The sequence below is a fragment of the Mytilus trossulus genome, chromosome 14 (assembly GCF_036588685.1).
Source record: "Mytilus trossulus isolate FHL-02 chromosome 14, PNRI_Mtr1.1.1.hap1, whole genome shotgun sequence".
NCBI lineage: Eukaryota > Metazoa > Mollusca > Bivalvia > Mytilida > Mytilidae > Mytilus > Mytilus trossulus.
This window is the reverse complement of record NC_086386.1, coordinates 50717749-50861927: the sequence shown is the minus strand read 5'-3', so window position 1 is coordinate 50861927 and position 144179 is coordinate 50717749. Positions and strand designations below refer to the sequence as shown.

The following is a 144179-nucleotide window of genomic DNA, read 5'->3' as shown; positions in this document are numbered from 1 at the left end:
CATAAATACCCTAGTAAATAAACTCATCACTAGTAAATGGTCCGACAACACAATTATTTCGTAGTGCATTTCTTTTAGAAGATAAATTCAAAAAATCCTACCTGCACTTTCTCAGTGAAATGTTTACAGTGTGTTGTACTACTTTTAAGACAAATAATATCAAAATTATAGTAACTTCATCGGCTCTTAACTCAAAATATGGACAATTTTATGTTTATCTTCCTGCATATAGTATGATCCCTGTGATAACTCTGGCAGGTATTCTGAAAACTAAAAACCCTGACATAAAGTTGATGAAAAAGCTGTGTCTAAAGCCATGACTGTACTTTGCAATACTCATTTTGAGTTGTCGGTTAAAAGGAAGCTGATGCTCAAACCATACAAAATTTCACCCGTTGTGTAACAAGAATGAAGAAATTGGTACCAATCTTTTTGGTGATGAAAGTGGAAAGAAGTTGAGTCAAATCAATGAAGTGAATAAGATAAACAAAAACATCTTAGGAAGAAGCTATAGTAACAGAGTTGACAGAGGCCGATACCCCTACAATCAGTCACAAGGTCGTTTTTTAGGGAGACGAGGAAGTCTAAGAACTACATACTCAAACAGAGGCCAAGGAAGAGGCTACGGCCAGAAAAAAATCAACAAGTATTAAAGGTAAGCAGTAGAAAAATAAACACTGCTGGTATACTTAAAACATTTATTTCTAAATGGAAAACTTTAACACATAACAAATTGGTTTTGACAACTGTGGTGGGGCACAAAATTGAGTTTGATAAAAAAAAAACTTTTCCAGGAAAATTTTCTACACCCATTAACATGATTAAGTTCAATGATACTGCAATTAATTTAATTCAGGAAGAAGTTTCAGAATTATTATCAAAAGGTGCAATAAAGAAATCCGTCATGAAGATGGTGAATTTATTTCAAATTTGGTTTTGGTAAAAAATGAAAAGTGGAAAATTTCGTCCTGTCATTAACCTATAGACAATTAAATGAATTTGTCACTTATCATCATTTCAAACAAGAGAATTTAGATTTAATCTTAAAAGGAATTCAAAAAGGGAACTTTTTTACATCCCTTGACTTGACTGATGCATATTTTTCAGTTTCAATAAGGGCATCAGACAGAAAATTTTAAAAAAAATGTTTTGGATGGTTCATTATATGCTTTTCAGTGTTAACCTTTTGGATTAGCATCTGCTCCCAGAGTTTTCACAAAAAATTTGAAGGTCATATTTTCCCACATTCAAAGTATAGGAAAAGATTCATACTTTTATATTGACGACTCGTTATTACAATCTGAAAGATTTTATACAAGTGTTATTAACACAAAGAATTCCAACAATTCATTCAGTCAGTTGGTTTTAATATAAATATGGAAAAATCTGTATTTATCCCATCATAGAGGATTACTTTTTTTGGGATACATAATAGACTCAGTTTTGTTTCGAGTTTTTCTACCTGAAGATAAAATACAGAAAATTATTAAAATTTTATGTAAGGTTTTGAAGTATCAGAAAATATTGATAAGACAGGTAGCATAATTAGTTAGTTTGTATTCATCTGCTCGATATGCATTTACGCATGCTCATCTGTTCCATAGATACTTAGATATTGATAAAACTCTTGCTCTTATAAAATCAAATCAGAATGACAATGCAAATATGATCATTTCTGCAGAAATTAGATCTGAAATTAATTGGTGGCTTGCAAATGTTAATTCTGAGAATGGAAAATTGATTAGGGAGAATCCCCCTAGTCATTTTTTTAATATAAAGATTCCTCTATGAAAGACTGGGGTGCTTTCCTTGACAAAACTTCATGTTTAACACAAGGTCGTTGGAATTTAGACGAACATAATTTGCATATCAATGTTTTAGAACTAAAAGCTTTATATTTTGGTTTAAATTCTTTGTATAACCATATTTATAAAGGATACTCATGTTAGAGTTAGCATAGATAGTTCCACAGCAGACAGTTTTATTAACAATCAAGGCGGTTCAGTTATACCCCTGTTAGTTATTTTAAAACAAATATGGTTTTGGTGTATCAGAAATAATGTATATATTTCAGCAGTTCATATTCCTGGTAGTGAACATTTAATTCCCGATAATTTATCAAGATGTTTTAAAAATACATCAGAATGGAAGTTGAAAGAGTCAAGGTAATAGGACATGTTTTCATCCCAGATGTTGATCTATTTGCCTCTATGTTGAATAAACAGTTGGAAAAATATGTAAGTTGGTATCCAGACCAAGAAGCCTGGGCAACTAATGCATTTACTTTTTTCATGGCAAAATTTAAAACTATATATTTGTTCTCCTTTAAGTCAGATCAGCAAGGTGTTGATGAAGATCGAAGACGATCAGGTAAGAAAAGTTATACTGATTTTCCACTGTGAACATCACAAGTGTGGTTTCAAAAGCTATTAAAATTGTCACAGTGTTCTGATTTGCTAACTTTAGCTCACATACAACAAAACACCAAATGAACAACAGAAACTTATTCCTTATCGTTTGTCTGATATCCGGAGACATCTCCATAGCCAAGGGTTTTTGGGGAAAAACAAAAATTGTATCCAAATCTTGGAGAATATCTACCAACATTCAATATGAATACTCTTGTAAAACAGTTTTTGGATTATTTGTTCATTCTATTTCATAATGGGAGGTCTTACAGTTGTGTCTGTTCCCAATAATCAGCTAAATGACAGACTCTGACAATAATAGGGAACAAGAATTTTGATAATAATTATTACATTAAAAGATTCCTTTAAGGAATTTTTCACATGAGACCTCCAGTTTCAAGATACATGTTTACATGGTATGCATGAAGGCGAAGTATTAAAGTATTTTGGATCTTCATATTCACCGGATGACCTGTCATTAAGGATGGTCACTCTGAAAAGTGTAGCTTTCGTGGCTCTAGCAACAGCACAGAGATCACAAACAATAAGAAGTCAAAATTTGAAACTAGCATAATGTTCAGATAAATGAATTATCTTTAAAATTGGCACTTTGCTTAAAACAAGAAGACCAAAAAATTTCAATCAAGACATTACAGTTACATCTTTCTGTAAACCAGAAATTTGTCCACTAACAATTTTAAAACATTCTATTTTAAGAACACAAAATGTTGGAAAGAGTAACAAATTGTTTATATCTTTTAAAACATTGAAAGCAGTTACCAGCTGTTAAATAGCCAGATGGCTTAAAATTGTTTTAATTAATTCTTGTATAGATATTTCTAAATTCAAAGCTCATTCATATTTTCGAGTGCTGCTCTTAAGGCAGGTCTGTCATTAAATGATATACTCAAAACGGCACGAGTAGTCAGGTCAAAGTCCGAGTCGATAGCCGTGGACAATGACCTGACTTCAAGTGCAGAAAAACTAAACGACAGGTTGTTTCCGTCCTGCTTTTTTGTTACTTTTGTTTTGTATCTGACTTGTACGACGTTTTAAGGAAGAAGTATTACATTTTGCAAGACTGGACATTTGAGAAACTTTTAAAAATGTCCTCAAAGCAGCAAATGTAAATTATAGTATAAAGTTTTTCATTCCCCTTCACCCGAGTTTTTATTCTAGAAAACAAATCAGGAATCAAATAGTTTGATAAAAAAAGAACCATTTCAAGTAATAGATGAGTGTTATCCCCTTTAAGACTTTTAAGATAAATATTCGTAAATAAGTAATATATTTAAGAACCATTTTGGTGGTAAATAAGATATCGTTTGATTCTTATGGATGAAACGGAAAGCGGGGAACAGGGAAAAGACCAAATTGATTTGAAATAAACAGGTTGTGATCTTGTGATCTTTATTTTGATGAAAAAATGCAGAATGTGCAATTTCATAACTCCCCCTCCCCCTCCAAATTCCGCTTTTTCAAAAATTGTAAAAATCGCACGTTTTTTTGCCAAATACATGAACGCAATATTCAGTGGCGGGGATGGGAGTTCCGGTGTTGGAACCAATTTCTGGACGATCATTGAATGGGGACATAAAATTAGACTCCCTTTTTTTTCCTGGGTTGGGAGTCTCTTCTTAAAAATGGCTGTATCCGCCCCTAATATATTTGAAGGCGACTTGAATAGATATAGTTCAATAACAATATAAATGTATCAAAAGAATGCTTATTTTTGCCTCATTAGTGAATGAAATGTTTGAAAAAATTAATTTTGTGTTGTTATTGTATATATCAGGACAAAACCTTAATAATTTTTTTTAATTCAAGCTCGTCTCTCCAAGTGTTGATCGCGATTTATTAAACACCTGTTACTATATATGATACAATTACAGCCTACTGTCCAAAATTGACGACATGAGTTGAATGATTTTCTTCAAGAGTTGCTGCTTATTTAGACATTTATTACACGAACACTTTTAATTTATAAGATCAATCGTGAATTGGTGAGTTGAAAGAGATTTATTCTTTTGATGAGATTTGATTTTTATTTACTTTTTTCCTTTCTTTTTTAATTTAAATATAAACGTCGGTATCATCATTCCTTTACTTTCAGCATTGTCCAAAATACTATTCATGTCCATGTATGTTCTTTTCTGAATATTAAGTATTTACTTTAATAACACCTTCACCCAATATATATATTTTAAATTAGCAATATTAAATATATACGGTATTTGAAAAATCAGGATTCATGCAGATCAATAAATTGTTATCTGCTTTACCATAGTATTTTTTTCTCATAAAATTTGAGATCAAAATATGTTTTGATATAAGGAGAAAAACATACCCCCCCCCCCTTTGAAATTTAATGTCGAATCCTTTAATGTACTGATTTGAATAGTATTTTACTGGAAATATATTAAAAAGTATATTGATGCTAACTTTAATATTTCATTTTAAAAAAAGACAGGAAATATGTCCGTTAACCAAAAAGTTGAAATCTAATCGAAAGTTAAAGTTCCGATAAATTCAAGGATCATGCACGAGTGATTCTATTCATAAAAGAGGTCAGTGAAACAACTAAAAAAAAGTCCGTGTATCGTCTAAAAAAAATTCGTGTAACAACCGTTTATGTGCTGTTTTTATAAAGCTCGTCGGGAGGAGGGGATGGCGGGCAAAGTCGTTCAACAATATTTGGATCGGAAAACAAGTCGAAATCTCGAGTTTCACAAAAAACAATGAATACCAAAAATATTTTGGATACTGATATTATAGTGTTTCTGATCAATTTCTATAAATCTATAATTTTATCTTGCTACATTCCGTATTCATGACAAGTTTATAACCCTTAGCTGATCAACAGTCACAACAGGTGTCATAATTTGTTGTTACATGTAATCAGATTACCTGATCATATGTTTGTTCTATTTATTCCTCTCAGTTGTAGCAATTGAAGAATAAGATTACGGCCATTGGAACTGATATAATCAAGTAAGAGTTTCAAAATATAAATTAGCAAAAACATGTTTATGAATAATCACTTACTGTGTTTCCAAATCTTTGTTTTTTTCTTGAAGTTTAGCATTTTCATCCTCTATCTTCTGTAGTTTTTGTTCAAGCACATTCCTCTCTCCTGCTAGACTAATGAAATATACCAATATTAAATCATCAATTTTCAATAAAATAATTAACTTAGAGCGTATATATATCATGTATATTTTAATGCTTTTCACTTTGAATAACACAGTTCATCAGAATAGTATGCATTAATACATAATTGACAAGAGAATAACAGGGCTAATTGAGGACCTCCTGGAAAAGAAACTTAAAAAGAAACATATCATTACTGAACCAAACACAAACAAGGACTGCTTTATCTCTTTATAAATGTTGTCTTTTAAAAACAAAAACGTAGGCGGTTCGAGGAACCCAGTGTCTTGCCTACTTTTGCTGTAAATCGCAGGCTCAACAAAAATGAGAAAAAAAATCAATAAAGATAGTCTTCTTTGATACTATATTTTGATTGTAAAATGCTTCTGTCAAATTTTGGTAAAAATCCAAGATAGTTTATGAATCCAATAAGTGTTTTTAAAACTTTAACTACAGACTGTGAGTAATGTTTACTGGAAGAAAAACTAAGTCCATTTATAAGTAAAATACAGATACACTGGTAAAGAATTTTAACAAAATTTCCCTCTAGATACTAGCTTTTGATCATAAACAATCTTTTGTCCAAGTTTGGTAGTAATCAAGTATAGTTTTAAGAAACCTATTAAAATTTTAAAAACTTTAACCACAGCGTAAATGTGTTGTTGCCTGGTAAAAAATCAAAGTTCATCAAAAAGTAAAATCAGAAAAAATGGATTTATTTTTTTACAAAATCTATGATCATTAACAAGCTTCTGTATAAAATTGGTAGAAATCCAGTATAATTTAGGAAAGTTATTAAAACTTCAAAAAATTTAACTTCGGTAGATCACATTCTTGAAAAGGGATTGTAATTACGACATAAAGAACATATCCGATGTCATCTGTGAAACGGATATATCATAATGGTCAACCAACTTGTGATATAGTCCGTAAAATTTACAAAGGGATGATTTCAACTTCACCATTTGGAACTCTCGGTTTAATAGCTTCCTTGTGAGCAGCAAGCCTCTATCAAGGAAATCAGGATAGGAAATACCGGTACAAACCAGGGAATATTGTATCAATTGGGAGATAAAACAAAACCTATAAACAGATTTATTAAGAAGGGATATAATTACGATACTGTTGTGAGGTCATTAACTGCTGGTAGTCTGTTGTTATTTATGTGTTATTGTCATTTTTTTTATTTTCTTTGGGTACATCTTCTGACATCAGACTCGCACTTCTCTTGAACTGAATTGGAATGTGCGTATTTTTATGCGTTTACTTTTCTTCATTGGATAGAGGTATATCGGTTAACCAAAAAGTTTAAATCTAAATTGAAAGTTTAAGTGCTCGTGAATTCAATGATCATGCACGAATGATTCTATTCATAAAAAGTGTCCGTTTAAAAACCAAAAATAGTCCGTGTAACAACTAAAAATAGTCCGTGTATCATCTTAAAAGAGTTCGTGTAACAACCGTTTGTGTACTGTTTTTCTATAGCTCTGTTGGGGCAAAGTCCTATAACAATATAGGGATCGGAAAACAAGTCGAAATCCCCATTTTCACCAAAAACAATGTACACCCAAAATATTTTGGATACTGATTTTGAAGATTTTTTTATCAGTTTCTATCAATCTATAATTTTACCTGGCGACATTCCGTATTCAAGACAAGTTTATAACCCTAAGATTATCAACGGTCACAACAGGTGTCATAAGTTGTTGTTACATGTAATCAGATTTCCTGATCATATGTTTGATTTATTTATTCCTCTCAGTTGTTGAAAATGCAGAATAAGATTATGACCATTTGAACTGATATAATCCAGTAAGAGTTTCAAAATATAAATGAGCAAAAACATGTTCATGAATAATCACTTACTGTGTTTCTAAATTTTTGTTTTTTTCTTGAAGTTTAGCATTTTCATCCTCTATCTTCTGTAGTTTTTGTTCAAGCACATTCCTCTCTCTTGCTAGACTAATGAAATATATCAATATTTAATCGTCAAATTTCACTAAAATAATCAACTTAGAGCGTATATATATCATGTATATTTTAATGCCTTTCACTTTGAATAACACAGTTCATCAGAATAGTATGCATTAATATATAATTGACAAGAGAACAACAGGGCTAATTGAAGACCTTCTGGAAAAGAATATTAAAAAGAAACATCTCATTTCTGAACCAAAAATCGCATTCGGACTGCTTCATCTCTTTATAAATGTTGTCTTTTAAAAACAAAAACGTAAGCAGTCCGCGGAACCCAGTGGCTTGCCTACCTTTGATGTTAATCGCAGGCTCAACAAAAATGAGAAAAAAATCAATAAAAATAGTCTTCTTTGATACTATATTTTGATTGTAAGATGCTTCTGTCGAATTTTAGTAAAAATCCAAGATAGTTTATGAATCTAATAAGTGTTATAAAAACTTTAACTGCAAACTGTATGTAATGTTTACTGGAAGAAAAACTAAGTCCATTTATAAGTGAAATACAGATACACTGGTATATACTATTAACCAAATTTCCTTCTAGATACTAGCTTTTGATCATAAACAATCTTTTGTCCAAGTTTGGTATACATCCGGTATAGTTTTAAGAAAGCTATTAAAACTTTAAAAACTTTAACCACAGCGTAAATGTGTCGTTGCCTAGTAGAACATCTATTACCATTTAAAAGTAAAATACAGAAAAAAAAGATTTTTTTTTTTTTACAAAATCTAGGATCATAAACAAGCTTCTGTTTAAGATTGGTAGAAATCCAGTATAGTTTAGGAAAGTTATCAAAATTTCAAAAACTTTACTTCGGTAGATCACATGCTTCAAAAGGGATTGTAATTACGACATAAATAACATATCCGATGTCATCTGTGAAACGGATATATCATAATGGTCAACCAACTTGTGATATAGTCCGTAAAATTTGCAAAGGGATGATTTCAACTTAACCATTGGGAACTCTCGGTTTAATAGCTTCCTTGTGAGCAACAAGCCTCTATCAAGGAAATCATGATAGGAAATACCGATACAAACCAGGGAATATTGAATCAATTGGGAGATAAAACAAAACCTATAAACAAACTTATTAAGAAGGGATATAGTTACGATACTGTTGTGAGGTCATTAACTGCTAGTAGTCTGTTGTTATTTATGTGTTATTGTCATTTTGTTTATTTTCTTTGGTTACATCTTCTGACATCAGACTCGCACTTCTCTTAAACTGAATTGTAATGTGCGTATTGTTATGAGTTTACTTTTCTACATTGGCTAGAGGTATGTCGGTTAACCAAAAAGTTCAAATCTAAATTGAAAGTTAAAGTGCCCATGAATTCGATGATCATGCACGATTGATTCTATTCATAAAAAGTGTCCGTTTATCATCTTAAAAGATTTCGTGTAACAACCGTGTGTGTACTGTTTTTCTATAGCTCTGTTGGGGCAAAGTCCTATAACAATATTGGGATCATAAAACAAGTCAAAATCTCGATTTTCACCAAATACAATGTACACCCAAAATATTTTGGATACTGATTTTGAAGTTTTTCTGATCAATTTCTATCAATCTATAATTTTACCTGGCGACATTCCGTATTCAAGACAATTTCATAACCCTAAGCTTATCAACGTTAACAACAGGTGTCATAATTTGTTGTTACATGTAATCAGATTAACTGATCATATGTTTGTTCTATTTATTCGTCTCAGGTGTTGAAAATGAAGAATAAGATTATGACCATTGGAACTGATATAATCCAGTAAGAGTTTCAAAATATAAATGAGCAAAAACATGTTCATGAATAATCACTTACTGTGTTTCTAAATTATTTTTTTTTTCTTGAAGTTTAGCATTTTCATCCTCTATCTTCTGTAGTTTTTGTTCAAGCACATTCCTCTCTCCTGCTAGACTAATGAAATATATCAATAATAAATCATCAAATTTCACTAAAATAATCAACTTAGAGCGTATATATATCATGTATATTTAAATGTTTTTCGCTTTGAATAACACAGTTCATCAGAATAGTATGCATTAATATATAATTGACAAGAGAATAACAGGGCTTATATTCTCCCTCACTACGTTCGTCCGAATATAAAGTAATTAATATTCTATGGCCTTAACAAAGAACAAACGACATAAAGTAGGTGTGCTACTCGCTATAACCTTTAATTCTATATAATACAACAATGTATGTACCACATACAAACATAATAACAATAATATCATAATTCCAATTACAAATTCACATTAAATCAACCGTGAATACACGTGTCTACTTTAGGCTATAGCGAGAGTCGATGGTCAGAAAGATGACCGCACGGGTTTTAAGTGCGGACAAATGGTCACATGTCATGAATATTCATAAACTACTTACGTACGACGAACTAAATTTTATTAATTGAGGACCTCCTGGACAAGAAACTTAAAAAGAAACATCTCATTACTGAACCAAACACACACTTGGACTGCTTTATCTCTTTATAAATGTTGTCTTTTAAAAGCAAAAACATAATTGATCCGCGGAACCCAATGTCTTGCCTACTTTTGCTGTAAATCACAGGCTCAACAAAAATGAGTAAAAAATCAATAAAGATATTCTTCTTTGATACTATATTTTGATTGTAAGATGCTTCTGTCGAATTTTGGTAAAAATCAAAGATAGTTTATGAATCTATTAAGTGTTTTAAAAACTTTAACTGCAGACTGTGTGTTTACTGGAAGAAAAACTAAGTCCATTTATAAGTTAAATACAGATACACTGGTATAAATTTTTAACAAAATTTCCTTCTAGATACTAGCTTTTGGTCATATACATTCTTTTATCCAAGTTTGGTAGTAATCCAGTAAAGTTTTAAGAAAGCTATTAAAATTTTAAAAACTTTAACCACAGCGTAAATGTGTTGTTGCCTGGTAGAAAATCTAAGTCCATTTAAAAGTAAAGTACAGAAAAAAGGGATTTATTTTTTACAAAATCCATAATCATAAACAAAGCTTCTGTTTAAGATTGGTAGAAATCCAGAATAGTTTAAGAAAGTTATTTAAATTTCAAAAACTTAAACCACAGAGGTAATATTTGTTGACTCTTTAAAAAAAACGACCACGACGGAATGCAGGATCGCTATGTCTCGTTTTTTTCGACTTTAATTGGAGGCTCGACAAAAACCATATCAATCTCAGATTTTAGAGAGGATACATGCAACGCAGTCATGATACCAAAATCTACGTGAGGGTAAGGGTAGAGTTAGAGGCAGTGGAAGATCTGATATTAATAAAACATTATCCAGAAGTCATATGTCGGACTGAACAATCCAACCTGATACACAACCTTAATTAAGTGAACGATAGTAGGGATGACACAGATAGGATCGTAGTGAGGTCGTAGTTAAGTCGCTGTGAGATCGTAGCGGAGACTCCCCGACTAGAATCGTGCTTTCGCTACACTGTCGTGACGATGGTACAGCGACCTTTGCTATCTTACGACGACTTTACTGCGCTCTCACTACGCTTCTACGACGACCTGACTTTACCACGACTGCACAATGATTGTGTTGAAAATGTTCAAAGTTGACCACGCTCATCACGATCATAAGGACCTCACCACGACCGTACTATGACCTTACTGCAATCTGCACAATTTTCATTATTATCACAGATCGAAAGGCAATGGTGTCCTAGTGGGACTGCTGTATAAGATAACGAAATGTTCTTAAAATAAATCTTCCACGAAAAGTACATACAATCTCCTTAAAAAGTAAAATATGGAATGTGTCAGGAATTCTCAGGTAAAAACTGCAATTAACCTTGGGTTTTTTGGATGAAGAAAAGTAAATACACAAATAATCACTTTAAGATTGATCATGCTAAAGTTAAAAAAACTGGAGGAACATTCAAACTCATAGATCGAAAATTAACTGACAACACCATGGCAAAACAATAACAATACCACAACATAGAAAACTAAAGACTAAGCAACACAAACCCCAACAAATACTGGGGTGATCTAAGAGGGTGAGTACATCGGCTCCAGATAAAATACCTGTCGTGTTGCCTCTATTATTACAAACTCAGTAAATAGTATAATTTTGGTAGATCACATTCGTGAAAAGGAATTGTAATTACGACATAAAGAACATATCCGATGTCATCTGTGAAACGGATATATCATAAAAGTCAACCAACTTGTGATGTTGTCCGTAAAATTTACAAAGGGATGATTTCAACTTCATCATATGGAACACTCGGTTTAATAGCTTCCTTGTGAGCAGCAAGCCTCTATCAATGAAATCATGATAGGAAATACCAGTACAAACCAGGGAATATTGTATCAATTGGGAGATAAACAAAACCTATAAACAAACTTATTAAGAAGGGATGTAGTTACGATACTGTTGTGAGGTCATTAACTGCTAGTAGTCTGTTGTTTTGCATGTGTTATTGTCATTTTGTTTATTTTCTTTGGTTACATCTTCTGACATCAGACTTGCACATCTCTTGAACTGAATTGTAATGTGTGTATTGTTATGCGTTTACTTTTCTACATTGGCTAGAGTTATGTCGATTGACCAAAAAGTGCAAATCTAATTGAAAGTTAAAGTGCCCGTGAATTCAATGATCATGCACCAGTGATTCTATTCATAAAAAGTGTCCGTGTAACAACTAAAAATAGTCCGTGTAACAACTAAAAATAGTCCGTGTATCATCTTAAAAGAGTTCTTGTACCAACCGTTTGTGTACTGTTTTTTATAGCTCTGTTGGGGCAAAGTCCTATAACAATATTGGGATCGGAAAACAAGTCGAAATCCCCATTTTCACCAAATACAATGTACACCCAGAATATTTTGGATACTGTTTTTTGAAGTTTATTGATCAGTTTCTATCAATCTGTAATTTTACCTGGCGACATTCCGTATTCAAGACAAGTTTATAACCCTAAGCTTATCAACGGTCACAACAGGTGTCATAAGTTGTTGTTACATGTAATCAGATTACCTGATCATTTCTTTGTTTTATTTATTCCTCTCAGATGTTGAAAATGCAGAATAAGATTATGACCATTGGAACTGATATAATCCAGTAAGAGTTTCAAAATATAAATGAGCAAAAACATGTTCATGAATAATCACTTACTGTGTTTCTAAATTTTTGTTTTTTTCTTTAAGTTTAGCATTTTCATCCTCTATCTTCTGTAGTTTTTGTTCAAGCACATTCCTCTCTCTTGCTAGACTAATGAAATATATCAATATTAAATCGTCAAATTTCACTAAAATAATCGAAATAGAGCGTATATATATCATGTATATTTTAATGCTTTTCACTTTGAATAACACAGTTCATCAGAATAGTATGCATTAATATATATTTGACAAGAGAATAACAGGCCTAATTGAGGACCTTCTGGAAAAGAATATTAAAAAGAAACATCTCATTTCTGAACCAAAATCGCATCCGGACTGCTTTATCTCTTAATAAATGTTGTCTTTTAAAAACAAAAACGTAAGCAGTCCGCGGAACCCAGTAGCTTGCCTACCTTTGATGTTAATCGCAGGCTTAACAAAAATGAGAAAAAAATCAATAAAAATAGTCTTTTTTGATACTATATTTTGATTGTAAGATGCTTCTGTCGAATTTTGGAAAAATCCAAGATAGTTTATGAATCTAATAAGTGTTATAAAAACTTTAACTGCAGACTGTATGTAATGTTTACTGGAAGAAAAACTAAGTCCATTTATAAGTGAAATACAGATACACTGGTATATACTATTAACCAAATTTCCTTCTAGATACTAGCTTTTGATCATAAACAATCTTTTGTCCAAGTTTGGTATAAATCTGGTATAGTTTTAAGAAAGCTATTAAAATTTTAAAAACTTTAACCACAGCGTAAATGTGTTGTTGCCTAGTAGAACATCTATTACCATTTAAAAGTAAAAATACAGATAAAATGGATTTATTTTTTTTACAAAATCTAGGATCATAAACAAGCTTCTGTTTAAGATTGGTAGAAATCCAGTATAGTTTAGGAAAGTTATTAAAATTTCAAAAACTTTACTTCGGTAGATCACATGCTTGAAAAGGGATTGTAATTACGACATAAATAACATATCCGATGTCATCTGTGAAACGGATATATCATAATGGTCAATATACGTGTGATGTTGTCTGTAAAATTTACAAACTTTAAGGGATGATTTCAACTTCACCATTGGGAACTCTCGGTTTAATAGCTTCCTTGTGAGCAACAAGCCTCTATCAAGGAAATCGTGATAAGAAATACCGGTACAAACCAGGGAATATTGTATCAATTAGGAGATAAAACAAAACCTATAAACAGATTTATTAAGAAGGGATATAGTTACGATACTGTTGTGAGGTCATTAACTGCTAGTAGTCTGTTGTTATTCATGTGTTATTGCCATTTTTTTTTTTTTCTTTGGGTACATCTTCTGACATCAGACTCGCACATCTCTTGAACTGAATTGTAATGTGCGTATTGTTATGCGTTTACTTTTCTACATTGGCTAGATGTATGTTGGTTAACCAAAAAGTTCAAGTATAATTGAAAGTTAAAGTGCTCATGAATTCCATGATCATGCACGAGTGATTCTATTCATAAAAAGTGTCCGTGTAACAACTAAAAATAGTCCGTGTAACAACTAAAAATAGTCCGTGTATCATCTTAAAAGAGTTCTTGTAACAACCGTTTGTGTACTGTTTTTCTATAGCTCTGTTGGGGCAAAGTCCTATAACAATATTGGGATCGGAAAACAAGTCGAAATCCCCATTTTCACCAAATACAATGTATACCCAGAATATTTTGGATATTGATTTTGAAGTTTTTCTCATCAATTTCTATCAATCTATAATTTTACCTGGCGACATTCCGTATTCAAGACAAGTTTATAACCCCTAAGCTTATCAACGGTCACAGCAGGTGTCATAAGTTGTTGTTACATGTAATCAGAATACCTGATCATATGTTTGTTTTATTTATTCCTCTCAGTTGTTGAAAATGCAGAATAAGATTATGACCATTGGAACTGATATAATCCAGTAAGAGTTTCAAAATATAAATGAGCAAAAACATGTTCATGAATAATCACTTACTGTGTTTCTAAATTTTTGTTTTTTTCTTGAAGTTTAGCATTTTCATCCTCTATCTTCTGTAGTTTTCGTTCAAGCACATTCCTCTCTCCTGCTAGACTAATGAAATATATCAATATAAAATCATCAATTTTCACTAAAATAATCGAAATAGAGCGTATAAATATCATGTATATTTTAATGCTTTTCACTTTGAATAACACAGTTCATCAGAATAGTATGCATTAATATATAATTGACAAGAGAATAACAGGGCTAATTGAGGACCTTCTGGAAAAGAAACTTAAAAAGAAACATCTCATTACTGAACCAAACACACACTTGGACTGCTTTATCTCTTTATAAATGTTGTCTTTTAAAAACAAAAACGTAGGCGGTTCGTGGAACCCAGTGTCTTGCCTAATTTTGCTGTAAATCGCAGGCTCAACAAAAATGAGAAAAAAAATCAATAAAAATAGTCTTTTTTAATCTATATTTTAATTGTAAGATGCTCCTGTCGAATTTTGGTAAAAATCCAAGATAGTTTTTGAGTCAAATAATTGTTTTAAAAACTTTAACTGCATACTGTATGTAATGTTTACTTGAAGAAAAATGAAGTCCTTTTATAAGTAAAATACAGATACACTGGTATAAAATTTTAACAAATTTTTTTTCTAGATACTAGCTTTTGATCATAAACAATCTTTTGTCCAAGTGCAGTATGAATCCAGTATAGTTTTAAGAATGCTATTAAAATTCTAAAAACTGTAACCACAGCGTAAATATGTTGTTGCCTGGTAGACAATCAAAGTCCATTTAAAAGTAAAGTACAGAAAAAAAATGGATTTATTTTTTTACAAAATCTATGATCATAAACAAGCTTCTGTTTGAGATTGGTGAAAATCCAGTATAGTTTAGGAAAGTTATTAAAATTTCAAAAACTTAACTTCGGTAGATCACATTCTTGAAAAGGGATTGTAATTTCGACATAAAGAACATATCCGATGTCATCTGTGAAACGGATATATCATAATAGTCAACCAACTTCAGATGTTGTCCGTCAAATCTACAAAGGGATGATTTCAACTTCATCATATGGAACACTCGGTTTAATAGCTTTCTTGTGAGCAGCAAGCCTCTATCAAGGAAATCATGATAGGAAATTCCGGTACAAACCAGGGAATATTGTATCAATTGGGAGATAAAAAAAAACCTATAAACAAACTTATTAAGAAGGGATATAGTTACGATACTATTGTGAGGTCATTAACTGCTAGTAGCCTGTTGTTATTTATGTGTTATTGTCATTTTGTTTATTTTCTTTGGTTACATCTTCTGACATCATACTCGCACTTCTCTTGAACTGAATTGTAATGTGCGTATGATTATGCGTTTACTTTTCTACATTGGCTAGAGGTATGTCGGTTAACCAAAAAGTTCAAATCTAATTGAGAGTTAAAGTGCCCATGAATTCAATGATCATGCACGAGTGATTCTATTCATAAAAAGTGTCCGTGTATCATGTTAAAAGATTTCGTGTAACAACCGTGTGTGTACTGTTTTTTTAAAGCTCTTTTGGGGCAAAGTCCTATAACAATATTGGGATCATAAAACAAGTCGAAATCTCGATTTTCACCAAATACAATGTACACCCAAAATATTTTGGATACTGATTTTGAAGTTTTTCTGATCAATTTCTATCAATCTATAATTTTACCTGGCGACATTCCGTATTCAAGACAATTTCATAACCCTAAGCTTATCAACGTTAACAACAGGTGTCATAATTTGTTGTTACATGTAATCAGAGTAACTGATCATATGTTTGTTCTATTTATTCGTCTCAGTTGTTGAAAATGAAGAATAAGATTGTGTCCATTGAACTGATATAATCCAGTAAGAGTTTCAAAATATAAATGAGCAAAAACATGTTCATGAATAATCACTTACTGTGTTTCTAAATCTTTGTTTTTTTCTTGAAGTTTAGCATTTTCATCCTCTATCTTCTGTAGTTTTTGTTCAAGCACATTCCTCTCTCCTGCTAGACTAATGAAATATATCAATATTAAATCATCAAATTTCACTAAAATAATCAACTTAGAGCGTATATATATATCATGTACATTTTAATGCTTTTCACTTTGAATAACACAGTTCATCAGAATAGTATGCATTAATATATAATTGACAAGAGAATAACAGGGCTAATTGAGGACCTCCTGGACAAGAAACTTAAAAAGAAACATCTCATTACTGAACCAAACACACACTTGGACTGCTTCCTCTCTTTATAAATGTTGTCTTTTAAAAGCAAAAACGTAAGCGGTCCGCGGAACCCAGTGTCTTGCCTACTTTTGCTGTAAATCGCAGGCTCAACAAAAATGAGAAAAAAATCAATAAAAATATTCTTCTTTGATACTATATTTTGATTGTAAGATGCTTCTGTCGAATTTTGGTAAAAATCCAAGATAATTTATGAATCTATTAAGTGTTTTAAAAACTGTAACTGCAGACTGTGTGTAATGTTTACTGGAAGAAAAACTAAGTCCATTTATAAGTTAAATACAGATACACTGGTATAAAATTTTAACAAAATTTCCTTCTAGATACTAGCTTTTGGTCATAAACATTCTTTTGTCTAAGTTTGGTAGTAATCCAGTATAGTTTTAAGAACGATATTAAAATTTTAAAAACTTTAACCACAGCGTAAATGTGTTGTTGCCTGGTAAAAAATCTAAGTCCATTTAAAAGTAAAGTACAGAAAAAAGGGATTTATTTTTTACAAAATCCATGTTCATAAACAAGCTTCTGTTTAAGATTGGTAGAAATCCAGAATAGTTAAGGAAAGTTATTAAAATTTCAAAAACTTAAACCACAGAGTTAATATTTGTTGACTCTTTAAAAAAACCGACCACGACGGAATGCAGGATCGCTATGTCTCGTTTTGTTCGACTTTAATTAGAAGCTCGACAAAAACCATATCAATCTCAGATTTTAGAAAGGATATATGCAACGCAGTCATGATACCAAAATCTACGTAAGGGTAAGGGTAGAGTTAGAGGCAGTGGAAGATCTGATAGTAATAAAACATTATCCAGAAGATATATGTCGGACTGAACAATCCAACCTGATACACAACCTTAATTAAGTGAACGATAGTAGGGATGACACAGATAGTATCGTAGTGAGGTCGTAGTTAAGTCGCTGTGAGATCGTAGCGGAGACTCCCCGACTAGAATAGTGCTTTTTCTACACTCTCGTGACGATTGTACAGCGACCTTTGCAATCTTACAACGACTTAACTGTGCTTTCACTACGCTTCTACGACGACCTGACTTTACCACGACTGCACAATGATTGTGATGAAAATGTTCGAAGTTGACCACGCTCATCACGATCATAAGGACCTCACCACGACCGTACTATGATCTTACTGCAATCTGCACGATTTTCATTATTATCACAGATCGAAAGGCAATGGTGTCCTAATGGGACTACTGTATAAGATAACGAATTGTTCTTAAAATAAATCTTCCACGAAAAGTACATACAATCTCCTTAAAAAGTAAAATATGGAATGTGTCAGGAATTCTCAGGTAAAAACTGCAATTAACCTTGGTTTTTTTGGATGAAAAAAAGTAAATACAAAAATAATCACTTTAAGATTGATCATGCTAAAGTTAAAAAAACTGGAGGACAATTCAAACTCATAGATCGAAAATTAACTGACAACACCATGGCAAAACAATAACAATACCACAACATAGAAAAGTAAAGACTAAGCAACACAAACCCTAACAAATACTGGGGTGATCTAAGAGGGTGAGTACATCGGCTCCAGATAAAATACCTGTCGTGTTGCTTCTATTATTACAAACTCAGTAAATATTATAATTTTGGTAGATCACATTCGTGAAAAGGAATTGTAATTACGACATAAAGAACATATCCGATGTCATCTGTGAAACGGATATATCATAAAAGTCAACCAACTTGTGATGTTGTCCGTAAAATTTACAAAGGGATGATTTCAACTTCACCATTTGGAACACTCGGTTTAATAGCTTCCTTGTGAGCAGCAAGCCTCTTTCAATGAAATCATGATAGGAAATAACAGTACAAACCAGGGAATATTTTATCAATTGGGAGATAAAACAAAACCTATAAACAAACTTATTAAGAAGGGATGTAGTTCCGATACTGATGTGAGGTCATTAACTGCTAGTAGTCTGTTGTTTTGCATGTGTTATTGTCATTTTGTTTATTTTCTTTGGTTACATCTTCTGACATCAGACTCGCACATCTCTTGAACTGAATTGTAATGTGTGTATTGTTATGCGTTTATTTTTCTACATTGGCTAGAGTTATGTCGATTGACCAAAAAGTGCAAATCTAATTGAAAGTTAAAGTGCCCTTGAATTCAATGATCATGCACCAGTGATTCTATTCATAAAAAGTGTCCGTGTAACAACTAAAAATAGTCCGTGTAACAACTAAAAATAGTCCGTGTATCATCTTAAAAGAGTTCTTGTAACAACCGTTTGTGTACTGTTTTTTATAGCTCTGTTTGGGCAAAGTCCTAAAAATATTGGGATCGTAAAACAAGTCGAAATCCCCATTTTCACCAAATACAATGTACACCCAGAATATTTTGGATACTGATTTTGAAGTTTTTTTGATCAGTTTCTATCAATCTATAATTTTACCTGGCGACATTCCGTATTCAAGACAAGTTTATAACCCTAAGCTTATCAACGGTCACAACAGGTGTCATAATTTGTTGTTACATGTAATCAGATTACCTGATCATTTCTTTGTTTTATTTATTCCTCTCAGTTGTTGAAAATGCAGAATAAGATTATGACCATTGGAACTGATATAATCCAGTAAGAGTTTCAAAATATAAATGAGCAAAAACATGTTCATGAATAATCACTTACTGTGTTTCTAAATTTTTGTTTTTTTCTTGAAGTTTAGCATTTTCATCCTCTATCTTCTGTAGTTTTTGTTCAAGCACATTCCTCTCTCTTGCTTGACTAATGAAATATATCAATATTAAATCGTCAAATTTCACTAAAATAATCAACTTAGAGCGTATATATATCATGTATATTTTAATGCTTTTCACTTTGAATAACACAGTTCATCAGAATAGTATGCATTAATATATAATTGACAAGAGAATAACAGGGCTAATTGAGGACCTCCTGGACAAGAAACTTAAAAAGAAACATCTCATTTCTGAACCAAACACACACTTGGACTGCTTCATCTCTTAAAAATGTTGTCTTTTAAAAACAAAAACGTAAGCAGTCCGCGGAACCCAGTGGCTTGCCTACCTTTGATGTTAATCGCAGGCTCAACAAAAATGAGAAAAAAATCAATAAAAATAGTCTTCTTTGATACTATATTTTGATTGTAAGATGCTTCTGTCGAATTTTAGTAAAAATCCAAGATAGTTTATGAATCTAATAAGTGTTATAAAAACTTTAACTGCAAACTGTATGTAATGTTTACTGGAAGAAAAACTAAGTCCATTTATAAGTGAAATACAGATACACTGGTATATTCTATTAACCAAATTTCCTTCTAGATACTAGCTTTTGATCATAAACAATCTTTTGTCCAAGTTTGGTATAAATCCGGTATAGTTTTAAGAAAGCTATTAAAACTTTAAAAACTTTAACCACAGCGTAAATGTGTTGTTGCCTAGTAGAACATCTATTACCATTTAAAAGTAAAATACAGAAAAAAAGATTATTTTTTTTTACAAAATCTAGGATCATAAACAAGCTTCTGTTTAAGATTTGTAGGAATCCAGTATAGTTTAGGAAAGTTATCAAAATTTCAAAAACTTTACTTCGGTAGATCACATGCTTGAAAAGGGATTTTAATAACATATCCGATGTCATCTGTGAAACGAATATATCATAATGGTCAATATACGTGTGATGTTGTCTGTAAAATTTGCAAAGGGATGATTTCAACTTAACCATTGGGAACTCTCGGTTTAATAGCTTCCTTGTGAGCAACAAGCCTCTATCAAGGAAATCATGATAGGAAATACCGATACAAACCAGGGAATATTGAATCAATTGGGAGATAAAACAAAACCTATAAACAAACTTATTAAGAAGGGATATAGTTACGATACTGTTGTGAGGTCATTAACTGCTAGTAGTCTGTTGTTATTTATGTGTTATTGTCATTTTGTTTATTTTCTTTGGTTACATCTTCTGACATCAGACTCGCACTTCTCTTAAACTGAATTGTAATGTGCGTATTGTTATGAGTTTACTTTTCTACATTGGCTAGAGGTATGTCGGTTAACCAAAAAGTTCAAATCTAATTGAAAGTTAAAGTGCCCATGAATTCAATGATCATGCACGAGTGATTCTATTCATAAAAAGTGTCCGTGTATCATCTTAAAAGATTTCGTGTAACAACCGTGTGTGTACTGTTTTTCTATAGCTCTGTTGGGGCAAAGTCCTATAACAATATTGGGATCATAAAACAAGTCAAAATCTCGATTTTCACCAAATACAATGTACACCCAAAATATTTTGGATACTGATTTTGAAGTTTTTCTGATCAATTTCTATCAATCTATAATTTTACCTGGCGACATTCCGTATTCAAGACAATTTCATAACCCTAAGCTTATCAACGTTAACAACAGGTGTCATAATTTGTTGTTACATGTAATCAGATTAACTGATCATATGTTTGTTCTATTTATTCGTCTCAGGTGTTGAAAATGAAGAATAAGATTATGACCATTGGAACTGATATAATCCAGTAAGAGTTTCAAAATATAAATGAGCAAAAACATGTTCATGAATTATCACTTACTGTGTTTCTAAATTTTTGTTTTTTTCTTGAAGTTTAGCATTTTCATCCTCTATCTTCTGTAGTTTTTGTTCAAGCACATTCCTCTCTCCTGCTAGACTAATGAAATATATCAATAATAAATCATCAAATTTCCCTAAATTAATCAACTTAGAGCGTATTTATATCATGTATATTTAAATGCTTTTCCCTTTGAATAACACAGTTCATCAGAATAGTATGCATTAATATATAATTGACAAGAGAATAAAAGGGCTAATTGAGGACCTTCTGGACAAGAAACTTAAAAAGAAACATCTCATTTCTGAACCAAACACACATTCGGACTGCTTCATTTCTTTATAAATGTTGTCTTTTAAAAACAAAAACGTAAGCAGTCCGCGGAACCCAGTAGCTTGCCTACCTTTGATGTTAATCGCAGGCTTAACAAAAATGAGAACAAAATCAATAAAAATAGTCTTTTTTGATACTATATTTTGATTGTAAGATGCTTCTGTCGAATTTTGGAAAAATTCAAGATAGTTTATGAATCTAATAAGTGTTATAAAAACTTTAACTTCAGATTGTATGTAATGTTTACTGGAAGAAAAACTAAGTCCATTTATAAGTTAAATACAGATACACGTCTGGTATATACTATTAACCAAATTCTTTCTAGATACTAGCTTTTGATCATAAACAATCTTTTGTCCAAGTTTGGTATAAATCCGGTATAGTTTTAAGAAAGCTATTAAATTTTAAAAACTTTAACCACATCGTTAATGTGTTGTTGCCTAGTAGAAAATCTATTTCCATTTAAAAGTAAAATACAGAAAAAATGATTTATTTTTTTTTACAAAATCTAGGATCATAAACAAGCTTCTGTTTAAGATTGGTAATAATCCAGTATAGTTTAGGAAAGTTATTAGAATTTCAAAAAACTCTACTTCGGTAGATCACATGCTTGAAAAGGGATTGTAATTACGACATAAATAACATATCCGATGTCATCTGTGAAACGGATATATCATAATGGTCAATGTACGTGTGATGCTGTCTGTAAAATTTACAAATAGTGGAAGATATTATGGACATAATTGTGCAAATCGTGATACAAGCATGAAATTTGGTATAAAGGTTTACTATATGATACTTATAAAAAATCCGCTGCTAGCCAGAAAAAAAAAACATTTTTTCAAGATGGATATGGCGTCATAACAAATTAGCCATTATTTGTTGATCCTTTGAAAGGTGTGTTATATGTAAAATCCATTGTTAGATTTGATAAAAAGAAAATGACAGTTCATAAATAACGACTAGACAATATATTAATGAAACTTTAGGTGACTTCCGGTTTCAAAATGTCGGCTTACGAGTAAAAAAATTCGATTTTTTTTAATTTCAAGCAATTTTACAAGGGATTTTAATCCTTGAAAGATGTGTTATGTATAATCCAATGTAAGATATAATAAAACGTTAAAATCAGCTCTTTAGTACGACAAAACAACACATAAATGAAGAGAAATAGTGGTTTCCGGTTTCAAATAAGAGGCAAATACGTAGAAAATATTTTTCATAATTTTCATCAACTTAACAAGTAATAACACAAGCATGAAATACAAGCATGAAATTTGGTATCAAGGTGGACTAAATGATAATTAAAACAATCAGGTGCTGGCCATGGCCACCGATTATTTTGCAAATGGCGTCATATCCAGTTGTAAATCTTTGAAAGTTGTGTTATAGGTATTATGAAATGTAAGATTTATTAAGCGTAAATTACAGTTCCTAAAGTACGAAAAATACAACACATAAATGACAAAAAAAGAGTGATTTCCGGTTTCAAAATGGCGGCAAAATTTTTGAAAATGTATTTTTTATAATTTTCATCAACTTAACAAGTGATATTACATTCTTTGTTAAGATTGAATGCCTAGTTTTGTAAGAAAGACAGGTTCGTTATCTTATAATTATCTGATAGTAGCTAATAACAAAACTCGTACAAGAAAAGACAGAACGGTAGCATTTACAGTCACCAACACAACTGCATTTTTCTCATCCTCATTTCAAAAGTTCCCGACAGGAGGATTCAACTTTAACTGCAGCCGAAGAAGTCCTTTTTGGTTCCCAACTGTCATCATTTTTTTTTTCTTTCATCCAACCCCAGTGTTCATGAATTGGTACATAAATCAGGCTGAGCCCAAACTTATCCTCCTTGATACGCTGCTCTTTGGGTGTGCTCTGGAAAAAAACTCTTGTAGGCGGAACTACATCACAATGCCATTGCTTCCTGGGTAAAAATTTACATCGTGCCTCGTTAACAGCAAATAGTGATGTTATTCTGTCATACATCATGCAAACAAATGCTTTTTTTTTATGTCCTTGTATGTGTCTTTATACTTCATCTAAGAAACAAGTACGTCCCTCACATGTTGAAATACTTCCCAAACTGACCTATTCCCTTAGTGTCACATGCACTGAATGTATGAATAAACGGAAGAGTAGCTACACGAGGACCAAGCGCTATATCACGTACAGGAATCCATCAAAAGTCTTCATTCCTGCCAAAACCTATTCACAGTTTGTTCCATCATATTTTTGGAGTGCTGCAATTCTTAATACTACTACATCTGTGTCGGTGTCGGTGCTACCTTAAATAACCGTCTTACAACTATCATTCCGATTATGGACACACATTCGTATATCTACTTCTCCATGCTCACAAGGGGTAGCTGGGAAGTATCCTTATTAGTCTTTACAGAAGCATTTCTGTCGGCAAGACACTTGAAAAAATTCGTTTCGTTGTCATCTTCATAGAGAAAACTACTTCAGAACCAAACTTTTGTCTTCTCACATCTAGCCTTTCAATGATTCATTTAGTAAATCTAACACAATATCTACTCTTGAATACTTATCGATGCAAGATTTTATTTAAGGCCGTATGACAATTGCAAAATCATCCAATATTGTTTCCCTACAAGGTGGCCTGGAATTAAACATTACTGCTCTATCAACGATAAATGCGTCAGAATTTGGATCTGCAAATTGCAAAATGTTTCAAGTTTATCCATTTGCACCGATTTAATACCACTGTTTGAAATGACATCCGAAGACAAAATCGGAGGAGCAGTTTGTCTTTATGGATTAAGAAATATTCCAAATCAATTTGTCCACTGCGACAAGAAATGAAAGTCTAGAAAAGATATCTTAGGTTCTTTAGCTTTGTTTTTTACAAAAACGTTTACAGTTTTATTTTACCGACATGATAGGAAATTGTTCTTTTTAATCTGATTATAAGAAATCGGTTCTCCTTCGTTTTGTATTTGCTTCAAACGATCTTCAAATTATTTGCCTTTGATCTTTTTAAAGAAATTCTTTTGTTTCCATAAGTCGTTCATCTTTTATAGAATGCATCAAACCACTATATCTTGCCAATTTATCTGATTGTCTACTGACTTCTGGTCTAGCTACCGTCAATACGTCTAAATAAGGTCTTTTGTTAAACCTATGACAACACATCGACCTTTACAATTGCATTATTCTGTTTTTGTCTGATCAATTGTGTTATAAGAAAAATATTTTCTGGTCATCGCACCATATTCACAAGAAGATCTTGTTTTCTAATTGAACTCCAGGAATTGAACTGTGGTAGAGATGACTATATTTTCGTACACCAGTCTATCAAATCATTGAACGTCACAGAGTTATGACATGATTATAATTTATTTGTTTAGCTTTCTTAAGCCGATATATACCAATCAAGCTAAAACACATAAAACACATAGAGTTATCTTATGCGCGTGTCTAGTCGTAGGTACATTTGAACATACATACAAGAATATGCCGTTCTAGGTGTTGCAATAATGGTTTTAGTGAGGACATATGTCAATCTACTTTCACGTAAAATATCACCCAGAATTTTATACCAAGTCATTTCAATGTGAAATCCACATCGCATGACAATAAACTTATCTTCTCTGTACAAATCAGGCAATTCCCACTGAATATCCATTACCAAAAGTGGCTGATCTGCCGATACTATTGATGTTTTTCTCGTCTTATCCATCAAATACCTGATCATTGCAACTGACTGGCATCATAGATTTTACACTAACTTGCTTTTTAGAGTAATGAGATGAACTATGATTTATACCAGTTTGCCCTGGTAGTGCAAACAAATCCATCATTGGTACAAGAAAAGCAAAATGAGTATGTTAATTTTGATGTATGCCTTTTTGTGATTCTTCGTTACATTTGTTGTTTTTATAGTGATATTAAGATGATAACACAATAATGACTGCTGTACCCCTATTTTTGACATTTTTACTCTTTGAGTATGTTTGTTTTGTTCATACATCGTTGACAATGTAATGGAATTTGATGCGTCTGTCATACAAGTGAGAGGTTTAGCTAGCTATAAAACCAGGTTCAATCCACCATTTTCTACATTAGAAAATGCCTGTACCAAGTCAGGAATATGACAGTTGTTATCCATTCGTTTGATGTGTTTGGACTTTTGATTTTGCCTTTTGATTTTGGATTTTCCTTTTGAATTTTCCTCGGAGTTCGGTATTTTTGTGTTTTTACTTTTCATTATGTCTATGAATAGTTTGCGCATGCGCAAAATTGTTAAATCATGTGTGTCATAATCTTGAAAAATGTTATAAAACCAAATCATAATATCATTGAAAATCCCAAATCACTTATTTTAGAGTAAATAGTTAAAATATTTTTTAATGAATTTTGTTACATTTTCGCGCATGCGCAAACCCTGCATGTGTCAAATACTCATGTCTAGTGAATTATTCAAATGTAAGGAAGGTAGCTACCAAACCTGACAGCTGTTTTTCACTAAAAGAAGGTAAACGAAGAGTTTTCCAGTATTTTCAAACGGAAAAAACAGTCATTTTAGAAATCGGCGGTGGCCATCTTGAAAAAATGATTTGTTTTAATGGCCAGCAGTTGTTTCTTTAAAAGTATATAATAATGATGCTTTGTGGTAATTTTCATGCTTGTGTCATCATTTGCACAATTCCCTCTATTTTGCCTGCTAATATCTTCCACTAATAAAAAAAAGTATAAATCTAATTGAAAGTTAAAGTGCCCATGAATTTCATGATCATGCACGAGTGATTCTATTCATAAAAAGTGTCCGTGTAACAACTAAAAATAGTCCGTGTATCATCTTACAAGGGTTTGTGTAACAACTGTTTATGTACTGTTTTTCTATAGCTCAGTTGGGGCAAAGTCCTATAACAATATTGGGTTTGGTAAACAAGTCGAAATCCCGATTTTCACCAAATACAATGTACACCCAAAATATTTTGGATACTGATTTTGAAGTTTTTTTGATCAGTTTCTATCAATCTATAATTTTACTTGGCGACATTCCGTATTCATGACAAGTTTATAACCCTAAGCTCATCAACGGTCACAACAGGTGTCATAATTTGTTGTTACATGTAATCAGATTACCTGATCGTATGTTTGTTCTATTTATTCCTCTCAGTTGTTGAAAATGAAGAATAAGATTATGACCATTGGAACTGATATAATCCAGTAAGAGTTTCAAAATATAAATGAGCAAAACATGTTCATGAATAATCACTTACTGTGTTTCTAAATTTTTGTTTTTTTCTTGAAGTTTAGCATTTTCATCCTCTATCTTCTGTAGTTTTTGTTCAAGCACATTCCTCTCTCCTGCTAGACTAATGAAATATATCAATATTAAATCATCAATTTTCAATAAAATAATCAACTTAGAGCGTATATCATGTATATTTTAATGCTTTTCACTTTGAATAACACAGTTCATCAGAGTAGTATGCATTAATATATAATTAACAAGAGAATAACAGGACTAATTGAGGACCTCCTGGAAAAGGATATTAAAAAGAAACATCTCATTACTGAACCAAAAACACATTCGGACTGCTTATAATCTCCTTCCCTTTCATGAATTTGACCTACCGAATTAGACTATTTACCGGATTTGTAATCACATAAGCAACACGACGGGTGCCGCATGTGGAGCAGGATCTGCTTACCCTTCCGGAGCACCTGAGATCACCCCTATTTTTTGTAGGGGTTCGTGTTGTTTATTCTTTAGTTTTCTATGTTGTGTCATGTGTACTATTGTTTTTCTGTTTCTCTTTTTTCATTTTTAGCCAAGGCGTTGTCAGTTGTTTTAGATTTACGAGTTTGACTGTCCCTTTGGTATCTTTCGTCCCTCTTTTAGCTCTTTATAAATTTGTAAACATCTTCTGAATCAGACTCGTTATGTGCGTATTGTTATGTGTTTACTTTTCTAAATTGGCTAGAAGTATAGGGGAGGGTTGAGATCTCATTAACCTGTTTAACCCTGCCGAATTGTTGCGCCTGTCCCCAGTCAGGGGCCTCTGACCTTTGTTAGTCTTGTATTATTTTTATTTTAGTTTCTTGTGTACAATTTGGAAATTAGTAAGGCGTTCGTTATCACTGAACTAGTATATATCTGTTTATGGGCCAGTTGAAAGACGCCACCGGGTGCGAGAATTTCTCGCAACATTAAAGACCTGCTCCTGACCTTCTGGTGTTTTTTCTATGGTCGGGTTGTTGTCTCGTTGACACATTCCCCATTTTCATTCTCAATTTTATCAGGCGCTACTGGAATGTTGTTTTAATACTTGTCTTAGTGACCAGTTTGTTGGAAAAGGAAACTATAGTGAAAAGAAGATAGTTTTATACAGTCATAAATTTCTTTTGTAATCCCAACAATACATGGATACCACTTCGTAATCTTACTTGGTCAATCTTTTTCGAATTCATACCTGTCGTCTTTCAATTCATTTCTCTCTGCTTTGTATCGTTTCATATGCTTTTCTTCACTTTTACAATCAGGACGTTCATCTGTATTTCTGTTATAATAAAAATTAATTTTATGAAGCATAGATGTTTTTCATTTAAAGGAGAGGTGGGTATGTATAAGTAATTACAGTTACCATGATTATACAAAGAATTCTTCTACTTACACTTGCTGTTTTACAAGCTTAGAGCCTAATAGTTTTTTCTTCTGCATGTTAAAGGCCTCATGTGGCTTTGAGATGGAAAAGCGCAATAAACGCCCTGTTGCTTTGCTTTTTGCTGTGCTGTACTGATTTTGTGTCATGAATGGATACCCCAAAATCTTTTGTTTTTATTCATTAAATGCTGATACAACTGAATATCACTTAACTACCATAGTTGTTCCTTAAAGGTGAACATATCCTATGTAAAAGAGGGACGAAAGATACCAGAGGGACAGTCAACTATGTAAACAATGCAAACATTTCAAACACATTAGACTTTAACTAAAGGGTGGCAATGAGAAGAGCTAATGTTCATATAACTTCTGACCAAATATCATTAATAACAATAAACATTATGGTTTACCCAGAAAAAGTTTCGAAATCAATAGACTATAACTGATAGGTTGGATCGAAACAATTTTATGGAGATGTGCCAGTGCTCATACAACTGCATACCAAATATGTTAAACTCATTCATAAATTGTTCCAGTTAAACAAACCTAATTACAAACTTTGTCATTTAAACTAAGCAATAGTTTCAAAGTCAACAAACCATTACTAAAGGATTGGGCTATATGCATATAATCTCCTTCATGTCCCTTGAATAAGAAGTACCCGTAAATACAACTGTATACAATATTATCATTGAGACATTGATTTCTCATAAGGAATCCAAATTATTAATGCATAGGCAGCTACTGCTTATGTTAGTTAATGCTTAAAACAGTATGATTTAGTCTCCCCTCTGCAAATTTGTTGAGGAAAAAAACGATTTTACGTGTCACAAAAACAAATTATTATTACTTGTTCATTTCTTGATACAAACAAAGCAATGCAATTGTTCTTAGCTATATAGTCTACCAATTGTCATGAGTCTAGTGTTCAAAAGGAACCATGCAATTAAGAGCCTTATGAAATCATTATTTAAAAATTCGTAACGGTTCCACGGAACCCAGTGTCTCGACTACTTTGGTTGTAAATTTCAGGCTCAACAAAAAAGAGGGAAAAAATCAATAATAATATTCCGCTTGATACTATCTTTTGATTGTAAGAAGTTTTTGTCCAAGTTAGGTAAAACTACGGGATAGTTTATGAATCTAATAAATGTTTTAAAATACTTAACTGCAGACTGGATGTTAACTGGAAGAAAACTAAGTCCATTTATAAGTAAAATACAGATACACAGGTACAAAATATTAACAAAACTTCCTTCTAGAGACTAGCTTTTGATCATAAACAAGCTTCTGTCCAAGTTTGGTACAAATTAAAAATAGAATAAGAAAGTTATCAATTTTTTTTTTAAATTTAACCACAGAGTAAATGTGTTGTTATTAGGCAGAAAATCTAAGTCCATTTAAAGTTAAATACGGAAAAAATGGATTTACCGTTCAACAAAATTTACTTCCGGATACTATATTATGTTCATAAACAAGCTTTTGTCCAAGTTTGGTACAAAACAAGGATAGTTTAAGAAAGTTATTAAAATTTGAAAAACCTTTAACCACAGAGTGAATGTAATGTTTTCATGCAGAAAAAGTAAGTACATTGAAATACGTAAAATACGGAAAAAATGGAATTCTATTTTTACAAAATTTACTTCTGGATACTATCTTATGATTATAAACAAGCTTCAGTCCAAGTTTGGTAGAAATTCAGTATGGTTTAAGAATTCAAAAACTTTAACCACAGAGTGAATATTTGAGGACGCCGACGAAATGTAGGATCGCTTAGTCTCGCTTTTTCGACTAAAGTCGAAGGCTCGACAAAAATGATTCTAATGAATTAATCTTCAAACCATGACATAATGGAATGGTAGCCAACAACTATTTTTTAAATGGAAGCCGACAAACATATTTAATCGCGTTCGACACATTTAAAAAGGATGGCTTCAACTTCACCATATTGAACTGTCGATTTGATAGCGTTCTTGTAAGCAGAAACCCAATGAGTAGCAACCATGTATTAAGTAAATCATGATAGAAAATACAAAACCGGGGATATCGTATCAATCGGGATATATATACTCCGTATGTATACACTTCTGGAATGTTGCTACATAGAAATATAAAATTCACCATTGGAAAGTTGAAATCATCTCTGTTGTCCTAAAGTTTTGATTTCGTCCGACTCTTGTTGTCGATTTAAAAATACAAGTCAAAACTTAGTTTTACCTGTTGTATCTTTTAATGATATAAAAACACACGTGAAAAAACAACATGTGAAAAGAAATCAACAAATGTTTTGTCATTAAAGTCATAAGAAACCTCAAATTAAAAAATGAATGCATATGGGTTTTTTTCATTATAAAACTTATGTAAATATACTTTTTTTCTGAAGAAAATTCTTTAAATTGATCTTTTTTAGAAGAAGTTTACTTAATTTTAATTGCTTCTTTCCAGGAAGCAATTCCCCAAAATATTTTCCATATGCAAAGTGACCTCATTGTGACCTATCTCGTAAAAATCCGATGATCGCAATACGCATGGAATTCGTTAAAATAAACTTTTATCTGATTGTACATGTTAAACACGTGCTCAAAATCCATGGGTTTTTTGTTGATTTGTTGACAAACAGGTGACAATCGTTAAACTTCGGCTTCAAAACACAAACTTTAATTACCTGCCATATTTTTACAACAACACTGACCGATTGAAGAACAATTGACGATTATACGAAATTTCTGCAAACAAATGATAAACTCGTGCACAGAAGACTATTAAGTGTATAATGTTTGTATGCATTGGTTCAAGAATTGGAATAACAATATTTTTTCACCGGTCACTCGTTTATTTTGACTTTAAGTAATATGGTTAATTTTATAACAACCTTTATTTGTATTTTATTTTTTCTTCAATTGATATTTCTTTTTTAAATACATTGCTTAGTACCCCGCTAGAATAGATGTACATATGTTGAGAAATATATCTTAATATTTATACCTAATTATGAAAGCAATACAGATTATTTTGCATTAGTCATGATAATTATGAATATCTGTACAGTAAATTATTATTTTGAATATGCACATAATAGGTCTTTACTAATTTAAGAAATTACTAGCACACGTCCGCGAAATCACGGTAATTTTGAGCTTGATTTTAAGTATGTAAACTGTTGTAGAATGAATTTTTGTAAAACAAATATTGGTCTGGAGAATTTCAGAAAAGATATCAAAAACCCTCTCCTATTTTCCAAAGTACGTTATTTGTTTCCTTTCTGTTAAGTTCCATTACTTTAACTTTTCTGGACTCAGACCGAAACAATCCTCCCCTTTTGCTACAATGCATTTTTTAGTAAAAGTCAAATTTAATTACAAAATTTGCACCATTTCAAACATGAAATAAATATAACTGATTATACACCATTATTATTCTTATAAAATATGCTTCTTAGACGATTCATCAGTGGTTTTCTTTCTTTGGAGAGCCCTATTAACATGCCAATGGTAGGATTTAAATCTTGAATAGATGACTAAGGCTAATTGCTACCTTTCTTTCATTTTGGCCAAATCACTACAATCACTGGCTTTTAACAAGAAATTTTTTCCACATGAGTTTCTTATTTCAAAATATATGCAGCGGATATGACCCTCAAAAATAGTAAACATTTCAAAGAAAACAGTAGCCATAATACTTAGGAAACATTACCCCTTATAATAATTGAAACTATATTCCAAGGCCAAGAACAAAGGGAATTAATTTTGGTCTGTATAATATGAAAATATATTATAAATAAAGTGTATTTGCTATTAACTATAAATTCAAAGTCTCTTCTCCCTGGCGATCACTGTTATAATAATATAGAGAGTCTCTATATATTATAGCTGTATAGTCATAGTACACATTTAGATAAACGCAAAAATAATAATCATATGCAAGTTTAAAACTGGTAGTTTTGTCGATGACTTAAAAGTCGGTCTGATGACGAACACAAAATCCGGATGCCTTTTTTTTTTGTTTTTCTTCCAAAATAACTCAATCTGAATAATCATAAGAATGGTTGACAAATGCAAAAATGCATGGTTTCTATAGGACACAGAGGCATGATGATTAATTTATTCTGGAAGGTAGAGAAACGACACACAAAATGAGGTCTTCTCGTGTAATTGTATAGACCGCAACTTAAAAAAATCATCAATATATAATTATGTTAGATATTCAGAATTGTGAACCGTTCAACGTAGAGGAATGAAAACTCAAAATGTCACTATATATGTAGCCATGCATTTACATGGACAATGTGTGACACAATTACGGTACTTGTATGAACCACAGTGGTTTACATTGTTTCAAGAAAATGAATATTTACACTGCGACATATAGTTTTAAATTTTACTAAATGTAGCTCTTTCGGTAATCAATTTTCATGAGGAAAGCCTCAACTATAAGATATGTTAAAGCTTGGAATGTATAAGTCCTTAAATTTAGGAGGATTATATGATAACGTTAAAAACAGACACTGTTCCTATGTATATTTTTATAACACTTAACTCATTGTTTGACTTACTGAAATGTTAAATCTCCGAATAAGTTGTCTATGTCTGTGTCTGAAAGCTTTTTGTTAGTGTATGACACCGAAGGTCTAGGCGTATCAAGCGACTGCTTTAACACTGTCTGGTCAACATCAGTTTTGAGGTGTTTCAACTTCTTAACCAATAGTACATCTGACTTTGTTTCCATTTCTGTAATGTTCTTTTGCCATTGTTGACAGTTTTCTAAAATATCAAGGTACACTTTAGTAGCTGTAGACATACTTCCTAATGCTTTCTGTGTCTCATCTTGTACTAGCTTAACAAAACTATGTACTTTTTTATCAATCAATTCCTTATAGTAATTCCCTTCCTCAGTAATGGTTTTGTTGACTGTTTTGGTTTTCTGATGGTAAGTTTTTGTGTCTTCCTCAATTTTGCCTATGCATGAAGTGGATGTTGTTATCGTTGATTCAATGATCTTGACCAATTCAAGTTTTAGTTTTACAGCAGATTTAGTAAGGTCGGTCAACAAATGACCTTGATGTGTATGTACGGAACACGAGCTACAGACAGGAGTTTCACAATCATGACAGTAGAATGAGAAACGTTCTTCGTGTTCTATACAAAGCCGTTTTTCTTCCTTGTTGATATTTTTTCCACTAAAAAACGTATGCTTTTTACTTATCTTTGTTCGTAAATGTGATGACTTACAATTTCCGCAAAATAACTGATCACACTGCTGACAGTAATAATCACCCGGTCCGCCAATGCAGATTTCACACAAACAAGTCGAATCAGCCGATTGTGCCATTTTTTAATTTCGTTTGTCTTATATACATGAAATCCTTTCTTACATTTTTTGGCTTATTCGTTTAACTTTAAAGTTTAATCCGGTAGCATAACCGGTTACCGAATTAAAATGTAATGAAAGTAATATTTATGATAAAATTAATGGGGAAAAAAATTCATGCCTTGGTTATTAATTAAACTAATGATGTTCAGACAATTAACTGCCTGTTAATTTAATTAACCTTTTTAATTACTAGTTTATAGATAAACAAAGCATGAAATTAAATCTAAAAACCAATGAAATTCAATTTATAATAAAGATTGTCTTGAGTGCATACATCATCACTTTCTTTATTCTAATATTTGAATATCGATGTAATTAATATCATTGTATATTTGTTTGTTACGGTTTTGAAATTATTTATTGATAATAATGTGTGAACCTTCTATTATCAGACTTTACAAGGATTAACAATCGAATCTGGTCTTGGACGATTGACAAATATATTGACATTTTATCTGTACTGACTAAATTACAGGTACGTTTACCTTGACTGTTTACACATATTTATTACATGAATGATTGCCAAATATTTTATCTTCACATATTGATTTGTTTAAACTAGTTACCTGGTAGTTTGTTGTTGTTTTGTTTTTTGTTTTGTTTTTGGTTTTGTTTGTTGTTTTTTTGGAGGGGGTCTAGATATTTCTTACACATGAATTTAATTGGAATAATATAAATGAATCATCTGCATATAGTTATTACTGGATTAACACATTTATTACTCTCAATGCTTCTTCGAGATTATAAAAGTAACACAATGTAGTATGATTTCCAATGAGAACTGTCCACAAATGACCATGATTACCAAATTAAACAGTAATTAACAAACAAAAGGCCTTCAACAATGAGAAAAACACATCTCACATTGTTCGATAGTCAATATAAAAGGGTATTATTATAATTTGCAGTTACAATATTTTGCAGTTTCACAAAAATATGTTTTTAAAAAAAATATTGAAATTGCTGATCGAAACTTAGCCATGTAATAATCATGTTGTGTTAACTCATATTTTATTGTTAATACTTACATAATCTGTATGAGTATGTTGTAAAGCCGCTCAGAGTATTTTTTGATATTATGCAATGCGCTGTCACTGCATAATAACTAGGAAAGGCAACAAAAAAATATGTTTTCTGCACTTCAGATATGTATCGTCATGGTTTTTTTTAAGTTTTAAAACAGAACTCGATGCGATTAAGAGGGTAAACTTTCAATGATTTGGTTATTAAGTTTTTGGCGTATTGCTGATATCGACATTTCCATTTCTTTATTCAGCATAAAGTCGATACTGAAAGGTTGCATTTTTAGAACTGATACAAAGGATTTCAATCAAAGGTAACAATCAACAATTAATTTGCATATGTTGACCACTACGTGCGTTGATACTAAACTAGGATTGAAAGTAAATACTGTAGCAAATACAAATTGTTTGTAAAACAATTATGGTCATATAACATGTAAAATACAGAGTGCAGTAGTTGAAACACAAAATATCCCCGTTTACAATAATATAAACCTTTATAATTTTTCATTAAAAAGCTTTAGGATTACCTTTAGATAAAAAGTCAAACAAACATGTTGGTGATCTTCTGCTGATGGCTGTTCTATGGTCGGGTTGTCGTCTCTTTGACACATTCCGCATTTCTATTTTCAGTTTTATCATTAGAGATACCAGGATTGAAATTTTGTATTTGTGACAAATGTGGCCGCGCATTTCGTCTACAAAAGACTCATCATCTCGAATTTTAAAAAGTAAAAAGGCCAAATAAAGTACGAAGTTGGAGAGCATTGAGAACTAAAAATTCCTAAACGTTTTGTTAAATGCATCTACGGTAAATTTATTCCTGAGATAGAAAAGCCTTTACGTTAGTATTTCACCATGTGGCCTTTTGAAGACTAATCTTAAATTCAGGTAAAATAATTTTTCAAAGACTATGTAAATTTTTTTCAAAGACTATGTAAATTTTTAGCCGTGTTATATCAATGGAAATTCAACTCTTTAAACATTCGATTTTTTTTCCAATTTTGTCACCGCATTATATGTGTTTTACATATTGTCACCAATAAGTGATTTTTTTTTATTTGAAAAAAATATAATATATAATTAATTCTTGGTGGGTTAAGAGAAGTTAAGAGTTCGTCAGAACAAGTATACAGGTTGTAGACAGAGCCAATATATGTTTTATGAAAAAGGTCAAACAACATTTCAGTTTAAGAAAGAGTTTTTTAATGTACGAAAATTCAAAGTCATCTTAAGATGGCAAGCAGGTAAAGTTAAAAAAAAATGTTATATTTGATCATTTGATTTTTACCAATTAATTTATTTTATCTTTTTATAACAAAGTGTAGAAATTGCTTATTAAAGTTGACCAGGTTTTTTAAGATCACAGTGGGAATTCCAGATATGTTCATTAGAGTAACGAGAGTTAACAATCATGAAGCGTTCCAGAATCATTTTAAAGCAGTTTCTTCTTCTCTTTGATGATGGAAAATAGGTTTTCTCAAGAAAATACCAAAAACGATCGCAGAGGAATTGAAACGTACAAGTCAAGTTGGCACCTGGTTAAATTGGCAACTAGTCAAATCGGCACCTATTTGACGTCAATTCGGCATCCCATCATATTTGTTATAATATTTTCTATTCAATTAATTAATTACTGTTACCAAGTACATAGTGAATATGTTGTTGTGTATTTAGGTAAACAACGAAACGAAAGTGAATATGTTGTTGTGTATAAAGGTAAACAACGAAGCCCTTACCAAAGCTGTTGTTTTAACAGTCAGACAATTATTAAAATAAAATAAAATGGAAAACTATGAGTCCCTTTCAATAAATCAAACTTTCATGCCAAATAATTAGCAAATTTAAGGTGGGTTTTTTTCAGTAAAGTTTAAACAGCATTAAACCAACAATCCTTTAAAATGCTCAACTGGTTAAAATAATGCAGAAAAATATCCAATATCTCATGTATTAGTTCAAATAATTATGACGTCTGGCAAGGCTATTTTCTGTTCGTAGGAAGGCGTCACAGAAAAAAATTAACATAGCCTTGCGGTCATAGGAAGGTGTTCCAGAATAGAATTAAAAAAACCTTGCCAGACGTAATAATTATTTGGACTTCTCATATATATATATATATCATTAAAAATACACTAAAAAAGTTATTTAGTTGAGAAAAATAAATATATACAAAATGTACATGAACACCAAAAAGTTTGAAAGTTAGTATTTAACTCTTTTTGCTTAAATACTGAAAAAAAATTCTGGCAACCCCTTTCTTATTTTTACTCTTTTTGCTTAAAATACTGTTAAAAATATATATTTAACATGGGTGACGAATTGACTATATCAGGTGTCGATTTTAACCAGGTGCTGATTTGTCCAGGTGCCAATTTAACTAGGTGCCGGTTTGACTAGAATTCTTTGACAAATGTTTGAAATTATCTGCGTTTCATTAGACCTTTGATAACAGTAACAAAAAGATAATTTACTTAATATTTTGTGGGAGAAGGGGGTTCAGACTATGTGGTATCAGGTCTGTTTGCGCCCAATACATTTTCGAACCCTACACGTTCGCACATTCGCACCCAAGGTCCGTTCGCACTCTACTCATTCGCGCCCAATTTTAATTCAAATTCAAGTTGAATAATTGGAAAATCATGGTTGTTGTTTTAAATTGCTTTGGTGTAAATACTGAATGTATTTATAGCTTGGTATGAGTAAAACATTGAAGATGTTAAAGGAAAAACACAAAAGATAATTGTTTTTAACAGTTTGGTCCCTTTGATCTGAAACAACGAAACAATAAAACATAGAAACCAAAATATAGCAATCCACTAATATAACCAAAACATGATAAAATTTATTCAACACACAGAAAAAAACATAGTCAGAATCTCACTTCATTTTGAAACAAGTCAATGAAACAAAGTCATAGCAATACACTTACCAAAACATGATAAAGAGTTATTCAACACAAAATAAAACGTTGACAAAATACCACTTTATTTAGAAAGGATTATTATTATTTTTAACAATACGCTATCCAAAACATGATTAAGATTTATTCAACACATAAAAAAATGCTGTCTCACTTTATTTTGAGACAATGACAACAATTATACTTATAAGAAAACACTTGCTTACAGAGTTATTAAACACAAAACCAGTTAAGATTGGGTGCGAACATGTAGGGTGTGAAAGGGAAAGGGGGTGAACATGAGTGGGCGAAAACGTGAATGGAAGCGAACGGACCCGGATTCAGACTATGTACCAGTGAGAAATATACAAGCCTTTCTATGGTATTTATTTGTACAATTCAGGTAGTCTTGACCTATTCGTTTGTCTTAATCAAAGTGCTGGATAGCACCTCTGGAAAGTTTGCAACTGTAGCTGTGTATTATTCCAAAAAGGTTATGGACGTGTATTATTTCAAATATGTATTTCATCACAGCTTTAATGTTTTAAACGAAACCATTGTCTCGTCAGTAATCAAAAATCACTTTCTTTATGTTTATCATAAGAAGTTTTTTATATTTTCTATTGCTATCTTAAACTGTAGATCTAAAATACTGAAATATACAGAAAGCTCTGTTAATTTCTTTAAATACCCATGCTATGTCAACTTCAAAACTACCAAAATTTTTACCTGATCTGAATTATGGGGTAATAAGCATTTTGTATTCATTCTAATTACACAGTATTGCGCAATAGATTTGTAAGATCTTGACATTTGTTTTGTGTCAGAAACCTATTTATGTTATGTAAAAAAAAATGATCACAATCCAAATTTGGAGCTGTATCAAGCTTGAATGTTGTGTCCATACTTGTCACAACTGTTCAGGGTTCGACCTCTGCGGCCGTATTAATCTGTGTCCTGCGGAGCATTTGGTTCCATTTGTAACAAGGTACAACCCTAGAGCAGTAAAAATGACTCCACTAAAATTCAAACTTGATCTTGGTTTTATGGTTAAAAGTATTGTGTATAAGTTATTGGTTAGATAACTGAAACGAAAATATTCAGCAATTTTTAAATACAGTGTATGTATAGGGACATAACTCTTCAACGGTATAACTATCGCCACAAAAATTCAAACTCGATCAGTGTTTGTGGTAATGAGAATTGTGTATAAGTTTCATAACATTTGGTTCAGACAAACTAAAGTTAGAGAACAGAAACTAAAATTTCCAGCAACCTTTCTATTTGTTTAGTGGAATAAAACGTTAAAATGGTTAAAGTGGCGCAATTAAAACTCAAACTAGACTTGTGAATTGTGGTTATAAGCATTGCGTATAAGTTTCATACAGTTTGGTTCAGGGAAACTAAAGTAAGAGAACAGGATAAAACTCAACACGATCGGAGCAAAACAACAGCAGTATGACCACAAGAATAAAAAGTTTATATACACTAGATTCATAGAATCTTTGTTGTTAGTCATTAGTTTTATATATAACGGTAATCATTGCTTCTGTGTTTGGATGATAAAGCAATTGAATTTCTATTTATATAGGGCATGCTATGCCTTAAAACTTTTCCAGATGCACATTTTTGTCTGTAATCTATCAAAATTTTGAGGTGAAAATGCAGCGATTTTAGCCCAAAAGGGTACACATCATGAACCTTAATCATTTCTACAGCACTTGTCTTTATAATCCTGATATATGATATTCTACGAAGTAGATGGCATCATCATGCTGACTCCGTTGCTTTTAATACGGATGCTATATGATACGAATTTGCGATAATATACTAGAGGTGGTATTATGTAAGTTATTGGAAGAAGACTGAAGAAGAATTGATGTTGGGTCAGTTTGATCCACTTGAGCATGCTGCACGAGTGAAGGGCCTTATATCCACAATGGAATGTATTTAAAAAACGAAATTAAAAGTGTCAAACGGTACACTCGGACTTTTACCACGTTTACGTATGTACAAAGTAAACAGGTAAAAGTAGAGCGGAAAATGATCATTCATGAAATTTTCAGTTGTCACCTCACTTCACACACACACACACATATACGAATATCAATTATATGCTTACGATACATGTTGCATTGTTAAACTAATTCCGGTATGTGAAAATCAAGACTTGCATAAAAACTATCCCAATATTAGAGACAGTGGTGTAATTTTTCTTCAGAGCTTTCAGCTCTTTGATTACCAGTATACTTCTCATAAACCCACATCCCTGCTATATATGTTTTTGCCAAGCAAATTATGTAGCAGGGCCATATGTATATCAGGAAAACAAAAACAAAAACATTTGCTTTACTTACTTAATTTTATTACACAAAGATCAATATTATCATTAGATATTTTTCTACACTTTTTAACAGGTTAACAGGTTAAAAGTAATGATTTCACTTTTTCAAAATATATATACTTCATGAAATAACACACTATTCAATCTAGTTCCTAAAATGTTAGTTTTAAAGTGAGACATTAACAAAAAAATATAAAACAACTTCTATGTAAAATTAAAGTATTATAAATTCATTTCAAATCTATTATATTTCAGATCTCTTTTAACCAATAAACATTTGATAAATAAATCAGTATCTTTTCAGTAAAAATGTGTTTAAAAGCTGCATAAAAGGAATGTTTTGATTTGAAATGAGTTTCCTGAAATTTTTTAACATCAATCAACATAATTTAATATCATGTTAGTATACTAATATAAATGAGGAAATAAACTCTAATACTACTTAATACATGTATAAGATAGAAAAGCCCTAGACTATAAATGAATATAGCTTTTTAAGAACTTGAAAAAACTATTTCTGTAAGATAAATTCATTTTTAAAGAAATTTATAGTTAAGTAATATTTAAGATTATTTTCATTCTGTTTGGATTCATCATAAAGTTAATTGTTAAAGATGTATAAACAAACTTTTCAATAAATACAACTTGACATAGATTTCTGACAAAAACTGTAAAAAAGCATGTGATATCTCAAGATATTCAAATTGGACCTCAACTTTAGATTTTGGCAAGACTGTACTTTAAACGGAACTTTATAAGAACAGAACATTCATAGTGGGTAGCAATCTTCTAATCTATCTTCAAATCAGATCATGATTTAAAAATTGAGAAATGTTTAAAGGTAACAAAATTTTACAAAATTATTTAAATCATAAATATTCATAATACAATATACACGACTTTAATAGGGTCATTCTATGCAATAATGCAACGAAATTATGGGATTACCAGACGAAATCTAAAATACAGCTTGCATAGAATTTAAAAATGATTAAATCACAAATTTTACAACAGTATACCATGAGATATACCCCTTTATACATTGCATGAATACATATTAAAATATAAATGTATACCATGTATATTATATATAGTCCTTAGTGAAGTATACTGTTGTCAAATAACTACTCTTTCTGAATACACTAATATAATTATCACAGTCTTATGCTATGTGTATTAAAAGATTTGCTCAATAAAATGTGAAGTTTTCATTGACTTTCATATTATACACTTGTAACACTTCTTACTAAATGTACATGTGTTTTGCATGTGCTTTTTAAATTGTACATATTATTCTACCATCAATCAATCATGTAGGAATATGTTATAACTATTATATGAGTAGGATTCTTATCACTGTCTGTTCAAGTCTGATGCACACTTTTATTTCGGAAAAGCTATTTCTTAATTAACTGATGGCACAGCAAAATAATCAGAAAGATGCAGCTTAGAAAAGTATTCAACCAACTATACTTCAAAAATGTGTCAATCATTTATAAACTACTTTGATTGCCTTGGCTGACACATACATAAGAGGGAATAGGACGGGGTCCTGATCTAGAAATCCCAGGCTTAAAACATGAAATCCTGATGTGCTGAATTTAACAAAATTTTAATCTTGACATCCCAAAATTCGAAAAAAGAATTCCCAGATCCTGAAAGGATAAATCCCGAATTCCCGTGCTTAAAAACACCCGATCCATATGTCCCTTGAAAGGTCCTGCCCACCCTCATACAAGCTTAGAGACAGAAAACTATGTCCAGATAGGTTGACATGTCTTCCTACCAATTCTTAACTTGCAAACTAATACATAAAAAATCCAACTTAGTATCAATGATTACAACAAATATGCATTTATCATAAAACAAGGGTGGTTCCAACCACTGGAAATCCCTCCCTCCCCTGAATCCTCCATTGTATGTTAAACATTCTCTTGATAAATGACAACAATCATCGTGTTAGACTTTTGCATAATTAAAATTTTTGTCCCAACAAACATGTCTGTTGTTAATATACAATCTACAAACTACAAAATATTATCACATTACTACTCATTTCCCCTGTGCCACACCTTTAGCCAACATTGGTCCAGTTTTGTGTAGATATAAAACAGGCCACACTAAATAATCGATTTTGCTGCCACTTTTTGTAAATACATTGTAGTCATTTTTGTTTAAGTTTTCTCCTGAATTCACATCAAAATTTAAAAACAGAGGTGGATCTGATATCTGCATCATCCAACAAAGTTCAGAACATTTCTTGATATATTTTACAATGTAATTCTCACTGGATAAAGTTTGTTGTGTTACACTCTTCACATGGCATATCTGTAAATAGAAATACTTTTTATATTTCGTTTTGTGATAATATTATAAAGAATTTCATACTGACCTTGCCATAAATCATTCCCTATTCCTCACACTGTTACTGCGCATAGTATGCAGTGCATACATACCATTCAAAACAATAATTCAAAGGTTACCAAGGAACATGTGCTGTGCACTTGTAAATCATATAATTTCATTTCTTTAAATGTAAAAAAAATAAATAGAAATGTAAACACAAGTGAACCAGTTGTGTTGTTTTGAGATTTTGTATGGTCTCAATGTGACTTTGAAATGAATTAATAAAAATTTGTAAGGGTTCCACGGAACCCAGTGTCTCGCCTACTTTTGCTGTAAATCGCAGCTCAACAAAAATGAGGCAAAAAATCAATAAAAATATTCCTCTTGATACTATCTCATGATAGTAAGAAGCTTCTGTCCAAGTTTGGTAAAAATCTAGGATAGTTAATGAATCTTATAAATGTTTTGAAAAATTTAACTGCAGACTGCATGTAATGTTAACTGGAAGAAAATCTTAGTCCATTTAAAAGTAAAATGCAGAAAAAAATTGAGTTATCTTTTTACAAAATTTACTTCTGGATATTATCTTATGATCATAAATAAGCTTCGGTCCAAGTTTGGTAAAAACCCAGGATAGTTTAAGAAAGTTATTAAAATTTTAAAAACTTAAACCAGAGTGAATGTAATGTTTCCCCACAGAAAACCTAAGTCCATTTAAAAGTAAAATACTGAAAAAATGGATTAGTTCTTTTACAAAATTTTCTTCTGGATACTATCTTATGATAATAAACAAGCTTCTGTCCAAGTTTGGTACAAACCAAGGATAGTTTAAGAAAGTTATTAAAATTCTAAAAACTTTAACCACAGAGTGAATGTAATGTTTCTCTGCAGAAAAAACTAAGTCCATTTATAAGTAAAATACGGAAAAAATGGAATTTTATTTTTACAAAATTTACTTCTTGATACTATCTTATGATCATAAACAAGCTTCTGTCCAAGTTTGGTAGAAATCCAGTATAGTTTCAGAAAGTTATTAAAATTTCAAAAACTTTAACCACAGAGTGAATATTTGTGGATGCCACCGACGACGAAGACACCAACGACGACGACGGAATGTAGGATCGCTTAGTCTAGCTTTTTCGACTAAAGTCGAAGGCTCGACAAAAATCAGATTTAGCATAGGTCTGCATGAGCCGGTTTTGACATATATCCTTAGTGTTACCAAACTAGTTTACCATACATGAACTTCCTAGAGAACTTGGCCACCTATAATGAAAGTAAGATTGTACATATGCAAAAACTAAACATGTCTGCTAAAAAAATATCATATAATTCACCTGTCCAACAACTGCTAAACTCTCTGCTGCTATTTTCTTCTGAAACTCCTTCACAAAGATAAGACACCTGTCTGATAAAATTACTTTCTGTCCCTGAAAGTGAAAAGGTTTATGCATCAGTGAAAAGGTTTATGCATCAGTGAATTGTAACTTTTAGGATTAAAATCCAATGAAGCAAAATTTATCAGTGATGATAATTTAGCAATAACATAGCATTTTGAGTTGTAAGGTAATTTGAGTTCGACTTAATTGTATTAAATAAACTGTTATCAGAGATATGTCTTGCCTTTTTGGAATTTTGATAATGCTTCTGTTGAAATTAAAATATCAATACTTCGACATGTAAGTTATGCATATATTTAAAGTCAATGAACCATTACTGAAGGATCATGGGGATACAATATCCAAGGAAATGAGATGTGCCAATGTTTAAACAACTGCATACCAATTTGACAAAGACCATTCACTTATCATGATTCATTCCCTTAAAACAACCTTAACACAAAAATTTACTTGTAAACAAACTGTAAAAGTTTAAAGTTAATGAACCATGATGTGGGGTTGGGCTTTCTAATCTCCATGGAAATAAAACCTGCAAATGCCAACAAATTTGTAAACCTACCACATGTGGTTCACCATTAACTAGACCTAATCACAAACTATACATTGTTGACACCACCACCGCCAATAATAGCATACCTATGTCTCGCTTTAATTTTTGACTCTGTCAAGGAGAGACAAAAACAAAAATGTGTCCATAGTACAAGGATGTCCCACCTGTGCTTTCATTTTCTATGTTCAATGGACTGAAACTGGGGTCAAAACTCTAATTTAGCTTTAACATTAGAAAGATCATTTCATAGGGAACATGTGTACTTATATTCAAATTGATTTGAACTCAACTTCATCAAAAACTACCTTGACCAAAATATTTAACCAAAAACTGAAGTGGGACAGAAAGAAGAATGGGTGAAGAAAATGATGAATTACCAGACCCACAGTTAGAAAAAAGGAAGATGAATAATATTATACATACACCATGATCTTCCATGAATCCAATAGATCTGTTTATCAAGGTATCTCTCTGTTCTTTGGCTAGTCTTTGACACCAAGCATAACAACTCTGTTAAAATAAAATACTTATAAAAAAATACAGTATAAAACAAAGTCTCATATATTTAGATGTCATGCATATCTTCCTTTTTCACTTGACAGGTATAAATGGTATTGTCCTTTACTTGGCTTTTACCTTTCCCTTAGATAAGGACTTCGGGTATTTATTTGATTTGTCAGAGACCCATTCTTCACTTTCATGCATTTATTAATGTGCATGGGGGTCTCAACATAACAATTTGGATATAAACATCCACCGTTGTTCAATTGACAATGTTGTTTTTATGACCCGAACTAAAGGCTCCAAAGACCCTGTGTCCCTCACCTTTGTCTATGTGAACATTAAACAAAGGACACAGATGGATTTATGACAAAATTGTGTTTTGATGATGGGGATGTGTTTGTAGAGCTTACTTTTCTAAACATTCTTGCTGCTTAGAATCATCTCTAGCTATAATGAACTTAGCCCACTAGATTCAGTGGAAAATGTTAGAAAATTGTTCAACATTGACCAAAAAGGGCAATAACTCCCTAGGGGACCATTTTGGTCATGTTGACTTATTTGTAAATCTTACTTTGCTGTACATTATTGCTGTTTACAATTTATCTATAGTAACATTCAAGATAATAACCAAAAAACAGAAAAGTTTCCTTAAAGTTACCAATTCATGGGACAGTAACCTAACAACAGTTTGTCTGATTCATCTGAAAATTTCAGGGCAGATAGATCTTCACCTGATAAACACTTTAACCCCACATCAGATTTGGGCCAGGTGAGCTAAAAATTACTACCAGAAAATATTTGGTAGAATTTAATATGTTAAATATTATTATGCACAATTTATGATGAAATCATCATTTCTAGAGGCAAACCTTTTTTCATTTAGTTTTGAAAGTCAAAATCATTTGTCTAGCTGAAATTATTTGAGTACTGTTTTCTGAAATGAATAGAGTTATCTTTCTTTGTACTGATTATTTTTATTAGTATTACCTACAGTGTCATTATATAGTTATATATTCCTACACAATAAATTTATCCCTTTAAAAATCCTGGTCACATACACAGGTTTTACAGAGACTAAACATTTATGACTAATAGACATTTGAATTTCTACCAAGTCATGTTTTGCCTCTGTGTAATTATACCACATTGTCACATTTATTAGAAATTCCCTAAAAGTTTGTTGCAAACTATTATTTAGGAAGAATTCTAATTTCAACAAAAGTACTGAAATGATGTTTTAAGGGGCAAGGATTTTGTGCAGTTTTGTGTGCTTAACATATTCAAATAGCTAACAAAGTACCTTTAACCAATCAAGCATGACCTTGACAGAAGCCGCTTCATCCATATCATCCTCAATAACTTCCATAGCATCTGTGTATTCATCTGTGTACAATGACGAAAACTTCTCAGCTAATGAAGTTGGACGGTTCATATCACTTAAATCGGCAATATTAGGATTGTTATCTCTTAGTTTATTGCCAGCAGCTTCACTCAGTCTGAAAATAAGGACACATATACAATTTTTCAAGAATTTTAGTATTGAATTCATTCTTATTTTAAACAACTTATGTCTTTTCAATTTAATTAAGATGTCATTATTAAATAAAAGAATACAAACTGATTGTTCTGTGTAATTTAATACCATATATCAAATTCATGTAGCTGATTTCCTCTCATTCTAAGCAGATATAAACTTTTCCCTGTTGATCTGACCTGTTGATTATTTTTTTTAAATCGAAATGTGGTTTATTTGACCCCAGCTGTTCATTGGTGAAAATTTGATTATGAAGTAATTTGTTCTTGCTTTCTTCTGATTATGTTATTGTGTCACAAAAAAAGTTACCATGATTGATAACAACATATATAAAGAGGACATCTTTTTGAAGATCATAAAAAACAAAAGATTAAGATTGTCTTCATATCTTTTAATAATTTTTAGATAAGATACATCTCTTTTGTTTTGAAATTATAAAGTTTTAACTTAATTGTTTAGAGTTGAGACATATCGTATTTATAACACAAAATTTAGGAACCTGTCCTCAAAATTTTATGTTGTCAACAAAATACAAAATTTAAGTAAAACAATACCTGTCTCTCAGATCATTGATTTCTCTCTTCAGATCAGATATATCATTGCGGTGTTTGAAACAATTCTGACAGCTTTTGGATTCAGATACTACCTGTGGTGATCGCCGTCTACAACAAAAAAGAAAAACAAATACTTTAAAAAGTGTCTCACACTTGCGTAACAGCAAATATCTAGTTATGCAAAAGAACAAAATGATAGAAGTTTATTTATGAAAATAGAAAGAAATTGTTTTATAAAGTATTAGCAAACGAATAATCAAATGATATCTATTTAATAATGCCTTGTTTTGTTCTGTTGATGTCTCATTGATATTTACACAATAAAATTGTGAATGGAAATGGGGAATTTGTCAAAGAGACAACAACCCAAACAAAGAATACCCATCATCTCCTTTATATAAATCAATAGACAACTTTCGAGTTTGATGCATTTCCTTCAAAAAGTCTGGTTTTAGTGAGCATCATTTGTGCGTTTAGGGGCGTCATCACTTCCATTCCGATGTTGAGCGAGTGGTTAGAAAACTATTATTATATATTGTATGAATGATTCCACAAATTAATTTCTCAAAATTGACAATCTGCACTGCCGTCATTAGGGAATTGTCATTCAGTACCTACAGAACAACAATTATTTCTAGTTTATCCAGCACAATGAAGATCAATAAGACGCTTGATGAATGTAAATAGTGCAGGGGTACAGGTGACCCCTCTATCTGGTAAATGAGGTCATAAAGAATTGACGACTTTTTTCCAGTGAACTCGAAAGTGGTCTATTCAACTGAACTAAATATATATATTATTTTTGATATGGCTTACAAAATAAAACCAATAATTACCAGAAATTCTAAAAAAGAAACTTTACCTCAACCGGTCTTCAATTTCTAATTTTTCTACACTTAAAATTTCAAGACGACTATTTAGTGTTTCATTATGCTGTTTTTGTGATATTATTTCTGTTTCTAACTGCTGCTTTTCTTTCTTTAATTTCTGGACATCTTTTTCCACTGTTTGTAAATGTCTGCATCTATAATATAAATGTTAGAGTAAGTGGTGTTCAAATTACATAGTAGGTAACAGATTACTTGTTGAAAAGTATTTATTCTAACAGATTGTCTGTTTTACAAAATTAAACCTGAAATGGTTAATAACATCAAACAGACTGATGGAAAAATATAATGAACCTTTACTGTGAAGTCATGGTATAAAGTTGATAGTCTTAGATATATTTATATAATATTATCTAACATGTAACTGTTATATACCATATGCACCAGTTGGAGTTCAGGTGTAAATATATAGATTTGATTTTATAAAACTACTCAGCAGAAACATGACGATTGTACCTGAAGCAATCCTCTGCATATTTTTTTTCAATATTTGATATATTTTAAATTTATAAGTGATGAATATTGTTCTCTCAGTCTTAAGGTTTTTTTTTGTTTTGTTTTGAGTATATTGTTTGTGTGTTGGTCTTAAATTTTTTTAGTCATGGCTTGTTCAGTTTATTTTTGACTTCTGAATTTGAATGTCCCTCTGGTATCTTTCACCTTTTGTTTTGAAAACCAATAACAAATATATTTAATTTATCATGTCATAAGTACATGCAGATTCAATATAAGGACATTAAAATATTGCTTATATCGTAGCAAAGGAAGCTTTTAGAATAAAATATATTTACTTCAAATTTAATTCATCATTATCACTTTGAAGTTTGTCCATATGTCTCTTAAGGGCAGGAATATCTTCAAATTTTTCTGCATATTGTTGTAGTCTGAAAACCAAAAAGAATCTTATTAAGCATATTGTTCAGATATATAAAGTTTAAAAAAAGGATTTATTTTATTTTGTGATACTTATTATTCAAAAACTACTGACGCAGAAATTTGTCATATCTGTAGGCAGAAGATTAAAAAAAGAGACAGCAACATAGCTAATGAATTCAAAATTGCTAGATTTTTGACAAAGAGGGAAGCCTGTAAAAATGATTGTCAAACTGAGATATATTGTCAGCAATGCAACTTTATAAGAATAATGTGTCCATAGTACACAGATGTCCCACTTGCATTTTCTATGTTCAGTGTAACATGCTATTGGCATTAATATTAGAAAGATCAATCATGGGAACATGTGTACTAAGTTTCAAGCTGATTGGACTTCAACTTCATCACAAACTACCTTGACCACAAACTTTAACCAAAAACTTAAACCTGAAGCAGGACATACTGACGAACAGACATGTTCATACAGACAAACCGACTAACATAATGCCCCTAGGTTGGGCTCAAAAAAAAAATTGTCAACTACCTTGTTTCCAATCTTTTCACTTCTGATAGTTTTTCCTGGAGAATGTTCTTCAGTTCTTTATTTTCTTTGAGTATTGATGATTTTTCATCATTGTTGATTTCAAGCCTAGAATTAATATTTCAAAAATATATTAAAATAATTTCTTGATATCTAAAAAAAATTGAATGAAAACTATCTTCTACAAATACTTATCTACTCTCTTGAGATTTTTTTTTTTAACTTTTTAAGATCTATCTATATTTCCCAACTTGAGATTTCTATTTCCTTTCTTGAAATCTCTATCTGAATTCTTGAGATCTTATCATTTATATTTGACATTTTGTGTTCTTAAATTCCCTTCTTGAGATCACTATTTCCCTCTTGTAATCTCTATTTGACTTCTTCAGATCTCTATTTGACTTTTTGAAAAAAATCCCTATTTCCCTCTTGCAATCTGACTTTTGACTTCTCAAGACTTCTTGAGTTCTTTATTTTCCTCTTTGAGATCTACCATATATATGACTTCTTGAGATTTATATTTCTCTTCTTGAAATCTCTATCTGACTTTTTGAGATATCTATTTGATATCTTGAGATCTAAATTTCCCTTCTTGCTATCTATTTGCAACTTCTTGAATGAAGTATTTCTATACCTAAGTACCTGTTAATCAATATATATCCTACAATCAGCCATTTTGCTATACATAAACAGCTTCACAAATGAACTTATTTAATATTATTGCAAATGAAAGGATATATGTCAATGAAACAGATCTTCAACCATAAAAATAACCAAAGGCATTTAGACAAACATATTTATCTTAAGCAAGACAATGATATCAAATTTAAGGAGCCAACATTATAGTTAAACCTAAGAAATAATATTTTTAAAATAGATTGAGTTTTAGCTTAAAGATTTGTATCAAAGGGGTTGCTATTTGAATAATCATTATGAAAACATTAGAGTCTTTGAGACACCAAAGACTCTAAATTCACCAATAACAAGTTCTTGTAGATACGGCCAACCATGCAATGGCTGTATAGCCAGTTAAGGTTATTAAAAGTCTCATCATCATGTAGATAAGGATATTCAACACAATATAATGGTGTATCTTTTAATTCCAAGGCAAAGCATAACATGGGAGAATGTCAACATTACATTATGACTCCTACTGGATCTATCTCAACTATTTTTTTCGTCTTTAACTACAACTGTCTTTCGCTGTCTATCTCAAAATCTATGTTCAACAAGGTTTGCCTTTCATATTTATACTTAATATTGAATACAGACAATACTTAATTAACATGCCAATTTTTTCAGCATTACTCTAATTAAAATGACATTTCATAACCTGTAACCATATATGTGCAAGCATTCAAACTAATTAACATAAAAGATAATTATAGTACTCATTTGATCTCTTTATCATATTTCCTTCTTTACATTATTTTTCACACCTCCAATATGAATTAAGATCAGTAACTTGAAAAATCAACAAATATATCAATATTTTGTTCAACATCAAATGTTTGCAAAATCTGATAATCACATATTTTTGCTATCAAAAGATACAATTTTTACTTGAAAAAAATCATAAAATGAAATCAAAAGTCCAAATTAGCCTGGTGACAGATTTCATGTATTAAATGTATCAACTATCCTTATTCTATTACATTGGTTGCAATGAATTACATTGATTTCCCAGTTAGATAAAAACCTATAATTTCACATTTGAAATAAACGTGGTTATTTCACTCTCTGAAGTCATACAACAATAGGCGTTGTCAAGACGTTGATAACGTCGAAACAAAACATGCGTAGGAATAACATATAGTTCCTTACATTTTCTACATTAATATCATAAAAAAAAAGCAATTTGACAATGTAATAAAAAGTATAACTAATCGCCCTCGTTTAATCCATGCATCGTTCGGTCACGTGTTGTCTTATTTTTTTATATTCAAAAACGGCGATTAATTATACTATAATTCTTACCTCTGATTTAAATCTGACTTTTCCCGCTGCAGATTTTCAATTATTTTATGAAGAACTTCTGAAGTTTCTTTTGAATCTGCTAGTTCCTGGAACCTTTTATGAGAATTAAAAATGATAAGCAAATGAAAGTTTTCCTATAAAAAGCAATACAACTCTTGCAATATTAAAAATTCTTTACATAAAAAATTAAAACCTTTAGAAATATTAACCTTTAAAGAACAGTCTTTAAAATTCTTTTTACATAATAAGAACACAATTTTTAATACTTAAAAGAAATTTTAAGTTCTTTGTAATTTAAACCCACTAATAAACATAAAGTATAAATCTCATGATGGATACGTTAGTCAAGAGCTTGAGTTTTCAATCATGATTTCCTTCATTGTGGATTTCTGATAAAAAGAAGGGTCCCAAAAGGCAAAGTTAGAAGTCAAATGTTGAAATATTTGCAGATGCCATGACATATAAGTTTCACAGATGACGATGAACACAATCATGTTCAGTTTTTTTCAAATGTGACATCAAAGAATAGACTTATCTTATTTGTACTTGCAATAGAAACATGGTGGGTGTCACATTTGGAGCAGGATATGTACACCCCTCTGGAGCATCTGTCAGAGTTCATACTTAACAATTATTTTTTTTTGGGGGGGAGGGGTCATGTTGCTTAGTCTTAAGTTTTCCATGCTCTGTTTTTAAACTGTTGTTTCTTTTAGTTTATTTGCCATGGCGTAGTCAGTTTGTCTTTAACTCATGAGTTTCAATATATCCTTTTGGTATCTTCTGTCTCTTTTAACGCTCCTGAGAATTCCAGTTAAACAAGCATGTAATTACCTTGATTTCAAATTGTTTAGTTCTTTTTGTTTTTGTTGCAGAAGAATTTTTAGATCTTCACATTCTTTGCCCAAAGAAGCCTGTTCTTCATTGTTTAATGCTAGCCTACAAGGAATTAAATAAAAATAGGGATCAAAATTACATAATAAATTTCTAAAACAATTGACAAAAAAAAACAAACACAAAATCAATCTTTTTTCAGGCTCCAAAGAGATTAAATCACTCACATGGTACAAACATGTCATTCTCATATATTTTTTTTAAATTTATTGCAATCTGTTTTTATTTTATTTTTTGTAAATTCAATTCTATTTGATGACATTTTGTGTAAATATTGTATTGACCATAATTTTTAAAGTTTACAGTTGTAACCTATCTTTTTTGATTATTTTGAGATAACTGGCAAAATTATACAAAAAATATAATAGGCAAGCACTTAAAAATAAGTAAAAAATCTTCATTGAATGACAATAACTCATATAGTCATTCCATGGATAAAGTTACATCAGCATGTTTCTTCCAAATTTCTAAATAAATAGGAAATTTCAAGAAATAGAAGATCAATTTTTTTTTGAAAATGTTACAGCAAATAGGCTGTGACCTGCTGATATTTTTTAATATATGCTTAAACTGCAATGTATTCCTGTATCCCTGTATTTTTTCTAATTATGGATAGCCATGTTTGTTGATGGATCAAATTCCTTGACAATATTCCCAAAATGCATTTATGTGAAGTTTGGTAACAATAGGCTCAGTAAAATTCAGAGGAGAAGGTTATTTTAAAAGTTTACAGCAAGGAACTATGGAAACCAACAGTGGACACCTGCAACATACCCCAAATGATGACAAAAACTCCCAAATGGCCTTTTAGGCCAGTTAAGCTAAAACAAATTGAAGCTTATTTAGTCTCCAATCCAAACAACAGCACAATTTGATCCAAGCATACTAAAGCTAGTGCAATATGTGAAAATAGCCTCAATTCTGATGCTTCAAGTGCCATTACTCTAGAAAGATCAACCAAAAAAGTTTCTGTATTTATATTGAAAAAGAGCCTTCTTTCAACAAATTAAATACTTGTTTAAAATAAAATAAAAAGTATTGTATTGCTTTTGTATAGTATTTGGATAGACAGAGAGAAGCACAATACTGTAAATGCAGAAATTATTGTGTGCATTTAATATTGCGATTTTGTCATTTTTGACTAAAATACGATTCTAATTTTTACAATTTTGAGAAAAATCCTGTTAAATTCATATAAAATATTTCAAAATGCAAGTTTAAATTATTGCATTTACAAGAGTTTAAATTATTGCATTTACAACTCTTGTCACATTTTTTGCAAAAATAAAAACCTAGCTTGCATTAATTTCTGAATTTACAGTAATATGTCCTCTCTGCAGTGAGCATATAAAAATACCTCAGCTTGTTTTCTAAATCTTTCTTTTCTTTATTTATCTCTCTGTTTTCTTCTTTCTGATCTTCAATTGTTTCATTTTTTTCTTGTATCTGTCTCTCAGCTTCATGCAAATTAGAAATGGCTTTTCTATACCTATAAAATTAGAATAAAATGCACAACAAATGAATTTGTAGGATAAACAATTTTAAAGATACAAAAAATATATTTAACAGTGTTATTTTTTCAGAAAACTATAACTGTCCTGGATTAAGACATTAAAAGGAACATTATACTGCAATCAGCTTTTTTACTATACAGATAAAGCTATACGTATAAACGTTAGCTTTAAACGTCAATGACCCCAACTAACCTATAAGCCCCGCCTCCTTATTGTATTTCATCAACAACGCCACGTCACGACCATGACAACGTAAAGTAACAATGGTCAAACTTTTATGAATTTAAACTTTTATGACTTCAAATTGGATATTTATATACCATGATTATCAAATGTTATTAATTAAGTTCATTTTCCCTTTCTTATTCCTTAATATGTCAATGTCTTATCGCCTGGACTACGCTCAAAGGGAAATACCCCAAAATGGTACCCCAAGAGGGAAATTCCAAACACCTTTTTTAACAATTTTTGTTATATATTTTTTTCATTTTAAATAAATTTTTTCGGTAGAACCTCACATTTTCCCGTTTCTAAGCCTCATACAAATAAATTTCATATTTCAAGACACTATACGTATATTGTCTAATTATTAGGATACCATAGTAAAATGAACTTTAAATGACACATTTGCATGATTGAAAGAGGGTAAAATTAATAGCAACATAGACACAAAAACTTTCAGTCACAGTGACTAGGTTAATGTTATAAATCTCTGATAAATTGAAGGTCATCTCAAACTCAAGCTAGGAATGGTACATGTTCCTTACCTTAAACTGTTTTAAACCAGATTTTTGTGACAAAAATGTCGGTTATTGATTTGGGAATGTACGGAGGGTGGCCGGGCAGGCGACCGCTCGGCAATCAAATGTTGTCCGTGCATTTACTCATGAACCGTTTAACCAAAGCTTTTAAAATTTTAATATGTTGTTACTGACAACTAAATGAAGGTCAAGTTAAATAATGGCGATTTTTACTTTTACCGTTCAGGAGTTATGGTTCTTGAAAGATTGAAAAAATGGAGTTTCCAGTCGTGTCCGTGCATTTACGCATGAACTGTTCTACCAAAGCTTCTCAAATTTTGATATGTTGTTACCAATGACAAAATGGAGGTCAAGTTCAATAATGACGATTTTGACTTTTATGGTTCAGGAGTTATGGTTCTTGAAAGATTGAAAAATGGAGTTTCCAGTCGTGTCCATGCATTTACGTATGAACTGTTCTACCAAAGCTTCCCAAATTTTAATATATTGTTACTGATGACAAAATGGAGGTCAAGTTCAATAATGACGATTTTAATTTTTAGCGTTCAGTAGTTATGGTTCTTGAAAGATTGAAAAATGGTGTTTCCAGTCGTGTCCGTGCATTTTCTCATAAACCATTCAACCAAAGCTTCTGAAATTTTTATATGTTGTTACTGATGACAAAATAGAGGTCAAGTTCAATAATGATGATTTTGACTTTTACTATTCACGAGATATGGTTCTTGAAAGATCGTAAAATGGCGTTTCCATTTCATTGTTGCAGTTACTAATGAACCATTCAATCTAAGCTTTTCAAATTTTAATATGTTTATACTGACTACAAAATGGAGGTCAAATTTGATATTGACAATTTTCACTTTCAGCATTCATCAGTTATGGTTCTTGTGATATTGCCAGGACACAAATAAATGGTAATAGATCCGGTTTGCTGTCGTTGTGACAGCCTCTTGTTATTAAATAGTATAGGTATTTATATTATTGTAAGTCTTCTATACTCAAGCTGATTCAGACTTTTACATATTGTACATACTATTGTAGAAGATTTTAAGTATGATTGTTCTAACCCCTGATGTCTTTTGATTTTTGTATTGTTTGGTTTGGAAAGGGGTTCTATTATTGGTGATTAAGTTATAATTATATAACTACACAATTGACTGGATTTTTGGCTGAAACTGTTTATTCTTCATGTGGATGTTAATTGAATCTTAATTCCGTTTTTTTTTTGCAGACCAGTACATGTACTAAATATCTACATCTTTAATTCACATTTCTTTACACTATGATAATTGCCAATTAAATAAACCATAGAATACATTACCCTTCTTCATGATCTTTAATTTCTTTCTTCAAATTAGACATGTTCCTTTCAGAGTCTTTAAACTGTTCCAGTTTTGAATTTAGGCTCCTATAAAACAATAAAAATAAATTTCAGATCTGTTCATTATAATTTGATGCAGCCGACATAACTTACATGAACATTTTGTCAACATCAACATTTAACTGGTTAGGTGTGGTTTCGTAAGAAATTTAAAGTTGTCAGAAAAACTTAAAAACATGAATGTGTCCATAGTACAGGATGCCCCACTGGCACTATCATTTTCTATAATCAGTGGACTATGAAATAGGGGTAATAACTCAATTTGGCATTAAAATTAGAAAGAGCATATCACAGGGAATATTTGCTCTAATTTTCAAGTTGATTGTTATAAACTAACTTGAGGGCCATAAACTTTTACCTGATGTGGGACAGATGGACGAATAAACAGATGAAAGGATGAACCAACAGATGCAAAGACCAGAAAACATATTATGCCCTCTACTGTTGTAGGTGGTGAGCCATAAAATTGAGTACCTGTTCCCTGGGGTAAAAAAATGTTCCTACCACAGAAGAAATGATGGTTTGTTTATAAGTAGCTTTCTCCAAAAAAATCTTAATTTTTCTTTTTAAATATTTTAATGTTACCAGGTACTTTTCATGACAAAATTAAAGTTGGTAATAGCAATGTATTTGTATACTCCAACATCATCATTTAACATTTAAAGTTATTTTTTTACTTAATTACGTCATATAATGTATGTAATTGTCCTTATTTTATTGACATCGTCTATTCAGAATTTTTTACACGTTTGTTACTGCAATTACTCAATATTCTGTTTACATATAATGCTATAAAAATTCAAAGCGCAAGTTACTATCATGTAAAATTTTTGTCAATAATAAGATATCCCAACAGTAGCTTAATGTATTGGTACTTACTGCAACTCATTTTCAAGTTCATTATTTTCTTTCTGAAGTTCATTACGCTCATCTTCCAGTGCCTTCTTTTGATGTCTGCATGTTTCTAGATCATTCTTATACTGCATGACATTGTAAGCACTTTGCTGATTTGCTTTTTCCCCTGTTAATCTATTAAAAATTAAAAAAGTAAAGTCTATGTGACATTGTGTGTACTAAAATGATATTCGATTAATAGGTGTCATACCACCAATTACTCCCTTAAATCTAGAATGTATGTAAAAATAGACCTACTCAGACAAAAAAATAGTGCATTTGATGTCATTGATCACCTAAACTAACCAACAAAATTGCAGAAATGAAACTTTTGTTGAAAGAGAAATATATTAAAGACCATTTTGAGCCAAATTTCAACTGTCTATGAGTTTGCATTTAAAAATGAGGATTAATGCGCTCCATAATATACTAATTTAAGATTTCCAGAAAACCAGGGGTCATCTATAGTGGTACCTCCTTTCAGGAGCTCTCTTTTTTCTTATATTATTTTGAATGTATGTTGAAAATTGGCATGCAGAAAGGTGACACCTATACGATTCAGGATATACCTAGTTTCTATGAAGTTATACTTAAGGTAAAATATTTAGAAAGCTGTGGAAATTGCAAAATTTGGTTGAACAGACTTTTAATTGGTGGTGTGACACCTTTAAACAATAGTCTGTTTGCCATTTCCCGTAATTGACCTTGTAATTAAAAATCTCTATTTAGTTGTCTCCCTTAGCAGGGAGATAATGTAGAGCTACCAGATAGAGCTGTTTTATCTGTGCTTAATGTGTGTAACTTTAAAGTTTTCAGACCTTAAAAATTACATAAAATTTTTTGTTAAGCTTTTGATAGCAGAAATTTTTTTCAACTTAAAACTTTTGCTAGCAGAAATTAATTTTCACTAAAATCTTTTGATAGCAGAAATCATTTTTCACTAAAAACAGTGAAGAAGCCTTTATCACTTTCAACCTGTCATGCTTTGCTGAACAAAAGCCAATTTTGTCTGGTATATAACCGGTCTCAATTGACAAAAGGAAGTGATTTGTTTAAAAATGTGTTATAACAGAATCAAATTCATTTGAAAATTGGCAAATGGACTATTTCATCTAAAATTTATCAAAAAAAAATTTGAATTTATGCTGATCACTCAATTTACTCAAAATTAAGATGGCAAAGTAGTTAAAAAGAAGAATGAATCTATACAATGCATATGTCCCCATTTGTAAAGTGCATGGTTAATGTACTAACCCTTTTCTATTGAGTTTTACTTTCTTTAAAACAGTGGAAGTTATGTCACCCAAATTTGATTGTGATCTGTGTTTTGATGGTTAAAACCATTGTGGTTAAGTTTCATAACATTTGGTTAAGGCAAAGTAAAATAAGTGTGAAAACTGCAAATTTTCCAAATCTTCCATTGATAAAGAGAAAAAACTCATGAACGGTGAAAGTGACCCCAAGCATATTTGATCTTCATCTGTGTTTTGTGATAATGATATGCATAATTTTCAGAACAATCAGTGGAGGTAAACTAATTTGGGAACATAAACCAATTGCAGGACGTACCAACAGATAGCAGATGTAGGAATTGACAAGGGTTAACTTTTATTCTTGTGCGTCATGTATTTTAATTTTTGGTCTCTATTGACCATATATTTCACCAAAAAATGGTATCCCATTCGACAGTATTTCTAACAGATCTTTTGCTGATACTTTTAAGGGTCAATCATCATAGATTTCATTTTGTCACTGGCTTTTTTATTGAATAGTTAGAAGATTAAAATGTACCTGAGATAAGTGATCAAATCAAAGTACCTTGATTTCAAGTTTTCAATCTCGCGTTCCATTTGCCTCATTTTGTTATTGTCATCCATGCTACCTGATTTTACAGTTTCAATCTCACTTTCCAATTGCTGTATTTTGTCCTTATCATCCTTGCTACTTGATTTTAAAGTTTCAATTTGAAAATCCATTTGCTGTATTTTGCCATTATCATCCGTGCAACTTGATTTCAAAGTGTAAATCTCATGTTCAAATTGCTGTATTTTGTAATTGTCCTCTTTCAACCTTGATTTCAAAGTTTCAATCTCATGTTCTGATTTCCTGATTTTCCCATTGTCCTCCCTAAGCCTTGATTTTAAATTTTCAATCTCCTTTTCATAAAGTTTAATTTTTTGTAAATCTTTGTTCTCTTTATCCTTGAACAAAGCAATGAGCTCAGACTTTTCCCTCTCTTTGCTCTGAAGTTCTTCTTTTGCAAGAACTCGTTCGGCATTAAGGTTTTGATAAGATTCTTTTTTCTCTCTCAGTACTCTTTGCAATTCTGTTCTTACTGAATTTCTTCCTTTTCTCAGTCTATCATTATCCTTCTTATATTTGGTGGAAATATTATCAGAGCTCTTTCTATCCGATGTCTCTTTTTGGTACCTATAAAATTAGATATATCACCTATTAGTACAGGAAAGAATTACAAATAATCAAACGATTTTTGGATAAATATCATGTTAAGAGCAACACAACACACATATGGGGCCTCCATGGCCAAGTGGTCTAAGTAGTTACTACTAAAATCACTATCCAGTCCACACTGAGGTTTGGAGTTCGAATACTGCCTCGACTCCAATCTAAATTGACTAGAATTTTCAGTTTTCATATCGAAGGTCAGTGGTTTTCTCTGGGCCGTTCTCTGCCTTCCCCCACTAATAAAAACTGGCCGCCACAATATAGCTTAAATGCGGTGCTTAAAAGTGGCGTTAAAACATCAAAAACCAAATCAAATCACAATATACATTAACCACAATAGAATTCTAGAGGTCTTTATACAATATCTAACAATGGAGCAAGAACCATCCAATTGCCAATTACCGCTTATAGTAGACATTTTAGTTTATAAGTCTTTAAAGACGGCATTATACCTAACCCATTTAGTTACATAGAAAAACATACATAGACATTTATATCCATTCTAAAAAAAAACCAGAAGTGTAATATTTCTGGACAAGAATATGTTCCTAGTACACAGATACCCCACTCGCACTATCATATTCTATGTGCAGTGGACCCTAAAATTGGGGTCAAAACTCAAATTTGGAATTAAAATTCAAGAGATCATATCATAGGGAACATGTGTACGGACCACAAAACAGACGATGGAACAAACAGACGATCAGACGAATGAACGAACGGACTCATAGACCAGAAAACATAATGCCCCTCTACTATCATAGATGGGGCATAAAACTGTTTATTACTAAATTACTGTGCAATACTTTATTGCAATAAACACGAAGACAAATACTTATTTTTTTTCTAGGTTGTGGTACTCCATTTTTACTCCTTCTAATTCATATAATGATTCTTTTAATTTCTCATTTTCAGTTTTGGTATTTTGAAGAAATATGATATCCGCTTCCAGTTTTCTTAATCTGTTATAATAAAAAAAAACAAGAGATAATTAATACATTTTTTTATTCACCAACCTGCTTGAATACAAAGACATCATCTAATTTATTGTGGATGGCTCTTTTCTTTTTTTATTGGACATATACAAAACTATTTGTCATATACATGTATCCGAACAACATCTAAAAAACATGGTAAAAAAGAAAGAAAATCTTCTAGCAAAAAGCCAAATAAGAATCTCTTAATGTTTATAAGTTTCTTAAACTAAGGGAAATAATTAAATCAAAAACAGATCTACTGCAAAGGAACTTATTATACTAATATATTCACTGCAACCATATTCTAAACATTCAATTTGATATTTACAGGATTGCTCTAATAATACATTTTTTTTTTTGTTTGTTCGAAGATTTTCTAGAAACAATGACAACTATGTTTAGATTAAAACGATTTAAGAGAATTGTAAACTCAAAGTTCAATTCAGTATAAACAGACAAAATATAAATATGACTATCTTCTTCTATGTTATACACATTGAAAGAAATCTTAAACATTAATTTAAGAAAGTAAGGTCTTTGTGAGTTTCTAATAAATATGAAGAAAATTCTTTCTCCATAATACTGTTAAAAAAAATTAGATTATTTCAATCAGCATGACATCTAGGAAAGAAATTTTAAGCTGAAATCTCAATATAGTATTTTCCACTTGTGTTAAAACTTTTTTTTTGTTACATACCTAACTTCTGAATATTTAAGTTCATTTGATTTTTCTCGTAAGTTGTCTTGCAAATTATCTTGCTCTCTTTGCAGTTTTTTATTATCTTCCTTACTTTTATTAAACCTGATTTTCATGTATTTCACACCCAATTACAATAAAATTAAAGTTGATGCAGTACAAATATTGTTATTTAAAAACAATTTTTTTTTCTATGTATTGTTTATTACTTGTAAAATTTTATTGCATGAACAACTAGAGGCTCTAAAGAGCCTGTGGCACTCACCTTTGTCTATGTGAATATTAAACAAAGGAAGCAGATGGATTCATGACAAAATTGTGTTTGGGTGTTGGTGATGTGTTTGTACATCTTACTTTAATGAACATTCTTGCAGCTTAAAATTATCTCTATCTATAATGAACTTGGCCCAGTAGTATCAGTGGAAAATGTTAGTAAAAATTAACAAATTTTATGAAAATTGTTAAAAATTGACTATAAAGGACAATAACTCCTTAGTGGTCAATTTACCATTTCGGTCATGTTGACTTATTTGTAAATCTTACTTTGTTGAACATTATTGCTGTTTACAGTTACATTGGATTGTCTATTTCATCTGAAAATTTCAGGGCAGATAGATCTTGACCTGATGAACAATTTTACCCCCGTGTCAGATTTGCTCTAAATCCTTTGGTTTTTGGGTTATAATACAAAAACTGCATTTTACCCCTTTGTTCTTTTCTTAGCCATGGCGGTCATCTTGGTTGGTTGGCCAGGTCACTGGATACATTTTTATAACTACATACTCCAATAATAATTATGGCCAAGTTTGGTTTAATTTGAACCAGTTGTTTCGGAGGAGAAGATTTTTGTAAAAGCTAACGACGACGGACGCAAAGTGATGGGAAAAGCTCACTTGTCCATTTGGACCAGATGAGCTAAAAAAAAATAAAGATTAAACAAAAATGGCGTTTTGCAGAAAAATGTAGAAAACAAATATATGTTAAATGACATTACTAGTTTAAGATGAAATGACTTAAATTTCAAGTTAGCATTATCTAATAAAGAACTTCACATTGAAAAAGGTTACAGTCCCTATTTATGGTTACCAATAGTAGGTCTTCATAGTATTTTGAAATAGCCAATCTAATACTGTTCCAACTTACATATCTTCACATTTAATCTTATCATCTTTCAATGAAAAGATTTTTGCTCTTAATAATTCTCTATCATTATCCAATTTTCTGTTTTGCTGAAGAAGATTTTCTATTGTTGCGATAGAGGAATCCTGTTGATGAACTTGCTCATTTTTGTATCGATTCAGATCACTCTGGATCTGTTCCAGTTTAGCTCTTAAAGAGGAAAAAAATCTAACATGTTCTATATGATTATAAATTTTTACTTTTCTGAAAGATCACTAAATTCCTGTCTTATTTTATATATATTTGTCAATGCTCCTGTGAGTTCAGCTCTAAAACTAATATTTTCTTTCTCAGTATCTGATTAGCCAGAAGAATAGCTAAAATAGAAAACAAATGTAGGAATAGATCATTCTCATTTCTTAATTAAAAAAAATAATATTTAAATCAAAATAAACAAAAGTCTGGTAAGCTATGCACGTATGTTTAAACAACATGATTTTTTGTATGAAAAGTTTTACTGTTATTCAAAGAAGGAAGTAATTTGTAAATGGAATGGGTAACTATTGGTGCTTTTTATGGTAAGTAAATTGTAAAAGTTTTATTAGAATAAGAATATATTTTCGAATGAGATAACCTTAAACATGTGTTATATTGTCAGTTTTTTCATTAAATGATCTCCCTTGTGATTTAAGTGGTGTATAACAGAGAGAAAATAAGATTTCTCCATTCTGAACGAATGTTGTTGCGTACTTGTACATACTGAACAGCAAAACGGATTTACTATTTGCCATTTGGCATGAATTGTATTGCCAGTCAGAACAAGACCTGAAGTTTAATATTTTTATTTCCCAGTCACCCTTGAAGGATTATTTCATTGTGTCCACTATATGGATGAAAAAGGTAAATAATTATTTTAAAATTTATCATGCTAAAGTTTATAAGGACTGAAGGGACATTCAAACTAATAGATCGAAAATAAACAGACAACACCATGGCAAAAAAAAAAACAATAAGAAAACATCGAGACCTAGAGACTATGCAACACAAACCCCAACAAAAACTGGGGGTGACCTAGAAAAGTAAGTACATCTGCTCCAGATAAGGTACCTGTCGTGTTGCTAATATTATTACAAACTCAGTAAATAGAATAATTTCGGTAGATCACATTCGTGAAAAGGGATTATTATTACGACATAAGGAACATATCCGATATCATCTATGAAACGAATATTCCATAATGGCCATAGAACTTAGCGTGGCATCCGAAAAATTAACAAAGGGATGATTTCAACTATATCATTAATAACTCTCGCTTTAATAGCTTCCTTGTGAGAAGCAAGCCTCTATCAATGAAATCATAATAGGAAATACCGGTTCAAGCCAGGGAATGTTGTGTCAATTGGGAGATAAATACTCTGTAAGCAGGCGCTACTGGAATGTTATTTCAAAACTTGTCTAAGGGACCAGTTTGTTAGAAAAAGAAACTGTATTGAAAAGAAGATAGTTTTATACGTTCTTATTTTTTTCTTTTTTAATCCCAACAATGCATGGATGGATACCACTTCTTAATCTTACTTGATCAATATTTTTTCGAATTCCTGCCGGTCTTCTTTCAATTCAGTTCTCTCTGCTTTATGTTGCATATGCTGTTCTTTCCCATTACAACCAGAACATACATCTGTATTTCTGCTATAATAAAAATTAATTCTATGAAGCATAGATATTTTTTATTTAAAGGGGAGGTGGGTATGTATAAGAATGCACAACTGTTCTGTTCAGTGTTCAGTAATAAAGATTTATACCACACAGACTGTGCTGTGTCATTTCAATCGAATCCATAACTAGACAAGAAATTATAGTTACAATGATTATACAAAGAATTCTTCTTTTTGCACTTGCTGTAAAAAATTGAAACAAAACGTTTAATAATTTATTGCGTCCGAAGTGCTTTTCTGGATTTACCTTCATCAGGAACGCTCAAAGCCAAACATTTGAAATTCGCAGATGTATAAATAACGAAACCGTTGAAGAACGATATGTCAAAAATACCTAAATTCATAGCTACATGTAACACGGCCTAGGGAGTTGAAGTCTTAGTTTCTTAATAATTTCAAAATTTATAAACGGACAATTTAAGTAAAGTTTGTTAAATTTATGTCAGTACCGGAATACTAACTACCGAGCTGATGATATCATCGGTGAATGATAGTCCAGCAACAGAGGAATCGACACAGTGATGTAAAAAAATTGTAAACAACACGTTTAATAATTTTTTGCGTCCGAAGCGCTTTTCTAGATTTACTGTAAGCTAAGAGCCTGAGAGTTTTTTTTTCATGTTGAAGGCCTCCTGTGGCTTTGAGATGAAAAGCGCAAGAAAAGAATTTTTTGTAAATGTTAACAACGAAGGACAACGACAGACGACGGACGACCGACGATGAACGCCAAGTGATAAGCTAGAAATGACTTCTAATACATTTATCTTAAAGTCATGACATAATAAAAAGGATGGCTTCAATTTAGCCATTTTGAACTGTCGATTTGGTAGCTTTCTTGTGAGCAGCAACCCTGTATTAAGTAAATCATGATAGAAAACACAACCCCGGGATATCGTATCAATTGGGATATATACTCCGTATGTATACACTTCTGTTGCTACATGGAAATGGAAGGTTCACCATTGGAAAGCTGAAATTATCTTTTGAAGTTTTGTTTTCGTCCGACTCTCATTGTCAATTTAAAAAATACTAAGTTTTACCAGTTGTGTCTTTTAATGATACAAAAACAAACGTGAAAAAAACACACGTGAAAAGAAATCAACAAAAGTATTGTCATTAAGGTTTATGTACCCTTCTGTAGCCATTTTTAAACGAATTTTTCAAACCTCATTTGTATCAAAACTACAGATATAATGAATAATAGAGATGGGCCATTTAGTACATATTCCAAGGGGAAACTTGATGCAATACATTATTTTTTTACTGTTTCAATGCATTTGAGAGAAAAAGAGGACTTTGTGGCAAATAAATCACGATTTTTATAGAAAATCCACACCCTTTAATACAGAGATTTTTGTTATAAAATTTGAAACATAAATTACTCACTTGATTTTCTATGTTGTGTTAGTGTTTATTTTTTACAACAAGTTCTAAGCAACCTGTAAATTCCAAAACACCTCGTGCTGAGTCATTAAAGTCGAGCGCACCCTAAAAGGTTTACCTGATTTTGGCCATATTTATATTTGTTTTAACCAATAACTGCATTTGTAAACTTGTTTTAATGAAATCAATGCTAGCACTGCATGCAATAATCCTATATCTATCAGTCATCAAATTGCCAAATATGAGAGTACGAGGCTGTGGATTTTCTATAAAAAATCTTGCTTTATTTGCCACAAAGTCCGCTTTTTCTACTAAATGCAAAGGAACAGTAAAACATAATGCTTTGCATCAAGTTGTCCCTTGGAATATGTAAAAGAAAATGGCCTATCTCAATTGTTCATTATATCTGAAGTTATTTTTGGTTGATTTGTTGACAAATAGGTGACAATCGTTAAATTTCGGCTTCAAAACACGAACTTTAATTACCTGCCAAATTTTCACAGACCAATTGAATAAAATTGACGATTATACGAAATTTATGCAAAAAAAATTTATAAAATCGTGCACAGAAGACTAAGTTTATGATGTTTGTATGCATTGATTGAAGAATTGGAATAACATTATTTTTCACCGGTCACATGTTTATTATGACTTTAAGTAATATGTTTAATTTTATAACAACCTTTATTTGTATTTTATTCTTTCTTCAATTGATGTTTCTTTTTTTTATATACATGGCTCTGTATTGAGAAATATATCTGATTATCGCTATTATCTGTATTTTCCCTTTGATGATTTTTTGTGATAATTTTCATATCACTCGTGTAGAGTGAGAATAAAAATTATCGCTAGTTTCTAAGGTCCTTAGCAACAGCGTATTAACGTAATTCATGCGCTAGAGTAGTGGCCAATCAGAAAAGATTAGCCGGAACTATACAAAAAAATGTAATCTGATGACTGCGCGCTGAAATGTCAACAACACAAGATGATTTCCCTTTTTAATATTTTACCGTGAATTTCGCCGTTGAATAATTTATTGGAAGTTAATAACAGTAATCAAATCATGTTTTTAACAAATAAAAAATGTCCATTTTTACATATGTCTACTTCAATTACACAAATCATCGTAGGTCTGTCTGCATGTACATTTCTTCATGCATGTATATTTCTTCGTCTGCTTTGAAAATACATTATATATTCAACCGTTCGCTTCATTTTGATACGTAGAAACATAAAATTACAGCTTATCAACAGTGAATATGGTCTTTGCCATATTTGAACACGCCGGATGAGATAAGATATCTTTTTTCAAATGAATGAACTACCTGAGCGACTACATATTTATATCAAATAAGCCTCCGCCAAAAAAAAAATAGTACCACAAAAGAAAATGCATTATTATCGTATAAGATATTTTTTTTTACTGAAATTTAAATTAAGTGATATTCGAAAATACAAATAATAGCGATAAATAGATTATTTATGTTTTTTTAAACTCGATGCATTTTCTCATTCTAATCTCATCTCAGGGCTCCGCCCTTCGATGAGATGAGAATGAGAAAATGCATCTCGTTTAAAAAAACATAAATAATCTATAAATATGTATACCTATTTATGGAAGCAATACAAATTATTTTATAAAACTGAGAATGGAAATGGGGAATGTATCAAAGAGACAACAACCCGACCATAGAAAAAAACAACAGTTGAAGGTCACCAACAGGTCTTCAATATAACGAGAAATTCCCGCACCCGGAGGCGTCCTTCAGCTGCCCCTAAACAAATATATACTAGTTCAGTGATAATGAACGCCATACTAATTTCCAAATCGTACACAAAAAAAACTAAAATTAGAATAATATAAGACTGACAAAGACCAGAGGCTCCTGACTTGGGACAGGCGCAAAAATGTGGCGGGGTTAAACATGTTCCTGAGACCTCAACCCTCCTCCTATACATCTCAGTCGGAAACCAGGTTGAAATAGAACAAAAGAATCGAAGCTCTTTGTTAGAGAAGGCGATAAATGTTTATTGTATTGTTTACTATAGTGACAATTTTTTTTAAAGATAATAGAAATAAACAAAATTGCAATTTTCTTCTCAATAACGAGGTGTTTTATTTTAAAAACACCATTTGCATAAGTTTTCAATTTATCTAGTACATAGTTAAGCAGAACAATTAGATATCAAGTCGACGACATGGGTATCTTTCAAGTTGGATGAAGAAAATGCATAACCTCCGATTTTTTTGAAAAAAATACCACGGACGGAAAACATATCAATCTATTAGTTCAGTAATTTTCGTGTCTGCCCTTCCATTATGTGACTGAAGAAAAAATTCCAAAAAATTGTAACAATTGTATCGAAAAGAGAAAATCGAATGCACCTTTTTATCTGGGGGCGTGTTTGAGTTGAGTATTTTGTCTTGATATCGTACAAAGTAAGAATATTTCATACATCGTCTCGCTTCATATTCTTTCATTTTTATATATTAAAGCTACTGGTTGACTTTATAACACACAAAAATAACGGTACTAAAAGATGAAATATATGGGTCAAGTGAAATACCTATCTCATGAGTCATAAAAACAGAGAAGGTGTGTTCGAATAGCTATTTTTTTTTACTGAAAGTACTTGACGACGGTCTTACAAGTTGTATGATAAAAATGCATATCTTCGAAAAAAAAAAATTGTTTGTGTGATAACTAGAGGTTATCGTCTTCAACCACTACAACTCTAGTCTGCCCTTCCACGAAATATTTAATTAGAATTTTTTTAAATGTTTACGAATTTTCGAAAATTCCACCTGACAACCGATCAGACAATAGTTTTAAGTTGAATCAATGTAGACAAGACCATTAACTGATGCTCATTAGCGAGTTGATACATTTGTCTTTTTTAATGCAACTGACATATAAGGATCGTACTGGTGCAATGTGGATACATTTATCGGTTTCCAAGAGCAAAGTTGGTAGCGCGTCATCCCTACAATGGCTTCCATTTCTACGATTGTGAAAATGAACTGGCGTAATGGGGAGATAATTTTGACGAAGTAGAATCCTGACTGCATCTAGCCAATGTAGAAAAGTAAACGCATACGCATAAAAATACGTACATTTAAAATTCAATTCAAGAGAAGTCCAAGTCTGATGTCTGAAGATGTAACCAAAGAAAATAAACAAAACGACAATAATACATAAATAACAACAGACTACTAGCAGTTAACTGACATGCCAGCTCCAGACTTCATTTAAGGTTCATGTGGACCTATGGCTAAAATGGCCGTATTTTCACCTCAAAATTTTCTCTGAGTACATGCAAACCTGTGCATCTGGAAAAATTTTAAGGCATAGCATGCCCCAGATAAATAGAATTCAAACGCATTGTATGGTTTAGAAAATCCTTAAATTAACTGGATTTTGCCGTACACTTTTTTTCGTCTCTGCAGAAGATGATAAAATTAACAAACAGTTGAGTTTACATTGATATGGTCCACTCAGGTACACAGTTTAAATAACCAATTATTGTCAGGTATCTATTGTCCATCTAATGTCCATGTCAATTAAAAATGCTCACTTTAATTTTTACCTGTGGGGAAGTTCTCAAACCTGTTTCCCAACTTTATTTTGGCACCTTCTGGAGGAATGAAAAAAAATTGTGGAAGGTAGAGAAACGACACAGAAAAATGAGGTCTTCTCGTTTAATTGTATAGACATCAACTTAAAAAAAGTCATAAATATAATTATGTTATTATGACACAATTACGGTACTTGTATAAACCCCAGTGTTTTAAAGAAAGTGAATATTTACACTGCGACATATAGTTTTAAATTCTACTAACTGGGGCTCTTTTGTTAATAGATCTTCATAAGGAAAGTCTCAACTATAAGATATGTTAAAGCTTGTAATGTATAAGTCCTTAAATTTAGGAGGATTATATGATAACGTTAAAAACAGACATTGTTCCTACGTATATTGTTTTCATACTATACTCATTGTTTAACTTACTGAAATGTTAACTCTCCGAATAAGTTGTCTATGTCTGTGTCTGAAAGCTTTTTGTTAGTGTATGACACAGAAGGTCTGGACGTATCGAAGGACTGCTTTAACACTGTTTGGTCAACATCAATTTTGAGGTGTTTCAGCTTCTCAATCAATAGTACATCTGACTTTGTTTCCATTTCTGTAATGTTATTTTGCCATTGTTGACAGTTTTCTAAAATTTCAAGGTACACTTTAGATACCGAAGACATACTTTGTAATGCCTTCTGTGTCTCATCTTGCACAAGCGTAACAAAACTATGTACTTTTTTATCAATCAATTCCTTATAGTAATTCCCTTCCTCATTAATGGTTTTGGTGACTGCTTTGGTTTTCTGATGGTAAGTGTTTGTGTCTTCCTCAATTTTGACTATGCATGAAGTGGATGTTGTTATCGTTGATTCAATGATCTTGACCAATTCAAATTTTAGTTTTACGGCAGATTTAGTAAGGTCGGTCATCAAATGACCATGGTGTGTCTGTACGGAACACAATCTACAGACAGGAGTATCACAATCATGACAGTAGAATGAGAAACGTTCTTCATGTTCTATACAAAGGCGTTTTTCTTTCTTGTTGATATTTTGTCCACTAAAAAACGTATGCTTTTTACTTATCTTTGCTCGTAAATGTAACAACTTACAATTTCCGCAAAATAATTGATCACACTGCTGACAGTAATATTCACCCGGTCCTCCAATGCAGATTTCACACAAACAGGTCGAATCAGCAGATTGTGCCATTTATATATAAATATAAATAAACAAGAAATATTTTTGATGATAACGATGATCAATAATCCGACAATATACAAAATACATTTACATTTTACCTGAACTGACTAGATTACAGGTACGTTTATCTTGACTACTTACGCATGGTTATAACAGGAATGAATGCCAAATATTTTATCTTCACATATTAATTTATTTAAGCTAGTAACCTGCTAGTTTGATGGTTTTTTTCTCTTTTCTTTGGTTTGGGGGTCTAGTATTTTTCTTACACAGGAATCTAATTTGAATAATATAAATAAGCCATGTGCAAAGGATGTATTGCTCTCAATGCTTCTCCGAGATAATAAAAGTAGGAAAATGTGGTCTGATTTCCAATGAGACCTCTTCACAAATGACCAAAGTAAACAGAAATTGTCAACCATAGTTCTTCAACAATAAGTAAAACCCATTTCACATTGGCCGCTAGTCCGATATAAAAGGGTATTATTATGATTTGCTGTTACAATATTTTGCAGTTTAACAAAAAAATGTTTTTTTAAATCTTAAAATTTGGTGATTGAAACTTAAAATAGCCATGTAATAGTCATTTTTGCTTTAACTAAAAAAGTTATCTGCACTTCAGATATGTATCAACCAAAGATTGAGTCTGTGTAGTAATTTTGTTATTGGACTCGTCATGTTTTTCCGAGCCTTAAAACAGGACTCGATTCGATTAAGAGGGTAAACTTCCAATACTTTGGTTATTAAGTTTTGGCGTATTGCTGATATCGACATTTTCCTTTTTTTATTCAGCGTAATGGACAAGTCGATTTACTGGAATGTTACATTTCAGAACTGATACAAAAGGATTTCAATAAAAGGTAACACTCAACAATTAATTTGCATATGTTGACGACTACGTGCGTGGATACTAAACTAGGATTGAAAGTAAGTATTGTAGCAAATACAAATTGTTTGTAAAACAATTATAGTCATATAGCATGTAAAATACAGAGTGCAGTAGTTGAAACACAAAATATCCCCGTTTACAATAATATAAACCTTTATAATTTTTCATTAAAAGGCTTTAGGATTAACTTTAAATAAAAAGTCTAACAAACATGTCGATGATCTTCTGCTGTAGTCTGTTCTATGGTCGGGTTGTTGTCTCTTTGACACATTCCCCATTTCCATTTTCAATTTTATCATCATAGATACCAGATTGAAATTCTGTATTTGCGACAGACGTGGTCGCGCATTTCGTCTACAAAAGACTCATCATCTCGACTTTTATAAAGTAAAAAAGACCAAATAAAGTTCGGAGCATTGAGGACTAAAAATTCGTAAACGTTTTGTTAAATACATCTAAGGTAAATTTATTCCTGAGGTAGAAAAGCCTTTAAGTTAGTATTTCACCATATGACTTTTTAATTAAAGACTAATCTTAGATTCAATTAAAATATTTTTTAAGGACTATGTAATTTTTTAGCCGTGTTATATCAATGGAAATTCAACTCTTTTAAAATTCGACTTTTTTCCAGTTTTGTCAGCGAATTATATGTGTTTTACAATATTTTCCATATTGTCACCAGTTGAAGATTTTTTCATTTGAAAATATATGATATATAATTAATTATGGATGGGTTAAGAGAAGTTAGGGTGCGTCAGAACAAGTATACAGATGGTAGACAGAGGCAATGTTTTATGAAAAGGGTCAACCAAAATTCCAGTTTAAGGAGTTTTGTAATGTACAAAAGTTCAAAGTTTCATCTTAAGATGGCAAGCAAGTAATGTAAAAAAAATGTATTATTTGATCATTTGATTTTACCAATTAATTTATTTTATCTTCTTATAACAAAGTGTAGAAATTGTTTATTACAGTTGACCAGGTTTTTTAAGATCACAAAGGGAATCCCAGATGTTTTTATTGAGTAAAGAGTTTCGAAAAGGGTATTTCAAATCAAACATAACATCATATACGCAATTGTTCCATGTTCCAATGTTTACATAAAACTATTGCCGCTTCAAAAACTTTTCATGTCAATATGTGATGAAGAAAAAAAACACTATTCGTCTGCATAAACGTGTTAATGCGACGATCTGTGTGAGACAATAAATCTGAAAACATTGCTCGACCAACGCCACCTTATTCAAAAAATAATCTTAAGACAATTTTCAGACTAGAAGAGAAAGAAAAGATGAAAAATAGAACAGAAAGTGAGGAACCTTGTAATATTTATGAAGTAAACGGTTTGATTATAGTAAACCACACTCACCTTGAACTGCAAAATATGCTTTCTACAAAGCTGGAGAAAAAAACATGTATTCGAAACCGCCAGAAACTGATTAATTAAAGACATGTGTTAGCTTTATTAGATATTGGTCATGTAGATAATTGTCGACATGACAATTTAATAGTTTTCCGTGTGTTTTTTAACTAGTCATATATGTATGCATTTAATAATGTATGCTGAATTAATAATAAGCTTTCAAGTGGCCCTAGATATTCCATTGAAGGTTGAAACTTCAATTGAGCAAAAATGGTAGAAATTTCGCAGATTAATGTAAATAAAAGGATAATTTCTATCAGAAAAGCATATGATATAATTACTAAAATATCAAACAATGTAATATAACTGATCAACAGAACCTCGAAGATTATACGTATTGTTGCTCAGATATTAAACTAACATAAAGGAACATATCGATAAGACTCAAAGTGTGTGTTTTCATGATTTTAGCATACACTTCGCCTTATTCCGTATTTTCTCTAACTCATGTTGACTGAAAGTCGGATATTAAGGTTCATGTGGACCCTATGGCTAAAATGTCCGTATTTTCACCTTAAAATTTACTCTGAGTACAGACAAACCAGCGCATCTGTAAAAAAAATTCAGGCATAGCATGCCCTAGATAAATGAATTTTAAGTATGTTTTATGTTTTAGAAAAATAAAAACTTACCAGGATTTTGCCGTGCACTTTTTTTCCTTCCTCCAGAAGGTGCCAAAATAAACTAAGTTGGGAAACAGGTTTGAGAACTTCCCCACAGGTAATAATTAAAGTGAGCATTTTTAATTGACATTGACATTAGATGGACAATAGATACCTGACAATAATTGGTTATTTAAACTGTGTACCTGAGTGGACCATATCAATGTAAACTCAACTGTTTGTTAATTTTATCATCTTCTGCAGAGGCGAAAAAAAGTGTACGGCAAAATCCAGTTAAGTTATGAATTTTCTAAATCATACAATGCATTTGAATTCTATTTATCTAGGGCATGCTATGCCTTAAATCTTTTCCAGATGCACAGGTTTGCCTGTACTCAGAGAAAATTTTGAGGTAAAAATACGGCCATTTTAGCCATAGGGTCCACATGAACCTTAAGATTGTCATCTATATGTCACAATAAGATTTGATTGATTGAATGATTAGTGTTACGTGCCACTTTAAATACGGTTGTGCTATTCTGTGTCGGTCAGTTTTTATTGACAGAGGAAGAATGAGTGCCAGGATATGGTAGGAAATCTGACAATCTTAAGTCAATTAAGATAGGAGTCGAGTGCACCTGCGTTTTACGGGATTCGAACTCACAGCCTCAGTGTTCACAGGCTAGTGACACGGTCAAGAACAAAATATCTTGATTTCAACACGTTGAAATAATTGATATTGTCATTTAAATATATTATTTTTTTATCTTAAGAGTAATACAAAACAAATACTGAATTCCATTGAAAGATAAAAGCTAAAGCTCGTCAAACGAATGAAAAACAACTGCCTAACTTGGTACAGGCATTTCAGTATGTAGAAAATCTCTAACTTATAAAGTATGCCATACCAAGTAAGTAATTATATAAAACATACTGATGTATTTCAATTTTATAAACTGAAGCATGTAAAAGGAAAATTATCAACAAATTCCCTTTCAACTTACAATTCTTTTACTAGAATTGATAAAAGACCTTCAAAGTTCATATTCAAACAGTACTGACATATGTGCCATACTTAATGGCAGGGGGCCTGTATATCAACCAACCTAGCCACAGAGCCAACATTGTGCAGGCAATACCATTCCTCTTCAAATTATTCATGAGATGTTAGTGAATTCTATAAATGGATTTTGAATGTATCTGTATAGTTTATCCTTTTTTAAGTATTTATAAGCCTGCCAGAATATAAATGGTCAATATGATAGCCTTCATATTCCACAAACATGTTTACTTTAAAAAAAAAATTGTTATCATCATTTTAAATCATGTACATGACATACATGTTCCGGACCATATGAGTATTTGGACCATACGCGTATGGCCATGACCATATGCGTATACTCATATGGTCCGACCAAACGCGTATGGTCCGACCGTACGCGTATGGTCGGACCATATGAGTATTATACTCGTTTGGTTATTAACGGTCCGGACCATATGAGTATTTGGACCATATAGGTATTTTTTTTTCAAATTACATTATAAACGTATCAATTTAAAAACTATCTAAAAAAGCAATGATGGTTGCATGAAATGTATTAATTTTATAATTCAAAGACTACGTAAAAATTAAATATTGATACCCTAGTTAGTTTTCATCGCTTATTTCATTCTTGCATGTAGACTTGAGGTGACAGTTACTTCAACACGGTATCATAGCTTTTTTTGCATTTACTAGTCCTTGTTGTGCTGTACCGCACGATCCTTTTCATTTACATCTTTTGTTTGCGAATGAAAAGTTAGCCTTTTTGCAAGTGCGTACAGTGATACAGAGGTCTTTGGCCATTCTGATATATAATCTACGATGTTTTAAGAAGCTCTAGATCTCAAATATCGTAACACGACTGCAATACACCATATTCACAAGACAACTTAGATAAAATGTGTTACATTAAGAAATGTTTTGAAATATCTTTTTAAGTCGACATATTGCCATTCACTCGTTATAACAAATCGGTAATAACCATCGGTAATGACGATCAGTTACCATTGGTATAAAATGTGTTTATTATAGTTTTGACAAGTAAATAAAATTAACTATTTGTAACTTCTAATTTTTTTTAGCTTATCTTTTTGTTACGATTATATAAATTAATATAAAATTACCTATATGATAGCGTCTTTTTAATAAACAGTCATACCATATGAAGAGTTGAGCCGTATTTAAAGTAATCTGTAACAGAGTGTTAATTACCCCGACCATATGAGTATATACCCATATGGTCATGACCATACGCGTATGGTCCAAATACTCATATGGTCCGGAACATACACATAAATACAGAAATACAATAATACTAAGGGATGATTCAGAAACAAGGTTTCCCTTATATTAATCTGTCTCCTTGTTTGCAAGTACCAGCATAGTGAACAAAGGATGAAAAGACTAAAGGAAATTTATTTGAGTAAAAATTAGATTATTAAATGCCAAAAAAGGTGCAAGCCAGGGCAAACCGTGCAAGGGCTGTGTAGCCAGTGAAGGTTGTTAAAAACTTCAATAAGTTGTTCATATCTTGATTTACATCTAGAAATTGACAATGAGAGTTGGTTGAAGACAAAACTTTACGACAAAAGAGATGATTTTAGCTTTTCAATTGTGAACTTTCCATTTCTAAGTAGCAACATTCCAGCAGCACCTGCATACGGGGTATATATCTCCCAATTGATACGATATTCCCGTGCTTGTATTTCCTATCATGATTTCCTGATAGAGGGTTACTGCTCACAAGGAAGCTATTAACCCAAGAGTTCCAAATGGTGAAGTTGAAATCATCCCTTCGTAAATTTTACGGATGCCATTACGAATTGGTTGACCGTTATGGAAAAACCATTTCACAAATGATATCGGATATGTTCCTTACGTCGTAATTACAATCCCCTTCTCTTTCATGAATTTGACCTACCGAATTAGACTATTTACCGGATTTGTAATCACATAAACAACACGACGGGTACCGCATGTGGAGCAGGATCTGCTTACCCTTTGGAGCACCTGAGATCACCCCTAGTTTTTGGGGGGTTCGTGTTGTTTATTCTTTAGTTTTCTATGTTGTGTCATGTGTACTATTGTTTTTCTGTTTGTCTTTTTCATTTTTAGCCATGGCGTTGTCAGTTTGTTTTAGATTTATGAGTTTGACTGTCCCTTTGGTATCTTTTGACCCTCTTTTGTTGTGGGATTTGTTTTTTACCAGTATACTTTTCATAAACCCACATCACTACTATATATGTTTTTGCCAAGCAAATAATGTAGCAGGGCCATATGGATATCAGGAAAACAAAAACAAAAACATTTGCTTTTCTTACTTTATTTTATTACAGAAAGATCAATATTATCATTAGATATTTTTCTACACATTTTAACAGGTTAAAAGGTTAAAAGTAATGATTTCACTTTTTCAAAATATATATACTTCATGAAATAACACACTATTCAATCTAGTTCCTAAAATGTTAGTTTTAAAGTAAGACATTAACAAAAAAAAATATAAAACAACTTCTATGTAAAATGAAAGTGTTATAAATTCATTTCAATGTTTATGATATTTCTGATCTCTTTTAACCAATTAACATCAAACAAATCAGTTTCTTTTCAGTAAAAATGTGTTTAAAAGCTGCATAAAAGGAATGTTTTGATTCAAAATGAGTAAATGAGTGTCCTGAAATTTTTTAACATCAATCAACACAATTTAGTATCATGTTAGTATACTTATATAAATGAGAAAGTAAACTCTACAACTACTTAATACATGTATAAGATAGAAAAGCACTAGACTTTAAATGAATATAGGTTTTTAAGAACTTGAAAAAAAACTATTTCTGTAAGATAAATTCATTTTTAAAGAAATTTATAGTCAAGTGATATTGACACTAATTATTAACATTATTTTCATTCTGTTTGGATTCATTATAAAGTTAATTGTTAAAGATGTATAAACAAACTTTTCAATAAATACAACTTGACATAGATTTCTGACAAAAACTTTAATAAAGCATGTGATATCTCGAGATTCAAATTGGACCCCAATTTTAGATTTTGGCAAGACTGTGTTCTTTAAAAGAAATTTTATAAGAAAAGGACATTCATAGGGCGTAGCATTCTTCTAATTTATCTTCAATTCAGATCATGATAAAAAAAAAATAGAAATGTTTTAAGGTAACAAAATTTTACGAAATTATTTTAATCATCAATATTCATAATACAATATACAAGACTTTCCTAGGGTCATTCTATGCAATAATGCAACAACATTATGGGATACTAGACAAAATTTAAAATACAGCTTGCATAGAATTTAAAAATCACAAATTTTACAACAGTATACCATGAGATACAATACTTATCTCTCTTTATGATTGTTAAATTTGAAACTAATCTGCAAGTCTAAAAAAAATCTTTCATAGAGGATGTATACCCCTTTATACATTGTACTATGCAAGAATATATATACATATATGTGATGTATACCATTGTATAACAGCTACTCTTTCTGAATACACTGGTCAAACAGCTACTCTTTCTGAATACACTAATATAATTATCACAGTCTTATGCTATGTGTATAATAAAAAGAATTGCTCAATAAAATGTCAAAGTTTTCAATGACTTTCATATATTCACTTGTAACACTTCTTACTACATGTGTTTTTTAAATTGAACATATTATTCTTCCATCAAACCAGTCATGAAGGAATATGTTAGAATTATTATATAAGTATTATATATGTAGGATTCTTATCACTCAAGTCTGATGCACACTTCTATTTCTGAAAAAACTATTTCGTAAATAAACTGATGGCACAGCAAAATGATAAGAAAATACAGCTTGGAAAAGTACTTAAGGTGGTATGGGAGTCTAAAATAAAAATGATAGAATTTGTTCATACTTTGTCAAAATGTAGTATCTATTGATACATGTTCAAAAATATTATAAAAATGATAGGTCACCGTGCATTTTCTCAAGCTCCAGGTTGTGACAAAATGACAAATTTTGTATGGATTATACAGGAAAAAACAACATTTTGTGAATAGAAACTAAACAAAATGATAGAATTGTAAAATAAATTAGGAAAAGATTGCTTTCATACAATGCTTTGAGAATATCAAAAGAAAAGATAGGGTCACCGTACGTTTTTTCCGGCTAAAAGACAAAATAGGAAAATTTCATGAAGAGTCCTTCAGAAAATGCACTGTTTTAGAGTTACCTCCCCTTAAATTGCAAATTTGAAAATATTAAAAAAAAAAACCAAAAATAATCTACACTTGTAAAAGTATTAATATTTATAAGTTATATTCTTATAAATTGGTTCCTTTAAATGAAAATTCACATTAAAAATCTGCATTCCTGCATCAAATTTTGCTAACTTGATAGAAAATATGGACCTTAGATTCTCTGATTTTTACAATCCAAGATGGCGAAAGACACCCATACCACCTTAACTAACTATACTTCAAAAATGTGTCAATCAATTTATAAACTACTTTGATTGTCTTATTGTAGCACATTTTGATATAAATGCTGACACATTCATAAGATGGAGTCTGAGGGGTCCTGATCCTTGAAATCCCAGGCTTAAAAACATGAAATCCTGAGGTCCCGAATTTAACAAAACTTAAACCCTGACATCACAAAATTCGAAAAGGGAATTCCCAGATCCTGAAATCCCCAGCTTAAAAACACCTAACCTGATGTCCCGAAAAAAGGTCCTGCCCACCCTCATACAAGCTTTGAGACAGAAAACTATGTCCAGATAGGTTGACATGTTTTTTTACCAATTTTTAACTTGCAAACTAGAACATAAAAAATCAAACTCAGTATCAATGATTACGACAAATATGCTTCATATTAATATCATAAAAAGATTTTCTAAAAGGTACTAATTGAATTCCAAAACAACTTGAAAAGGAATGTAAAATAATTTACCAAGTAACCCGCTAGTGGCAGCCCTACCTTTAGCATACACTGATTAGATTTCTATACATTATTCAATTACTATCAAATGTAAATGTCATTTCAATAATTAATTTTGAAACACACCAGTAATTTCAAAATTAAATCTTTGAATTCTCATGTCTAATTTGATTTTCCCTTCCCTTTTTTTCTTTCTACTTTATCAATCATGTATAATTTGTATAATCAGTAACTTTCATGTGTTAAACATTATTTTGATGGATGGCAACCCTCTTTATTTATAACTTTTCCCCACAAACATTTATCATTCATTATTATAAAATCCTAAAAATCTACAAATGTTATCACATCATCAGTTATTTTCCTTGTGCCACACCTTTAGCCAACATTGGTCCAGTTTTGTGTAGATATAAAACAGGCCACACTAAATAATCAATTTTGCTGCCACTTTTTGTAAATACATTGTAGTCATTTTTGTTTAAGTTTTCTCCTGAATTCACATCAAAATTTAAATACAGAGGTGGATCTGATATCTGCATCATCCAACAAAGTTCAGAACATTTCTTGATATATTTTACAATGTAGTTCTCACTGGATAAAGTTTGTTGTGTAACACTCTTCACATGGCATATCTGTAAGTAGGAAAAAATGTTTGTACTGCATTTTTTAATAGTAAAGAGTATTAAGAAATTAATGCTGATTTTGACATAAATCATCCCCTTGGACAGTTCTTGTCCATTCGTTTTTTATGCAATTTTTTATTTGATTTTGCCATGTGATTATGGATTTTCCGAAATTGATTTTCTTCTAAGTTCAGTATTTTTGTGATTTTACTTTTTTCCCCTATTCTTCTAACTGTTTTAATCTTACATCCAAAACAGTATTTTCACAGATCACTATCAAATCATTCAAAACACAGTTTTTTGAAGGTTCAAGTTACATGTAATGTGCACTTGCGAATTATTTAATTTAATTTCTTTAAATTAAAAAAAAAAAAAATGAGGAAAGTTTGATAATGAGAAAACTACACTTTCCACCAGAGACCCAAATGTTTTAAAGGTACATTTTATAAAAATAATTTTTAATATTGAACAGCTAATACAGTTGCCTTTCTAGAAAATGATTTATAGAAAGACTCATCACTAACTAAAAAATAGCAATACAGATAAAAACTGAGAATCCTAGTCAATAAAAATCTGATTTTAAGTAGGCATGCATATAATCAGGCTTTAAACACATATCCCCAGTGTTACCAGACTAGTTGACCATACATGAACTTCCTAGATAACTTAACCTTAGCCCTATGTATTTATGATGAAGTTAGGATTGTATATATGCAAAAACTAAACATGCATACAGTCTGCTAAAAAAAAAAAAAAGTTATATAATTTACTTGTCCAACAACTGCCAAACTCTCTACTGCTATTTTCTTCTGAAACTCCTTCACGAAAATAAGACATCTGTCAGATAAAACTACTTTCTGTCCCTGAAATTAAAAAGATTAATGCATTAGTCAATCTTAGTAAATTGTATCATTTAGGATTAAAATCCAATGAAGCAAAATTTAAATATAATGGCAATTTACAATGATATAACATTTTGAGTTTGAGCTAAAGCAGTTTGAATTGGTCGTATTTAAGTATGTACTTATGCATGTGAGGTTTAGGAATTTGTGTCAGATATTTGGACTCCTTGTTTTCCCCCCTTCAAGACAGAGTAAAATAGTTTGGCCCTTGACATCCATTTTCCTATTCATATAAGAAGACTTCAATAGTTCATAAAATGTATTTTACAAAAATTTAAGCAGATACTTAATTTATTTTCTCCCAATTAGAGACTTAAATAATATCAATGCAAATATAAGGTAAAAGTTCTATTCAGTCTTTTCCAACCGTTTACAAAAAAATCTATTACCTGGAAAAGGAGCTCCATAACCTATCAATATTTTTAGCTTATTTTGTTCCTCAACTTATGCTTTTCTGACTAATATTTATCAATTTTAAATTCTAGATTTTCTTATGTTCACCTAAGTACATCCTTATACAAAATAAATATTATTAAATTTGTACATACACCATGTTCCTGCATAAATCCAATAGATCTGTTTATCAGGGTTTCTCTTTGTTCCTTGGCTAATCTTTGACACCATTCATAACATTTCTGTTAAAATAAAATACATATAAATAAATACAGTTTAAAATAGTCTCAATGTGTAATAACATATATATAGATACCATGCCTATTCTTTATTTTCTACTTGGCTTCTACACTTGCCTTTGAATAGGACTTTGAATATAAAATTGAGAATGGAAATGGGGAATGTGTCAAAGAGACAACAACCCGACCAAAATAAAAAAACACAACAGCAGAAGGTCACCAACAGGTCTTCAATGTAGCGAGAAATTCCCGCACCCGGAGGCGTCCTTCAGCTGGCCCCTAAACAAATATATACTAGTTCAGTGATAATGAACGCCATACTAATTTCCAAATTGTACACAAGAAACTAAAATTTAAATAATACAAGACTAACAAAGGCCAGAGGCTCCTGACTTGGGACAGGCGCAAAAATGCGGCGGGGTTAAACATGTTTGTGAGATCTCAACCCTCCCCCTATACCTCTAACCAGTGTAGAAAAGTAAAAGCATAACAATACGCACATTAAAATTCAGTTCAAGAGAAGTCCGAGTCTGATGTCAGAAGATGTAACCAAAGAAAATAAACAAAATGACAATAATACATAAATAACAACAGACTACTAGCAGTTAACTGACATGCCAGCTCCAGACTTCAATTAAACTGACTGAAAGATTATGATTTCATCATATGAACATCAGGCACAATCCTTCCCGTAAGGGGTTTAGTATCATACCATCATAACATATATGAGAAGAACATAACCCGTGTCATGCCAACAACAGTTTTTAGAATAAATGTGTTTAGTTCCGACGCAAAGACCTTATCAGTGACTCAATATTAACGCCAAAATATGCAATCTTTAATGACTTGACAACAGTATCGTAATTATATCCCTTCTTAATAAGTCTATTCAAAGGTTTTGTAAGTTTATGAGGTGAATACTGACACCTTTGTGCTTTATAAAGAATATTTCCATAAAAAATTGGATGTGAAATACCTGAACGTATAAAAAGTCTGCATGTTGAGCTATATTTACGAATGATGTCTTTATACCGATGATAAAATTTAGTAAATGTTTTGACTAGTTTGTGATATCGAAAACCCTGGTGTAATAATTTTTCAGTAATACATAAATTTCTCTCGTTAAAATCTAAAACATTGTTACATACACGAGCGAATCGTACAAGTTGAGATATATAAACACCGTAAGATGGTGACAAGGGAACGTCACCATCTAAAAACGGATAATTAACGATAGGAAATGAAAAATCATCCCTTTTATTATAAATTTTAGTATTCAGCTTTCCGTTAGTGATATAGATATCAAGATCGAGGAAAGGGCAGTGGTCATTGTTAGTATTAGCTTTATTTAAAGTGAGTTCACCAGGATAAATTTCATTAATATACATACTGAAGTCGTCATTATTGAGAGCCAAAATATCATCCAAATATCTAAAAGTATTATGTATGATTGGAGAAGCATGCGATGCAGGCAATACTTATACATCAACCCCGTCTCAACCTATTTATAGTCATGTAAATTCTGATTGTTTTCATTCTGATATTCATCAATTTATAACATCAACTTAGAGACTTATTTTCATGTTTAAATAGGAAGCTGCATCAAGAGCACATTGTCTACTGTCTTGTGCATAAAAGTATATAATGCAATATTGAGAAATGTCCAATAAGCCAATTTTCTATATGTGCCAGACTGGATCCTGTTTGAGTGGTTCTCGTTTGTTGCTATTCAGGGTTGGCAAAAACCCGGGTTTTATGAGTATTGCCCAGCCCAGTGGGAAATACTGGGAAAACCCGGGTTTTACTGGGTTTTAGTGGGTAATACTGGGCAATACTGGGTAATATAAAATACTTGTCTGAATTTTAAAGAGGATTCAGTGATAAACACGAAAATAATACATTAAATAAGATATGTATACCCTATTTTGTTTGTCTAGCATTTGTCTAGATTGGCAAACCGTAAATATAAAGCAAAACATTTTTTTCTTTCAAATAAATATAACTCCTAATTTAAGAATTAACAATTACTTAATTGTAAGAAAAATTACATTTAAATAATGTCACTAATCAATTAGTAATTATTCAGATTAGAACACAGATTTGTTTATGTAACAATAATCAGCCCTTATAATTCTATAAGTTTTATTGTCATGACCCCTTAGGGTGTTTATTTAGCAATATGAATGTAACAAATAAAATTAACAATTCACTTAAACACTGCAATTAAATGCATGTTTCAAAGTTTAGATTATTAAAATAATGTTTGGTAATTAAAAAGGTATCTTAAATGTACAAATCTTCTGTTCTGCCTACATATAGAATTAATAGAGAAGAGAATGAATTTGATATTTCAATCTTCTAGAAATGACAGTCAATGGTTATCTGTATAAAAAGTATATATTTAGCTGTTATACTATGAAACTGTACCCAGTCTTTACTATTTAGTGTTAAAATAAGCATAGAAAATCATATTGCCCAGTATTGGCCACTTTTACCTATTTCTGGGAGTATTGCCCAGCCCGGGAAAACCCGGGTTTTCCCACCCGGGAATTCCTGGGCGGGTAATACTTTGCCAACCCTGTTGCTATCAATCCTTTTTTTTTACTGTATTGTACAGTCTATTCATGGTGTTCTGTTGAACTAGTGACACAGGTTTAAGGGGGGTTGTATACCCATGAAAATAATGTCACAGATGTAAATAAACAAAATTGCAATTTTCAAGTTACAGGAAGCCCATTGAGTGATTGATCAAGAGAAGAAGAAATAAGGCTTTTGACGTTCATCTTGTGCTGATGATATCCCTAATACCGGTCCTTTTCAGGGCCATCAATATTTTACAAAAAGAATCTACCTTTGTTGTACATACAAGAATTTTCAGACACAAATTACATGTATTTTTGAACGTCAACTTGTGTTTGTTACTGACTGAAGTATTAATGGTAAGTGCTTTTACAGTGATTCAAAATGCCCTTTCACTGTAAGTTCAGTATAATAAAACAATTGTGGCCCCTTAGAAGCGATGTATATCCAAAATTGTCAACCCTTAAAAGTTATTTCACTTCAGGCTGCGCCCTCAATGAAATAACCTTCTCGTGTTGACAATTATGGATATTCACCTTTTCAACGGGCCATAATTGTATATGGTTATCATTTTCTTTTTGCAGTTTTATAAGTCAATAATATGAAGAAGAAAAAATTTGTCCAAGAGGAATTATTTGAGTATTTTATTATTGATATTGTCATCTAGAATGAATAGAGTTATCTTTCTTTGTACTGATTATTTGAATTTGAATTGCAGGGTCATTTTATAGATTCAAACACAATAAATATAGCAATTTAACAGAGGCATTCATTTTATCATACCCATTAGAAAAAAAGGTCACATACAGATTTTACAGAAGATGAACATTTATGATTAATAGACATATGAATTTCGACCAATTGATATATTACCATTGATTACCTCTGCACCATTGCACAGTGCTTTAGATATATTTGAAAATAATTTACATTTTGGATGTAACATGTCTTCTGATTGGCTGACAGTGTTTTGTCTATCAGCTCATAAACATAATTTTGTCATTTGACTGTGACGAATTCTAAAATCAAATTATAAGAAATTACTGTCATATGGTTTCTGTTTACTCGAAATAACATGAAAAATGTGGTGCACACTTTAGAATAACCAGCTACACGGGTTATTCAGTGTGTACCACATATATTTTGCTATTTCTTCATAGTTTTTTACAGTCTTTCCTTCAATTTTTTTTAAATCCCATACCACACACATGTCATTTGCAAACCTTTAGTAAGCAAGAATTTTAATTACTAAATGTAGTGATAGACTAATTTTTCAGGGGCAGTGATTTTTTGCACTTTTGTGTGCTAATTATATTCAAAAAGCTATCATAGTACCTTTAACCAATCAAGCATGACCTTGACGGAAGCTGCCTCATCCATAGCGTCTTCAATAACTTCCATAGCATCTGTGTATTCATCTGTGTACAATGATGAGAATTTCTCTGCTAATGAAGTTGGACGGTTCATATCACTCAAGTCTGCAATGTTTGGATTGTTATCTCTGAGCTTATTGCCAGCAGCCTCACTTAGTCTGAAATGGAAAAGAGCTTATTTTACCCTATATAAATAAGCATACCGATAGCAGAATTCGTCTTCTTCAACAGTTTACTATGACAACAATTTATTACTGAGGTAAAAATAAGTATTTGAAATCAAACACAGATACTTGTTCCTTCTCATCTTGCCACTTAACAAAAGATACTTTTTTCCGGTTTATCTGTCTTTGGCAGTACTAGTTATACTTCACACAAAAACTTGTTTTTTTTGTGCTTTGATAAAAAAAAAAAAAAAAAAATCAAAACAAAACAAAGAAAACTTTATCTTTTCAATATACATTCATTCAAAATGGCTTGACTAAATTTTACATGCTTAAAAAAGTGGGAACTGCACCACTTTGAATCCAACTACCTTCATCAGTTATGCAAGAATGTGACAAATGTGAAAAAAAACAACAGTTCATACTGATATCCTTCTATACAATATAAGCAACTATAAAATGGGAGAAAATAAATGGAAATATGTATCCATAGTACACTGATGCACTACTCTAACTATCATTTTCTATGTTAGGTGGACCGTGAAATTGGGGTCAAAACTCTAATTTGACTTGAAAATTAGAAAGTTCAAGTTCAATCAAGAACTACCTTTACCCAAAAAAAACTTTAAACTGAAGCTGGACAGACAGACAAACAAACAAACGGATGCACAGACTGTAGAACGTAACTCCTCTATGCTGAGCATAACAAGGTAATAAATGTAAACCAGAAAACAAAACTTAGTCTGGCATTTCAGTCAACCAGATATTCTGATACAGCAGAAATAGAAATACAACAGCAGAATAGTATCCTTTAATATTAAATTTGTTGTACTTGATCATTTAATATTTCAAATGGATAATTTAACAGCCGATTTCATTGAGTGTGAAGCCAAAGGCAATATCTTTAGTTAGCTTGCTTGTAATCTGAACTGTGAAGTCATTCTTAGGTCAAGTTAACTACCCTCCTTTAAAAGTAGACTAGTCCAACAGATAACCAATCTATCTATCTGTTGGACTAGGCTACATTGAAAGGAGGGCTTATACCTGACCTAATAATGACTTTCTGTTCAGCTAACAAGCAAGCTAACCAAAGGTATTAAAATTTGGCTACACACTCAATGAAATAGGCTGTAACAAAGATCAATTTTATTTCTTACCTGTCCCTTAAGTCATTGATTTCCCTCTTTAGATCAGATATATCATTTCTATACTTAAAGCAGTTTTGGCAATTCTTTGGTTCAGCAACTACTACAGGAGAACGCCGTCTGTAACACATAATTATACATGTATAAGATAAAATACATCTACATTGATAACTGGTGAATATTTGTTTCTTTAGCAACTATACCACCTCGCCTTAAAATATAAATTTATAAATTACTTTCTTGGTCATATAAACATTAAAATCATGTTAAGGAAAAATTATAATTCTAGACATTTTTGGCTCCTCAGAGGTGTATATTTCACCATAGAGGTGGTTGGGTTTTTTTCAAGTGTTTTATTTTTTTTATATTCTATAATTGAACTTGCTTTTGAGAATTTCATTTCTTCAAATTTAAAAATCATAAGTTCTTTTAAATGTATAGGTAAAAATATTGATAAGAGCAAGGTAGTTTAGACTTGAAACCAAACTATTTCGTTTTAAATAATGTCCTTTAATTTCCATTACCTCATTATTAAAGACTTTTCAGTCAAGTAAAAATTGGGAAGGAATAATGGCTATCTTAAGGTTTGATTAAAATACTACAAAGTCTATACTTGCTAAAACCAAAATGTTTTGGCCACTGTTTTTAACTTGATATTTTTCTATGTTTTGTTATAGATCAAGAGTTATCAAGTTATTAGTTATTAGGACTGATATTCAAGACAGATAAATAACATATGGGTATATATATTTCTCAAATAAACTTTTTAAGTATGTACAATAGGAATCATAAATTTGTATTTGTAAACCATAATGTGTACCTCAGTCTGTCCTCAAGTTCTATATTCTTGTCCTTAAAGGATTCAAGTTTATTTTTAAGTGTGTCATAATTCTGTTTTTGAGAAATCATTTGAGTCTGCAATTCCTGATGATCCTTTTTCATCTTTTGTGCATTTGAATCTGCTTTTTGCAATAAGCCATCCTTGTGTCTGCATCTAAATATCAGATAGAAAATATATCTTGAAAAGAAATGTTAATTATACTTTAACACATATAGTCATTATATAACTGTATATCTACTGAGTGATCGAAAGATGCAAATGTAGAAAACTAACTCACCATTAAAGCAATTCTTAGCAAAAAGGCCCTTTTCAATGAAGCATTTTCTGTCATTGGTGAAAAGGAACACAATATCTTATTCAGTAATATGAAACATTAGAAAATTTGTGAATATTCTTTAAACCCTTCCTTGTCATGATTTATACTAAAATAGAAAATTCTTATTTTCTTATCATTGATCTAAACTCAGGACAAACTATTTCATTTATTTTCATGAAACCAACTGATATCTATAATACTAAAATTACGAGGTCTAATTTGTCAGCCGTCATCACATAAAAACGACGAATCAAAGAATTCAACTTTATATATAACTAATATAGTACAAAGGTGTAGATTAAAAATTACACCACTCCAGGCCCTTTTGTTTTCCACGTAATTAATATTGCCAATTATTAAGAAGTTCCAGGTCGAGTCCGATACCGATACCAATAGTATATTCACCTGTTACCTATTACCTTATCTGTACGTTCCGCATCTGACAGGCGCACCAACAAACGGTGTATTCAGGATTAATATGCTATATACACGGGTCATAATCAAAGGTCAAATTGTTACCTATTGTAGTATTTTAATCAGTAAGACTTTCTAAGATAACAATACGAATATTAAAAATCTGGACTAAAAATAAGGCGTATAGGTACAGTTTTCAATTTGTTAGCGGGCATGACGTAAAACAGCGAATCAAAGAATTCAACTTTATTTATAACTAATATAGGACAATGCTGTTGATTAAAAAATACTCCATTCCAGGACCTTTTGTTTTCCAAATAATTAATATTACCAATAATTGATAAGTTCCAGTTTGACATGTTCAAACAGATAGATTTGAAAGCAGACGGAAAACTCTGTATCTTATAATCGGCATGACTTTATCAGATGACAATACTAATACTAAAATAAGGCTTGCGCATAGTTATATATTCTAATTCAGTCACGGACCCGCGATATCACGGGTGTGTTCTAGTTTAAGATAAGAAGACACAAAAATATTGCTATTACCATTCCTTACATAGGAGTATAAAATACTTTCAATCTCATTAAGTAATTTCGTCATGATGAAAGTTCCTCCATCATTAAATTTTCAACCATGAAGATTCCTAAACTTAATACACAAAGATTTTATAACATAAAGCCGAAAAATCATAATAAACAAAAAAATTAATCTGAAATGCAATATTATCTTTAAAAAAGTCAGGATACTTACAATTGACCTTTTTGTTACACATACGAATCAAAAAAGAAGAAAATTAAAGTTACCTGTTTTCTAACTCTGCATTGTCTGTCTGTAGGTTTTCTAGCCTTCTTTTTAATGAATGCATTCCTTCAAATTCTCTTGAATTCTCTTGCAACCTTTATAGAATATAAACCATTTTGAATAAAACAAGAACAAAATAAAAATGAAAGTAATGTACTGAATACAATGATTAAGAAATCTGCATGAACACTTAATAAATGTAAAGAGGAGAAAATTTGTTTTGTTCTTTGTTAAAGGCCTTAATGTGACTTTGAAAAAAAAAATGTTCATTAAAAATGCTGTTCCCTTGCTATTTGAGTTGTTGGATTTTTTTCTGTAGATGGATACCCTATACCCTTTGTTTTTCCATTAAGAAGGCTGGTGGGTAAAAAAAAATCAGCAAAAAATTAAATATTTGTTTTTTCATTTCACATTTTATCTTACACTATTAGTTATTGCATTATTTTGATTTTCCCCAGATGACTTTTAAAATGTTTATATCATTGAAAAAGCTCAAAATTATCTCCCTTTAGTGCAAAAACCCCATTTTTTTATTTCATTTTTCTATTAAGTATATGATTTATAGAAAAATATAGCGAAATCCTATATTAAAAAAAAAATGATTAATACCTGCAAGAACCTGTGTTTGATTTGCTTACTGTTTCATGCATTTTTATCTGCAACATATTAGGACAGACTTGTTTGTATTTGTAATCATTATCAAAATAAAATACATGCATTTTAAAAATCACAAACCTTTCTAGTTTGTTATTTTCGGGGTTGCATTTCTGTCAATATAGACTTTGCAATTTCCCATAGGAACTCCTTTTACATCACTTACCTTTCTTCAGCCGTTTTCAATTGTTTTGATTTTTCTTGAACTCTGTTTTTCAAATCTTTATTGTCTTTTTGTAATGTCAAGTTCTCATCCTTTATGACAGATAATCTAACAATAAATACATCAGAATTATGCATATTAATTCCTTTATGCATAACATAAGGACAATTTTGTTAAAATCTAGTTATCTTTAAAGTCAGCCAAACAAGGAACTACTCATTATAACACCAACTGTCTTAACAAAAATGAATTTAAGCTGTGAGATTAAGAATTCTTAAAAAAAATTGTTTTGCCCTTCATATATATATATATGGATTAAATGAAAACAACATTTAACAAGAATGTGTTCTAAGTACAATGATGCCCCACTCGCACTATCATTTTCCATGTTCAATGGACCATGAAATTGGGGTCAAAACTCTAATTTGGCTTTAAAATTAGAAAGATCATATCATAAGCAACAAGTAAACTAAGTTTCAAGTTGATTGGACTTCAGCTTCATCAAAAACTACCTTGACCAAAAACTTTAACCTGAAGAGGGTCGAACAAACGAACAGACTGATGAACGAACAAACGAACGGAGCCACAGACCAGAAAACATAATGCCCCTCTTCTACCGTAGGTGGGGCATAACAAAATTAGGCACTGAAAATTTAACAGTATATAATAAATGTTTATATGAAGTGATATGATAGATCATTCTATTCCAGATATGTATAGAATGATCTATCATATCACTTTATATAAACATTTATTATATACTTTTATGATATATTTAGGACTGTTAAATTTTATATTAACCCTATCAATGCTATACACGGCATATGCCACGATGACATACGCCGTCCGCCACTGCTATTCGCGGCATATGCCGCGATGACAACGGATTTTTCGTAAGGACTCTTAAACCATTCGGTTTTCATTCGGGTCCTCTCTAATTTTTCCTTGTATGAATCGAGGATATACAAGGTCTCATTTGCGCTTGAAATCCCGGCAATTTTTATTGTAAAATTATGCAGTAGAAGGATAATTGAAGGAGAATAAAAACAAATATTTTGACAAATGCAAATGGCGGAAATCGGAAACGAAACTGTAAATATGGAAATATTTCAGCATTTCTATGGGGAAACTTACAACGAGGATTAGTTAAAAGGTTTCTTGTTACCTGAACGTGTTTATTACTTTCAATTCGTGTGGGAAATATGATTTGATCGATCATTACGAGACGTAGAAAAAGGGGGGAAAACGGAGGTTGACTGAAAATTTTGAGAACGGAGCCACTGATTTTTGTGCCACGATTACATAATCCGTTGTGTATGGTGCAATGCGCTACGAAATCGAGCAATTGATGTCTTCTTTATTATATGGCAGATAAAACAACAAAATAGATGAAGACTAAAAGTAGTTTTTATTCAAAATTCAACACAAATGTAATAAATTACACCTTTTACCTGTTAATTACCTGAAAATGCAGGTAACCTGATAAAAATTTTACTGAAATAACTGCCTAACATTACAGTTCATACTCTCCTGAGCATTTTTCATGCAATAACTTTCTCTGTATCTCTTATAATAAAAAAAGATACAGCAGTCTGAAAAGGAATATACTGTTCTAATGAATGAACACACAAAAAATGCAGCAGCAGCAACCATTTTTCTATTTTTTTGTGTAGCGTTGAAAGGGTTAAACATTGTTAGAAACAGAAAGAATACTCACTTTGTATTTAATTGTGACATTTCAAGCTCTAGAGTATTAATTCTTCTCTGAAGGTCTTCTGCATTTTCTATTGAACCTGATATATCTCGGAACCTTCAATAAGGAAAAATATGTAAGTATGATGCAAACTTGATGTGTTATTGGAAACCAAATATATGATAGATAAATTTGTCTGAATAGTATAATATTTATACATGAAGTTAGGCAGGGTTTGGCTTTCACATATATAATGTACATGCAACAAAAATTAGCATGTATCAAATTGCATTGAAATAAATTTAGTCATATAAATCCTGGTTTGGAAAATTACTAAAATTGCATAATGCAAAATCTTTTTCTCCCTCTTTATATCACTTTTTACAGTCATGCATATTCATTTTTTAATGTGCTGATATTTGTTATTTTTTAGAACACAAACCATAAAACATGGGAAAACATAATTTTAAGCATGACGAACAGGATCATGTTATAATATGAGCTAGATGTACATCATGAATGCACCAGAATAAACGGTGAATAATTGGTTTTGTCAAAGGTAATATTAAATAACTTTTGTGAGCAAACTCACCTACCCTTTGGCCCCACATTGACATTGGGCTAACAAAACCTCAACAGAATCCCAAGTTCAAAGACTCATAACTCCTACGACAGACTACTGATAATATGTATTGTGGATATGCATATCTACAAATCTACATATCATGTAATTATTTTCTATAAAGTTTTATGAAATTGTGTTGTGTTTTTGGCGGAGTTGCAATGAGCAAGTGTTGCAGTTGTAAATTGAGGCCTGAATTCTTGGTTAAAAGGGCCATAACGCTCAAAAAAATTATTTAATTACTTATTGAGCTTTACTCACTTCATACATGTATGTGTAATTTCGGAGGTGTTGCTATGACAAAAGTAGGACTGATGAATAGACTGACAGACAGAATGACAGATAGACTAACAACATAAAATAGTAGCTTACCCTATGAAACCTCAATTTCTGGGACCAGTCTTATTTTGATGAACTTAACAAATAAGTTTTGATAAATATTTACCTTGCGTCTAATGATTTTAGTTGCTTTGATTTTTCTTGCAGTAGTCTTTCAAGTTCTGCATTATTTTTCTGGAAGGAAGATGTTTCATCCTTGCTGATTTTTAACCTGAAAAATATTTGTTTACTTATAGCGAACCAAATGAAAGTTTTCCACAGAGTCGTCTGTTCTATACCAAGGTATTTAAACTTTTGCAAGTTTACCTGTCCCATTGAATCAATACAATAGCTCTTGTTCTCTGTGTAGTTTATTCACTTGGACATTTAAATTTCTTCTAGGAGAAATCTATCACTCATTGATTAATTTGCCTGATAAAAAAAAATCTTCTTTGTTGATTGAAATACATGCATAAACTCACATAAACTGCCAGTGATACAATATTTATTCAATATCAATAATATATATTCAGTCTGTTCAATATAAGCACTGATTTAATTATAAAAGTTTATTTCTGATTTTTTATAAGTACTGCATGCCTTTATGTTTTAAAGAATCTGCATGTTTCTCATGGTTTTTCAGTTACAAAGAATACATTTATGAAGACCTTTATTTAAACATTATCATTTTAAGTTTTTATTTTTGAACAGACTAAAAAATAGCAAATTTTAATAGGTAAAATGTTGAAATTTGATCAGATATCAACTTTTTAATTTTTAAATCAGTGTTTATATCAAACAAATTGAAAATGTGTTATTGATTGAATAAATACAACTGTTCTTTATAATATTTTATTTTCATTCAAATAGAAAGGCAATAAGGGTACTATAAACATATTACAATTTTTCTAGACTACAAAACAGCACGGGCAAAACAGTCGTTGCGAAGAATTGTAACCATTGAAATTGTTGTCGCGCGCTAAAACCCCCATGGGCATTTTCAAAAGTTGGCAGGTATGACAACATCACATGCACTTTTATAATTACTTATTTGTACATGTATTTCCATCATTGACAGTTCAATTTTTTGTTCAGGTAAATTAATCAGTGAGTGATAGATTTCTCTTGCAAGAAATTTAAAGGTCCCATTGAACACTGGTGGTAAGGGGATGGTCGTAACTAAAAGTTACGACCATCTGGAGATGGGAGACAACTCTAGGGATAAGTTTTTCTTTTCCGATTTTCGTGCACTAACAGGTTCATTTGAACCAAACCCCTTGTCTCGTACATGCTATTCGGCAGTCCGGTGATATCAAAATCAAATATGATGCATTAAAACATTTCAATTTTCGTCAAATAGTCATTCAATAATTCAAGCATGATGGTCGTAACTTTAAATGTGTGATGGTCGTAACTTCAACTATAGTATTTTGGATGATGGTCGTAACCGACACAAGATGGTCGTAACTTTGAAAGATGACCGTAACTCGAGTATTTAGACACACTTTTATTAATGTATTTTAATTGTAAAGGTAATAGACTCACACGTAATATAGATCTATGATTTGCTACAAACAATATTATTTGTTACTCTGGTAATGATATACAGAAATTGAGCTAGAGAATTTTTAAACATACACACTTCTGATGGATTTCAAACGCTCATAATTTAGGAGCAACAGTGAAAACTAATCAACTTGCATTAAGCCAAAAAGTATGTTAGGGTTGCGAATTAATATATTTTTTATTGTACGTTAAGGCATGAGATTATTAAATGCACGTGTATTCCCTTATATTTGTTTTCAGTATTTTTTTTATTTACGAATTTTTTTTATCTGCAATCATGTCGGCAGATGAAATCATTAAACGTACAATTCTGAACAATCATCTTTAAATCATCTATTGCAGTTCTTATAAGTCTTTGAGCCTTTGAGTCTTTGTTTACTCCTTGGTTTTAAATTGGTATTGTCTTATAAACTATTGGCCTTCAAACATTCGTCTTTTGGTCATTCATGAGGAAATAGAATCCACAAATGCACTTCTGAGCCAGGGTTGAGTTCAATATCGTAGCTGCTACGTACTGCTTCGTGATTTTGACTATTGAACATGTAGCTTGTAACAGACTAGTTGTTACATAGATATTGAAAGCGGCTACGTAGCTGCTACGATTTTGAACTCATTCAAGGATTTTATTACGTGTTGTCGTTATTTTTTATCGATTACATAACGATTATATATTGCTGTATATCATTGATATTAGTTCTAAGTATTGGTACGGAATGAAAACTGAATCCATGGTGTCGCAATAAACAATGTGTTAACCTCCAAAGTAGGAATATTGTTGATAATATATATATTACACTGCTACATGCACTGACTTTAAGATTAAACTACTAGTTTGTAGCCAGGCTTAATCTTGTAACCAGGATAATGTTACAAGGATTTAGGTCAAACTAAATGTACTGAGGCAACTATTACATACAAATCCCGGTATGCAGGTTGAAAATCATTTTGTAAGTTATATGTTTACATTGTATGAATGGCTACAAGCTACTCATGGACTTCATAATTGGACATTACTGTGCACCTGATTATCAGCTTGATTTCACCACACAACAATATGATGTCTAAGCATCTAGGCTAAAAATAAAGCGTATGTTCTTTAACTCAGGTACGGACCTGCAAATTCGCGAGTATGCTCTAGTGTCGATAACGACCGTCATAACCTATCAATATTTTAAGCTTATTTTGACTCCTTATTAATGCTTTTTTGTTATTTGATGTTGCCATGTGATTATGGACTTTCCGAATTGTTTTTCCTCTAAGTTCAGTATTTTTGTGATTTAACTTTTTTCGACTTATGTATCATAACAGAGCTGTGTTTCTTGTTTTAAAATGATTTCTCCACTTTTGAGAAATTTACATTGTCAATGAATTTAACCGCTTACATCTTTGGATTTCAAATATTTTGGCCACGAGCATCACTGAAGAGACATGTATTGTCGAAATGCGCATCTGGTGCAAGAAAATTGGTACTGTTAATGTTATTAATTCAACTATTTGCCTCTTTGTTAACTTTATACATTATATTTTCAGTATATATGACTGTTCATTTCATTTTGTATTGTTTCGTTTGATTCGTTCCAATTTTCTTCCTTACACGTATTCCTAATATTTGGTGAAAACAACTTCACAAATATATAATATGATATATGATATATTCATATAACAAAAGATACGTTTAGAACTCTTGACTGGTTCGGTCCAAGACATTTAAAAAATTTGGAATTTTAATTTGAACTTAAATCAAAATTCCCCCCAAACTAATATTTGAAAACTTTTTAAGTGTTACACGCATTGAAATTGCTTTATTTTACATTGTATGTAAAAAATGAAAAAAAAATCTTCAGAAATTCATCATATAAAATACTAGTATGTATATAATAAAAGACACGATTAATACTCTTGACTTGCCTTATTCGGTCTTATTTAAAATAGAGTTACGACCATCACAAACTTACGTTACGACCATCCTCAATATTATTGTCTTTTTAGTTACGATCATCATGCTTGAATTTTTGAATGACTATTTCACGAAAATTGGAATGTTTTAATGCATTAAATTTGGTTTTAATCTCACCGGACTGCCGAATAGTATGTATGAGACAAGCGGTTTGGTTCAAATGAACCTTTAGTGCACGAAAATCGGAAAAGAAAAACTTATCCCTAGAGTTGTTTCCCATCGACGGATGGTCGTAACTTTTAGTTACGACCATCTGCTTACCACCAGTGATTGAATAAACTAAACAGAGAACATTACCTGTTGTATTTGTTAGATGGGACAATTGAACTTACAAAAATTTAAATGGACAGGTAACTTGCAGGTGAATCTGTGGAAAACTATGATAGGCTTCGCAATAATTATTATAAAAGATATCATTTAGACTATCAAACACCTTCTATTTAAATATTAGTCCCAACTTATTAAAAAAAATATTAATTTCATATCTGATGCTCTCTAAATATTACAGGGTCATGTGGTTTTATTTGGAAAATCATTAGAAAAACATTTAAGTCATTTATGACATTGATTATAGGAACTGGTTGTTGAAATTCCAAGCCACCGCCTAAAATAAAATATTGTTTGTTTCCCCAATCCCGATCGACCCTGCAAAATTGGTGCTACTCATAAAATTTTGCTGTCAAAACTATTCAAATATTATTGTCAAAACTATTCAAATATTATTGTCAAAACTATTCAAATATTATTGTCAAAACTATTCAAATATTATTGTCAAAACTATTCAAAAAAAATATTATTGTCAAAACTATTCAAACATTATTGTCAAAACTATTCAAATATTATTGTCAAAACTGAGTATTCAAATATTATTCTATTCATTTTGGATTTTCAGGCTTGCCGGATCATCCAATAATTATCAAGCTTTTTGGAAAAATAAAATTATTTCACTACCTACCTACCCACACCTAGCTTGGCAGGGTCGAGATTGGGAAAACAAACAATATTTTAATTTAGGCCCAAAGTACCAGTATAACAGGGAACAATGTCAACATTACATTATATCTCCTACTGTACCTGCTCATGTTCTATCTGGATGTTCAACAAAGTTTACAACTACTAAATTTTGAAAGAAAAGACATTAAAGTACTTATTTAACATGTGAAGTTTGTAACAATACTCTAATTAAAATGACATTTCATAACCTGTAGCAATTAGTACAAGCATTCACATTAATTAGCATAAAAGATAATTATAATTACTTGTATAATCTCATTCTTTATTTTAATTCTCATTTGCCCTTTACACCATTATTGTTATAGTGAAGTTTAAACTGCCTCATATGAAATTAGATATAACAAATCCACAATTCTTTATATATGCATGCCATTTACTATATAAATGCAAAAAATTGTATGGGGTAAAAACTACATATTTATATAATATTAGTGTACAAGGAAATGGTTGAAATCAATTATTAATACATTTGTAATTCCAATTTCATGTTATACAAACCTTGACACTGATTCTTCAAGTTGAATAAATAATTTCTGAACATCTTCTTTTAGTTTTGTATTCTCTTTCTGTATACCAATGTTTTCTTCTTTACTGTTCTTAATTCTATAAATCATTGAAAGAATAGGAAATAAGTTAATTACAGTTTACGTGTGTGTTTGCATGTTGTGTTACTTCCATATATAATCAATAGTTTAAAAGGCAATAATTATATCATAGAAATCAATATGAATTCTCTAAGGGTTCTCAAGTATAAAAACCATCTGGATCATTTTGAATAGATCTTCATTATCCAACTATTACTGATGTTCATGTTAAAAAAAATAACATAAATAGAAACTAGCATACCTGTCAACCTCTGAAAATGAAAAGTCAGGTCATGACCTGCATTGAGAAAAAAAATCTCAGGTCATAACGCGTACGAAATTTTGCGGGCTCAATTGAAGAACAAAAATATGTTTACATATAATTTATATAGTCAATATGTATATGAAACAGTTAGAACATGTATACAAGTTTATTTCAGACTATTGTTATATTCCATAGTAGCAGACTTGGCATTCTTTAAAAGAACTGCACTTGGTTTCAGTTCATAGCAATGCAAATGTGTATTCATTTTACAAGAGAGAAGAGCACACAGTGTATCCTTATTAAGATCAGCCCTAAACTCTGTAGCTATTTTCTTTACTAAACTTTGACTTTGGTACGAATTGTCCAAATCTGGAACTAACTGGTCTGGAACGAATCGGACTTGGAACGAATTGACTAGCATTCGTCTGCATTGCTGTTTGGCAAAACCAGTAATGTTTTAGCAAGTTTTGACAAAACAAAAAATCTTGGCTTGTTAAGAAAAATGTCATGCAACTTGGACATTTCTCCCCAAAATGTACCAATGTCAGTTTCAGGGAAAGTGCAAAGTGTAAGTTCATCTAATGGGGTCAACTGATAGTCACTGAACTCATCTTGTAGCTGTGTTGTCACTTCATCATTCATCTTGTACTGACAGGGACCGCTTTCTTTCCGACATAATTTTGAAATGACAAACTATTTTTTAATTTAATTAACTGAATAATACTCACTAAAAAACTAATGTTACCTTGAAAATATCGTTATGAAGCTCAGGTAAACAGTCCTACATTTTGACTTTTGGTTACATTGAAAAAGACCGATAAAACCGAAGGTCGTATTACTTCTAAATACCGGAAACAATTCCGGTCAGAAATCCGGGTGAAACGGGTAATGTTTTAAAAAGACTAAAATTCCCGGGACCCGCCGGGTAAAGAAAAACTCCCGGGTGAGAGGTGAAAATAACGGGTGTCACCCGCAAAAAACGGGTGAGTTGACAGGTATGAACTAGAGGCTCGAAGGGTTAGTGTTGACCACCTTGGTTTGTGAGCATTTTCAACAAACATTGTCTGAGATCAAAGAGACATGACTAATAGAAAACCCTCTAGATTATAGCATCCTATCTACATGCAATCTGTATATTAGGATCTTACTATGAACCAAGTTTGTTGCAGATAAGAAGAAACATGTAGGTGTTATTGGAGGACAAGGTCAGCAGTGCTAGAAAGAGTTAAAATTCTGAAATTGAAAGAGGCATCATTTGGAGACATCTTGATATCTTACCTTTAAATATTCTCATGAAGTTATATTTTGTGATAAAATGATTATAACATTAGAATAAGAACTGAGAAGAAGTCTTTTTTTTTTTCTTTTTTTTTTTGTTGTTGAACCAATTATTTTTTTTTTTTTTTTTTTTTTTTCTTGCACTGTTGAGTTGCTGTGTAATTACCACTTGTCTACATCTTCTCATATATAGATACTCCATCCAAGCAACAATTTATAAAAGAAAACCATTATAGGACAAGGCACTGCTTTCATATGCAGACCATCTGACAAAAATCTATTCTAAAATATCTTACAATTGATAAAATGGAAGCTGAAATTCACTTTATCTCACAGAAATATTATATGTTCTTTTGATATTATCCTCACCTTTTGTTCAATTCTGAGATATCCTTGTGCAAATCCTGCACCTGATTCTGTAGAACCTGTGAACTCTGCTTTGAATCTAATAATTCTTTAAACCTGTGAAAAACAAATATGTCTGTGTATAACATACCAAGAAAGGATATGTAAAACAAACAAAAATAAATAGACATAAATCTAAGATCTTTATTGGTCAAGATTAAATGCTTGCCTTTAGTTTTCTATTGTGAAGTTACAAAAAAATTTATGACATCACATAGAAAGAATATATCTTTTAACAATTCAGTGACAAAGAAAGACAAATTTGTCTAAATATCAGAGAAAAAGATTCTTTGCCAAATCATGTGCAATACAAAGGAGTAAGTTCGGTAATGGCCATATTTGGCCCCAATTGTAAAGTTCATAGTTACAAGACAATAAATGTTTTAAGTTGCCTTAAAGACATGTTAGAAAGTTAAACTGAACTGTTTTTGTCAAAGTTTAATTCTAACACCCTGATTTTTACATCCAAAAAGGGTCAAGATAAGGGATTTTGGTGAAATTTAACAACATCAGCTAGATTTCAACCAAATAAAGGACCGGGAAACATAGAGCACAGGCGTCGACAAGCTTAAGATTCAAATAAGACATGTGAAATGTCTTCACAGACATTATTTTAAAAGATCTTTGTTATCGACGTATGCGCTCTATGTCTCCTGTCAAATAATTGATGGAAATTTACCAAATTTCATTGACCTTTTCGTGAAAAGTCAATATGAGTACAACTTATGACGTCATAATGAAACGCAGAAACGTAAAATTTTCAACAAAATGGTTTATATCCTCGGTGTTCAATGTATTAGCTGTAATTTATCGTGATATTGGTCGATAAATCCGAATTTGAAATTTACGCTAAAAAAGGGGGCCATTTTAGGACCTTATCGAACATACTCCTTTCTCCTTTCTTACATTAACTGTTATATAATCAAAAGGCTCAACAAGGCTTGAAAATTAAGCTGAATCTATATTCATATATTTGTCATAAACTCACAGGGGGATCTTAAGCTGAAATATTGGGTACATTTGAGGAGCTGGGATTTCAAAAATACATCCCATTCTTGTAGTAAAGTCTTGTGAATATCACAACCCATAAATATATTTCATCACAAAATCCTAACCCAATCAAATATTTCTCATTTATCACATATATACTTTTTGACATCTTATTTGCTTACAACTGACAAAACAGCAAAGATGAAAATTACTGACCCATTGACATTAAACTTCAAAGCTCCTTAATTATGATGTAAAAATTTAAAAAAAAACATCTATATTACATACCTATCTTCAGACTGTTTGAGTTGCCTGGATAAATTGTTTAAAGTCTGTTTCAAATCTTCATTTTCCCTCTGTAGTGTGTTTTTTTCTTTTCTACTTTGCACTACCCTGACAGGTCATAAAATATTAATCAATTATCCTGTGATTATTTCTGAAGTACCAAAACATTTTGTTTTTTGTTTTTAATTATATATTTATTATTAGGATTAAAAGCAGTGTTTTATTTGAAATACCATAGGAAACAAAACCAATTTTTGACAAATCAATGTCTTACACTGTCATAATCATTAGAGAAACATAAATTGTATTTGTATATTATTTTTTTTTTTTTTTTTTGGGGGGGGGGATTTATTTTTATGAATTTTGTATTTCTTTATGGCAATGTATGTATTCAATGTTGTAGTATTTTAAATAAAAGAAGAATGTGTTTATACCATATAGATGCCATCTCTGGTAAATATGCAAGAGTCATTAATGTACAAATTAAAACCTACAAGTATCAACTATTTTTTTTCTTTAAAACTTGATAAAAGCTGATAACAGAACAGTGAAAATGAAGCCAGCCAAATTTAAACTTGACCAATGTTTGTTGGTATTGATCCTTCAATATAAGTTTCAGATCATTTAATTGCGGAAAAATGAAATAAGAGTGCTGAAATGGCAAATTCTGCAATTTTTACATATATAAAGGGACATAACTCAAGAACTGTAAAAGTGACATTTCGAACTTGATTTGTGTTTGATAGTAAAAAGCATTGGGTATAAGTTTTATAACATTTGGTTTCAATTTTTTAAAATAGAAACAAATTTCAGACTGTAGCAAGGAGAGGGGAGGATATAAAAATATCAAAACTAAATTACACAATTAAGATGTCACATTTGCTTGGTTTTGGTCGATTTTTGTTATGCTTTGTCCTTTTTTATCCATAATTATTGTTCTAGTGTTGTTTTGATGGTGTTACAAATCAATATTAATTAAGTTTGATACATGTACCATTATAAATCTGGGTATTATCAAATCTAATCAATCAGCGAGATAAGAAGAGTATATGAAATGTGACAGACAATGTAAACATCAAGCTTAGGTGTACAATGTCAAGCAAATAATTTTTTCCTCGTCCTTCAAATTCGAGTTTCAAACCCTTGTTGGCAGTGAACTTTTAACTACAAGAAACAGTCAATATCTAGAGCACTTAAAGAGATGAAAAGATGAATACACAATCTATATCGCCATAATTAAATTAGACCACTGTATACAAGCTTTAAGGATGTACTTTAACCATATCTTATAAATCAAATATCTCGAAAAGGAGCTCTGTGAGGTATCAATATTTTTATCTTATTGTCCTTCCTTACGCCTATATCACCCTGTTCTGTCACTCAGTAATTCTCGTATCAAGACTTCAAAACCAGACCAGGCATTATCAGCGACGTCTCAATGTGCGAGGAGACTTTATCAAGCTTGCTTTCGTCAAGCGTAAAACTGTCTTAGGGAGATGAAAAAAGATCATTAATAGAATGATAAACAGATAATCGGGTTTTCTACATATAGATATCGTAAAATATCAGCCGCTCGACACAATGTAAAACTTTTCAGCTCGTTTGTTACGCTCACTCGCCCAAAAGGTTCACATTGTGGCTCACGACTGATATTTTACGATATCAATGTGCAGAAAAAAACCAATAATCTATAATTATCTTTATCCTTAACTTAATATACTCTTCCAGCTTATAGTATCAATTTCAAATTCTTGATTTAACCTAAGATCACCTCAGTACATCCTTCAGATGATGATATTTAAGAAAAAAGATTGTGACAGGTTGCTCACTCTGATGCTAGAAGATATGTTAATAAGACTATATCTAGTACTTACTTTTCTTCATCAGTGAGAAGTCTTCCTCTGAGTACATCCAACTCTTCCTTCTTTCGATCCAATTCCACTTGTATTTGTGAACCACTAAACCTTAAAAAGTCCATACAGAATACATTTGGACAGAAATGAAGAGAGAACCAATTGAACTATATAATCAAGGATAGGAAAATAGAAAAATTAGGCATGAGGATTACTAATGTGTTTCTTTTTTACTAGAATGAACATTCTGAAATGCCTGATTTATTGACCATTTATTTTATGTTGAAAGTACTAGTCCCAAAAATAAAGTTTTACTATTTGTTTCAAATAAACTTAATATGATCAAATGAAATAGGGTCAAGATTAGATTAACCAAGCCAGAAATGCATATACACCTTAAAAAACGCAAAAACTTAACATTGAGCAATCAACCCTTCAGATGAGGTTAAGGTAGTTCTTATAAAACCTGCCAGACTAACATGTTCATCAAAAATACTTTCGAACACTATAAATAGTTGACCTTTTGATACAGTATTAGGCCATACTAAAAAATATTTTGGTTTGCCTAAACCCTACCAAACATGGATACAGTGGGTAAGTAGGTAGGCATTTTCTTCTTTTTTTTTAGGAAAAGAGAAATTTATTTATTAGATGTTTATAAGCCTTCATGCCTATCTGAATAAAAAAAAATCACATCAGGAAAATAAAAGATTTTGAGTAGGCAGCTATTTTCAGGGTAGGTGGGGTTAGGGCAAACAACCCTATTCTTTTTTTATGGCCTAAGAAAAAAACAAAAAAAACTCAAATTTAACCACAGAACCATGGAATGAGGTCATGGTCAGATGTCTCCAGCCAGTTGGACATATGCATATTTTCCTCACAATCATTCCATAAACCAAATATAGTAGACTCATTGCTTATAGTTAATGAGATATGGACTTGACCACAAAAACTTCACCTTGTTCACTGTTATATGAAATGAGGTTGATGTCAAGTGAAAACTGTCTGACAGACATGAGAACCTTCAAAGTACACATAAATTAAATATACCTTATCTAAATATCTGCACGTAAATGTACTGTAGACATTTGTTAATGAGTGGTGTTTAGACGAAGTAATGACATGAATTCAGCCAGTTAAGGAACACATATTTGCTAAGAAGGACATGAATGAATGACGTATACAATGAATCTACCTATAGGCATTTTTCTTCTTAACATACCTATAGGCATTTTTCTTCTTAACATACCCCTATGTATTTTATGATATGTGACAAAAACTGACTAAGCATACACATAGATATACTTTCTTATGATAATTTGTCAATATACCTAGTGGTCCTAAAAGGAAGGATCCTTCTTACAATTTGCAAACTAAAAAGTGAATTGCCACAGAATTTGATAATGTATAAGAGACTGTTTTTGCACTCAATTGGGCCATTGCTAATTGGCTATACATAGCTAAATTTCTAAAATTCATAAGTTGCTCAGCTCCTGTCTGGTCCAAGGACACAGTTATCGTCCTTTGGTTTGTGTTGTCTACAAATATAGTCCCTAGTGTAAACAGTGTATAACTTGCATGTTTTATTTGATACACTTTCCCAATTCATTTCTTGATATTAAATGCATGAAATATTAAGTAGGTGATGTTATTACATGTTAAAAAAAAAGGTGCTGAATCTTTATGTTAAGTAGTGATTTGGTCCAGTTCAAAAAGGTCAAACTTTATCACGTCTGAAGCTGTCAAACTGAATTTTACACCCCCTTAACACAGAATTGTCAATATTTTGAGTTAGAGCTGGTAGAAGTTTCTATAATTTTGATATAATTTGACTCACTGGTAATACTCTACACTGTAAAAATCTTTTTGAGAAAGAGCATGTGTGATTTTTTAAATTTGAATTTATAGTCTAAAAGAAATGCACTACTAAATAACTGTGTTCTCGGGCCGTCTCACTTATGTTTTCACAATATCTCCTTTTATTCAATAATTTAAATAAGAATTTGGTCAGATCATGAAGACTAGTTTCATTAAATTTCTTTTCGTTGAGGCTTGGGGTATTTCCTGTGTTTAAATTATACTATTTATAAGTTCAAAACTGGTTAGTGAGAGTAGTTGTTTAACAGGTTCTTGTTGGTATATAATGTGATTAAACAGTGCTAGCTAGAAAAGAGAAAAGTTACTGTGAGCAATAAAACCTATACCTAGAGGTTTTTTTATTGATTATACCAAGGATTTTAGTAAAGAAATGTTTTAATTTGGATGAGCATGGCGAGGGAAAATTTAATTTTATAATAACTTCAAAAGGAGGATGTACAAACAGACAGTTCTAAGAAAATATAAATTACCTCAACCGATTCTCTAAATCTTTCTTTTCTTTTTCTGACTTGATCAGTTTTACATTTACATCTCTGTTTTCCTCCTCCTGCTTTTTAATAACTTCATTAAGATCTTTAATCTTTTTCTCAGCTTTATGTAATTCAGTGGTAGCATTATTGTACCTATCAAATTAAACATACACTCCAACTGATGAGATAATATCACATTTGTTGCCCACATTCTACTATTTTGATTAAAATTAAATCAGTTATTATGGTTGGAAGATCTGTATGACAATTATAGGACACATATATGACTTATGAATATAAAAAAAGAAGATGTGGATGATTGCCACTGACACAACTCTCCACAAGTGACCAAAATGACACAGAAATTAACAACTATAGGTTACTGTACAAAATTAGTTACCGTACAAAATTAAGTGAATACTTTTTTATAATTTTGTCAATTCTGCAATACTAAAATAGGACAGAAAGATGATCAGCCTGAGGAGAGTTCAGAAAAACCAATTGACAAACAATTGTATCACATATGCAATTTACCTGTATTTACTGCTAAGTATATATGATAAATATCTTGAATACAGAAATGCAAAGAAAAACTGCTTTTTTTACTTAAAGAAATTTTCAATCAGTATTTGTAAATTAAGAGGAGTTGCTAAAGTTAACTAATATTTTGTCTCGCTTGTAATTTTGAGAAACGTTATAGATTATTGAAAAATCATAAAATAACACATGGGCTAATACTAACAATGACCACTGCCCTTTCCTCAATCTTGATATCTATATCACTAACGGAAAGCTGAATACTAAAAATTATGATAACAGAGATGATTTTTCATTTCCTATCGTTAATCATCCATTTTTAGATGGTGACATTCCCTTGTTACCATCTTACAGTGTTTATATATCTCAACTTGTACGATTCGCTTGTGTATGTAACAATGTTTTAGATTTTAACGAGAAAAATTTATGTATTACTGAAAAATTATTACACCACGGTATTAGTTATCACAAACTAGTCAAAACATTTACTAAATTTTATCATCGATATAAGGACATCATTCTTAAATAAAGCTCAACATGCAGACTTCTTATACGTTCAGGTATTTCACATCCAATTTTTTATGGAAATATTCTTTATAAAGCACAAAGGTGTCAGTATTCACCTCAGAAACTAACATAACCTTTGAATAGACTTATTAAGAAGGGATATAGTTACGATACTGTTGTCAGGCCATTAAAGATTGCATATTTTGGCGTAAATATTGTTTCACTTATAGGGTCTTTGCATCGGAACTAAACACATTTATTCAAAAACCAGTTGTTGGCATGACACGGGTTATGTTCTTCTCATATATGTTATGATGGTATGATACTAAACCCCTAATGGGAAGGATTGTGCCTGATGTTCATATGATGAAATCATAATCTTTCAGTCAGTTTAATTGAAGTCTTGAACTGACATGTCAGTTAACTGCTAGTAGTCTGTTGTTATTTATGTATTATTGTCATTTTGCTTATATTCTTTGGTTACATCTTCTGACAATAGACTCAGACTTCTCTTGAACTGAATTTTAATGTATGTTTATTGTTATGCGTTTACTATTCTACATTGGCTAGAGGTATAGGGGGAGGGTTGAGATCTCACAAACATATTTAACCCCGCCGCATTTTTGCGTCTATCCCATGTCAGGAGCCTCTGGCCTTTGTTAGTCTTGTATCATTTTAATTTTAGTTTCTTGTGTGCAATTTGGAAATTAGTATGGCGTTCATTATCACTAAACAAGTATATATTTGTTTACAGGCCAGCTGAAGGATGCCTCCCGGTGAGGTAATTTCTCGCTACATTGAAGACCTGTTGGTGACCTTCTGCTGGTTTTTTTCTATGGTCGGGTTGTTGTCTCTTTGACATATTCCCTATTTCCATTCTCAGTTTTAGTTATCATGCTTGTTATTTAGAAAATGAGGTAAATGAAAGGGAATCAAGGTATTTTTTAAAATTGTAGATTTCGGTTAAAAATGCGAGATCTAATCAGGCAAAATATAAATGCCAGTGAAAAAGTTTGAGCAGGAAAATCACTACTGAAATTTTAAATCATGTTTTATTATTCTACTGTAATTTTTTTTTCTCTCAATTATAAACATATTGCAATAGACATAATAGATACTACAGTTTTGTTTAGTATGGTATTTTATATGATAATTTTCCAGCATCACTGTACATTACCTATCTTCAAAATCCTTAATTTGCCTCTGAAGATTATCTGTGTTCCTTTCATCCTCCAACTCTCGTAAACTTGAGTTCATACTCCTGGATCTGAAAATCAATAATAACTATCACTTTCAGTTTTTATAAAGTCCAATAACTTTAGTAGGAACAACTTCATGGAAATATAAGCATCATAAGTTTGTCAAATCACAATATATTTTACTTTAAGAAATAATTCATAGGACTTGAATCTGTAGTGATTTTACCACTGGTTGGCCTTTTATGCTAAATATTTTAACACATGCAAAAGCAGTGGGAGTATGGTTGGAACAGCCAAAACAAATCATTAGTTGATCAGCTGACATACAAGATATTTGTATTTTATAAGGGAATGTATTCAAAGAGAATGTCATATCACTATCAGAATAATAATTTACCATGACCTTACAAGATATTAAAGTTTGTAATTTCAATCAACACTGTCTCTTATTAATTAGTAGTTAATAATAGAATATAACAATATAATATTTTATAGTAGAAGAAATTAGTCTCTTCAATAATGCATCAGGATACTAAAATAAACCCCTAAACTCTGGGGGCATAACTCTAGAAGTTGTAAAGAACAAGAGTCATACCAGTGCCTGTATTGCTCACCTTGTGGTTGATAGAACTTGTTGTGCTGACCATTTTTATACATGTCAGATTTTCTTTTATTGCTTATTTTTTTAGAAACATAAGTCGAAAATTTTTGTTTTTATATATTTCTGTAAGTATGATTTAGCTATCTTGTGTTGTTTGGTTGCTGTATCATTACTATTTAACCCTAACCTCCATGCATTCTCCTTTTACTAAATTTGAATCAAAACTTACTGTAATTGCTTCTCAAGTTCAACAATATCTTTTTGCAGATCATCACGATCATTTTCTACAGATTTTTTCTGAAGCTTGCAAGTCTCTAAATCCTGTTTCAGCTGCATCACTTCATATGTACCATGTTGAGCTGCTCCTGCTACTAGCCTTTAGAAATAAAAATGATGTTTGTAAAGTTAGTATTGTTCTATTAAATTAAAATTATAAATCCACACTTTCCAACTTTTTCATGCTTGATCACTTACATGCATGCAAGATCTAATTTTAATTATTTAATTATTTATTTTTTAATAGATTGAGTGGGTAAGATTGAGAGTCAAGACTTGGAAAGAGGTCAGTCCACTTAATACTATTAGTTATTTTGATTTATCATATATTTAGTACAAAATACAGCTATTTTGTATATCTGATAAAGGTTCGTTTTTCCAGTCTGTATCACTTACCCTGTATCGCATACCCCGTATTGCATAGCTAAACCTGTATCGCATGGTAAAACCTGTATCGCATACCTTTTTTTTTTTTTTTTTTTTTTTTAATATTACATGAAGTCATTTTTTTTTTTTTTTTTTTTGGGGCTTAAGAAAAAATTTCCTCAAAAAGGTCAATTTTTTTAATGACGTCATTGTTTATTATGTAACGTCACAAACGTCAAGTTTTCATATTGTATGTGACGTCACGAACATCAAGTTTTCACAACATTTTTTATGGCACACTTAATGCAACTATAAAAAATACAAAACACTCAAATAAATACAATAATAAACAAAATATTTTTAAAACAACAGATTGTAAGGTAACCCAGGAGCTTCGTATAAATAATTGAGCAGTTATTGGCTTTGAAACAAGACAAAAGTAGAACTGAAGGTAACCCAGTGCTATGGATAAAAAAACAGTTCATGTATTATAATACTCTTCTGTTGAAATATATGATAAAGCGTATAATACATGGCAAAATCCGTATCACATGCTGTATCACCCTCGACCAATATCATCCCTCGGGCCTAAAGGCCCTTGGGCTGATATTGATGTCTCGGGATGATACGACATATGATACGGATTTTGCCATGTATTATTCTCTATGTAATCAGGGATGTTCAGAATTTTTATCAACAATGTTAAATTCCTGATTACACCAAGATAACAAATTCATTTCTTACAAACAATTTAATTACTCATTTTTAAACCAGGATTTAAAACTGAAAAATGGTAATGAACAATTTCCATGTACTAATTTTTATTCATTTAAGCAGCAATCATTGCATGAACATATTATTTCACAATCATTATCAAGACTATTTAATATTCATTTCCTAGGCTATGTTGAAAAACTTGAGATAAGTATCTACTTGGATCAGATCAGACAAGTATGTTATGTTCTTCTCATATATGTTATGATGGTATGATACTTAACCCCTACCGGGAAGGATTGTGCCTAATATTCATATGATGAAATCATAATCTTTCAATCAGTTTAATTGAAGTCTGGAGCTGGCATGTCAGTTAACTGCTAGTAGTCTGTTGTAATTTATGTATTAATGTCATTTTGTTTATTTTCTTTGGTTATATCTTCTGACATCAGACTCAGACTTCTCTTGAACTGAATTTTAATGTACGTATTGTTATGCGTTTACTTTTCTACATTTATTAGAGGTATAGGGGGAGGGTTGAGATCTCACAAACATGTTTAACCCCGCCGCATTTTTGCGCCTGTCCCAAGTCAGGAGCCTCTGGCCTTTGTTAGTCTTGTATCATTTTACTTTTAGTTTCTTGTGTACAATTTGGAAATTAGTATGGTGTTCATTATCACTATACTAGTATAAATTTGTTTGGGGGCCTGCTGAAGGATGCCTCCGGGTGCGGGAATTTCCCGCTACATTGAAGACCTGTTGGTGACCTTCTGCTGTTGTTCTTTTCATTGGTCAGGTTGTTGTCTCTTTGACACATTCCCCATTTCCATTCTCAATTTTATTTTATGATTCAGTTCACACTTTATATATAGTTGCAATGCAGTAAATTGGTACCTTTTAATTGTGTTGAATTTGTTTGTTGTTAATTTTCAAACATTACCTTGATTTAAGTGTTTCAATTTCAAGTTCTAATCTGCCTTTTTCCATCTTAAACAAATCAAGCAATTCACTCTTTTCTCTATCTTTGGTCTCATATTCTGCTTTAGCAATATTCACTTCAGCATTGAAGTGTTTTGAAATGTCTTCTTTTTCCCTAATTACTCTATGCAACTCATTTCTAGCTGAATTTCTCTCTTTTCTTAATCTGTCATTTTCATCCTGGTTCTGTTTGGTTATACCATCAGTACTTATTCTAATAGCGGTTTCTATTTTGTACCTATTTCATAAAATTTAAAACACATTTAAACAATTATGTCTTCCTTTTATCTAAAGCAAGTTAAGAAGGTTGTGAAAGGCATAATAAACACATTTTAGTATTGGAAAATTATTGCTATGATAAATAAAAGTACATATGGTAAAAGGCTTAGCATCTTTTAGATTTCAAAATGTTAATCAATTACATCGGGGCGTAAACCTTGGCTTGTTATTTTAATTAACTAGATACCATTGAGATGGGAGCCATTTCTGTGGGCCCCGCTGTCAATAACGTGGGGTAAATAAGTTGTATGGATAATCTGATATGAAGCATTATTTGAAGTTATTACATAGTCACATGTGTGATTTTATTCTAAGATTTTAAGTTAAAACTGATAAATATTCTCAACTTACTTTCATAGTATAATAGTGATATGACTGCATGATGTGAACTCATTGTTGACTACCCTAAGGTGACTTCTGGATATATGGATTGATGTTAGAACAATATATTTAAAGGTGCTGCCCAATTGATATTTATCACATATTTTTAGAATTATGCCTTCAATATATAATGACCCACCAAAAAAGAATGCCAACTAAATGTTAAAAAAATAAAAATTGCTGAGGGGCTTCAACTTTTTGAAAAATATGGATTTTACTTTAAGAAAAATATAACACAAAGAAGCAAATTATTTCTATCAGGAAAATTGTGGAATAAAATTTGTAAAAAAACTTATACACAATATCGCTTAATTAGTTTACAATTGAAGATCAGCAAAAACTTGGAAATGATCACTGTTAAGAACAACAAACGAATGGACAGACCGACGAACTGACCTTTGACCTAGGATGCATACATTATGACACATTATCTGGTGTTGGTTAATAAATATGTTAAATTGAAAATGTTTGTCAGGTATAAAGTATGCAATAATAACAGCTGTCCTCTCAAAATATAGTGTGGATCAAATTTGTTAGCGATGGACAGACCAACAGACAGACAGACCTTTGACCTAGGAAGTTGTACATACATCATGACACACCCTCTGGTGTTGGTTAAAATGGATGTCAAGTATAATATTTGAAATCATAACGGTTCTCAAGATATAGAGCAGACACGATCTTCACTACAGGACACAGGGTTGTCAAGTGAAACCAAAGTTTTTTTTTACCTTGATCTTTGACCTAGGAAGTTGTACATACATCATGACACCCCCTCTGGTGGTGGTTAAAATGGATGTCAAGTATAAACTTTGAAATCATAACCGTTATCTAGATATGGAGCAGATACAATCTTCACCACAGGACACAGGGTTGTCAACTGAAACCAAAGTTTTTGACCTTGACCTTTGACCTAGGAAGTTGTACATACATCATGACACACCCTCTGGTGTTGGTTTATAAACATGTGTAGTATTAAGTATAAAATCATAACAGTTATCTAGATATGGAGCGGATACGATCTTCACCACAGGACACGGGGTTGTCAAATGAAACCAAAGTTTTTGACCTTGACCTTTGACCTAGGAAATTGTACATACATCATGACACCCCCTCTGGTGTTGGTTAAAATGGATGTCAAGTATAAACTTTGAAATCATAACGGTTCTCAAGATATAGAGCGGACACTATCTTCACCACAGGACACAGGGTTGTCAACTGAAACCAAAGTTTGTTTACCTTGACCTTTGACCTAGGAAGTTGTACATACATCATGACATGCCCTCTGGTGATGGTTAATAAACATGTAAATTATAAAGTATGAAATCATAATGGTTCTCTAGATATGGAGCGGACACGAAGTTAAAGTGTAATGGACGGACGGACAGACAGACGGATGGACAGACGGACGGAGCGATCACTATAGGGAGATCCGCCTAAAGGCGGGCCCTAATAAAAGGGGGGGCCCTAATAATATGCATGAATATTAAGTGTGTTGAATATGGACATGTAACAAGATATTTTTTTCAAACAATTAATGAGATAAAGGGGTTAGATATTCCTCCCTAGTGAAGGTACTTGTGGTAAACATATATGCACTGTCTCTTACTGTTTATGAGACATATTCTGCATGGTGGTGATAATTATAATACATTTATTTTTGAATTTTTTGAAATACTGAGGCTTTTCTACCTCAGGCATAGATTACCTTAGCTGTATTTGGCAGTCCTTTTAGGAATTTTGGTCCTCAATGCTCTTCAACTTCGTACTTTATTTGGCCTTTTTAACTTTTTTGGATTCAAGCATCACTGATGAGTCTTTTGTAGACGAAACGCTTCTGGCGTATACTAAATTTAGTCCTGGTATCTATGATGAGTTTATATATTAATATATTGGTCATGATGACACATTTAAAGATATCATGATCAGTTAAAATTAATAAAAACAATAATTCTGAGAGTTTTATATGTGCTACGTGACAGACCTCAACGAAAGGAACATTTGATGACACACCTTCAAAGAATCTAATTACAAGAGGCTGTCACAACGACAGCTAACAGGATTTATTAACATTTATATGTGTCCTGGCAATATCACAAGAACCATTACTGATGAATGGTGAGAGTGAAAATCGTCATTATTAAACTTGACCTCTATTTTGTCATCAGTAACAACATATTAAAATTTCAAAAGCTTTGGTTGAATGGTTCATGGGAAAATGCACAGACAAGACGGGAAACACCATTTTTCAATCTTTCAAGAACCATAACTCCTGAACGGTAAATGTCAAAATCGTCATTATTGAACTTGACCTCCATTTTGTCATCAGTAACAGCATATTAAAATTTCAGAAGCTTTGGTAGAACAGTTCATGCATAAATGCACGGACACGACTGGAAACTCCATTTTTCAATCTTTCAAGAACGGTGAAAGTCAAAATCGCCATTATTTAACTTGACCTTCGTATAGTTGTCAGTAATAACATATTAAAATTTTAAAAGCTTTGGTTGAACAGTTCATGAGTTAATGCACGGACAACATTTGATTGCCGTCGCCCGGCTGCCCGCCGTACATCCCCAAATCAATAACCGACATTTTTGTCACAAAAATCCGGTTAAAAATTATGTAAGCGGGTGCAGAGATTCAACTTCATTTAAGGAGATCTGGTGAATTTTCTATTCATATTTGAAAAGAGTTTATACTAGATATGACTTTTTGATCAAATCCTGGAATTACTAAGTGTTGAAAACTTGTATTTTAAAAAAACTGTTTACATCCTAGGCCAAAACAGGATAGACAGTGACAGATCTTAAAATGTTTTACACTATGAAAACAAAGCTTAGTATTATGAACCTTGGTACCAGACATCAATAATCCTACTATTTAGGTTAATCAATATTAGTTTATAATAAAATTGAGAATGGAAATGGAGAATGTGTCAAAGAGACAACAACCCGAACATAGAAAAAACTACAGCAGAAGGTCACCAACAGGTCTTACAAGTTTGTTAAATGATTCATTTATGTGCTGGCTCTGCTCTTTCAATGGATACTATGGACAAATTACAATAAGATATTGATACATAGTATTTTAGCACATGAACACATAACACAAAAATTCATCAATAACCAGCTGCACCTCTACATATTGAAATTAGTGCAAGATTAAAATAAAATATTGTTGAAGGACCAGTACTAGTGCATGTCCCCTGTACTTCAAATAGTTATCAAAGCAAGGAAATAATTTGAAAACATTAAAGTAATTGATATTCTATGCTAATATTTTAAGCAGTCATTTCCTGCACTTGTAAAACATAAAAATATTTTGTAACTAACTTAGATGCTAGTGTCAATTCTGACACATTTAATCTGATATAGCTTGTCAAAAGAAATAATAAACTGTAGTGATTATTACTGCTCAACCATTTTTGTTATCATTTTTAATACTTGCTTTTCTTTATACTCCTCTAATTCACTTTTACAAACTGCCAAAGACGCTTTTAAACCTTCATTTTCTGATCTTATGTTCTCAAGACATGTCCTTTCATACTCAAGTCTTTCTGACCTACAAAAATCATGTGATAATGAATTTTCTTATAATTGCAGAATATAAAATTGTACAAAAATACACACACATGAAACTCTTAGGTTTTTCATTTTTGAAAAGCAACTATGTTTTAGATGTAAAATATTCAAAAAAAAATTTGGCTACCATCTTTCACTGCATTTCATGAAATGATTTAGATAGTTGGTTGTTGCAAGTACAGAATAAGTCTTCAATTTTTTTATCTTTCAACCTCTGCACTTGGACCTAATTTGACAAGTCCATCAAATTACAATTGTAGCAATGTTTCACTTTTAATAAGCAAGTAGTGTTGGATATTCGGTTGAAATTACCAACCGATTATCTATTACAATTAGTTGACAGCAACCAACCGACTATCGGTTATAATCGCATCAAAATTCCTTGCCCTTTTTTTTTTAAATGAAATCATGCATTTAGTCTCATTGTACATGTCTTATGTGTCTATTCATACATGTCAACTGACCCGTATTCTGTGGGTGTGACCCGAGATTTTCGCAATGCTGAGGGATCACCTGGACACCCGCCGGGTCATTGAAATAACATGGGAATTCTGAAAATGACCCGATTTCACCAGTATTTCTTTGCCTTGAGACTGATTTCATAAGAAAATATTCCTTTGAAATACCGGCAAATTCGTAATTCTTCCATGAACAGGAAGTTCATCTAGCTAATATGTAAACTGTCAAAATAAGTGACCCATTAAGTGCATGGCTTCACTTGACAGCTTTGGTGTCAAACACACTATTAATTAACACCAATTACCTTAGCTTTAGGTCGTAAATAAATTGCACTACTGTGAAAGTACTTTTATTCGTGGGGTACCAAATTTTCGTGGTTTTTGTGGATGACTTTCATAATCCACGAATTCAAGTGTCCAACGATATAAAACAACCATTGTCCAAATCAAGACATGCAAAGATTCCCATGGGTAGGTTTGACTACTGATATGATCTAGAGAACATAGAATAAGGCCAAATCTGAGAATACTTTAATAACAGTCACAGAACTACAACGGCATGCAGGATTATACTCATTTAATCTTTTATAACCTAAACTGTACAACTTTTGATCTTTTAATTTTCATAAAATATTTATGATCGATGAAAGTCAATAATGCTAAATTCTGAAATTAATGTCCTATAGCAAATATGTGTTATTGTCCATTGAAGTGTAGACAGACATATCGAGGAAAAGACTGATGCATCCTCTGCAACTTATTAAAATAAATCAGGATAGTCATTAAAAGGCTGTAAAAACATACATTGAAATAATATTAATACATACTTCTTTTCCATACTTTCTAATTCTCTTTTTGCTCCTGCCAATGAAACTTTTAAATTATCATTTTCGGCTTTCATTTCTTTGAGAAATTTCATATTTGATTCCAGTTTTGTTAATCTAAAAAAAAATTGAATATTTTAGGGTTAACTAATTCTAAACATTTTGCTAAATGCATTATAATGAGTTTAGATGTTTACTTAATGACCTGAAGTCAAGAAATAAACAACTTTGTTAGATGTCAATTACTTCCTTAGGAGTTGTCTCTGAGTAAAAAGTTTACATGAAAAACTTTTTTTACCATGTCAGCAGTCTAGGTTAGAATGTAGAACCATCAGATGCATTTTTTAAACTGGATACCAAATTGATGATTGTGACAAAATTTTGTTTCAATAGGCTTTAGAGGAGAAACCATATGTAAAATCTAACTGCAAAAAAGTGAAGATGATAGAAGATGGGCAACAAGTTATTAAAAGTTCACTTGAACCTTTTATAATATTATTATAAAAATAAGTTACCTTTCTTGTATTTCAATCTTTTCATTTTCAAGTGAGTATACTTTGTTTCCCAAACGTCCTTTGTCATTTTCTAATTGTAGTTTTTGCTGGACAAGGTTTTCCATTTTTTCATCATATAAATTCTTTTTACCAAGTTGATTGGATTTAAAAAGATTTGATTTCTGTTGCAGTGATTCCAACTTAGCTTTCAAGTCAGATTTTTCATGTTCTAAATGAAGATTGTCTTGCTGCAAATTTTCAATTTCAATTTTTAATTTTTTCTTTTGTTCATCACATCTACAATGAAAAGTTTCACAAATAAAATTAACATTGTTGGCATAATTTAAAAATATTTTGTCTAAAAAATATCAAAATTAATTGATTTGACTTTACCAAAAGGGAGGCGAAATGAAAAAGACATGTCACATATTCTGTCAAAATTTCCTGTGAAATACATTATAATGTTTTGTGATTTTGAAGCAATAAAGAGTGTTCGAGAAAACAAACTGTGTACTTATTTAAAAAGGTATCTTGGTTTTTTTTTTTATTATCAATTGGTTTGCACAATTGTTGGAAATCTGGAAAACAGGATCAAGCTAAATAAAGAAATAATTTTTTTGTAGAATTTAGAAACAGAAACGCCAAAAATCAATCAAAGTTTCACTTTTTGCTACTTAAAGGTCTACATCTCAACAACCGTAAAAGTCATTATCGTGAAAATCCAACTTGACTTTCATCTATAGCTAATCCCAGGAAGCAAGATATCTAAATATAAAAAGATTTGGTGAAGTGTTTTTAAGTTATTGAACAGACACTGTTTGGCAGCAGCACGACCGCCAAGCAACCTTCTGTACATCAACAAATTAATAATCAATTATCTTCCAGAAATCTGGTTAAATAAAAAGGCCCTTAAATTGTGTTTATTTTAAGACTTAAAATCAGAATACTTTCATGAATTTACTTGTGAAACAAGATTGAAGATGATGAAAATCGTTGACCAAGTTACTTCACATATTCCTTACTTCAGACTACTGTAATTCAGACCCAAGATTATCTACATGATAACTAACACTATTAGACAATTTAGAAAAAAATCATGAAAAATCGTGGTTCCTCATTAGAATTTCCACTTTGTTGATAAGGCTATCTAAGACTATACAAGAGGCTGTCACAACGACAGCAAACAGGATTTATTTAACATTTATTTGTGTCCTGGCAATATCACAAGAACCAAAACTGAAGAATGGTGAAAGTGAAAATCTTCAATATCAAATTTGACCTCCATTTTGTTATCAGAAACAACATATTAAAATTTTAAAAGCTTAGGTTGAATGGTTCTTGAGTAAATGCAACAACATGAATGGAAACACCATTTTCTTATCTTTCAAGAACCATAACTCCTGAACGGTAAAAGTCAAAATCGACATTATTGAACTTGACCTCCATTTTGTCATCAGTAACAACATATTAAAATTTGAAAAGCTTTTGTTTAACAGTTCATGAGTAAATGCAAGGACATGACTGGAAACGCCATGTTTACAATTTTTCAAGAACCATAACTCCTGAACCGTTACAGTCAAAATCGTCATTTTTAAACTTGATCTTCATTTTGTCATCAGTAACAACATATTAAAATTTGAGAAGCTTTGGTTGAACAGTTCATGAGTAAATGCAGGGACACGTCTGGAAACACCATTTTTCAATCTTTCAAGAACCATAACTCCTTCACGGTAAAAGTCAAAATCTTCATTATTAAACTTGACCTTTATTTTGTTGTCAGTAACAACATTTTAAAATTCTAAAAGCTTTAGTTGAATGGTTCATGAGTAATTGCACAGTCAACATTTGGTTGCCGCCCGACCGCTGTACATCCCCAAATAAATAACTGACATTTTTGTCACAAAAATATGGTTTATAAAACCTTACTGATTTGAAAGAACACCATACTGTTCTCTTATTGTTACTACATCTTTTACTGCATCTGAGACTTCCAATCTCAGTGTGGCATTTTCTTTTTCTGTATCTGATTTACTGCCAACTCCAATATATCTGAAAAGACAATAAAATGCTTGCACTGTAATAGTGTCATCAAATTATAGTATCATCAAAACATGGTAAGCTGAACATGTATAATCAAGTCTTGAAACTGTTTTTTATGTGAAGTTATATGTTGCACATGTTCTATTAAAATCTTTTTTTTTTAAATTATGAAACATAAAAATTAAATTTATATTCATCAGTTTAATTTTCTGGCCTTACTGTTTTTTGTTGAAAGAATTTGATACAAGCATAAACTTGTTACATACATTTATGACCATATATTGGGTTTTTTTCAATGACAAACAGAAAACAATCTCTGTTCCAATACCCTGAAAAGAGTTATTATGTTTTTTCTTTTTGTTAAGTTCTTGTTTTTTTACATTGTTATTATATTTGAATCTTGCATAAGCATTAACCCTATTTTTTACAACACTGAGTTAAAACTTTTCATTGTATTTGGTACTCATTATACTTGTGTGTTTCAAATAATTATGACGTCTTGAAAGGCTATGCTGTAATGCGTCAAAGCAATAAAATATAACAGCATTTCAAGATGTCATGATTATTTGGACTAAATTCTTGTGATGCATATCAAAGCAAAATTGCTTCATTTTATGGGGACTACAAACCATCTTTTAGAAAGCAAAATAAATTGGATGTGCCGATGATAAAGGTATAGTCCAACTGAAGAGAACATTTCTCCATGTTTTTACTGCTTACAATAAATAGGTCTCCCGGGCGGCAATTACATGTAAAACAGTAGTTGCCAATCAGATATATTTGAGAATTTGAAAATTTTGATTTCTCATACATGCATATATACATGATATAAGCTTTTTATTACACTTGCATACATGGGGAGAAAATATCAGGGACTAAAGTGTCTGTTCTCCCTTGACACCATTTGTGAGTATGGTCTTGAGAAAAGATGATAATCTGCCAGAAGGATAAATGTCTGACCTGTGTTAAGAGAGAGCCATATGTCTTGCATGTAATTAAAAAGACGACCTTATAGATTTCGAAAAAGAACAGGCTATTGTTGCTGAAAAGGGATAAATCTAAGTTGCAATAACTGGTTTCCCAATTAATCCATTAATTAAAAAATAAATATGTTTGAACTAACCTAAATTAAAAGGGGCAGAATCAATTTGCGCCAATTGCAGTTTTGAAAAGGTATTAATAGCGCCACTCTCTTTAATTTTAATGGTATTAATTGCGCCAATAAATGAAATGAAATAGCGCCACATTTACCTGTAAATATTTTTTACTTATAGCATACCTGTACATGTTTTACCTATATCATACATGTAATATAATTAACCTTTCCACATCAGGGGTGGTGTTCTCGAAGCTATCTTAGTTTTAGGACGTGTCCTAAGTCTATCTTATGACAAGTCTTTGTCATAAGTCGTGTTCTTGAAGCTCTCTTAACTTATGGTATATCTCATTTTTCGTCCTAACTAAGGACACCCAATAAGGTGTCTTAAGATCATCCTATCTTCATCCTAGCATAATAAAGTTTGGATTTCGCTTTTTGCTCATTATTTTACATGAAAATGAACATGAAATGAAACGCACCATCGGTTATTAACTTGTATATAAAGAAATTGTGCATGATTTTAAACTTTGAACTTCGTGTTTCACGATACGATTACACTACAAATTTAATTCTCATTTCAAAACAAATTGTTTTCTAGTTTAAATTACAATCCTTTTTGATACAATTACATTGGTAATTATGCCTTTCATTCTATACATGTTATTATAAAATTCATAAATAATTTTATTAAATAATTTCGTCATTAATAAATTTTTCACAAAAAAATTACTTTAACGATTTAAAATTTTGACTTAGGATATGTTTAGGACATCCTAACATAAGATTCGTCTGAGAGAGCTTCGAGACACAACTTAAGAGTGTCCTAAGTCGATCCTATGTCCATCCTAAAATTGGTCTTATCTATGACTTAGGACGAATCTTAGGATTCTTTCGAGAACACCACCCCGATTTACATTGTAACTGAACACTCATCAAATTTAAGTAAACTGACCAAAAAATATTTTTTTAGTTATAAAATATTTTCTCACGAGTCAAAATGTCTGATATACCATTAACAAAATAGAGTCCGATAGAGGAAAACCGGTCATCACTGTTGAAGAAAACAAAGTCCGTCAGGCATTTGTAAGAAAACTGGAGAAATAAGATGGAGATGTACAGTTAAGTCGTGTTGTACTAGGTTATTCACAGATAAAACACAAAACAGTACGAGACATATTTTCAGACTTCCTTATTACATGTAAGTCATGTAGATTTCGTCTTGGTCAGACTTGGTGAAGGAAAATTGCCGGTCCCAAGCCCGGATAAAGGAGAAGGGAAGTCAATCTTTACATTAATAGTTGTTATTTATAAATAAAAATAAGCAATTAGATGATTATTTTATTGGTGCAAATGATACCTATAGTTTTGAAAATTAGGTGGCGCAAAAGAAGTATTGGCGCAATTAAGTTATGGCGCAAATGAGTTACTTTTTGGCGCAAAAAGATCTTGCCCATTAAAACTAAACACCTTCATATATGAAGAACATGTCACAAAAGGGCTTCATAACAAATAAAATTTTTAAAATAAATCCTCCCACCTGCCACATTTTTTCAAAAATTTGGATGAAAATCTAATAATTAATTTTAGTTGGCCTTATAGAGAGTTGTCTTTTCAGCAATCATACTATATCTCCCTAGGTTTTTTTATATAGGTCTCACTATGTAAAATGATTGCTGCTTACAAAGAAACTATTTAACAAAGGGTTACAAATAATTAAATAGATTGATTTATTGATAGATAGATCAGTGCTCAACACATCTCTCAGTATTATTGAATATTGTGTGTTAAATATTATTACTTAGATACCAATTTTCAAGGGTTTTGTGGAAACAGGTGAACCACAAATTAAAATCTTCAACAAATTATATAATTTCAATCAGTTTTGTATACAGAGATTGGCAAAACCATAAAATCAAATATCAATGAATATACAAGTTTTCAGAAATCCACGAAAATAGATAACCACAAAAACAAAAGAATCGACAGTATTTACGTACTGATTGGCTAAAAGAAAATAATTTATAATGTAACTGAATGTTTCAACTTTCACTAATACTGTAACATTCTTATCAATATCAATTTATTAGAACCATACGGCATACCTTGCTTCAGATTCAGATAACTGATTTTTTGTTTCTTCAAGATGCTTCTTCACTCTATCGATATCACTTTGCAATATTGTATTGTCTTCTAAACTGAATGTTAGCCTAATAAATATAAAACATGTTAAAAAATAAAATAATTGTGATCATATTAAACATTAAGATTAATAAGCAAATAAAATATAGTTATATTCCCTTTAAAATAAAATAAAAAGAATATAACAATTCTTCAATAAAGTAGTTGAACATATATCAACATTATATGCAGATTGGCAAAAAAGCAAAATACTGATTGAAAGTGATACATGCAACTTGATAAAACAACATTATTGCAGATCTTATTCTAGCAGAACTTTGTTATTTGAATGAAGCATAACATGAAGAAAAATTGAGTAAATTATTTTTTGTAAATTTTGTAGACTTCTCCTGTGTTTTGTGGTAATAATTATAAGCATGCTGTATAAGTTTCATAGTATTTGGTTGAGGCAAAGTTAAAATGGAAAATAAAATGGAAACCAATTTATGGACAAACAGAGAGACAAAAAATAAAACTTAGTAAATACCCCCTCCTCAACAGCAATACAAAAATGCTAATTCAAAATGGAAAATTACTTATCCATTTCTAGAAACATTACCCACATTTCCATCTTTTGAATTTCTTTGAAAACAAAAAATCAATAAAGAGCTCATCAAATGCAAAATAAATTTACAGACATTTTTAGTCTTAATTACATATATTTTTTTTTTAATTATTTGTTATTGGCTTAGAACTAGCTGACAGTAACTGTAAGTACTCTCAGATAAGAACTAAACATCTTTTTGTTTAGGGGATGTATAAGTACCCGGTCATGTCCACTTTTTTGTTTTAGTTACTAGATGTATTTCAATTTGTTTTTATATCATAAGTTAACTGATTTTTGTAGTGAGTTCTTATGATTTACTGTTACACCACTGTTTCAGGTTAAAGGAGATTTGGCACATTCAAACTAGTTTAATCCACATTCTGTATGAGCCTGTTCCAAATCAGGAGCCTTTAATTCAGTGATTCCTGCTTTTTGTTGTGAATCATATTTGTTTTTCATTCATTATTTTATACATAAATTAGGCAGCTAGTTTTCTCATTTGAATTGTTTTACATTTTGTCATTTCATGCCTTTCATAGCTGACCATAAGGCATGGGTTTTTCTCATTGTTGAGGGCTATACAGTAACCTATTGTTTTAAATTTCTGTGTCATTTGGTAATTTGTGGAGAGATGTTCTATTGGAAATACAGCATTCTCACTTTTCTTCAACTATTTTGAACTTTTTTCTAAGTGAAACCAACTCTATATTCTTCTGGTCAATCTCATTCCTATCAAAATCAACTGTTTTTAACCTAAAAATAAAGATATGTAAAGTGAAAAAGATATTCTACATGCATAAATTATAACCTCACCAAAAAAATTAGGTCACTGTAATAGGGTTTTTAAAGTAATAGTATAGGAGTTGTAGATACTAAATGGGTACTTTTAGTTAAAGCAATGAAAAAGTTGCAGAATTCTGTTCCCCAGTCATCTTGGGGGTGCATAAAAGAATTCAAATAAACTCCACCTTTAATGGTTGATGATGACACATGTCAATCTTAGTTGAATTGTATAAGCACACATACTTTTTAACAATGACAAAACTTTAACACATTTGGACAATACTAATGACAAAATATTGAATATTTATAAGTATCAAAGTATCAAAGTATTATAGTTGTAAATGTCCAAAATTTTCCAAACTTCATTTGTTTTCATTTACATAGACATTGAAAGTTTTGAATAGTGAAGCATGTCCAGTACTTTATTGTCAAAACATCACAGATACTTCTGATGGAAATTCAGATGACAGAAATCTAATAATTTAATTATTCAAATTTACAATCCTCAAAATTTGATCATTTGAAAATTCATTTTTAAGAAATGAAAAAAAAAGTTCTAGGGTCAGGGGGTTTAAACTAGGGTCGGTTGGGTAAATGGAACCACACATATATTTTTATTAAGCCTAAGGAGATTAGGATTTTGGTCAAGAGTTTGGATTCAGATTCAGTAATGTGTTTACTGTACCCTTTTAGGCTAGCTGTATGAATGAATGCACTTAAAAGAAATATTGAGAAGATTCTGTTTCTTGTTTTGTTTCTGATTATTGATTTTGCCTGCCCATAAATAAATTTCTATAATTTAAACTGTTCTTCGACATATAAGAGTACTATGAGAAAATCAAAGTACAAAATGTATAGGGTTTTATTTATGCCTCTTCTTTTTTATTTTTATTGAATGTCAAAATGACAGACCATCGCACTTCAGTGTCCCCATTGCACTTGTGTGTCCCGCATATATACCCTCATATAAATATGAAGCACAACTGTGCAAAATTGCACTTGCCTTCAACCTAAAATTTTAGAGTTTTGTGTTTAAAATAGATGTTTCTCAAAATTTGTGATTTTTTTTAACTGGGTTTACAAAGATTATGATAAACAGACAGATGAACAGACAAAGTGAAAACTATATGGTGCTCCCATCCTCAATTCAATGCCATAATTAGATGCTCATTACAAATTGTTCTGTTTAAATTAATATGGAACTAGTCACATGAACAGAACATTTTGGTATACAGAACATTAATAAAATCATGAAAATGTATAGATATTACACATTTAAACTTGAAATAAGTTAATAACAAACTGTTGTTCAAGTCTGTTCTGCTCATTCCTCAATGCTTCATTTTCTTTGTATAGTTTCTTCTTTTGAATCCTTTCTTTTTCCAGGCTTTCTTGGTCCCTTATAATTAGGAAAGAAAAACACATCATTAGAATATAAAAACATAATCTATTTATTAAGTATGTCTGGTATATTTAAAGGGGCATTGGCTGTCAAGTTTATGTTCATCGATTTGACTCAAACTCTCATATTTGATATATTACATACTTAAATGATTATCCAAATCATAAAAAGTCTTTATATAGTAGTTTAAAAATATATGTTCATCATTGTTTTTACCTTTATATGAATGAGTTTATGTGGATAAATAAACAGACAGATGGATGAACGGATGGATAGATGGACAGACAAAATGAAAGAACAAATTAACAAACAGAAACACAGACCAAAAAACATAATACCCCTAGGTGGGGCATGTTAGGTCCTTGATCTTATTTCTATCATACACTTTTTTCTATATACATGTACAACTGCATTTGCACAGTGCAAACCAAAAGCAACAACACCATTGATTGGTAGACTAATTCTATAGTCCATGTCAGTCAAGTAAGAATTTTTATAATAATGAGAACAAAAGTAATATAATAAATAAAGGATTCACCAATGTCATTGAGGAGTAAAATCCTTTGCAATTAAAAACTATCTAGATCTTGGTTACAATACACCTTATCGCTATTTCTGGCCGACCCGGCTGCTTGAACTTTTGATATCATACAACAATCACTTTTCCATTGTGACGTCAGATATTTTGTTTTATGAAATCAAAATTTTATGGGAACCTGTGCGATATCCTAAATGGCTGACAAATAGCGATAAGTTGTATAGCTGTGTAATTAACATGATTACGATGTGGATTAGTCATGCAAACATGCTTTCTAGTTTCATTTAACATATTAATATACATTCTGTTAAATTTCCATATCATGCAGGTTCTATGAAACATAAAATAAAATAAATTATATGCCTGGGGTATTTACATTTCTTGAATTCAAATGATTACCTAGGCTAATATTGTTCATTTCAAATTTCATAAAATAAAAAGCAATAGTGATGAAATAATATCTCTGACTACCTCTGTTTTAATAAAGCACTGCACTGTCCCTCAACATCCTGCAAACTAGCATTCCTTTCCTTCAGGACCTTAATCTTATTTCTAAGCTCCTCAATTAGTTTCTTTGACTTTTGCTTTTCTATTTCAGCTGAATGTTTACTTTTCTGTAGTTGATTCCTAAGTTCATCTTTTTCACTTCTTATGCTTTCTAACTGCCTACTAATGTCCTCATTTTTTCTTACAACTTTGTCATATTTAACTTTATCTTCATTTCTAGCTTTCTTGTATCTTTGTACTTCCTGTTTGTCTTCATCTATTGCTTTTAATGAATCTTTTAATTTTTCCTCAAAACTGTGGAGTACACATTCTCTATATTATTTCATTTTCTATATTTAAATAATTCAATTTTAGATGGAACGCATCTTCTCATTGACTTAAAATTGGTTTGTTTATCAGCTCAAAGACATAATTTTGTCATGTGACAGCAAAGTCATCCATGTTTTTTTTCAAGATTTACTCCTTAAAAATAGAATTTAGAATGAAATTACTGGAAAAAGGAATGTCTGTAATATTTTTTCTGTCCATTCAAAATAACATTAAAAATGTGGTGCATTCTTCTGAATTACTTACTATGCTGGTTATTCAGTTTGCACCAGATTTTATAACATATTTCTTAATAGACAGAAAAATTATCACAGTTATTTCTTGATTCGAATAATTTATTTTTAAATTTCTTATAATGCTTCACTATTCAAAATTCAGTGCAATGAAATCCCTTTCAATATAGCAAGTCCAGTAGAATTAAATTTTCCTTGGAAATTTTAGAAACTGCACACAATTTAGTATGTTTTGTTAGATTAACAACCATGCATGTCACATATCATATTAAAGTAATAACTTCTGGTATCATATTGATATTTACATAAATCCCCTTAATTTCTATTATATACTAGTTAACAAAAGAAACAATACAAGACTTTTTTTCAAATTCAAGATAAAGTTTTCCGTTCATTTGACCAATACTGAAGGTAGTAATACTTAACCATTATGGAAACATAAAAAACCTATTTTTTTGCATACGTGACATTTTTTCAGGATTTTTTTTTTTTTACAAAATTTACATTAAGGTGGTACCCAACACTTTAACTAAAATTAATTTGGCTCGTTTAATTTTCTTAAAATTTTGACAAAGTATTTACTTTGACCCTTTGACAAAAATATAAAAATTTCAAAAAATTTGAACCAACCGTTTTATCAGAAAAATTACACTGGTTATATAGCAGTTTGACAAAAACTTATTTTGATCTTTGAAAAGCTAAATTTTCCCTTAACAACACAACGTAATTAAAACGTTTAACTGATTTGACAGAGTTATCTCCCTGTAGTGTTAGGTAACACCTTAAACGACAATTTTAAAAACAGAAGTTCCAACTAATAATGCCCATCTCTCATCATATTTCAAAGTCGTGTATCGTTTCTTTTGTTGGCTAGTATAGTTTCAATAGCACTTTCAACTGTTCAAATATTGTTTTCATCATTATCAAAGTAAAATAGACTTCAAAATGTAAAAAATGCCTATTTTTACAGATGTGTGTGAGCACAGTCTGAGTGAGAAATATTGATCAGTACCACATAATTTTAGAGAGCTGTTGTCCATATATAGACTATCTATGAAGGTAATTAAATAATATAGTTGGTACATGCATGTGCCTTTTATTTCTAATTGTAAAAAAAATGTAGAAAGAACCTTTCAATGACTTCACATATTGATACATTTACTGTAACTTCTTACTTAATAATTAAAATACTTTAGCTTTTTGAGTCTTTTTGTTTGCAAATTTCCTGATTTTAAAGAAAGACAAAAATGTAAATGCAAGATTTTTGAACATGTTGAATTTGATAATCAAAATCAATTATAAATAATAATACAGGACATCTTCAATGTTAACAAGACATAAATTATATCAGATGGCAGCATTTTGATTTCTTGTCTTGAATGTCTCCCATATTTGCATTAGGGATTCAAACTTCTAACTGTTCATTCAAAACTGAAAAATTGTCTCATTTTGAGATCTTAATTTGTTCTTAGATACTAGCAAAGGCCTTATTTACTATAAAATGTTGTATACAAATATGTTTATGTGGATAATATATTCAATTCTGCAAAAGCAATGTGTTATAATAGCCAGCCATTTTAGAACTAAAAAGATAAAAAGAATTAAGTGGTGTGATTGCCAATGAAACAGCTATCCACCAAAGTTCAAATGAAGTGGATGTAATAAATAATAAGCAACTGTACTACCCATTCCTTCAACAATGAGAAAAACTGATAATAAAATGTTGACTATAAAAGACCCCAACTTGAAAAATAGCAAACAATTCCAATTTAGAAAATAAATTACAATGTTTTATAAAAAACAATTTTGAAGAAAAAAAGTATGACAGATATGAACCAAAGGACAGCCACTGAACTACAGGAGTCAATTTCACAAAAAAAAACTTACGACAAAAATTGGTCTTAAGGGGGCTTGTGGTTCTAAATAATTTTTTTTATTTAATATGAGATTTTACTAATTTTTCCCATAAATGAACTTTATCTTATACCTGATAGAAAAATAAAATAAAAAAGAGGGGTCACTGATCATTTATGCTCACAATCTGCCTTTGAGAGAAGCATACATTTTTGTAAAGGTACTTTTTTTCTGTTGAACAAATAGGAGAAAAATAGGTAATATCGAAATTAAAAAAAAGAACCTAATTATAGAAATCGCTTAAATTATACAATTTTTAGTTTATGTATAGCTTATTTGAAAACAATAATAAACAAGAATGTGTCCTAAGTACACGGATGCCCCACTCGCACTATCATTTTCCATGTTCAGTGGACCGTGAAATTGGGTAAAAAATCTAATTTGGCATTAAAATTAGAAAGATCATACCATGTTGAACATGTGTACTAAGTTTCAAGTTGATTGGACTTTAACTTCATCAAAAACTACCTTGACCAAAAACTTTAACCTGAAACTCACATTTTCATTTTCTATGTTCAGTGGACCGGGAAATTGGGGTCAAATGTCTAATTTGGCTTTAAAATTAGAAAGATCATATGATAAGCAACAAGTGTACTAAGTGTCAAATTGATTGGACTTCAGCTTCATCAAAAACTACCTCGACCAAAAACTTTGACCTGGAGCGGGATGAACGAACGGACAGCACAGACCAGAAAACATAATGCCCCTCTACTATCGTAGGTGGGGCATAAAAATATAGGTCACCAATGAGTAGAAAAAGATATTTCAATTCTAATGCCAAAAAAGAACATTTTTTCCACCAAAGGGAGATAATTTGGAGCTTTTTCAATGAGATAATCATTTTAAAAGTCATCTGGGGCCAAACCGAATCGATTTTTTTGGTTAATTTTTGTATCATACCATAAAGTAATAACTAATAGTGTAATAAATAAAAATTGTTATGAAAAAACAAATGTTAAATTTTTTGCTTAAATTTTTGTCCCCTGGAGCCTACTTAAGTCATGAAAAAATCATTATACTTACAGTCAATCTTAGTTGTAAGTTTTTTGTGTTATCGACAGCTGATGTTGAACAGGAACATATAGAATGTGGTGGAGTTAAAACTTGTTTGAAGGCGTAATCTTTCCCTTTGACATGTCCATTTCAGTATGTGTAACTTCATTGTGACACCCAATTGTTTACAGATTTTTTTTCAATTATTACATAATATTTATCAATGGAAATTATCATAACTTATAAAGGATTGAAGAATTCAACTATTTTTTTTATTTCAGGGTCTAGATTATAGTACAGTTATCATCCTGTTCATACTTCTGCCTTGAATAGTCCATACATTCATATATTCAACAATAAACTTTACCTCTCCTTAATTTTCGTTTGTTCATCTACAGCTGCTTTTAAATTACTAATTGTTCTGTGCAAGGTATGGTTTTCAATCTGAAGTCTACTATGTTCTGATTTTTCAAAATTCTGTTTCAGATCTTCAATTGTGTCCTCTGCAGCATTCAGCTTTTGACATGTTTTATTATACAATATTGTCAGATTGTTCATTGTCTGGTTAGTTTCTTCACACCTGTAAATTACAAAAATTAATAAAAGAAAATCGTCAACAAGAGACTCTAAAAGTAAAAAGGTGTACTGTTCAATATATATGATCTATGCCTACCCTATACAGTAACCACTTTAACTGTATAAAACCTTTTGAACTCTTACTAAGTAAAGAAGCAGAAAGCCTGTAGCTCTTTAAATTATTTGTTTCTCTTTATTTAGTATAAACTACAATTGCTCTTCAACCAAAATCAATCATTCCTTTTCTGCTAGCTAATGTTTTCAACAGATAGGAAAATTTGAATGTTTTTAAAAGATATCTAAATTATACTTATTTATAGGTGCTAGGATACTATCAGAAAATTATCTTATAACAAATACTAGACTGAATAACCATATATATAGATATAGGAAGATGTGGTGTGAGTGCCAATGAGACAACTCTCCATCCGAATAACAATTTAAAAAGTAAACCATTATAGGTTAAAGTACGGCCTTCAACACGGAGCCTTGGCTCACACCGAACAACAAGCTATAAAGGGCCCCAAAATTACTAGTGTAAAACCATTTAAACGGGAAAACCAACGGTCTAATCTATATAAACAAAACGAAAAATAGACTGCTTACTCAAAAGGCAAGGATTGTAATGTCAATTTAAACAAAAAACAGATTATATAGATCTTTTAAAATAAATAGGCCTCTGATTAACAAAAATATTCCCTCTAAACTTCTAAACTGTAAACCCTGTTCTTTTGAGAACCCCATAATGCAGTTGCTATGGCCTCTGTTCTAAATTAATCAAGTGATCTGAAATCACTAATGGCAATATTTTTTTAACTATTGCGAATAAAATATTTATGTTTGGTGTTATGAATTGCCTTTAACATACACTAAGTAAATTCAATACGACCAAAAAGATTGAACACCGATAAACCAGACCAGCAACTTTTCTGTCATGTTATGTTTCAACTCAATAGTTATGTAATTTAATTAAATATAATTGGCATAAAGAAGGAGGAGTCTAATTAGAATTCGTCAGTACATCTAATGAATCTTACTTAAGTAAAATGACAAAACTGGCCAGTAAATAGTAGAAAAAATTTGTAAAAGTTCCGGGGAAACCAGTGTCTCGCCTACTTTTGATCTTAATAAAATGTCTTTGTTTTCAGCATGTTTAGTTTGACAGGGGAATGTACATAAAAGATTTACAGAAAAATATTCAACTCAAGCATGATCAAACAACACTGATAATATTAACTCAAGTTCTACGTGCATTCATGAATTAATGTGTTAAGGAGTCAATGGATTATTTTCATCATTTCACTTATTTGTAGATCCTTCTTAGCTGTACATTTTTGCCATTTACACTCTCTCTTCATGGATCATAATATGTAAATCCTTCAAGCAAAATTATGACAAAAACTTCATTTACATCAAGTAAATTGTTTTGAAGATGATTATAAAATAAAAGGGACATATGATATCACGAAAGACACTTGTTATTGTTCTAAAATATTCATTAAAATGCAGTCACTGGTTTTAATAGAATTAGTGGCAGATACAAAATTAGAATGAAATTAATCATCTCTTTATACACCAGCATCAGTAAGCCCAGAAATAACATGTAAATAAACTCATCATAGATATCAGGACCAAATTTAGTATATACGCCAGACGCAAGTTTCGTCTACAAAAGACTCATCAGTGACGCTGGAATCCAAATAAGTTAAAAATGCCAAATAAAGTAAGAAGTTGAAGAGCATTGAGAACCAAAATTCCTAAAAGTTTTGCCAAATATAGCTAAGGTAATCTATGCCTGAGGTAGAAAAGCCTTAGTATTTCAAAAAAATGACAATTCATGTCAGCACAAAAAGTGTTGACTACTGGGCTTGTGAAATAAATTCATCATAGATATCAGGACCAAATTTATAGTAAAATTTACTAATTTATAGTAAAAATATATAGTAAAAACATACTTCTCCTGGTAATATGTAGCATAAAAATTACTATCTTTCAGTTCATTTTCAAGCCTACAAAATAAAGTGGACATTTTAAATTGGCTATACCAAAATAGGAAATACATTATGAAAGTAAAATAAAAATCTCAGTGAACAAATAAAACAATACAAAGATTCTGACAAACAAGGATATGTAAAATACATTATAATACTATTTATTTCTGAAATTTCTTAATTTCTAAAGTCAATAATACAATTACCGAAGACTAGATCGTGCAAAACAAAATGGCGAACAGACAGTGTCTAATTATTTCTCTCATTACTTAAGGATAGGACCAAGAGAATGTATAATTAAGATTATTCTTACATTTTAGGCTTAATGTCAGATGAATAAAAAGGTGTAAGCAGCGTCAACTTATGACATAGCTCTTTAACAAGATTCTTTGAAACAGGTTAGGTAAAAAGAAATACTTACTTTTGAATGGTTTCTTTATGTCTTTCAATGTCATACAGAGAATCATTCCTTTCAGCTTGGTACCGCTCTGCACGCTGACAATTTTTTTCACAAAAATTGCATTTTCTTCTGCAAGAAAAGTGTGCATATTATTTTTTCTACCATCAAACAGGAAATAAATGCTTACTTGATCTTTAACATGCTATGGTGTAAACTTTATAACAATTATCAAATCAATATCTTCAAGCATGACGAAAAAGGGTGGAAACCTTATTACTTTAGGGAATATTTTAAGTCAAAATCAACAGACTGGAAGGGATAGGGGACTAAACATTGCATTTATAAACTGAAAAAAACTCAAGTTCATTTTTCTAGAAAACAAGAATGCATGTGCTGAAATGTCGCCTTCGTTACTTATCATTGATATTATGTTGATAGTCCTTATTAAAGCTGTATTACAACTGTCATATAAACTCAACATTTACCATCGAACCATGAAAATGAGGGCAAGGTTAGATGAACCATGCCAGGAAGACATGTCCAGCTAACAATTCTTTTATACAACAAATAAAGTTGACCTATTGCTTATAAATTAAGAAAAAAAAGACCAAAACGCAAATACTTATAACACTTAGCAACGAAAAGTGAAAATGAGGTCAAGGTCAAATAAAACCTGTAAGACTGACATATAGATCATAAAATATTTCCATACACCAAATATAGTTGACCTATTATATTGCATATAGTACTAGAAAAATAAACCAAAACTCAAAAACTAAACATTGACCACCTGCCAGTTAGACATGAACACCTTACAGTCCTTCCATACACTGAACATACTAGACATATTGCTTATAGAGATATGGACTTGTTCACTGATCCATGAAATGAGGTTGAGGTCATGTGAAACCTGACTGACGGACATGAGGACCTTGCAAGGTAAGCGCATACTACTTATAATAAGAGAGAATTTAACATTACAAAAAATCTTAACTTTTTCTTCAAGAAGTCACTGAACCATGAAAATGAGGTCAAGGACATTGGACATGTGACTGACAGAAAATTTGTAACATGAGGCATCTATGTACAAAGTATGAAGCATCCAGGTCTTCCAAAATATAAAGCTTTTATTAAGGTAGCACAATACAAAGATTTTATGACTCCAACACCCAAGTTTTAAAATCCTGTAACTTTCTTAATAATGCTTGAAAATTTATAAAAGTGGTAGTTTTGGATAGCTAACAGATTACTCTTTCAAATTAATGCAATGTTTATATTAATCAACAATTATGTAACCAATTACAATGTTAACTGTGTCTAAATTATTTTTCACCAAATTTCCACATTCAAATGAAATTAGCTTCTGCAAAGGTATCCCTAGAGGGTTGATTTTATTATATGTTGTTCCAATGGCCATTATCTACAAAAGGGTGTCTCAGATTTCAGATAGAATGTATAGAACAAATTTTACACCTAATTAAACATTATCTTCTTTTATGTGGTTAGGTTGTTTACACTAATTAGAGATTTATGAGAGAATGGAATACCATAGAGATAATCTAAGACACCCTTTTGAAGCCCATGATGTGTTGATTTAGAATTCTTTAAAATTTTCTGTATAGTTAAAGAGATGATAGAGTTAAATTCATTCAATTGAACTTACCCAGATTTTGCCACTAATTACATAATAATTGATTACGTAATGATTGCATAATAAAAAATATTGCATTCATTTAAAAGATTATTCTTTTATCTATCTATATATACCTCTTTTATTATTTTCTATGTATTAATAAGAAAGTTACAGCATTTCAAAGGTTAGTGATTGGAAGTAAAAAAATCTTTGTATTGTGCTACCTTAAGTTATCTAACTCTGCTGCCACCACCGGTGGATCACTACACCTATGTGGAGCTTTCTGCAACAAAATTTGCTGGACAAAAATTAACTAACAAATTTAGAGATATTACAATAGATTACATTTTTACTGATTAATAACAATTACTTTTGATTCAAATCATATAAAACAAGAAATAGAAACTTACAGTTTATAAGAGGAGATCTTTACTAAGATGACATATTTTCTTTGCAATAAACAAGTATGTTAATGCAATTGCAAGAGTGTGTGTAATTTTTCTTATCTAGTGTCTCGAATAGCGAAAATTTTATTATTGAAATTTATGGACTTTATGGATTTATTTAACTCCAATGAATAGTATTTTACTCCACTAATTGTCTTTAGATATTTTCTCTGTCCTTTGTGATTTTGACTCTGGTAAAATTTATTTTTGTATTATTTTGTAAAATTATCAGTACTTCATGTGAAATTCATGCAACTGGTTTATGTTTGACTATAAAAGCAATTTCAAACAAGTGAAACTGCGAGCAACTGCTCACTGATGATACCCCCGCCGCAAGTGGATAATATAAATAGTGTAAAAATATGCAAGTGTTCGGTAAACAGGAAGTTGTCGAGTGATGAATCTGAAAACGCATCACACGGTATAGCTGACTTATATAAATCCTGAAACCAAATTTCAGAAATCCTTTTATTGTAGTTCCTGAGAAAAGTGTGACGAAAATTTTCAACTTGGCTATCATGTGTAAAATCATACAAGTGTTCGGTAAACAGGAAGTTGTCAAGTGATCAATTTGAAAACCCATCACACGGTATAGCTGACTTAGATAAACCCTGAAACCAAATTTCAGAAATCCTTGTATTGTAGTTCCTGAGAAAAATGCAACAAAAAATATTCATGGGACGGACTGACTGACAGATGGACGGACAGACAGAGGTAAAACAGTATACCCCCCCCCCCCTTTTTTTAAAGCGGGGGAATAATTATCATTGTATTAATCTTGCTTAGTAGGTTGATTTTTAAGTGTCGTATTAAATATGAAAAAGAATTATTTGTTATTATGTTTCTGATGTTAGTGTAAAACAACTATCTACACAACATCTAGGATCAGCAATTTTATAATTACCCAGCATTTGGTCCTTTTATTTCTTTGTATTTTCTTTTGGAATGCATTTTTTGTATTTCATCTTCAAGCTTGGACACATTTTCTCTCAGTATAATGTTCTCCTCTTGATATCTGGAACGATTTAAAACAAGAATTATATTCAAATAACCATATTTTTTTAAAGTATAATTAATAAATGTTGAACCCAAATACAACAAGTTCATAAAATTATCAAAAATGACTGACATCAAGTGAAGTAAAAACCTCACGTGGCATTTCTGAGATCTTCTAAATTCATACAATAATAGACTATATTCGAGACTCAGGTGTATTCCTCCATCTTGAATTTTAAAGTAGCGGATAACAATTGGTCTAGATTGTAATAAATTTGCAAATTTTTAGAGTATGTAATTTATGTGTAAGACTTTTAATGATTATTAAGAAAGTTATGTGTTGTATCATTTATATATATATATATAGGCTTTTTTCAAACAAACAAAAAAATAACACAGTACTTTTGTTTAATTATTATTTTTTTTTATACTTTTCAAAATAAGGGAAGATAACTCAGATAAGGAAATTCTATTATAGAAAGTGTTGTAAATTTCTTATTTTAATATGTAGCAAGAAAACAAGTTTGATGACCTCATTTTTTTCTTTTCCTTATCTAAAAGCATGTTATAAGAGCTATTTTCTCACACTTTATCTTTAAAATTCTAACGTGTATTTTTATTTTATCACACAAAACTGGATTTTCCATGCATCATTCTGTGACTGTATCTTACATTAATTTGTAGGATCCTTTACTATAGATAATTGAGCTGATCTGTAACAATAACATCTCCATGCCTTATATATCATGTACTGTAGTACAATGCTAGATTAAAACTGACGAGGAAAGGTAACACACAGCCACCAAAGGTTTATTATAGTAGAGCTCAGGTGGTCGTGTGGTTTAGCGGGACGGCTGCAGTGCAGGCGATTTGGTGTCACGATATCACAGTAGCATAAAGTAAAATCACAAAAATACTGAACTCAGAGGAAAATCAATTTGGAAAGTCCATAATCACATGGCAAAATCAAAAAAACAAAAAACAAAACGCATCAAAAACGAATGGACAAGAACTGTCATATTCCTGACTTGGTACAGGCATTTTCAAATGTAGAAAATGGTGGATTAAACCTGGTTCTATAGCGCTAACCCTCTCACTTTAATAACAGTCTCATCAAATTCCGTTACATTTACATGATGCGTTAAATAAACAGTCACAATCAATAAAATAGTCAAAATATGGGAACATCAGTCATCATCGTATAACAATTTAACAGGACACAACAACATCTACTATCTACGAACACATGGATTGATTTGAGTGTCTGACGTCAGAAAAATTATATACGTCACATAAATTTGTCGTTCAATGTGCATACAATAGTTATCAAAAGTACCTGGATTATAAACAATTTTAAATTTTACATAGGCAATGAGCGTAGACAGGGTTAAAAAATCAAAAGTATGTAAGAATAAATTACAGAAATCAAACTAGTCCAAAAGTTATACATATAATTTATGAGAATCCAAAACTTTTAAAAGGAACAATTTAACAGGACACAAAAAACTTATCCACGAACATATACGTCACATAAATTTGTCGTTCAATGTGCATACAAACAATTTTAAAATTTACATAGGCAATGTACGCATACAGGGTTAAAAAATCAAAAGTATGTAAGAATAAATTACAGAAATAGACCCGAGATTCAAACTAGTCCAAAAATTATACATAGAATATATGAGAATCCAAAACTTTTTAAAGGGAACAATTTAAAAGGACACAATAACATCTACTGTCTAAGAACACATGGATTGATTTGAGTGTCTGACGTTATAAAAATTATATACGTCACATAAATTTGTTGTTCAATGTTCATACAAACAATTTAAAAAAAAAAAAAAAGATTTATAGGCAATGTACGCATACAGAGTTAAAAAATCAAAAGTATGTAAGAATAAATTACAGAAATAGACCGAGATTCAAACTAGTTCAAAAGTTATGGTTTCGAATCTCGGCGAGGGAAGAACAAAAAATTTGCTAAAGTACTTTTTATTTAAATCACCATCATTTAATTGAAAAATAAATGATTTTAACAATATATGTGCTAATTCATTTTCAGCATGTTCAGGATGAGGTAATATTAATGTGATAATTGATATGAATATTAACCCTGCTTTGTATTAGATAACACACTGAGAAAGATGTCAAATTTACACAAGGTACATGTAAATATGTAGTAGCTTGCATGTCATCCTACAACCACATTCACCTGACTTTAAATCAACTATTTTTACTCTTACTCCTAAATGCTAAGGGAAAAAAAGTCAATTTCCAATTTTTAAGTCTATGCTTTAACATGGATTGAATGTAACTCACCTCCTGCCACACCCAATGACATGCCCTCTATTGTGAGATCACAAAGGTTAAAATTAAAAACTGACAATCATATATTTTCTTAAAATATGCTGCTCTAAAGATATTACCTTAACATTTGTGCAAACTGCCATATGTTATCTTCATATACAGGAGTAGCATTGGGACTTTTATTTCAACAATTTATTTCAAGAGATTAACTACATCCAGGAGGGTGAGGCTCATGCCTTAAGAAAGAATTGGAACAATAGTTCCAAAACCTTTATACCGGTATACATGTATACAAAACTTTTAACAAACCTTTTAGTTTTAGCAAATATTTCTTGCAATACATCTAGACTGCTTTCTCTATCTGCATATTTATTTGTATGAAGCGATGGCTGCTCTGTGTGAGTAACTGGTGTTATACCCCTAAAATACAAAACTGTAATGCTTTAGAATTCTAGAATTTCTAATCTGTTCATAAATCTTTGAAATTTTTATACATGTATTGTATAATTCTTGACTTAGATCTAATCTTAGTCCACAACTATGCCATCTTGTTATTTATGAAATATTTACAGAATACCTTTAAAAATATATACACAATCATCAACAAATGATCAAAAGTTATATGCTGAAACCTATGTCATATGTGTGGGAACTTCCGAAGGACAATAGGGCAAACTAAAGGACAGATGGAAGGACAGGAGGCGAGGACAGATTGATCGGAGTAAAACAATATACAATTGGGCATAACTCTAGAAAGGGGAAAGTGTCTCCACCAGAATTTAAACCTGATCTGTGTTTTGGTGGTTTAAAACATTGTGTATAAGATAAATAACATTTGATAGAGACAAACTAACTTTAGAGAACAGAAACAAATTATGCATGAACAGACATAAAGTCGGACAACGGTAAAACTTAATGCTACATTCACTTCTGTAGGGGCATAAAAATAAAAGGCTTTAAAAAGAAATACAAAGTAATATTCACATCCTTAATATCAGAGAAATTCATTACTACAACTATGTAAAATCGTTCACTTTTGGTAGCATCATTTGTTAAACAAACTGAACATAAAACCTTTTCTACATAAATCTTAAAACACTTACTGAGAATCATAGTTATCATAATCCAATTCTCCTATAAGTCCATCAAACCCCTAAAAATAGAAAAGCATTCATATATATTTATACATCATAAAACTATATAAACTGCAGATTATGAAGTACTTTTAAAGGGGCATTAGCTCACTTGTTGCACACAAACACAGTAAGGTCTTTCAATGTGATACTCTGATTAAATTAAAATAGGTACTTTGATATGTAAACAAGCAAGAGAGCCCTTATCTATTCTTTGTTAAAAAACAACTAAAACAAATTTAAATTGTAAAAAATAAAATTAACCGTGTTGGTATGTGCTTTAAAATGCCATGAAATAGATAAGCTAATAGATGGCAATTGATCAAACTAACTTAATATTCAATAGAGAAATCAAACAAACACATACTTTTACTTCATCTCCAAAGAACTATAGACTGAAAAGGCTGTAATGGTTCAGAAGTTTCATTGTCATCTTAAACTTTTGCATGAAGATTATCATAATAAAAAATTTGAATAAGTAAATAGCATCCAGGGCAAATTAGGGGGAAACAAGAATGTGTCCCCAGTACATGGATCCCCCACTCGCACTATCAATTTCTATGTTCAGTGGACCGTAAAATTGGGGTCAGAACTCTACTTTGACATTAAAATAAGGAAGATCATATCATAAGGAACATATATACTAAGTTTCAGGTTGATTGAACTTCAACTTTGTCAAAAACTAACTCGCCCAAAAACTTTAACCTGAAATTGGACAAATGAATGAACTGACGAATGGACAGACGAATGACGGACAAACGGACGCACAGACCAGAAAACATAATGCCCCTTTACTATCGTAGGTGGGGGCAAAAAAATCTTCAAATTGCCATGTTTAACCGGTAAATATATTACTTTACTTAGCTTTCTTGGTAGTAAATACTTATCAGGGTTCTCATTTAGGAATTTTTAAGGCACATTTTTGGACATTAAGTAAGTCAAACACATGAAAAAGAATGTAGAAGATGTTTTACTGCAATATAAATGTTTATCTTTGTCTCCACGACCTAATCATGCTAATAGAGCAATGAATTGAGATTAAATTCAGATTACTTTTAAACTTTTGCTATTAAATGTTGATACATGTATTTGTGTTCAGTTTATACAAAATAATTTAATCTTGATGCATCTTTAGACTCACCAGTTATAAAAATTGTGAGTACAGACTCCAGACAGAATTTCATGAGTCCTGTTATTAACTCATGGACTAATACTTGCCTTAGTGAGAACCCTGTGCTTATATAGTCTGAGGTTAAAGTTTTTAACACAACAACTTTGTAAAATCTTCATAGAATTTCTATAAACTTCTTCATGAATATAAAACAGGCATGGCAGTATCAATAGAAAAAAATTAAATGTTTTTTTTATTTTTATCTTACAGATAAATGTACTTAAACTTTAAGATGTGGTCCTTTGAATGTTGTTTAATCAATTACATCATCAAACCTTGTTTAAGAATTTTTTAAATCTTCTTTTTCGGTTAACTGCATTTAAGATATATATGGACATGGTTTTTTTATATACAAAAAAAAGTTTTTTTCTATATCAATAACTTTGGGATAAAACATTCACACGAGCTTATGATTCATGACCAACAAATAGCTTTTAAGTGAAATGCTTTTTTTACTTTTTTAATCTTTTAATATTTTACTGATAAATAATCTGACTTTTTAAGCAATAATTAAACATTAAAGAAATTTTAAACTGACAGCAGCAATCACAGGTGAGACACAGTACTCAAATGGTCTTTTACAGAGTTTAAAAAGTAAAAGTACTGATACTACACCAATATGATTAAAAATCAGAGGCAAAGTTTTATTTGGAATCACACCTCCTCAACGAAAATTCTAATTGATAAAATAACTTATTTTTTACTAAATAGTTTATTAGTCAATATATCCTTTAATTAACCAATTTAATGTACAAATACGTAATGGTTCATACTTACTGAAGTACCTTGTTCATTCCCCCATGCTATTTTGACTCTTGGTTTCGATTTTGAACTAGACCCACTCTGAAATTTTTAATTAATGCAAAAATGACTATAAGATTTATAATAATTACTATCTAAATGCAATTTTTAATTATAAATGTGTAAAATATGTCAAGGGGATAAACTTTTCTACGTTATTTATCTCCTTCAAAGATGTGTCCATGGATGATTTAATCATTCATAGATTGGTCCTACTGTATTTTCCTGTTTATCTTTAATGAGATGTTGTCATCATAGCAGCTAATTACATTTTGAAGACCTAACTTTGCAAGGACTTCAAAAGATTTTGAAGTAGTAGTCACATAGTAGAGACACATACAGCCTAGTTACTGCATACTAAGATATTCAGACAAATTCTACAAACTTATGAGCATGATGAGCATGTGTTGATAGCCATACTTTATTAACGAGAGAAATTTATGTATTACTGAAAAATTATTACACCAGGGTTTTCGATATCACAAACTAGTCAAAACATTTACTAAATTTTATCATCGGTATAAAGACATCATTCATAAATATACATTATGTAGCTCAACATGCAGACTTCTTATATGTTCAGGTATTTCACATCCAATTTTTTATGGAAATATTCTTTATAAAGCACAAAGGTGTCAGTATTCACCTCAGAAACTTACAAAACCTTTGAATAGACTTATTAAGAAGGGATATAATTACGATACTGTTGTCAAGTCATTACAGATTGCATATTTTGGCGTTTATATTGAGTCACTGATAATTATGAAGGTCTTTGCGTCGGAACTAAACACATTTATTCTAAAAACAGTTGTTGGCATGACACGGGTTATGTTCATCTCATATATGTCATGATGGTATGATACTCAACCCCTAACGGGAAGGATTGTGCCTGATGTTCATATGATGAAATCATAATCTTTCAGTCAGTTTAATTGAAGTCTGGAGCTGGCATGTCAGTTAACTGCTAGTAGTCTGTTGTTATTTATGTATTATTGTCATTTTGTTTATTTTCTTTGGTTACATCTTGACATCAGACTCAGACTTCTCTTGAACTGAATTTTAATGTGCGTATTGTTATGCGTTTACTTTTCTACATTGGTTAGAGGTATAGGGTGAGGGTTGAGATCTCACAAACATGTTTAACCCCGCCGCATTATTGCACCTGTCCCAAGTCAGGAGCCTCTGGCCTTTGTTAGTCTTGTATTATTTTAATTTTAGTTTCTTCTGTACAATTTGGAAATTAGTATGGCCTTCATTATCACTGAACTAGTATATATTTGTTTAGGGGCCAGCTGAAAGACGCCTCCGGTGTGGGAATTTCTCGCTACATTGAAGACCTGTTTGTGACCTTCTGCTGTTGTTTTTTTTATTTGGTCGGGTTGTTGTCTCTTTGACACATTCCCCATTTCCATTCTCAATTTTATTTATTCTATGATTGTTAACTTTTTAAACATTGTGACTTGGAAGTTGGATGAAGAGTTGTCTCAGTGACACACATACCATATTTTCTTATTTATATAGCAGGTTGAATTCCACTTACATATGTGATTTTGTTCTAAAGCCCTGCAACTAATTTAAAATGGAAATCTAGAACAGAATGAATGTACAAAAGTTTGTGTCAGAATCAGATCAGTACAGGAAACTTAACTTTGACATCATAGATCAATGTAGATAGCAAAGATTTCAAGAGAGACAATCAGACTCAGGACGACGAGATGATGGCATTATACGACGCAAAAAATATTTTGCTGTTGTATAAAGCGAAAAATAATTAAGTAAATGTAAAATAGGTATTCGTTTCTTTTTTTATCTACTTTTAAATTAATATTGAACTTTTATAAAAAAAAACAAAAAATAGATACAACACTGGGTTACTAAATAAGTCCCTAAAATAAAAACTAGAGGCTCTCAAGAGCCTGTGTCGCTCACCTTGGGTCTATGTTCATATCAAACAATGAACACAGATAAATTCATGACAAAATTTTGATGTGTTTGTAGATCTTACTTTTTGAACATTCTTGTTGCTACAATTATCTGTATCTATGATGAACTTGGCGCAGTAATTACAGTGGAAAATATTTTCTAAAAATTTACAAAAATTTACAACTACCGTATTGGTCTATGTGAATATTAAACAACAAAGGGCACAGATGCTAACATGACAAAATTGTGTTTTGGTGATGGTGATGTGTTTGTATTAATCATTCTTGCTGCCTACAATTATCTCTATCTATAATGAACTTGGCCCAGTAGTTTCAGTGGAAAATGTTAGTAAAAATTTACAGTTTATGAAAATGGTTAAAAATTGTCTATGAAGGGCAATAACTCATAAAGCGGTCAACTGACCATTTCGGTTGTGTAGACTTATTTGTAAATCTTACTTTGCTGAACATTATTGCTGCTTACAGTTTATCTCTATCTATAATAATATTCAAGATAATAACCCAAAACAGCAAAATTTCCTTAAAATTACCAATTCAGGGGCAGCAACCAAACATTGGGTTGTCCGATTCATCTAAAAATTTCAGGGCATATAGAACTTTACATCATAAACAATTTTTCCCCATGTCAGATTTGCTCTAAATGCTTTGGTTTTTGAGTTATAAGCCAAAAACTGCATTTTACCCCTATGTTCTATTTTTAGCCATGGCGGCCATCTTGGTTGGTTGGCCGGGTCACCAGACATATTTTTAAACTAGATAACCCAATGATGATTGTGGCCAAGTTTGGTTTAATTTGGCCAAGTAGTTTCAGAGGAGAAGATTTTTGTAAAAGTAAACGACATTGGACGACGACGCCGGACGCCAAGTGATGGGAAAAGCTCAAATTCAGCTCAAAATCTGAAGGTGTATAGAAAAAAAAATCTGTATAACTGTGATTTTCACCAATTTTCAAAGTCGTTAACCCTTAATTTTGGCAGAATCAGTGAGGCTGAACTTAACTTAAACTTGATCTGTAACTCATCATGGTTAACTGACAAACCAAAAATCAGCCTAATATACATAGACAAAAAGTCATTATAACTGTGATTTTGAACAATTTATCAAAGTCCAAAGCCTGGTAAAAATTAGTGGAGAAGATCAAAAATTTAACTTGATCTGTAACTCATCATGGTTAACTCACATATCAAAAATCAGCCCAATATCTGAAGGCATTTAGAAAAAAAGTCTGTATTATGGTATGTTGCGTAATGACGGAATGAGGGAAAGAAGGACAAGGGTAAAACTATATGGCACAGACAACTTTGTTGCTGGACCATAAAAAAACAACAACAGAACTATCAAAGATCTGCAACAAATATTATAATTATTACAATTATTATAAGATAAAAAATAAGTTTCTTAAAGGACAAGAGCGGTAAAATATATAACAACCTATACGTGTACCTACCTTTGTAATAATTATTTCTTCAACATGCCTTGCAGGACTAGATGGTAAAGATCTAGGAGCTCTTTGCTTAATAAGTATTGAAACTTCTTTTTCTTTAATGACCTAAAAGTGTAGAAGTGTACCAGATTAACTACTCAACAGTGATCACCAACCTATCAACACTAAGGTTATGAGTTGAAACTGCTCTTCAGCAAGGTGCATTCCTCTCCAATCTTAATTGATCATGTTGACTATGGTTGACAATTATTCTGCTAAAGGTATGTGGTTCTCATTATAGTTACTCTGGTTTCTTCCTATTATTAAAACTGGTAGTTTTGATACAACAAAAGTGCTGACAGTGATATCAGGCACCAACAGTCAATTAATCAACTTATCAACTAAATCATGTTTACAATTTCAAGTTAAAAATTAGCTTTTTTTCAAAACTGAAGAAACAGTTAAATAAAGTTTTTTTGCATGAACCCCCTGAGGGGTTCATGCTTATATATTGGCGAGTTTTGGATGTGTCTATGGGCCACTTGATATCTCTCGGCCAGAAGTCTGAATAAATTTCGCGGAATGTCTCGAAAGTTTTCGGTTAATTATACAGATCTTAACAGGCTGTTATCAAGTCTTTGATGGCCCTTGATGGCCCTTGACGATGCAATTATATGTTTTAAAGGACCACTGTACACAGTGTGTATCTAGGTCAATTACAACGTGGAAGTGTCTGTTGTCTCGATAACATGTAAACTAATTATGTTTGGAGATTGCACCGCAGGATACTGTGTATTTCATCATAGACTTACGAGAGAGAACATTCTGGTTAAAATATTAATATTAGATCGAAAGCAGAAAGATAATATTCTTATCAAATTTATTTTATTCAATCCGAATCAAAGAAATATATATAAAATGAATGTTTTCAGAGTTGCAATTAAGAAATAAGCATTTAATATGACAAGGTACTCTGCTTTGGTATTTTTAAATATTCATTTGTACAGGAAACATAGAATAAAATCTTAATAAATTCTTGCATCATACAAAAAAAAATGTTTATAAACAATAATCCTTATATTTCTACGTTATTTATTTCATACCA

At 31.1% G+C, this 144179-nt stretch overlaps 3 protein-coding genes across 3 annotated transcripts; all 3 read right to left on the bottom strand.

Annotated features, from left to right (window-relative positions):
• Positions 1-33002: 33002 nt before the first annotated feature.
• LOC134697841 (E3 ubiquitin-protein ligase TRIM36-like) lies at positions 33003-33782 on the bottom strand. Its single transcript, XM_063560128.1, has one exon. The coding sequence runs from the start codon at positions 33780-33782 to the stop codon at positions 33003-33005; it is 780 nt and encodes a 259-aa protein (XP_063416198.1).
• Positions 33783-40210: 6428 nt separating this feature from the next.
• LOC134697840 (myosin-6-like) lies at positions 40211-52598 on the bottom strand. Its single transcript, XM_063560126.1, has 11 exons — positions 52591-52598; positions 52087-52191; positions 51256-51348; positions 49282-49386; positions 48656-48748; positions 47840-48001; positions 46978-47085; positions 46190-46385; positions 44809-44895; positions 43773-43865; positions 40211-42417 (listed from the first exon to the last, which is right to left on the bottom strand). The coding sequence occupies exons 1-11, from the start codon at positions 52596-52598 to the stop codon at positions 42142-42144; spliced, it is 1326 nt and encodes a 441-aa protein (XP_063416196.1). The 3' UTR covers positions 40211-42141.
• A 26145-nt stretch (positions 52599-78743) lies between these two features.
• On the bottom strand, positions 78744-143898 carry LOC134697839 (GRIP and coiled-coil domain-containing protein 2-like). The gene is made up of 34 exons (XM_063560125.1): positions 143887-143898; positions 143099-143200; positions 139685-139750; positions 137707-137756; positions 136913-137023; positions 131243-131350; positions 130786-130839; positions 128622-128834; positions 124752-125081; positions 123644-123739; positions 122218-122310; positions 120935-121039; positions 117620-117742; positions 115715-115990; positions 113748-113897; positions 109636-109911; positions 107569-107715; positions 106717-106806; positions 104496-104648; positions 102169-102258; positions 100298-100402; positions 100008-100021; positions 98984-99095; positions 96986-97090; positions 92078-92182; positions 91035-91127; positions 89321-89425; positions 88503-88595; positions 86945-87118; positions 86137-86244; positions 84778-84973; positions 80779-80865; positions 80099-80191; positions 78744-79337 (listed from the first exon to the last, which is right to left on the bottom strand). The coding sequence occupies exons 1-34, from the start codon at positions 143896-143898 to the stop codon at positions 79062-79064; spliced, it is 4311 nt and encodes a 1436-aa protein (XP_063416195.1). The 3' UTR covers positions 78744-79061.
• Positions 143899-144179: the final 281 nt, after the last annotated feature.

Excerpts from the sequence above, each read along its gene's own strand:
- LOC134697841 (XM_063560128.1), bottom strand. The coding sequence starts at position 33,782 with ATGGCACAATCGGCTGATTCGACTTGTTTGTGTGAAATCTGCATTGGC.
- LOC134697840 (XM_063560126.1), bottom strand. Across the intron at positions 51,349-52,086 it reads CTAAACAATTTGAAATCAAG|GTTCCAGGAACTAGCAGATT; the intron begins GTAATTACATGC and ends TTCTCATAAAAG. Across the intron at positions 46,386-46,977 it reads ATCAATGATCTGAGAGACAG|ACTGAGTGAAGCTGCTGGCA; the intron begins GTATTGTTTTAC and ends CCTTATTTTCAG.
- LOC134697839 (XM_063560125.1), bottom strand. Across the intron at positions 137,024-137,706 it reads TATGATAACTATGATTCTCA|GGGTATAACACCAGTTACTC; the intron begins GTAAGTGTTTTA and ends TTTGTATTTTAG. Across the intron at positions 91,128-92,077 it reads CTAAAATCATTAGACGCAAG|GTTCCGAGATATATCAGGTT; the intron begins GTAAATATTTAT and ends TCCTTATTGAAG.